A 136,370-nucleotide genomic window follows, 5' to 3' on the forward strand; every position below is an offset into this window, starting at 1 on the left:
TCAACAGGGTCGGGCGCTCGAGGCGAGAAATCGAAGTTGCGCGAGCGAGGATTCGAATCTCGACCCGGTGAGCCAACTGTCACGGTGCTGTCGTCAGACTGGGCCTCAAACATTCTGGGACGACACCGAGAATACAGCGATGGCTTGGCACCATCGAGGACCGTGACAGGCGACATCGACTCAATCGGCATCCTTCTGATGAGACATCGCAGCCCCGTTTTCCGTGCGATGACCGTATGATCAGCACAGCGGCTCATAAGTCTACGATCCACTGCCATCTGTTTGATTGGTGGGCTCCTGAAGGGGCATGCGCGCCATCTATTTGCCGACTGTCCCCGCTGATTGCAACGCTCAGTATTCCCGAAACGATATTCACCTTCTCTAGCCATTGATGTATATACTCTGATACGCCGCCTTTCTCCCATCGATGCTGAAAGCGCCCGGTACAGAGCTCTTGATTTTCAGATCAAAGTCGTAATCAGACCGGCGGAGAATGCGGAAAGGCTCTGGTCTCCCCAGGTACCTTTCGCAATCGTGATTTGATCTCCTGAACCGCTTCTGGCTCCCCGCTAAGCCGTCCTGGCCGGGAATCATGGAAATGTAGCGGCATCGTCCGACACGGCTTGACAGATTATGGGCAAGGTCCTCGACGTCCATTAGTGAGGTTCTCGAATGGGGGTTGGTGACAATTGATTCAGATCGATCGAGTCAGTCGTGGTCATCTCGCTTCGAGCTTTCCATGGGGCGATTCAATCGCAATGCCGACCACGAAATCCGATTCTAATCCAATCTGAATTCTTCTGATCTGACTGGTAGCGGGAAATCGGAAACTCCCAGTGAGCGTCGAAAAATCGGTTGGAATCTTTCCAACATTCAATATTGGGGAGTTCCACCTGTGTCTACGAGAGCCGAAGCGCTGTATATGCAGCTTACCATTCCGAGAACAGATGCAACGGGACGGCAACAACCGGTTACCGGTGGGTCCTGGACGAGTGAAGGCCGCTGTGGGTCCCTTCATTTTGGACCGGAACGCTGTGAGGGACACAAACTCCGAGTGGTGAGGGCAGCGCCGTGCAGTCTGCACTCACCCGAATCTCTCGGCCCCTCAGACGTAGAGATACCCGTTCGACCAGAAATGCCACTGGGTCTAACGAGAGCTGATGACGATCGAATGACGCGAGACTCAGCCCAACCGTCGGCGTCGCAAGCACGGTCGGGGATCTCCCCGTTTCTCCGACCACCCCGTATGGCAGATTCGATTGTATAAATCTGAAGTTCACGAAAGCTCCCAGGGCCCGCACCTCTTTGGCAGGCACGGCGGTGATATGCTCGAAGGAAACCCCAGCACGAGAACCTCCATGAGAAACTCGAAATCCGGGAGCCGAGTCACCTGATGTGAGACATCATTAGAGCGGATCGAACAAAGCCTTGATCGGAAAACGAGAGTATTACTTAAATAATGGGTTCTTGATTCTCGCCTACAAGCTGTCTTCGACGGGGAGCAGCGAGGGGCACAATTTTCCGAGAGACGACAGCTGCCTTCAAGACCACAGGAGATCTAGTCCAGAATCCGCAAGGAGTGCGTTTATCGAAACCCTCCGATGATTGAGCAGTGAGAGAGGCACCCTCCCACCGAACAAATCGGCTGCGACGAAGCATATTAAATACACTCTTGTCTCTTGTCCTCATATACAGAAGATATTCCAATTTCGGGGTGGGGCTAATCTCCGGGTGAGGTCTTATATTTTAACCAGGAGCATTGTCCCGCGACAACCGCGATTTCCATTCGCCGAGGAAATGAGGTGAGTTGATACAGTTCGGCCATTACTCACTCTTCATGAGCGCTCCTCGATGATCTTTCCGAGATCGGAGATCTCTGGCACACCGGCTCGAATCTCCGGAATCCGTCTGCTGGAGTGTGGATCCGATCCTATTTCAAATCGAATCTATCCCGTCTGCGTCGAGCAGGGCCTATCACGTCAGCGAAGTCTGAAGATGACCGAATGGAAGTCTGCTGACATGTTATAATAAGCACGGAGTAGTCTGATAAGGAACACCGTTCAACTGTGGCAATACATGACGCGTGAAACATCTCTTGGCAAGTGAAAAATCTCCGAACCTCGGGAAAAAGCTTGTCTGAGCTCAACGCGGATCCGTTCGCGATTCGAGCAACGATTTAGTATCGCGATATTTCGCGATTCTGGTCCATTTTCGCCGCGACAAATCTCCGTCCTCACTCACCCCTCTACACTACCAGATCGTTCGACATCGAGGATGCTCTCTGTTTCCTCACTCTCTGACTTGCGCTACAACTCGACATTCGAGCCCTCAATACATATGTATATCAGCATTCGTATTGTTTGTTAGAGACGAAGTCCGTCACAGCGTAAATGTCCTGCCTCGAAGGCAGAGAGAAACGGAGCCATTTTGGAGATTAGCAAACGTCTCTGTCGGCGACGCGCAGCGGGGGAGCCTCCTCCAAGGATGAAGGGCATAGGAGCCATTCGCGGCTTTCGAGTCCCTCGACCAGCTTGCTTGGAGACGAAGCCCTGCTTGACGTTTCCTTGCATCGGCGGGATCGTTGCTGCAGTTATTTTTCAAGAACATCTTTGTCATTTGTAATCCCCCGGACAGTCTTTCATTAGGGATTTTGAGTCTGAGTATGTTCTCTGAAGGGAGCCCTTTGTTTCTGCCAAGAGCCTGATTGATTATCTGACTTGTATACGAGTCTTTCTGCCTCCCGCCTTTGACAGTGCCGCCAGTCGAGGGAACTTCCGGGATTGACTCTTTCCGGAGGAAGGGTCTCAATTCCGTCCCAAAATGTGGGCTGCGTCGAGAAACTCACCGAATAGGCCGTGGACTCCGCCGATGAGTTCCTGCAACAGAAGGTGAAGCATTCAATCCGGAGAGGAGCTGACGCAATCAGGTTTCGGGCACGCCCCTGAGGTTTGACAGCGGATCCTGTTCACTCTAGGTGCTCACCCCAGCAATGCTCTGTCCTGAGCAGGGGCATCAGGTACCCATCGGAGTTTCCGAGATGATCAGCTCCGAGGAGCCCTCAGTCTCAGGCCAGTGATGTTATGACGAGTGGGAGAGCATACTCCCGGCACTCTCTACCCAAGACCAACAAAAGGAATAGCTACTTATGAGGGAGCCAGTCGAAACGTCGTCTGGAGCTACGCCCTACTTCTCGGCTATGTCTCGGCCAGTCCGCTGTGGAGCTCGTCGGTGGGCATCGGATATTTGAAACGCGACCGCATCAGTAGCGACGGACTGCATTGAGAGATTTGACCGTTGAATGTACCTAGCCTGCCCACTGTACCCGAGTCAACTAGACCACAGATTTTCAAGAAACTCGAAAGAGACTCATTATATTTATTTGCTCTCAGCTCAACAATACATAGGCTAAGATAATATCTCCAACGTCGCTCTGTGGTAGCCAAACACGTCCTGGTTCCGGAAAGCGAAAGTCCCCCGCTTGTCGGGATTGGTCATCACTTTGAGCAAACCCTGCAACGAAACATATCCCAAAGCCGTGGCTTTCTTCCCGGTCAAGTTCCTATCGCCGGACGTGACGAACCCGATGATTGGGAACTGATTTCCCCCCATGGCGTCCATATTCCTATTCCATTCATCGTAACATTCTCTTTCGCACCGACTTTCGATAACAGGAGGGGAATGCTTCAGCTCGTCGACCAAAACTTCATATTCGACCAAGGAATCCGGCACGACGTAGATTCGCGAAAATCTCTGTGGAACTCCTTTGCTCACAGAGACTAACTTCACCGGTACCAAGACGGCGTCCACATTCTCGCCTGCGATACATTTTTCGAAGGCAGCCACATCGAATCTGTTAGCTTTAGTGACTTTCGACAGCGCCGACAGTTTGTTTCGATCTCGGAGAACATAGAATTTGCCTGTGGGCGTTGCTCCGTATTCCCAAATCGACTCATAACAAAAAACGAGATGACCGAAAGGCATTTCGTACGGTTTGAAAACGCCCAACCTCATGAACGGAGGTCGTTTGTTCGGCGGATAGGTGAAATGTTTGTCGCGGAGCGCTTCCGTCTCATTTGCCAAATAAGCTTTAGCGATGACACTATCGGGTGCATCGTCGGGGAATACGAATCGATTGCAGTATCTGGTCACCGCATTCATATCGCGGAGTCCAGCGGCCCTAGCCCCTCGGTAGTTGAACGCGATGAAAAATTGCCGACCCCAACCAGGCGGGATTATGACGTCGCAGCCCCGACCATAGCCCAGATTTTCACGGGATCCAGAACGGAAAATCACAATTATCGGAATGCGACTCTCTTTCTCCTTGAGGTCCAATGGTGTGCCTGGGGACAATGCGGTAGGTTAGAGCAGGATCTGGTCCGCACGACTTCATCCCAATGAATCGAGCTAGCTGTGTCTGTGCATGCCTCGGAAAGGCTCCTGGTGAGCCCGGGACACCATCCGAGCGACTTACCCGGCACGAGATTCTCCTGGCGGAACTTGTTAATTTCATCCTGGGTCAGCATCTGCTCTTTGACCCGAAGTCGCGTCTCGCCTTCCCAAATCTCACTTTCTACTGGGATAGATTCTTTCTGCGAAATTCCTTGATCTTCGGAAGCTCCAACGACGGTGGGAACGAGACGCTTCGTGGGCATGTGCAACCGCGGGTCCAAGACGAGGTTGCCGACGATTTGACCGTCCTGGAATGAGGTCGAGTGTCGCAGATCCTTTGCCTTACATCCCCTTAAGGCGGAGTTTTGATTCAGCTCATATGAATGGTTTATGCAGGGCGTGATTTGGTTACTCACTCGTACAAGAGAGGATGCAGATAAAGAGTTTTTTTTGAGCAGGTCCCAGAATTTGTTAAAGTACGTTGCGTTCAGCTTCAGGCCTACGTCCAGCCCCGTCTCGTCCTGAGTCAATGACTCACAGAGTGTTCTCACAGCCAGGGGCCCGGTGAGTCGAAAGCGATTCAACTCCCCTCTAAGATCTTCTACGACGACCGTGGATGCTGGAACAGCAAACCCCGATTCGATGAGCATGGAGCAAACCACGAGCGAGCAGAAAGATTCGTCGGGTCCTCCTCCGCCAACGCTGGGTGGTGTTTCGAGTTTCACTCTACTCACACAGCGACTCCGAGGTCGGGTTCCCAGAGTCATCACAGCCCTCCAGAGCTTTTTCAAAAGATGCGAGTATGGCTTCTCGCATCGTGGGATGACACCAAAGCCAAAGCGTTCGCTCAGTAGAAGCACTGGATTTCGGCCTCCACATGAAGCTTATTTCACCGATGGCACCATAGGGATATGAACCTAAGCTCGTTCGGGGAGGAAGCGTTAGTTATGGATCGACGGCTATATATATACTCCGTCTTCCGTACTTCAGTCTTGGTCGCAATATATCAATATATATGCATATATATTGCGGAAGCCACGACGGAACCGAGACGGAGATTCCCAAAGGGTTCTGGAATTCTTCCGATTACCTGCTTCGTAGAACCAGATATTCCCCTCATATTCGCCCTCAATGTACTTTCTCGAGCCAACTCGTAGCCCCACGTCCTTCGGGGTGTGGATGTCCAGGAGGGAGCAAATATTTTCTTCGCGTCCACGCAACTGAATGCAACATTCGTAGGAGACGTCGTTCAGGAGACAATATTTGGCAGAGCCCCTGAAAGGAGCCCGGAATCAGTGAAGCAGTCTGCAGAAATTCAATTCATTTCCAATGCCCTCTCGCAGCGAATCTACTCCGAAGCATGATAAGAGAAAGATTCACCTGTAGCAAGCCCGCAAACTCTTATCGAAACTGCTCTCTGGGATCCGGAAACCGAATTTGTTCACCATGCGAAATCTTTTCGCATGCCAGATGTGCGTTTCCAACCAGCGGTTCTCTCTTGATCTTCTCGCATAGTCTTCCTGAAGATTCCTCGGCCGCCGACGATGTGACCTCGATGGTCGCTTCGTTTCTTTAGCGCCTCCGGCGTTGAAGCGAGGCTGGAGAACAGATTATCGTCAATCCCGAGGCAAGGAGCCTCAGCCGGAGACTACTCGTTCGGCACATACTCGAGGTACCTATCAGGGAGGAATGCCACTTTTTCCAAACTCACCTGTAAACGTTTGGGCAATCGTTTTCTGTTGTGACTAACTGTCCTCCTGCGTAAGTGACGGGGCAGTTGTTGACTGACTAGTTTCCGCATCTTAACTTTGACCACATTGGCGAGATTCGCCAACTCGTCCTGGAATCAAGATCGATCTAGTCGTGAGGAGAGCCATTCGGAATTCATGCTCCGCGCCGGACCATTCGATCATTTATCAACAGGCTCACTCATATCCTCTCTTAGGATTCAAGTTGTAAAAACCTTTCGCGATGAAACAAATGTTTCGAGATCGATCGACACCGGCAAACTGATCCTCTCCATTTCGTTTTCGATGCTCCTACTTTGCTTCGTTGAGCGATCTGAGTCCTCGACACTGTCACTGGATGAACCCCAAGGTCGCTTCGTGCCACTCATTGCGGGATCGGACTGATCTTCTCCGGGTGTCTTGACCTAGAAGTTAAGCTCTACACAAATCCCGAATAAGGGAGGAGATGTCTCTCAGGGGTAGATTTTGAGGATGCGGAACGCCTTTCTGACCAACAGAGAACTCTCCACCAATTGGATGCAAGTAAAGCGCGTGCTTCTGAGCACTTATCACTTTTCCATTAATCATCAATCATTGATCAATATCTCTTCTTCAATCTCTTGTTCAATCCTTCTCACTTTTTTCCCAACGAGAAAACGGATTGAGAAAGAAGGAAAGAGAATATTAACCAACGATTGATAATCACTGGAAAAAATTGAAAATGCTCGCAATCACCGGCTCTAGATATGACTGAACTCACTTTCAATGGAGAGCTTCCCCAGTTGAATCATGCATTGGGCAATTATCCGATGCTCTCCACTATACACGTGCTTAGTGGGAGAGAAAAATCGTCGACCCGTGGATCGTGGATAACAAATACAGAGAACCGGCCGCGCTATCCTCACTTGACTGTTATTATTTACATGCGAACCTCCTCTCCACTTTGCATGGGCCACCTCCTCCCGAGGAGGTAGTCCAATGATGCCGGTTCGAAGAAAGGCAATCACGGAATTCGCTTTATGCGGCTCACTTTTGAGCGCTTATGGGAATGCTCAAGATAGCGTACAATTTTTTTATGCCGAGTCCATCGGGGAGGTGTACCTGAGCACGCAGGGTGAAATTCCACAAAGATGGGATCATTCGATGGGAGAGTGTGGATAATGATGCTAGTGATCATTTACGGAAATTTGTCATCAACTCGAAGCGATTCTCGGACCTATGAGCCTCCCGATCCCGACTCCCTGAGTTAATCGAGGCACTCCTCGGAATTGTGCCCTTGGATATCAGAGAAAACTGATTCCCATGGAGAATTCGTCATCTTTGGTGCCGAATCATCTATAATTTTTCGAGTTTTTTCTGACTGAATCTCTTGCAATGTGCACTATTCTACATAGATGGGGAAATGGCACAACTCACGTCTTCCGCTCGGAAGCATTTCGTTCTCCGAAGCGAAGCACTCCGCACGATGCTTCTTGTTCCGAGGGGTGCGATTGACTTCGGAAGTCTGGCTAGGGCCTTAAGGTTCGAGAACCGACCGACAAACTCCCGGCAATGATAACTAGCATCCTTGTCGAATGATTCCATCTTTGAGGAATTTCACGCTGCGTACTTCTTGTACCCCATAGACTTAGCATACGCACAACAAAACGCTATCTTGAGTCTTGAGCATACGGCCGCGCTCTCTTTTGACTGTCATAGTCCTCATGCGAACCCCCTCTCCACTATTCATTGGCTACCCGCAGACGGACGGTGAGCGGGCGCTCATCGCTCATTGTTCGTTTTTCCCTGATCCTGAGGAATAGCTCTTAGGTCGAGTCGGAAACCGATGGTCGCTACCTGTAGGGATATTGACAAGCAGATGACAGATATGGCACCTTATTACACTTGGAGACTCAGGTATCTCCAATCTCTACACGGGGCTCCGTGTTTACCATCTGCGTTGGGAAAGGGCGACAGTGTCTTCTTCTCGATTCTCGACGACACTTCGGTATTGTCGCCTGTATTTGTACACAAAGAAGGAAGGACCAAAAGCCGCTATAGTGGTCTGATCACGCTCGGTTTCCTCTCAGTTACGGAATGTTAAGTGAATTCCCCTATGAGATATATGGAACTACAGTTCCCGATCCTCGACACCTGCCGCAAAGAGAAATATTGAAATACTTCGTGAGTTCTCTTCTTCACACACCAAGAACGAGGGAGCTGGAATCATCGGTTGTATGAGCTGTGATTTCACACCGAAATATTATCCAGAGGCCAGCTAGCGACTATATTCTCTTTCTCAGGACCGTCCGCATGATTCTGGTCGTCTCAACGCATCGAAGGTGGGCTCCAGTATTTGTCTCTCGATCAGTCATGAACAAGTTTATAGCACGGATGGAGTCTGAGAAGAGCCGTACTGAGCTTTGAACACAACTGTTTCATCTCCCAACGAATATTGATGAGGCTCAAAACTGAGCAGGGCCAGAAATTCTCGACAAATTACTGTCGAGGGGCGCAGTCATCGGCCAGCCCATTTCCGATTCCATTCATGGCAGCATCGCATCACCTTGGGAGCGATGTTCCATTCTTAGACATGAAGCTCGTTTCTTGGTGCAGCCACCTAAATATGGTCTCTCATGAACACTGCACATCGTTTCCAGCTGTCGAGACCCATCGTCCTCCGGAGCCAGGTGAACGCCTTCGATCCGACCAAGTATCGTTCTGAAACAGTACAGCGCCCAGCCGTCGGACCCGACGGAGTCGACTCGAGAGCAAGAACTCTTACCTCGAGCAGGAGAGCTGTCCCAGACGCGGAGCATGTAGGGCGGCAACCGCAGGTCACGGAACGGAGAGCTGGTGTACCTCAGACCACGCACCCAGATGCGGAGCATGTTGGGTGGCGGCCGCAGGAGTCGGAACGGAGAGCTTCTGTTCCTCATACGGCGCCGGCTCCAACGTCCCGACCGAAGGCAACCGTGATGAATGTTCATAACATACACAAAAACGACCCGGGCATGAGTGACTGTGATGACTAATCTATCAATCCCAGCCATGAGTTCATACGAAAATGTTTCTGACTTACTTCGCTCAAGTTTTTTGATGGCCCAGTGTATTTGCAAGGAAGTATTGCACAGAGTTCCCTGAGGCGACTGGAATTTCGTTGACCGGTGTAGCCATAAATATGCATCTGGATTTTTTAACTTCACCCTTATTTATTCAGCCTGTTTTCAAGGCTCGAGTTATCTCAACGCCGTATTAATATCTTCGTCCGGTTCTGCCCCACTTAAACAGTCCCAGATATCGGATACCCTCAAAAAACTAGCCTAGGTCCCTAGCTCCCGCGTAAATATCACATTCATAAACATAGGCTGTAGCCGCTGGACTAACAAGGGAAAACTTAATGACACAAAGCTCCTCATTAGATCTGCAAAGATATGGAATCGACGTCAGAGTAAGGAGCGGCCCTTTGCTCAAGGTTTCGACTCAGCTTCCGTGAAAGGGGTCCCCCGCCAACACTATGGCGGCCAATAGTGGATAAGTGGGCCGGGTGCGTCGTATTGGAAAATGACTCAAAACATGGAGGCGTGCTTGCGATGAGGTATAAAGTAAGAGCAGCCAGGTTCTCCCGGCAGCACTCTTTGATATAGACTCGCGAGGTACGCGCTCCTTTTCCCTGCGTCTGCCGATGTCCCTGAGTCTCAAGCTTCAAGATTCAATCGAAATAGGAATTGGTCGATGAGGAAAAGTTTTTCGTTGGCATCCTCGATTTCCGCAAATGTCTGCACGTTAGCGCTGATATGATATCGAATATCGTCAATTATTGCGATCGAATCCGTCTCTTGGCGCTCCTTGACCTGTTTCGCGTCCTCGATCACTAGCTCATGGAACTCGACGTCATCGACGAAGTGTTCGAGACGGTTAGAAATGAAGGCGACGCATTGATCTTCCAGACGGGCTAGTTCGAACATGCGCGCATTCTTCAGCAGTGAGACCGCGTTATCGGTGTCTATTCTCTCGCCGACATAATTGCCGCAATAACGTTTCAGTCCATTCAGGAGAAACATATCGGCAGCGAAGAGCACATCAAATACGTTAGTTGCCGTCAAGTTTTCGGTATAGTCCTTGTAGATGAACTCGTGGATACACGAGAAAACGTCAGCCGTAATATCGCTCAAGCTGATCAGGGGGATATCGCCGTTGACAGTGGCAGCTTCTCTAAAGTGATCTCGGAGATGCGCCGAGAAGTATTCCGATCGTTGGCAGTAGAAAAGCCGATGCGCGAAGAAGCGTGTGCCCTCGACTTGAAAGCATACGTCGGCGTACATGATCGAGCGTGCCTTCGTGGACCCGAAGGGCAGTTCTATGAGATCCTTGCGGAGATATTCATCTGCCAACTTCCCGAACGATTCACTTAGTTCGGCGCTGTCTAATTCCGGCTCGATGATGATATGGTGCACTTGCTTAATGTAACGAGATCTTTCACATTCGTATTTATCCAGTTCATCGAGGAGCTTGTCGATGAAACTCGTCAAGAGGAACTGTTCCGCCATTTTCTGGACCTCTAACACTTTGTCTTCCTCGAGTAACATCCTCATCGTTCCCGTATACATGTATTCTTTGAGGCTTTCGAACAACTCCGAAGATTGGAAATCTAACCTTACCTCTCGCAAATTCGGATCTTGGGAGAATACCTTTCTGAAATACTCCGATCGCGCTGCCAAGATACATTTGTGGCAACGGCGAGATTTACCATCTCGGGTAGTAACAAGCACATCCGTGAATTCAACCGTCTCGTACATTTTACGGAGGAATTCGTCGTAGGTGTGCCTCCTCATGATCCGAGAGGTGACCACTTTGAAACTGCGTAGCAGGTTGCGTATCTCGTCGGTCAGAGCTCCGTATATGCAGCGTTCGCCATCGAATGTGTTGGCTTCACATTTCGCGCCGTTGGCTAAAAGATATTGCACAATTTCCTTATGACCGCAGTAACACGCGTAGTATAACGGTGTGGAGTCCCATTTATCTCGGATGCACAGGGGAACTTCTTTCTTCTCAACAAGATAACGAACTTTCTCAAGATCACCCCGGCGACAGGCCAACAGGAGTTCGTTGATGTCCATGGCGGCACTGCCCGACACTGGAAAAACAGGGAATATTAAGCTTTTCAGAGAAGTCGAATGCCCGTCCAGGATAATCGTTCATCGGATGAATAGCGTGCGAATTCCAGAAACTCAGCGAATACTCCCAACTGTGAGCGTCTGAATCTGAAGGATCGAGACATGTCCGATTATTCGAAGCTCTCCACCAAGAGCTTAGCGACTGCGAGCGCCACCGAGGAGCGAGAGCTCATATCGGACCAGCACGCAGTTCGCGCGCTTCGGGATTTGAACGAGTAATTTCACCACCTAAGTGTTCGATACGTCAAAAACCTACTCACAGAAACGGAGCACCATGACGCGTAGTGCGGAGGAAACCGAGCTGAGGTCAGGACGTTCTGTCACAACAGAATGAGCGAGGCGTCTACCGCCGAATAAGCAGAGAGTGAGAGCGATCATGGGCTTTCCCCATCGTCCGGGTGCTTCCGAACAGACTCTTGCTCGCCACTCGTTACAGCGCGACTCTAAGGCGGATGAGGAGCTCTGAGATCGTCGTGAGCATGTGTGTGAGACGATCCTGAACCGCGGAGTGACACTTTTCGAGATTCCCTAATTCTTCTTGGAGATCCAGAATTTACGTGGGTCCTAGAGTCCTAATTTTCCTCCGGCGCTGAAACTGGCCTTGCTCTTAGTGAAGCTGATCCACACCCGCATATCCTCCCTTGAACAAATAGATCTCATGCAGTCGAATTTGTCGTGCGATCCTGACGGGCGCGAAAAAGACAGGGGGACGAAAACTTCCAGAGCCGCGATGACCTGCGCGGATCTCACGATCAGAAAATCACAAATATCCGCAAGCTTTGCCTCCCGCTCATTATTCGGAAGACTTGATTCCGGATGGACTCGATTATATCGCGAAGAATAGTTGTGGTGCCCGAAAAACATTGCGAACTTGCGAATCATCCACGTCATTCTACGTTGCCACGAAGCGGGCTACCCCCGCACCCCCGATTGAATATTAAAAGATCGGGACACATGCTCCTCTCCTAGCCTATACACTGAAGCGACAGGCTCCGACTTTGCCAAGCCGAACTCACATTTTCCAAATCGTAATCTTTGAGGGAAAAATGTCGTGAATCAGCTGCGGCTCGGGGAAAGCTGGAGAGGGTACCGACATAGCGACACTGGACGCTCCGTGTTTTATCGGGTCTCGGGCATCGAGCAGTGTCCCAGACCCTCCTCAATCCTACGCCGTACTCTTCATACTTCCTCCGAAAATTAAACACAAAAATCCCCTCCCCGTGAGGGAGTCAGGAGAGGTGGATTCCCGCGAGCCCCCGATTCGGAACGCCTGCAGTTCCGGCGGATTCCGCACTCTCCACTAAAAGTCGGAATGAAGTTTAGGTCCAACGTCACATGCTGTTGATGTGTCTTCGTCAGCCTATGTAGGGCCAGGTTCCGAACCCTTTGATCAGCGCGATTGTAGCTCGTTTCGGTAAGTTTTGAGGAATTCCATCAATGGCGGGAAGCCTCCTCAGTTCGTATGTATGCAAAAGCCTCCTCTCGTGACGATGCTATTTCTTTCGTGGTAGATTCGGAATTCGGCAGCTGGTGCTCCGGGCTCGGGAGAGAAGGGATGACATCGCTCTAAATTCGCTCAAGTGATTCAGACAAGGCCCTAAGGTGAGGGATCGATTATAATACTATTATAATGGCACGAGATACATCCCGTGTGGAGCTCTTCATTTGTGTCTGCGTCCAAGATAGTTTTAAAATCGATTGAGTTCGGTTTGAGTGAGACGTCTGAGAGTCACAAAATTCAAGATACGAGCAACCCCTAAATTAAGGAGACAGTTTCTATGTCTACAGATGGCTCTGAACATCCGGGAGAGGCAGATCGCTGCCTTGAAACACATGCTGAATTTGAACGCGGCCGTCAAGAGCAGAGCCAACGAGCCTGTCTGGAAAGTCAGTATATGTGTATTTCTTCATTCGGAATAAGGTCATTCCAAATTCATTATGAACGATCCACCCGCATCGACGAGCTACCGGGGATCCTGTCCTGTCTCCTGTAGGCTCTGGGAATATGTCACACAAGTATAATCCTCCATCCTGGTTGAAGGTGCTGATTTACGACAGAGCCGGTCAGGACATCATATCGCCTCTGCTTTCTGTTCGCGAACTCCGAGATCTCGGCGTGACGCTCCATCTCATGATTCACTCAGACCGGGACCCCATACCTGAGGTTTGTGGGAAATCCTCCTTGTGGGAAAATCTCACGGAAAGCTGGATGACGGAAACTCTTCGACCGACGTGAGATGGTACCGCGTGTAAGTCAAGCTGTCGTTCCAGGTTCCTGCGGTGTATTTCGTTTCGCCCACCCAAGAAAACATCAGTCGCATAGCACAAGACCTCCGCAACGAGTGCTACGACGAAATTTACCTGAACTTCATCTCCCCTCTATCCAGACAGTATCTCGAAGATTTGGCATCCGCGGCGATAAACGCAAATTGCGTCACGAGCATCCGCAAGGTGTTCGATCAGCACCTCAACTTCATCACAGTGGACAACGACATGTTCCTATTGAAGCAGCACGGCAGAGAAGCAGTCAGTTACTACGCCATGAACCGAGGATCTGTGACCGAAGCTGAGATGGATTCCATCATAAACTCGATCGTTGACTGTTTGTTCTCTGTTTTCGCGACTTTGGGAACGGTTCCAATAATCAGAGCACCGACGGGTAACGCAGCTTCGATGGTCGCCGAGAAACTCGATAAAAAGCTCAAGGATAATTTGCGCGATACTCGGAACTCGCTGTTTCTGGACGTGCCTCCGGGACAGTTTTCGTTCCAACGACCGCTGCTGGTCATCCTTGACCGAAACATGGATCTCGCGACACCGCTCCATCACACGTGGACGTATCAGGCGTTGACTCATGATGTACTTGACTACAAACTCAATCGGGTCACTTTGGAGGAAGCGATCGGAGCGCCGGACTTGCTAACCGGGAGCAAGCGCCCCACCAAGAGCAGAACTTACGACTTGAACGTGAACGATAAGTTTTGGCAACAGCACAAGGGCAGTCCCTTCCCCATGGTGGCGGAGGCCGTACAGGAGGAGTTGGAAAAATACCGCGCATCGGAAGAGGACGTAAAGCGCCTGAAGTCGCAAATGGGAATCAGCGGAGACAACGCAGACGAAGCTGTCGGCCTGCTCAGCGACAATACGGCCAAGCTCACGAACGCGGTGAGCTCTCTGCCTGAACTTCTGGAGAAGAAGCGTCTCATAGATCAGCATACGACGATAGCTACATCGATCCTCGACGAGATCAAAGCTCGCAAGTTGGACACTTATTTCGAGCTCGAGGAGAAAATTCTCGGGAGACAGACCCTTGAGAAAAGTATTCAGGAAACGCTCGTCGATCCTGAAGCCGGGACCGAAACCGACAAACTGCGCTTGTTCCTCATAAACTACATTTGTAATCATCTCACTCCCGAGGAACTGAAAGAGTATGAGATCTTGCTCGAGAAAAACGGTTGCGATCTAAAAGCTGTCAAGTATCTAAAGCGGTGGAAAGACTTCAGCCAAATGCAAGTGCAAGCTCAGCAAGCCTATGCGGGATCGGGGACGAGGACGGTAGGGATGTTCTCGAAGTTGATGTCGCAAGGCAGTCAGTTTGTCATGGAGGGAGTGAAGAACCTCGTCGTCAAAAAACACAAGCTTCCTGCAACCAGGGTGAGTATCGGGCTCGATCAGAGCGAGGGGATTTCCCTCCTCGAGGGGTGCCAAGTTCCCGAACGCGCAGAGTCTGCGCGAGAGAAAGCTAGAAGTTATCGCTGATGAACTCCTTCTGACTACGAATAGATCGTCGAGTCGCTGATGGATTTGAAATCTGGGCCCGAAACTGACGACTTCCGCTACTTCGATCCGAAACTCCTCCGTGGTACATCACCGGAATTCGGCCCGAGTCGGACGCAAACTCCGTTCAATGACGCGATTGTGTTCGTGGTCGGAGGAGGTGAGATAAATCGTTTGTGCGAATCTCGTGAATTTCTATTAATCGTCGATGGAGAAACAAGAGTCGATCTTCTTCCCGCAGGCAACTACATCGAATACCAAAATCTGGTGGAGTGTATGCGGACCAAGTCCATTCCAAGGAACGTCATATACGGCTGCACGGAGTTGACGAACGCTAAGCAGTTTCTACAGCAACTCGCTTTGTTGGGCGACGAGATCAACTAAGGTTTTTTGAGGGAGAATTAAAGAAGAGGACAGAATTCTTTGTTTTGCAGCCTGAGCCCTTTTCATTCCTCGTCTCATTGTCAGTCATTGTAGTGTAGTCTGAACGCATGCTATGTACATTTGAATTTACATCATGGCACAGGAACGAAGAGCCTCTGGATTGTACACCTAACACAATCAAACAGGTTTCGATTTTTTCGAAGGCGGTTCCTCTTCTGCTTCGACAGCTTGGAAAATAGGCTTTGGCTGGTTTTTCTTATACGCCGGACTAACCCAGTACGGGTCTTCTTCGGCCGCTTTAGCGTATTTCAGCAAAGCTTCACGAGGATCTTCATTGTCATCTGTTTTCTCTCTCATTCCGAGCTGCCGAACGATAAATGAGGTGTGAGTGTTACCTCCAGAAGCTATCTTGCCTCCGGCACCGGGACCCGTGACCGGCATATCGGGTTTCCGAGACTTTATCGGATCTTTGCGGTCGATTTCTTGTTGCTTCCGCATGAGACGGGTCTTGTCGGGACGATACATTGGAAGCACATGTGGCGTTATGATCTGTGTGGATGTCACTGTTTCCATGTGCTTCTTCTTGATCTGTGAATGGAAAATGAAATTTCATTCGCTGATCGAACCGGGAAAACCCAGCTCGGGATTTGATTTTCACCGCAATCCTACAGGGATCGTCAAAGTCAACGGACCTTTGTTTTGCCCACGCATAGGAGGGCACCGTTACGCGACGTCTCGTCGTAGAAAACCTTCGTAGCCCCGTCACTCCGCGTGAGAAGGACTTGATTTATTTTGGTATGCCATGCTAAACGAATCACCGAAGCATTCTCGACGTGCGATTCCGTCTCTTTGAAAGTCTCGGCATTGAAAACTTTAATTTCCGCCTCGGTGTCTCCTGTCATGAAAAAAAACAGGTTAGAGATATTTCCGGGTATCCTCGATGAAATCTCCGACAAGTTCTCTTCTCTCTCTCTCTACCTTTCCGTAGGGATGTCCCTGTCAGAATCAACTTGTCGTTCGGACTGAAAATGGCATCGGTCATCGAGTACATATTCGTGAGATCTGAGAACACCTTCAACGGTTTTTTGATGTTCCTGGCATCGTAGAGTATCATTCGGTCATCAAGGCCTCGACTGAGGATCTGATGACCACGATACGAAAATTTCAAGCTCGAGATGTCCGAGCTTTTGGCATGACCGTCTCTCGTCACTTGCGCGGTGTTGACGAAATTCCGCCGATGGTCCCATATTTGGATCGATCCATCGTTACATCCGACCGCGCACTGCAGAGAAGAGAGACAAGGGATTTCACGACTGAATGGAAACTGCAATTCAGCCTATTCCACTCGGGTTCTGAGAAGCTCAATTCACAGATCTCCCGTCTTTTCCGCTCAGTCCCTCCCGGCTTACCCAGTTCCCGTCTTGGCTGTAGCAGCAAGCTGTCGGTATCGCTCGCAGGCCTCCTTGCTGCTTGGGCTTCATGATGGCTTTGTGCTTTGTCCCAGCGCTCGAGTCCCATAATCGCACGGAACCGTCATTGGAACACGTCATGAATTCCGTTCTTTCGCGAGGGTGCCAGCAGCCGGCGTTCAACATTGCAATGTGACCCTTCGTCTTCGCCGTATCCGTTATGTACATATCACCTGAGCGATCAGATCGGAAATAAGTTTCTGAGTCGGAACGGCACCGACTATTGAGAGTTCGAGAAGCTATCCGGCAAGCATGGCTCACCTTTAGGGCACTCGAGAACTAGGAGCCCGTCTCGATCCAGGACCTTGGCTTGCGCGTTCCCTGAGACGACCAGAATATGTTCCCCGGTCGCGTTGAAGGCGAGGTCTCTTATTTGATGGCTCTCACACGGACGCATAGTGCGGAATGGCTACGTGGAAGAGACGGTCGGTTACTCGCAATCGATTCGATCAGAAATTCGATTCGAAAAATCCCGACACCATGAAACTCACCCTGAACGATGAGTCCATGCCCGCGAAGTCCCAAAAGGCTACTTCGTAGTCATATCCTCCGGTCACAACTCGCGCCCCGTTGGCGTCGATCGCGAGAGCCGAGATTGGCTTGACTCCATTGTTCATTTGAATGGACATACTCGAGGGCATGCTCGAGTCCTCCTTGTCGGAGTCGCTATCTGATTTGTCTTCGGTCGCTCGAGACGGGGGTAGGGGGCCGATAACGTCGTCTTCGCCGCCGTCCACAGCACCAATCTTCGAAGGTCCAGCTGCGACGACATCCCCTGGGTCCGGCGGATCTGTAAGACGATTTCCTCTTGTCAGCAACTTGAACATAGGAATTGCCTCACTCGTCGGAAGCACTTTATTCTCGATCGACGGTATCAGAGTCGAGAACCCACTCCAAGATTGTGAGCGCGTGATTCGGATTTAGAAACCTTGTGCAGCCACAGCTTCCCACAAGGACATTCCGGGAGTTCCATCGAAAATGATGAAGTTTTGTCACAATGACAATCTTTCGGGACTGACCCCGTGAGGCTCGTACCAAAGGCATGAATTCGCGATATCGGCTCCACATCATGACCGAGTCTGAATGGAAGCGAGTGAGGAATTATTCTCCTACCTTCCTCTGGGTCTTTCTCCGGTTGACGGCAGACTTCACGGGCGGTTTGTTTCGCTTGCTCGAAAATTGCGGTTAGGTCAAACGTTCGAGCCTTCTTTTCGGCGTTCTTCCGAGCACTGGCGGTTCCAGAACCGGGGTTCATGCTGGCGGCTGGCGCGGAATCAGGGCCACAGAGTAGAATTCGAAATGACGGCCGGAATTCTGGCCGCGCCACTCCAAACAGACTGAACGCATTGTTTGCCGACCGAGGCGCTCTCACAGAAGGTGTCCCATGGATTGCGGCTCAGGGTTGCTAAGTTTCGTAATGGCGATAAGGTCCGCAGCGAAGTCGTGATGGACTGGGAGGGCTCCTTTCCGGCCGTCATCTATCGTACTGCCTATTTTGCCGTGATTTCTCGCGATAAGGCTTTGAATCATTCGAAAATGTCGTCTGAGTCGTTTTGGGGAATCGAGTTCCTCTCCGGAGTGTATTTCGGGTTATAACCAGGAACCCGTTACGGGTTCCTGCCTGAAACATCGGCCCCTCCACAGAATTTTGATTCCGCAATAGAAATCATACCGCTCTCAGTTGACGGGACAAGCTTAGCGTGTCGATAGTCTATAGTACATAAATGAGTCGCCAAGCAGCCGATATGGATCTGAGGAGGAATTCTACAGATTTCCTCAGTCCGAGAGGCCGGATGCCGATGACGACTGCGGAAGAATTTCAAACGACGTCTATGGAGGAATTCTCAACGCAGGATCATCCAACCACGACTGAGGGGGATTTCTGGGATATGATCACTTGAGAATATCCAACGTCCAGTCATTGGGCTAGTTCCCTATTGAACTCGCCCGCATGAAGCCTCTGGAGAGATCCACCGAATTCTTCCGAGTTGTGCGATACATATCTCGCTTCGACGGGGAGGTTTTCGAGAATTTCTGAGCACTTCCTCGAAACTACATTTTCGAACTGAATTCGAATTCTTCTTAGTGGGGCGTGGGGCGAAGCAACAATGACCTGTAATTATTCCTACTATCTTCCTAATGATTTAGAGAATGGAAGTGCTGTGACTCAGGGGTCCCTGCTCTCGCCGCGCATCAAGTTTCTGACCTCTGGAGGAGACCTGGGAGCAAAGCCCGCTTCGAGCCCAAGGAAACAGAAGCGGCGGGATATCGGATGAGACCAGATGCCAGACATCCATAAGAAACTTTTTCCTGATGGAGAATCAGGACTTTATGATGATTGATTTCAATTAATGTCGATTATTGATGCTCATGTATTTGAATCGAATCAAAATTAATAATCAATGCAATTGAATGATCACCGATGGTCACTAATAATCACTTAGTGTAAGATTCCGGGAGGTACCGGGGAGAAAGCCGGATCGCTTTCAGCGCCACAGCTTCAAGTAGGAATGAATTCTGAATTCCCATGTTTACCTTTCCCCAGCTGGGATCATCGCCATCATCATCATGTATTGTTTAGAGGGTAGACGACGTCGTCGTCGAGTCCGTCTACGATTCAAGTTTACTCTACTCTTGCATCTCTACATGATTATTTGTCGTTTCTCGTCGTCCGTTCCTTCCTGACCTCGGGAACGTATGTCGATGATACCCTTCCTGTCGTATCGCTAGCACGGCCGGGCCTCAAAACCTCCGTACCAAAAAATTGCATGCCTGTTCGAGTGTGTCATCCCCAGCTGAGCACTGCTCTTGGACGTCGCTCGGATTTGTTGGAATTTTCCGGTGATGGCAAGTCCTTCCTCAACGGGGCCTCCATTCGACCCCAATCATCCGATATTTTCCGGGCACACTCTCGACAAAGCAACGAAAGCTAAAGTTCATCTGGAGAATTACTATTCGAATTTAGTGAGTCAACATATCGAGCGCAGGACCAGACATGAAAGACTCGAAGAGTCCATGGCTGAGGAAGGTCTCACGGAGGACCAGAAACGCGAGATCCGTGCTCAACACTCTGTGAAAGAAACCGAATTCCTACGACTAAAGCGATCTCGTCTGGGTGTCGATGACTTCGATCCGCTCAAAGTTATTGGCAAGGGCGCCTTCGGAGAAGTGCGTTTGGTGCAGAAGAAAGACACAGGTCATGTGTACGCTATGAAAATTCTGCGGAAGGCTGATATGCTGGAGAAGGAGCAGATTGCGCACGTTCGTGCAGAGCGCGACATCTTGGTCGAGGCAGACCATCAATGGGTTGTGAAGATGTACTACAGCTTCCAGGATGCTATAAACCTCTATCTGATCATGGAGTTCCTTCCGGGCGGTGACATGATGACTCTTCTCATGAAGAAAGACACCCTATCTGAGGAAGCGACACAGTTCTACATGGCCGAGACCGCGCTAGCTATTCACAGTATTCACCGACTTGGCTTCATACATCGTGATATAAAACCCGACAACCTTCTGCTCGACGCGCGAGGTCATATCAAGCTTTCGGACTTCGGCTTGTGCACCGGCTTGAAAAAATCCCATCGCACGGACTTCTATAGAGATCTATCTCAGGCTAAGCCCTCTGACTTCATGGACTCGAAAAGGAGAGCAGAGAGTTGGAAGAAGAATCGACGCCAATTAGCGTATTCGACCGTGGGCACCCCGGACTATATCGCGCCGGAGGTCTTCATGCAAACGGGTTACACCGCCGCTTGCGATTGGTGGAGCTTAGGTGTGATCATGTACGAAATGCTCATCGGATATCCTCCCTTCTGTTCCGAAACCCCACAAGAGACCTACCGGAAGGTAACACTGGGAGTTCTTCCACTCCTTCGAAACGATCATACTCGATAGGAATTCCGAGAAATACATAATATCGGGGGCTGCGGAAAGAAGGATTATAGAGCTCGATCCATTGTTCCAGGTGATGAATTGGAGGGAAACCCTGGTTTTCCCCGCAGAAGTCCCGATCTCAGAAGACGCTCACGGAATCATCACGGCATTGTGTAATGACGCGGCTGTCCGATTAGGGACGTTTGCCGACATCAAGGAGCAAGGATTTTTCCGAGGCGTTGACTGGGAGCACATCCGGGACCGACCGGCGGCGATTCCGATCCAGGTATAATTTTCCGGTCGATTCACTCATCGGGATGGATAAATTCAAGAGCAAACGGAGAGCGAGCTCTGCTGAGAGGCCGCTTAGTTGGGATCAGTACGATGACTGGTTGTGTTGGAACTCACGAGGAGATTATCCGCAGGTGAAGAGCATCGATGACACCTCAAATTTCGACGAGTTTCCTGACGTGGATTTGAAAATACCCTGTGCTCCTAAAGACGAGAGCTCCGCCGCAGCGGCGGCATCGGCGGCGGCTCCAGGAGGTCAGAACTACAAAGACTGGGTTTTCATCAACTATACTTTCAAAAGATTCGAGGGCCTGACGCAGCGGGGAAACAAGAAACTGCTGACAGCCTTCAACGCACCGGGGTCGCCTTCGAGTTGAATCGGGGGGATATCTAGTCATGAATATCTTATGCTAGGGCCGTTCGAAGTAAAAACAAAGTAGAGGGATTTTATTGTTGTAGCAAGACTGTCGATCCGAGAGAGCCGGTGAGCAGTCGATTTTGTAATCGCCTTCATCATCATTCGTTCTTGATCCTCGTTGAGCGGGTAATGATGATAGGAGACGATGATCCACGCCGTTGGCTTTTCATCCATAGATAGATTCGGACCGCGTCGGAGCATCGAATCACCGCAGTCCTGGGATTCAATTCAAGAAGAGGTGGACGAGAGTGGCGCAGCGATCTCAGCGAAAATTGAGAGATCGGCTCTTCCTCGTCTCCGGAAACGAGCCTGATCATCGGAAACAACGTCCAGGAAACGATTAGTCGATCGACTCTGTTGCCGGCGGAGGATGGCAATCGAATCATAAAGTCCTAGCTCCGGATGCTCGCACAACGCAGCTCCTATTCCCGGATCATCATCATTTTACGGATGAGAACCTGTGACGAACATGGCGAACCGGTGGTTTCTGGAAGTATCGATGGAATACAATCGGTCACATGTCGTCAGAAATTGTCTTTCCAGGACGGTCAGTATTAATGTGATTTTGTTTTGAATTATTTATTGACGAGGAAACGATCCATCATCCAGCGCTTACTCACAAGGACAGCTCATTCATATGCCTAGGTAGCTCGCGTGGACACATCAAGTACCGCGTTGGAGTGACAGAAAATATTCCCAGCACAGGGAACGATTTCGGAATCATCGCGTTATTGAATTTATGGATAATTTGGAATAAATTCATACGTAACCCAGATGCTATAGGATTGCGTTTTCTTTGATAGGATAGCAGAAGCCCTCCGATCGGTAGATCTGCTGCGATGAGTCATGACGACGACGTCTCTTCCTTTCGAGGAAGGAACTGTCTCCCCGAACGGTCGGGTTGTCGTGCACAGGCGCGTGACCATCGTCTTCGTCTGGGAATGGAAGCCTGAACCCTGGTTCTGCTGAGGCGAGGGTCTGGAATGTTGGCGCGCCTCCTCAGAGCCTTGTATACTCTTTGCGAAACAGAGTTTTGCCCCTCCCTCATACGCGAATAAAGTATGCGTTCAAAACATCCGGACTGGTGCTTCCTCGAAGGTACTGGCTACTGGCTCGAGGAGCGACGCCGAAGATCGCCTTGCAGCCGAGCTCTATCAGCGAAGCCGGGACGGTAGCTCGGAAGCTGTCAAACCCATTCTCGGGGAAATAACCGGAAGCCGAGGTCTTACTCTCAGTTCAAGCTCGAAACCATGTCGAGTCGAATTCGTTTGGAGCACAAAGCCAATTCGCTTGCCGATAACGGCCATGGAGCTTCCGCGTGCGGGAAACGCTCCACACCAGGAGAGCTCGATTCCTTGGACTGAAACCTCTTGCTCGTCGCCTAGAGCATCCGGAATCCTGAGTCGGAGCGAGACGCGCGCTTGCAGACGCTTCAAATTTCGCAAAGATGGCTTCCGTCGTACTGTTGTTCGGCGGTGTAGCGGGAAGTCCCCCTGTGAGCCACATGAGAGCGGGAACCTCATAGCCCCTTGGAGTGGACAAGTCCCTGCTGCGGAAAAAAGTGGAATCCACTCACTTTCCCGGACAGAATGCAGAACCCTATCTCAAGATACCAGGGGCCTCTAACGGGTGGAAATGCCGAGATGCTCCCCGTGACTTCCTTGTCGGATTTCAACGTAGCTTCAGCGAACCGAACAAAGTGCGCGATCAATCGATCGTGGCTCCTCGACGAGGAGACGATTCGATTTTTCCGGAAGTGATTGATTCTTAAATCAGCAATCGGCCTTCAGTGAACGACTATAACAGGGTAATCATGATTTTTCAGCAACTTGCTCGTTGTTCACTTCTTCAGTTTACCCGGGTCGCCGGAATGCGCTCAGATGGATGATGTTATCAGGGAAATTATCAGAGATCACCCGAGAGTCAGGTTCTTCAAGGTAATTGTATTCGACCGAGGAACATGAGAATTGTCCCGATTCGACTCTCCGGCTTCAGTGATGGATTGGGTTCATCGTCTACAGATCGATGTCTCGAGCGAGGAAACGAGGCGCATCGCAGCAATCTGGAGCATTCAGAAAGTGCCAGCCTTCATACTCACTTGGGGGGCTCACTTCGTACAGACAATCACGGGAGCTGACCCAAGAACATTGCTGAATAAGATCTACAAACTTGAGCAGAGAATGGAGGCCATTCGCCTGGGAGAGAGGCCACACGCGGTGAGTTGCGACCGTATCGAGCCCTGATAGGCCCTATCATCGGAGACCCGTCTACAAAGATTCGGACTTTGTGAGCTTCGTATTGCAGGTCCCGATCGATTCCTCAGAATCTGAGGACTCGCTCGAAGCTCGTCTGAAGAAACTCGTAGAATCATCGAGAGTGATGGTTTTCCTCAAGGGGACCCCAGATTACCCAAAATGTGGTGGAAGTCGGCAAATGGTGGAGATATTACAGAGGGCCGATATCAAATACAAATATTTTGACGTAACCACCGACGAGAAGATTTTAAATGGTATCAAGAGATTTCTGCCGTCTACATCGATGCCTCAGCTCTACCTCTACGGTGAGATGACTGCTCGCGCGGAGTGTCTCGTCTCATTAACTTGTATGCAGACCAGTCGGAAGAATTCGTGCAGAAGCGGTGGAGTACAAGTGATTCTTAATTGCAGGTGATTACTTGGGCAATGTGAAAACCATTCAGGGACTGATCAAGGCAGGCGAGTTCCACAAAGTATATGAGATTACTACATCAATCTATTTCATGCTACCGAAATGGAACAAAGACGACATGGTTTAGGGCGGAAGCGTGAAGAGGAGCTCTGAATTTGTGTCATCAATTGAGTTCCTTACCCTTCGAAGACAAATCATCCGCTTCCTAAAAATCGACTACATGCATATAAGAGACGCCGCATAATGTGGCTCGAGCTAAGCGAAATTGAAGCATTTGCGCTGAAATAATGAATGTATCCAAAGTATCAATCTGGTTCACCGAAGTCCAAGAGATTCCGACAAATTATTTAAATTGTGATTTGTGATCTAGCTGCGGAATCTCCCAATAGAATTAAAATCATTTCATGCCGGAAAATGTGTGTTTATTCCATCGTCACGGAGTTGGCAGCTCGGGACGGTCACCAGTACAGAAGACGCTTCGCGCCGGGCGGGAGCACTCAGAAGTATTTCATCAGAGGTTCCCCGAGCAGTTGTTCCATTTCTTGAACGATCTCCTGAGTGAGTTTCTCGACCTCGGCGCATTCGTCCTCCATCAGCTCGGCCAGGAATGGAACGCTTTCGGGCAGCAGCCGCATGTAGTCGTCGCCGAGGCGGCGTACAATCGCGGCGAAGCTCTGCAGAGCCGCCAGTCGAATTTTCGAAGAGGAATTCCTTGTTTTGAATAGAACTTTGTTGTGCAAATCTTTACACTCCGTCTCGGGACATGCGAGGGCGAGGTTTGCTACTGCTGGGCAGATCCTCGTCAACACCCGACGTTCGTAGCCGCCGTCCGAATTTTCGGCGACATTCTCGATCTCACCCACGAGAGGCTCGACCAGTGTCGTGTACACTTCACGAGTGGCGAACGACTTGCCACCGAATTGGAAACAATTTGAAAGAGCAGCTAGTATCCATCCCGTGCATTCCAGATGAATATTCTTCAGCTCGACGGCTCTCCTGTTCTTCAGCAAAGTGTCCGACGCGTGCTGTACGAATTGCCCAGCGAACTGAATGAATAGTCCTTGCAGCGTTTCGGACAGCTTGTAGAAAAGATGGTAGAACGTCGCAGTTCTGTGAGAACGACCGTCAAGGGCGTCTTCAGACATCGTAGCCCAGACGTGTAACTTCGACAGGAAGGGACGGAACGTGGTGGCCGACAACTTGAGGGACAGTGCCGTCACGCAATCCACGATGTAGACTTCGGCTGCGGTCAGCTCCTCGGCGTCCGTGCCGGCCGTGAATGCTTCTTCACGGTACTGCAGGAGTTTCAGGACCAGACTGTTGACGGTATCGCGTTGCTGCTCGAAAGCTTTTTGGTCACTGCTCTCGATGGCGGCTCGGAATATTCGCAGGATGTTGCTGAGGTAAAGAGAATGTTCGGCCACCACTGGATATTTCGCCAAGCAATCATCGATCGCGGGCAGCAGAACCCGCAAAGGAATTTGCTCGCCGAGATGCGCGCAGATAGTGCGGAGCTGCTCGCTCAAAGACGATCCGAATGAGAGTTTGCCGTTCTGCTCTGCGCAGAGTCGACAGATGTGACATATGAGTTTGGGCAGGTACGGGGACAGGAAGCCTGTGAGGCTCTCCACGAGTCGGTTGTAGGAGACGACGAGACCCAGAACGATGGCTTCGGATTTCTCGCACTTCGCCGAAATCGTCAAGAAACTTTTCATGAGCTTCGCGAAATGATTGAGCGTCCTCGTCGAGTAGGAATGACACAGCTCGGCGAACAGCAGCAAGGTCCCTCCGAGAATGACGTCGGACAATGTCTCGTATTTCTTGAAACCCTTCTCTACAATGGTGAATAGCTTGTTGATGTCATCGTCGGAGCTGCTGGCCTTTCGACAAATTAGTTTGAGCGAGACAAGAGCGGTTTGTTGATTGAGCTCTTCTTGATTGTTTTCTTCCAGTAGGACCTGATCGCAAAGGGGCGAAACGAGTCGATTGATCTGATCGCAATCGTTGAAGAAAGTTTCGGAGATAAGTTTGTTGTTCAGCATATCCATCGCGTTCCGTCGGATCGAGGGGAGTTCCTCGTCGAGGAGCCGTTCCACAACCGCCACCAAAGCGTTCGGTTTGAGGACCCCGTTGATCCGATCGACGCAGTCGTGCAGCAAATTCAGGTTCGTATTCCAGTGATCGAGGAGGTCGTCGGCCTCCCGCTGTTGGATCGCGGCGTTCAGTTTGTGGATGGACTCGAGACTGGTCGACAGGAGAGCTTCGTAGACTTGCTCGACCTGTTCGGAATCGTTTTCCTCGACTTCCGCGGCCAGAGTGAGGAAATTCGTTCCCGACAACAGGTGCTCGACGAACACGGCGCACTGAATTTTGAATTCGGCGAGACGTTTGTCGTCGCATTTCGTCGGGTTTACGATCTCCTTGTCTACGTTGGATTGGTTGGCGTCTCTCTTCCGGTTGGGTACCCGCGACGCGAAATGTAGCAGATGCTGACAGCTGCTCAATATCGTGTGGATCGTGAAGTCCCCGAGGAGTCCCATCATGAAATCCATGAACTCGGATTCTTCCAGATCTTCGTCTTTCTCCAGCAACTGATCCACGGACTGAGCTACCAGCAGCCAAGCATAGTCTGCGGGTCCGAGGGTCTCCACGAGCTTCCTGTGGCAGATAGCAATGCAATGAATATGAGTGAGAGTTCGATCCACGGACAAGCAGCCGACTGAATGGAAACTGGAATGATCGAGAAGAACGGTCAAGAAGCTCAGTCAGACAGACCGAGGTGGGTACGTACTTGAAGATCGGGTATCTCCTGTGCTCTGGTATGTCGGCCCACGAGTCGATAAAAACCCTCGTGACCTTCGATACGACATTCTTATTGGACTTGTTGTTCGCGGCTTCTAGAAGAATCGGTATCACGGAATTGATTGTCTGGAGAACGACCTGGAAGGAATATTCGTCTTCCTGGCGCAGCAGCGAGGTCCCCATGAAGGTGAAGACGCTGGTCATATTCTGCAGGACCTGAGAACGAAACCATGAGTGAGTTCTGAACTGTCGACCCGGAGCTCAATCGCCGATGCGTAATTTCGGAATTTCGCAAGGGTACCAACCTCTTCTGGGAAAAGCCGCGCCATGTGATTGAGCATGTTGAGGATAGCATGTTGCGTCTGTGAGCTCTGGCTCAAGCGGAGCGCCTTCACCAACAAACTTATCTGATGTTGGTGGAGCCGGAGCATCGCGTCCGAGGTCCCGTGGACCTGGAGACACGACATGACGCACTGCTTGACGTACTCCACGCTGACACTGTCTGTGATTTCGAGGGCGCGACGGAGCACCTCGTACAGGATTTTCACGATGTCTGTTGCGTCCGAGGGCAGCTCGACCCCGTGCAGGGTCTCGAGAATGATCACAACACGCTTCCACGTAACGCTTTGCAGAGGATCGGTATTGGTTGGAGCCTTCTCCTTCGTGCTGAGTCGCATTCTTTTCACCTCGCGGACGGACTCGATGCTGTCGGTAGCCTCCGTGGTAGCTTTCGATAACTCGGATTCGAGCAAGTTCGCCTTCTGGCGGATCAGAGCCATCAGGGCGTTTTCTGCAGCTCTGCGCTGGATGTCAGTCTGTGCGTCGAGAATCGAAACGAGCAAATGATTCAAAACCTCTTTGAGGTCCTCGTCGCTCATTTTCGCCAGCAGTTTGGCTTCATCGAGGGCTTCGAGTCCGAGTAGCGAGAGCGTATCGTTTTCGCTCTTCAGAACGCCGAAGAGAACGTCACGCAGCTTGGCGTTGAGCTTCTTCGCCGAGGACATGTGAATTTTCTCCAGACTAAGTCTTATGATCTCTTTATTATTCGGATCGATCGTGACGGCCGGCGAAGCGACGTACTGTGCCAAAACCCGTCCAGCGGCCTCGACAGTAGCGTTCGAAGTTGCCTTTCGTACGAGCTGGAGGATTCCGAGCTTTACAACGGATGAGAGATCCTCATCGTCCAGAGCTCGATTGAGGAAAGCGTTCTCGTGCTTAGCGTGAAATGTCGCGACACTCGCGAGAATGCCGTCGACGTCGGACAAATTGTTCACGTGGCTCACAAGGTAGGTCGCAAATGAGTCGGAATTGGCTTTTTCCAAGACGTTCAATCCGAGTCTCCGGATGCGTCTCACGGGCGAGAGGAGAACAGCGACGACGGATAGAGCGATCGAATCCGAGGCCGATTTGTCTACCGCACCAATGAACACCGACATCAAGCAGAGCGCGTGAGCTTGCAAGTGCAGATCCTCCTCGGATTGCGACTCGGTCAAGTGGGTCAGCAGCATCCCTGACAGGAAATTGCAGCAGGATTGGGGGTCGGGAGACATTTTTGGAACATACAGCTCAGACAGACTTTGAAGCTCTGCTCGACTTTGAATCTGCGAACAGCGATCGAGAACACTCGCTGGAGAAAGGCGACCTCGCTGCTTCGAGCGTCGATTTTCCTGTGCCATGCGGGGACTTTTTCGAGCTCCTTGACAGGAGTGAAATTTTGTAACAAGGCGCAAACGACTTCCGTCACGCTGCTTATGGGCAGAAGTCCATTAGCGACGGCATCGATACCGTCCTCGTGTTCCTCCAGTCCGAGGTCGAGTAATCCTTGCAGAGCGTCGAGGCTCGTGTTCAGAGCCCCCACAGACAGCGGCTTCGACTGCTGTACGAGATTTGCAATGAACTTCAGAGAGCCGAAACGAGTTCTGGCGCTGGAAGCGTCAGGTAGATTGCTGAAGAGAACTTGGAAGTGCTCCTCCACGTTCGTCCCTTTGAAGCCTCTTGCCAACGCGTTGAACACCGAATCGCTCAGCTCGGTCGTATCCATTTGCTCGTCGACTTTGCACTTGAGTAAATGCTTGAACTGCGTGCGACTCCTGGCGAGATTGCATTTGAGCAACGCTTCCAGAATCTTGACGTCAGAGCTCTTGAACATCACGGCCAGCGTGACAACGAACTTCAATAAATTCGCCAGCGACGCGTCATTGTGCAAGCCGTCGCAAACGATTCGTACGATTTGTAAGTTGCTTTCGAGCCATTTCTTCTTCCGGAAAACGCAGATTCGATCGAGCGAAAGATCGACCGCTTCGTCGGCCGTCATGAACTTGACAATGTTCTCTGCTGTCAAGGATTTCATCAAGCTCTCGAGTACGGTGAAATCCGATTCTGTCGCCAGAACGCTACGAACTGATTTCTTGATGAATTCATCCGGTGCCGCGGTCGAGGAGTGCTTCATGACTTCGTTGATCGCGGCCGAACGGAGGTGTGCCTGTTTGCTCATGAGCGCCAGGAAGATGGTCTCACCTTCGTTCCCGATAGTGAGGTGTCGTACACCGAGACTGCACGTGTTCAGGAGATCACTGACGAACTCCTTGTCGGGTCCTTGGAGTCCCCGTTCGATTTCCCGATCAAGTTCATCTCCGAGACGTTGCTGTAATATTCTGAGGATCTTCTTCGCGGTTTCTGCGCACTCTAGGCCTTTGGAGCGCAGGGAAATGTATGCTGACATGAAGTTTTCGGTGAATATCGCGCGCAATTCAGCCTTTTCGCCATGCAGAGAGTGGTAGGGTAAGAGGAGCCCGACGACCTTCTCGGGGCTCACCTCAGTGAGAATGTGGACGTACAGACCGCGCACGAAGAGCGGAATGAATCTGTTTTCGCATTCCCCGTGCTTGACCCAGGCCAACAGTTGATTCGGGAGGTCTTCGAAGACCACAAGAGCCTTGACGACTTTTTGCGGCAGAGAGTCCAACGAAACCTGATACCGATAGGTCACCAGGAGGGCGAGGATGCCCGCTCTCAGGGTTTCAGCCGTCAGAACCTTAGCCATTGTGATCAGTAACAGTTGGAGTATGTCGGTTTTGAGTGCGGATTCCTTGCGCACCAGCTGACCGATCACCATCAGATTGGCGCTGATCCATTCCGAGTTCGCGTCCTGTTTTGCCAGGACCAGGCTGTCGGCCAAGTGAGCGACAATTGCCGATACCAATTTGTTGTCGATTCGGCTAGTATGCAGCTCGAGAAGCCCGGTGACGACTCCTGTCGTCAAATTGATCGCTGTTCTCAGTGAACTGCCGTGATTGACTTTCCGCATCGATGGCAGGATATCGCACACGAACCGGAACAGACCAGGGTTCTTCACACACTGTGCAATCAGAGCCTTTTTCGTGAGAACAGTCCCGTGCCGCTTCGTTTCGCTCAAGAAGTGCCAGCAAGTCGTCTCGTCGTTGAAATCCACCAGTTGGATCAGCCGAGCGAATATATTGGACTCGTGGAATGGCAGAGCCATCTGCATGAAAGCCGCTGTGTTGTATTCATGAACTCGGAAGCGATAGATGAGCCATTCGAGAGTTTTGTGCGCTGGACGGAGCAGCAGGTAAGGGGAAACTCTGTGGAGGAACTCGTTCAGAGTGGTGTCCAGCTGCTCGTTTTGCTCCTTCGTTTGGACCTGCCGGAGAGAATGGTGACAATTTAGTGCCGAGATCCAATTTTGCATCTAAGAATCTCAAACAGCTATTCCCCGCCGACTTTGTCAGCATGGAATTTTGCAGAAGCGTATGTATGCATAAAAGCGTGTTGACATCAAAACTCGCGGTCTTGTGACATCCACTTACCGCTCTCTGGAGATCTTTCGAAGTCTCATGGAAGAGGGACTTCGCGAATTTCGAGAAAGTCGTGTTGACCTTCGACAGCTCCTCGAGACCGGAACATCCGATGGCGAAAATAGTGTCCCTGTCCAAAGTCGCCGCATCTTTCGCTTCGAAAAGTAGCGAGCCTCTCTCAACTCCTTGCTGAAGGATCTGGGTCTGGGGAGTCTGTAGTTTCCGGAGCTGACCAGCCAAGCTCGTCAGCGCCATGGCCGCTCAGAGACAATCGCTAGAACGAATATAAGAACGTTGAGTTTTGTTCGTTGCGATTTCACATCAGTTCTCGATCACACGAACTTAATGAGAGGGAGGCATAGTGGTATCACACGTGAGGTGGTATTTTATTGTTTTGCTGAAATTTCGCGTCCCAGTCAAATTGGGACTCTGAGCTCTCCCGAATCAGAAAACGGGGAATAGAGAGTTTGGCTCAGGGTTCGACAGGGTTCAGTCAATGTTCGAGGGGAACGGAATTCATAGCAAGTCATCGAGCATGTCGAGCGCATTTTTCTTCGGTGGTCCCCTCCCAGACGGCCGTCGCGAAGTGCCCGTGGTGCTGGGGGAATCGGCTTCGGAAACTTCGCTGTCAGGTGGGGACAGCTCCTCTTCTTCGACTCTTCTGATCTTCTCTCTTTCAGCCTCGGGGAATCTTCCTGCTCTCTGGATTTCCTCTCCTCTGATCTCGGTGTCCTCTTTCTTCTTTTCCTCCCGCTCGATTTCCACCTCTACCTCTCTCTCTGATGTCAGCGGATGAGGGGAGTCGTCTTCGTCGATCTCTTCAGCTCCGCTCTGAGCTCTCTCACTGTGGGCATCGTCACTAAACATGTCCTCGTCGTCCACCTCTTCGTCTATGGCCTCCCGAATCCCGGATCGGCTCGTGGAAGGTGCTTCCAGAGCGAGGAGCTCTTCGGACACCCTGGCCTTCTTTGCCTGTGAAGGATCACCATCGGAAACTCCGACGCCTATGTCGTCCTCTATATCTTCTGGGTCATCATCTCTGAGACCGAGTTTCTTCTGGAGCTCGCGTATTTTTCTCTTCTTCTCATTCAGTAATAAAATGAACTTGGTGAATTCTTCTTGACGTCGATCATCGATTTTCTTAAGACACTCCACGACTTCGGCCTCGACGTCCTTTTCGTTACGACGTTTACGAACGGTTTCGGCATGCGTCACACTTAACTCGCAGAAAGCATCCGCGATCTGCGTCAAGAACTTGAACGCATCCTCCACAGGTTCCGCGCTCTTATTCTTGATAAGGTCCTCGCCACCGCACAGCAACGTCAGTTTCCTCTTCTGGATGATGACTTCGAGATCACCGCAGGGCTCCAGCAGCTGTTTCGCTTTCGGAAGCTGGTCGAGATCGACTTCCATTGAAAGTATCGGGCTGACAGCGGATGCCGAGCCTTTTTTCAATATGAACGTCAACAGGAGGTAACTATCTTCAGCTTTGACGTAAAGCGAGCCCGGTGGTTTAGTCAGCCGATGACAGAAAGTCTTCATTATTCCGCGACTTTTGCAGAACACTTCCTTCAGGGAGGCTCTCTGAAGAATAGAATCCCGACCACTTAGGTCTCCGAATGCGTCAAATTTTGCGTCCTGCTACACGTTCATTTCCCTAGAAATGATACTCAGAGACAACACATGTGTTCGCTGCCGCTGCGCGCTATGGAACGTTCCGTCGAAGTCCGCTTCCGCGAGCGCTTGATCGATTTGGGAAGAGGGAGGGCTGGGCGGAAAGGGGGACCTTTCGTAAGCGAAGGTGCGAACATCGTTCAAAGTTCCTTACCTCAGCAATGAGATTGACGAGAACACCCCACTGAGTAACGAGTAAATATCTCTATATGAATTCCGCCGGATGGGCTGCGGGAGAAGGTGCACGTGCGGCTTGTTTACATAAACAGCTCTGCAATCTTCTGCCGCTCAAGGCGCCAAATTTGAAATTCGTCATGGAACCCCTGCGCCCGCGCGAACTCATATGACGACAGAAAGGAATATTATGGAGCGCGCCTGCTGATCTTCGAGGAGAGATTGCCGCAGGCGCGACGATTTTCGGGAGATCAACGAGGTAGCTCAATCAGGTGATCATGGCCGAGACTTCTCGTGCTAGCTGATCGCCCGAGCCTGACCGAGTAATAGTAAGTCGAGTCCTGGCCGATGTGAATGATAGAGAACATTCCATTCGCGAAAACGTGGAGCTCAATTTTATTAAGATAATGAGTGAAACTCTATCCACGATCGTCCTGTTTGAAAAACTTTCTCTTCGCATCTTCCACCGCCTCGTGATTTACAAGAACTTCTACATCGTCTAAATCCACTTTGTCAAGATCTTCGGTCACGCGAGATGCTGTATCTCCTGCCGGTCCGACGAAGGCCAAATTCTTCCATGAGACCGGCTCCGCTTTTTTCAATTTGATCTCGACCTTAGCACCCAAATGCTCAACCGAGGAAGCCGCGACGTCGATAATCTGCGAAAAGTCCCCGTCAGCCAATCGCAACCTGGATTCTTCTGACACGAATATCTCCCAGCATCACGACTCGATATGTCACGGATCCGGCATGGAATTCTTCCGGGAAAACTCACCCCTCCGAGGACGATCTCTGTGTCGAAAATCGATTGGTTCTCCCCGAAAACTATGTGAATTTTGCATTTGACTGGATTCGCATGAACGAACGATTTGTCCGGTAGGGAAGCTTTGGCGAACACAGAAATGATAACCTGACTCCCCGTCTGGTGCCAGTCGTAACGACAAGCCACCGCGCTGTCTTTGGTTTCCTGAGGATGATCAAACGAAGGTAGATGAGAGCGATTTAGTCATGGCTCTCGACGAGCAAGAGCGCTCCTCTTGGCTCCGAGGCTCGAGGAAAATCCTCACCTTCTTAACCCAGCAGTGACTCCCGCTGGCGCATCCTTCCTGCTCCAGGAAGGAGTTGAAATCCGAAGTTTTCCTCTGGCAGCAACTCCAATACTTCATCCCCTCGTGGAAGACTGGGAAGCCTTCATGGTAGTTACACGTCTCCTCGTTCGTCTGTTCGCCACAGTATGTCGCTTTGCAAGCCGAGTTCTTACAGGGGGTTCCTACGCAAGCAGAAAACTTCGATGAATATATGTTGATAGAAGATGGAGAACGGGATGCCTGATCCGAACCGGCACTCTCGATCCTGAAAACGCACGTCAACTCGCGTACCGTATGGGACTCCATTCGTCTTCTCCTGGTCGTCTTTCTTGATGTCTGCGACGTCTCTCAGCTTCTCGAGCAAGGGCGTCAGAGACGCTCCAACGGTTTGAGGCAAACGGACCATTTTCTGCGTGACCGGAGGTCTGGTCAAACTCGTCTTCGGCTTAGACGCTGCCGGCTCCTGGAACGCATTAATGTGGGTTCGCAGCCAAGTCGACGACTCATTTTATTCCTATCATTTTCGCTTCATCGAACAACATCAGGGAGTCCCAGGAAGACGATGGAGAAACGATACGGTGAAGAAAAAGTACTCCATCGATAGGACCCCGAATAGAGTCACTCACAGGCAACGGAAGATCTGAATCATCAACTTTGGGCTTGGGGGGCTCAACAGGCTTGATTGGATTATGTCGACCCTTCGTGCAACCCTGTGAGAAGAGATTCAATCGATGATTATTATTCCCAGAGGAAATATCTCTTCAGAGCTTATATCGCGATGCGCATCCCCTGTATACGACCTCAGTTTCTCACCTTGATATTGAGAAATTCTGTGAAATCTGTGGTTTTTTTGTTACAGCACGACCATCCCTTGTACGCGTCATGGAAAACTGGCGCTCCGGGATGATGTTGGCAGGCCCCTGACGAGAACTCCAGGTTACATATTCGTTCCCATCTCGAATCCGTCGCTATGCTTCGCTCAAAAGGTTCGGTAATATTTCCACCCCCGGGCGCGGTGGGGAATTTCTGCGAGATCAGCTGCAGAAATAAGCGGGAGGCTCTGCTGAAGCTCAGCAAACCTTAGCTCAACTATTTCCGATCAATCAAAATCTACGAAGGCAGAGCTTCCGACGACGAGAGTGCGCTAGAATATTCCCGAAGCCGCCCCGGTTCCATATACGGGCTACGAGCCCGAGATCAGTCTCTAGTCAGGGCCAATATTTCGAAAGCAAGGACGGGATGCCCGTCGATCATGGGAAGAGCTCCTCGCCACCAAGCGCCGGAAAAGTCACCAATGAGGGGTTGTTGTGACAGTTTTGAAATGTCGAAGAAAGCACTGAGCTCACCTTCCGAATCATCTTGCTCGTTGAATTTAAGGCCGCAGCCCTTATTATAACAGAGTTTCTCACTCATCCCTGCAGCACGAATCGGTGTTCCCGGAGAGCTAACTGTCTTGAGATAGCGCGGAGGAACTTCTCGAGAACTTTCGATTGCGGCGTCGTGGATCGTAGTCTTCACGCGTATTTCACAAACAGTGTCTTGTGGATCTCTCCCTCTATGTGTGTGTGTGTGCGCGTGGGGATGCACACCGCTGCTGCCCGTCTACGGCAGTCATGCGATTTTATCTACAGAGCTCTTAGCGATCGGCAGGTACGCTATGTTCAACATACGTTCCTGAGGAACGAGAGGAACGCCCGACGGATAACGACGACTAATAATCACCGGTTCAGACTCGAGCAGAATCATGATGATGACGATGATTTTTGCTGATGAGAGGGAAAACATGCGAGTCTTTGGGCCTTTCGCATTTTTTCCCAAAGTACCGCTGCGCCGCAGAGAGCGAGGATGGATGGTCCCTAGTAGTGATCTCAATCGAAGGACTTTCCGACCCACCTCTCATTTTATTTATCGATAGAATCCGAGAAAACCCTATGGATCGTGAACCCCCACCGATCCCGGAGTGCTCGTTGCCGTCGTTTTCGGATGGAGAATGGCGAATATCTCTCTTTCGACGGATATTACCCGAATCGCACAACACATCGAAGGATATAATCCCGCCGTTCTCAAACTTCTGCGCACCGTCGACTTCAATTTATGGGCACTCATCATTGGGTCTGAGGACCCCGTGAACCCCCGTCATTCGGTCCTGTGGTGGCTTGTGTTAGATTATGATCGTGGAAGACAAGTCGACCCAGTGATCTATTCAGACTAACTAATTAGAGTTAAGTCCGGCTTGCTAGCTCTCTGCCATAGATGGCTCGACACCGAAGACCGTGCGCATGTTGTCATCTCATATATCATATGCCTAGTGTCCCGGCATTGCTTCAACTTCTTTGCGGCTAATCTTTTCGTTACAACGTCGGCTATCATCTCGGCCGTAGGAACATACTGAATCTTGACAAGACCGTCCGTCCTTGACGGACGCCCAATACGCGGTTGATGTTCATCGCTGTGGTTAATGAGGATCCTCCATTATCCCCCTACTCGATCCTTCACTTGGGTGCTGATTCTCCTTCAGTGCTTTCGGATCTTTCCAGTATCGTCATCAGCGATGGTGGTGCTTCGATAGAAGAGAAGGTCCTACCATCCGAATCCAAATTATTGGAGATCCCTATCGCTACTCGTGAGCATGCATATCCTAATCGCCCTCTGCGCCGCGCCGCAGCGTCGGTTTGGAAATAATACGAAAGAACCGAAGATACGAATGTTTTGCCTCTTTGTAGTAGAGATTCTCAAAAAGACCCTCATGAGTCCGTCTGCGATCTGGCTTTTTCTCGGCTCGAAAGTTGAGTGATAATTTGTCGTTTTCCGTCGCTCCTCTCCTCCGTTCCAAAGAAACGTGAAAAGCGCGACCCAGGACCTCAAGCCTCGGCTCTGTGCCGGAGCCCGCGGAACTTTTTTCAATGAGCCAACTCCCCATCCCAGTCTGAGTGGAGAGCGAATGACGTATCCTGTCGAATTTGATCGAACACGGACTCTTCGCAAGACACATGAACTCTCTGTTCGAACTTCCCGAACCCTGTTCGAACCCTGTATCGCTTGCGATTAGGCGGTTCGCTCCCGGAGCAGTAGTCATCGTTGCGTACCGTGACAAACGCTCTACTTTCGCGCTGGATTGTGAGTGTTGAACTCTCAGTCGAAAGTGAATTTCCGATTCTCAGGCGCGATTCACGCGAACCACGCCGTCTTGAATGTCGACATGGGTATCGCAGCTGTAGCAGCTCGCTCCCTTCAATCTCCCCAACGGCGGGTTCACAGATACTGCTTCCTGACCACGAGAAGAATCCACGCAGAAGAACTACGTTAAAAGCTTAGTTTTCGGCCAGCAGCTCATCTAGGCCTATGGAAACTGGCTTCAAGCACTTCGCCATAGAGGGGATTCGGGAGGCTCAGTCATTAAGATGCGAATTTTCGCTCTCCGTTCCAACGAAGCCGTGGGTTATTCGAATAAGGAATTCGAACGGGTCACCGCCTTCCGAGGCGGGACGATTATCACCTTTGAAGTCAGGTGGATCTCGTCATTGCTGCGAAGAGGGAGGATTCCTGTTCCGGAGGAAATCAACTCGGGGGGATAATCGTGTAGATTAGCGTTGGTCTCGTTGGAAATTTATCGAGCGCTCATGCGACTTCTGATCATGCGCATTCGAATGGTATCTTGATTCCCCCCGATCGGTTGTATTTCTTGTCCCGATTGTATGCACGAAGATTGCCAACGAATGAAAGGCCTAGGGCTCGTCGAGTTGATGCAGGCGCTTGAGGCTAATTCCCCGATCAGGTCCGAGATCAGTAGCGTACCCAGAAGCGGGGGGGAGGGGGCTACGGCCCCTCCAAAACTTCTCGTTCGTTATGTTGAAGCGTAAGGGAGCGACGCGATTGTGGACCCATGTTCCCAAACTCCCAAAACAGGTCTGGTATCGGGCCTTCCGAAAAAATTCTCGGTAAGCCATTCTCCGAGATGTCAGATGTCCGATCGAACTCGACGCAGAATCAAGGAAAACGGAAGGGTCCATTTCAACAACAGGACGAGGCGTACCAGCAGCCCTCTTGGGACTGTCCCTCCTCACTATCGATCAAGAATACAGAGCATGGGGTCCGGATATTCGCTTCCCCTGAATAACGATGAGCCAAGCGCCTGATGACTCACAGCACTATTCAGCAAAATCCTGCCAGGAGATAATCGATGATCTGACGAAGACAATCGACTCGGCACTTTCGACGCATGGAGAGTCCACTTACGAGCTTAGTCTCAGCCAGGCTGGAGACCGATTCCAGAAGAGATACGTTGCCGACTCGTGTCCGAGGGCGGCTCTGAGTGATTTTGAATATGGCTCGACCCTGGGTGCGGGATCCTTCGGAGCAGTCTATCTAGCTCGATACAAGGACGGAACAATATGTGCTCTCAAGCACCAAAAATTGAAATGGGCTGTGAAGGAAAGGAAGATCACATACGCCCTGAAGTCGCCTTTCATCGTGGAAGCGCTTTACGCTTTCCAGAAGGATGACATATACTACATCGCTTATGAACTCGCGTCGTGGGGGGATCTATCACAGCATAGGAAGGTGATACGCGCCTCGGGGTCCGAAGAGCTCTTGAAGCTCATATCCGCGCAGCTCGTCCTGGCGTTGGAGTATATGCAGCACTGTCAAGTCGCGCACCAAGATCTGAAATCTAATAACGTCGGTCTGTTCGCCGACGGTTACGTGAAAATATTGGATTTCGGTCTTGGTGAAGCACTCGCGGCACCGAAACCGGTCTTCAGAATGCAAGGCAAGAAGAAAAGGTTTGCGCCGGAAAAAGTTAAAGCGTTATTGGTTTCGGCTCATTTCACGGACTGGTGGAATCTGGGATCGCTGATCAACGACCTGTTGCCTTCGCCTGAACACATTGTGCGAATAGAGTTCGGCAAATCTGCTCACGAAGCTGATCTATCCCATCTCCGGTACCCGAAGCCTGCTGGTGAGCATTTGACCGACCTCTTGGTTGGATTGCAGAAAGTGAAAGTGACTGAGAGACTCGGCGCGATGAAAGATGGAGCTAAAGATGTAAAGAACCACCCCTGGTTCAGTGACGTGAATTTCATCCATCTTTACTACAAGACGATTCCGATGCTCGAGAAATACCCGGAAGATATGGAATGGGTCGACGTTGCTTCCGGAGCGGTATTCACCAAAGACTTGCCGAAGCTGATGTTTACATCTCGCGGGACATGCGAAACGCATCCCGCACCGGAGACATGATCAAAATTATGGCTGAGGGGGATGTGTCGCGGATATCTACCGTGGGGGAGGAAAATCAGTGGGGACTCGGCTCCCGACGGATCTATTAGCCAGAAGGAGCTTACTGTGACAGGTGAAAGGCGCCTGTGGGCGGATTCGGATAAACGGGCGCAAGGAAAAAATTATTCCGACCTCTTCCACTGCTCTCTCCTTTGCTCGCAGCACTTCCTTTGAGCTATGTCGTGCCGGTCGGTACTTCGGAAATCGGGGCATTCCGAGCTTCAATATCACGAAATGTTCGATCGACGATGCTCGACCACAAAGTATCTGGCCGCTCTTGAGCGGTCGCTCCTTCGAGACGACGTTCATCAAGTCGCTTCCAAACGTCCACCACGGACTTTCCCGAATATCGTTTTTGTTATCGAGGCTATCAGTTCCCGAAATCCGAGCACACGAGCCCCGTACCTATATCGAAATATTTTCTCGGAAAGGAGCATTGCACCAGAGCGAGCTCACTCAAGCCTGGAAAGGTGTGGGGTCCCCGCCTCAGAGGAGCGGTGTCGGATCCGGAGTGTGGAATTGACAAGATTGAAATTGGCTTGACAAGATGCCAAGTCTCGTCGAGCACCATGTTGAAACCCTCCGCAGGTTTCTGCTGCTATTCCGCGAGTTTTTCACGGCAGGTGAAGAGGAGCTCAATTCTCTGTCCTCGATCGAGCGAGTCATCCGGACTTGGCGGACCGCTGAGTTCTCTGGGAGAAGGGCCAGTTATGGGAATTTCCACAGCCCCTGATGTGACCCAGCGAGCCTGAGCTCGAAAAAGGCTCCATCCCCTACCATTGATGGCTCAAATAATGAGCTGCGGGCGTGATACTCCTCGCCAAGATGGCAGCATGTCCCTCGAGGATGTTTACCACAGCTTCAAAGACGTTCACTGATCCAGTGCAACCGTCCTCGTAGGCTAGATTGTGTCGCACGTGCTTCTCATTCCGTATCCTCCGAGTCACGCGAAGAATGAATCCCAGTGCGGAGCGGCCCTTCGATGCTCAGATTTTATTGATTCGTGAGCGATATATTGTTTTGATTTCGACCTGTTCTTCCACGGAGAAGAGTCGGAACACACAAATACGCGGCATCTAGCCGAAGAAGATACGTCGGAGGAATATTTTGCAGGAGCGGTGGGGACGCGCTCGAAAGGATGAAAAGCTGGTTCAAAGCGAGACAAAAGTTTTCGCTAGGAATTGACTGTACGAGTCCGACATGATATATGAAAGGCCCAGGAGCGAATCGACGAAATCGAAATTTCTGGGGTGTGCCTCTGGATTTCGGTCAATCGTAGTCATGCCTCTTACGACGTCTTTTGATAGGCTTTTCCCCGTGTCTCTTCCTGATCCGTCGCCGAGCCGGTGAAGTCACATTAAGCCAGCTTCGGATCTGGAAAACATGAAGCGGAGGCTTAGAGCAGTGGCTCCCAATCTTTTTTTTTCAATGACCCCCCCCCCCTGTCCCCACTCCCCATTTAAGCCGTGGAACCCGGAACGTATGATGGAGCCCCGGGGTTCCACAGGCGTGGAACCCCGCGAAATCGTCGATGGAGCTCAAGGGCTCCATGGAACCCCGGTGGGGAACCACTCGCTTAGGAAGTCGCAATCCGTGACAAGCTGATATGTCCTTCAGGCCCACATTCCACTCACTCTCAGCGCAGCTGACTCCACGGTCCCTCCACGTCGATAGCCTGGCTCGGGGTCCCGGTTGATCGCCGGCGATGTCCCATCGTCGCTGCTATCCTCAATGGCTCGCGCTTCGAGCTGTCGTCGACGGACCTTCATTTTCGTCGCTCGATCCGTTTCCCAGAAAGTCTCCGCTGTCTGTCCTGTTGCGGTCAGAAGGCTTTCGGTCACCATGTCTGCCATGGCACAGTTGCCCGGGCGCAAACTGTACGTCGTCACGTTCGATACGCTGGTCAGAATCGAGAGCTGTACCATCCGCAGAAAAACACCGAGGCACCAATCTGGTTGGGTATCGAGCGCGAAGCACATGCCTATCGACATTTTAAATGACTCCGTGATCGGGCAATCCACTTTCCGGTGGAGAGCAAAGTGTTTTCCCGCGAGTATTTTCACCGCGTCCCCGGGGCTTTTGCCCATATAAGGCTTACTGCTCGGCGAGAAATTCCGGTTGGGCTTATAGTGCGGGCAAAGAAAGCAGGATGGGGCGTAACGACCGCCGGAGTCTATCGAGGCCACGACTGCGGACGGAGCTTTTATGACGATATTGCGATTGGGCGAGCTCTCCGACCGCGAGCTCAACCACGAGAGTTGACGAGCGAAATTGCTCCCGACTTTGGGGATGCTCGGAAGGGTTCTCTGGCGCAAGGACCGCTGTCCCGTGGGAGCTTGATCGTTCAGAATTTCTAGGGGGGCATCACTACGACACAGGACGAATACAATAGCGGACGCGAGTCGTATGCATTCCGACACGTTGGGTGACTTTTCAGAGACCGCTCTTATCGCGTACATCTTCCTGTCCTGCGTCACGGTCGGAGCTGGAATTTCCACGATCCAATCGGGGTCGAACAACGCCCCGAGTTTCAGCCACGCTCGAGTGAACGAGGGATGGAACTGATGGAGCTGCGCGGAGCTATCGCTGCGGAGCAACAGGTGACGCAAGGAGAAGGGAAGGGGTCCGAGAACTGCAAGGGCTATACTTGTTAGAATGTTCATGATTCCAGAAGATGCGATGCAGGAGTCAGTCAGACAATCTGTGAGATGTCACTCCAGACCGCTGCCGATCAGGAGAAATCGGACAGCTGGAAAACTGTCTCTTGAAAATTATTTGACCGGAGCGCCCGAAAGAAGTCCGTATCGTCAAGGGAAAGTTAAGACGACGCATATCACATTTTTTATTGGTTCAACACGAGGAAATCAAGAATGATGATGAAGGCCCGAATCCTCCTCTCTGGAACGGAAGACGATACGTTAGTTAGATCCGATGGATCCCGCCTGGACTATGCCATATATCCATAGGGTCGCGCAGGGGAAGGTGGAGGGATCCTGTTATCGGGGCGCTAGCTGAGAATGTATTATAGAAGCGTTCCTCGACTGAATCTGCTTATCTGTGAACATTCTTCAGAGACCTCGGAACGTTTATCACGCTTTTACGCGAGCGGCTCATTCCCCAGTCGAATCGGGATGATTCACGACGTCTCCCTGAGCAGGAATCTGCACATCATCCCGTCACATACTCCTGATTTCAAGCACAGCGAGGACTCGTCTAGTAAACGCGTCAAGCCCTGCCGACTTACTGATAGAAGACTGCTCGGCGACCCTCGGTACCTCTTGATACGCTCCATGGCGACAGACGAGTGTAAGGGGAAGAGAGATCCAACGAGGAGCGTCGAAGAGGGACCATCTGAGATGAGATAATAGAGATCGGGGAGCATACCTCTTTCGAAGACGCAAGTCCATAACTTCGAGATGACAGATGACGGCGCAAATATCAATCGATAGTCTGATCTCTCCCGTGTAGTCCACATCTATTCCTCATATGGGCTCCTGAATGCTGACATCGATGCTTTGAGAGTACGAGCAAGGTTGAAACATACGTCTACAACCAGTGGCGATCCAATTCCCGTGTAGGTCTGGTGTAAGACAAGATCATTTACGTCTTGCACAAAATAATTGATGATGGTATGACTCAGGGCTCATTTATGATCCTGGAAACGACACCTGATCGTTCAGAATCACTCCAGAAAGCAGATCTCCGATTGGAACGAATCTCAACTAACGTGGGGAACCCTCACTCTCATCACCTTCATGCTACACGAGGCGGAGATGGAACGGAAGAGACCGAACAAACTCAAAAGTTGTTCGGACACCGCTTAAGTTCGGGGAAACTGATCGAATCGGAAAGGCCAAGGGTGTCGATTCGTCCCCTCCGACACGTGACCAGCAAGGGTTTTCCTCAGTCATCTAGCCCCCCCCCTCCCCAACGAAAATCCTGAACACGCGCCTGGTCCCGTGACCGCGAAAGATCGTACCAGTGGAGCGATTATATGATAGGTAGGAATTAGGGAAACTTTGCTCGGTTCCGAATGCCCTTCAATAATGCTTCCTCGGAGAGAGCCAATCGCCGAACATAGTGGAAGCGCTCAGATAGATGCACCCTGTTTACGTCGGATTCTATTTCGGTTCTGAACGAAGCGTTCGCGCCAAGCTCATCCTCCCAAGTCACCAAGGTAACTCTGGAGAAGTTCTCCCCCGAATACTCAGTATATTCAGCTGTCGCTAGGGAAGAGAAGCGGTCGAGAGAAAGCTGATGGCTCGAAAGCTGCGGAATTCGGTGAGAGTTCCGTCAGAGCAATCGAAGTCGGACGAAGTACGCTTTTCCTTAAGGAAGAGATCGAGAGCTCAGAGACGAGAAGCCTCGCCTGGGGGACTGCGGCAAGCATAGTGGTTCCGGCGACGGTCAATCGATCGCGCAGAGGAGAACCTCATCGCAGACGCCTGGAATATCACAAGCTGGTCGCAGGGTGGCTGATCAGAACTTGCCTTCCGATGCTTCCCAAAGATGCCTCGGGATAGCCTTGGACGCGCGAACTTTACTGCCATTGATCTCGCTCACGGACTCGATTCTACATATACGACGACCACAGACACTGAATGATTTGGCGAGAGCCGGAAGCTCGACCATCCAACTTGGCTTCGAGTCGCGCTCCGTCGCGCGCCGCCGTTCAGGGTCGCGAAGAAACCGTTGGCGACCGCAATCGCGACACGTGTGATTACTGCGCCGCAGCGGCATCCTCAGAGGCGCCAAAGGAGAGCAAGGGGCGAGGGAGGGAGTCGAATCGGACGTTTATTGGAGAAGTCTAGTTGTAGAAGAGGATTCGTGAGAATTGGCCCAGACCGGGACTAAGCGGGAGGACCATGCGGTTCTTAAATGGGATGGTCCCGCTTCGGCACATCTCCATGCGCTGGCCCTTGGCCATCATGCGCAGAGCTCGGGATGACATGTTCCCGCGGACATTTTCCTCGATCCCCGAAAACAAGTCGCTTTCACTCAGAACTGTCCGCGTGTTGGCGGGATCCCGGTCGTTATGTTCCGAACGCCAGTTCGGCTGATCCTTCTGATTTGAAGCGCTATCGGGAGATAATGCAGTCAATGGTGTTGATCAGGGCTCAACTTTAGTCGCGGTCTGTGACCGTCACCGCGACCTTCCGTTGCTTCGCGGGGTGTTTCCCCACAGGAAGTCCACGGGAGCCTGAGGATGCCGCGAATTGCCGGCTAAAAAAGCATGTTTATCAATGGCATTCATCGCGTAGCAAGACGAATATGTCGATCCAACAATTCTGACTTTTGACGGAGGGGACTCGAGTGGTAACGATGACCGGATGCTCCCCCTGTTGGGGGAGGGAAATTTGATTCGCTGAAGTCGACCTGAATTGCGTTCCGGGCCTGTGGGGGTTCCCTCCTGTTTACTGCACGAAAGGAGAACTCGCCAGCAGCGGCCGATAACTTTTTGCGAGTCACTCCGCTTGACCGGAACTCTTGGTCGTTCTCCAGAGCGTTTCAGGACAACCATTCTCTGGACACCTTCATTCAGGTATTCTTGCTCGCTTCAAGTTTCACTCTATGCCATCAGCCATCACGAGCGCCACACGTGCCGGTCTACAGTGAGCGGTGAGCAGCTACGGTCTATTTCCGTCTCAGAGTCTGATGTCGCTGTGCGCAATCAAAATAGAACTGTCATCGTCTACCAAGCGTAGCGACCGCGAGAGCAGTTACCTCATATAAAAGGCGAGAGTGTACCACGGAGGTTCAGATGAGCATCCGATGACCTGGGAAACGAATATTCCCCTCTACCTGGAGCCTAAATGAGACGAAAGCCGATTGTCGAAGTCAACGCTTCCGTTTAATTCTATCCCTATCGTACACAGCTTCAAAACATATAAACAAAACACGCATTTCTCCAGACACGCATACAATTATCGAATATTCCTTATTTACAATGTACACGGGCTTATTGTTCTACCGAAACCGGGTTTGTCTTCGGTCCTTCACGAGGAGCTGAGGCTGTTTTCTGGCAGCTCACCTCCAACGAGCGCCAGAAGCAGGCACCGTCGAAGGCTATCGGTATCGTTTTCGGACGTAGCAACAGTCATGTTCAATAATTATCGCGATCAGTCTCCATTGGGTAATTATGCATAATTGTGTTCTAATTGAACGGGACTCGGGTGCTTGACTGCGTTTTCTTTCATCCTGAGAGACTGAGTCGCACACGAGGCTTTGACGCCTTCGTGAAAGCGACGAGTGGCCTCATGAAGTTTCTCGATGTAATCATGCACGCCGGAGGCTGCCATCTTCGCGTAAACGAACGATGGGAACGATGATTGTGGATCGTCGTAATACGTCAAGAGATAGTCGAAGCCGTTCTCATCGAAGGATTTGTGCGGGGAGATCACCATGTCGGACATGTAGTGGTCGACGCGGACCACGCCTTTTCTCGCGGGACAGTCCGGATGTTTGACGGCGTGAGAGACCACCACCATGCAGCCGCTTTCATCGTCCACCAAATTTCGGCGAACGAAGACGTAATCCCGGGAGCTCATGGGGAACTGAAAGAGAAATACGAAGATTATACTCCGTCTCGGCGGAGTCGCCTTTCGCTTCGGGTCATATTAGTTGCTGCCCGCATACATAGATCGTACGACCTCCCTATTCTTACAATTAGTCCTTTCACTGAGGACCCGGTGCCTGGGTAGGAGATCGAGTCCAACAAGTGGCCGCGACGACCGCCCGACCGATTGTTGGCGATAGAGAAAGCCCTATGACTACGTCATACAACTCACCGGGTAGTGCATATGCCAGTAGATCACGTCGCTTTCGCTCTCTTGTTGAACGACATCCACTTCCACGACGAGTTTATCCCATTTTTTGCGGTACTCCGTATCACACTGCACGGCGAAGAATGCACGAGCAGGGACATCGTCGAACGTCCCGATAACTGCAATCCAGACAGAAAACATAGAGTATAACTCTTAGAAATTTCAAAGAAAAGCTGGGAGACTTTCCATCCACGCTCCGTAGACAGACCTTTGTATTTATAGTTGGCCAGACCTTCCTCGCTTTTTCGCCAGATGTGTAAGCTTTCTTTCTCCACAACTGGTTCATAACCTTCGTCCGAGAGATACTTCTTGAAGTCTTCTATGTTCAATCTCTTCGAAGCAGAGCTGCGCGACGGCGACGCTGGAGTCGGCGGTTTCAATATCTCGAACTCCTCAATACACCTGTGCATGCGCCTAGTGTAAATCAGCTGTCCCGGGAGCCTTCTGAGCACGAGCCCGTGAAAAAAGAGTAGAGAGAAGGGGGAGAACTCCGAATGGTTACCTGAGTACTTCATCATCTGAAATTCCTTCTTCTCGAAAACTGAATCCAGTGGTTCCTAGCAATAGCATCGGCGTTCTCTTCCTCATGCTATATCGGAACATATGATTGAATATGGTTTTCGAAAACAGCTGATTCAAGGCAGTGCGCTGATACTTCGTGTACAGTTGGTTGACCCTCCGGAGCTTGCTATTCACATAAGAATTGGCCTGGCTCGAGAAGAATCGTCCCAGACAACGCAATCGGGTCGCCATCCTAAAACTAGAAATAAAAGAAGATGTCAAATTATCGGATCGGAGCCGATAGAGAATCTGTTCGACAGCATGAGTCTCAGAGCCGGGGAGCGGATGAATGCTGACAGATCCACACGGGGAAGTATTCCGTGCACCGTCAGTGTTTCGTTCCCCGGCGTCTGGAGGGAGCCTGCTCCTGGCCGGGAAATCATCTCCCCGCAGAAAACAGAGCTCGCGACCGAGTTCGGTATACCGTCGTGCCGCATAGGAGTCCAAACGGATAAGGAGCAGAATAGAATAGGAATCACTTCCGCGGAATTCTCGCAGCGTCCGGAGATCTAGGAGCGAGATTCGGAAGTACCTAAATCGAGTCGACGAATCCAGGGATTAGGCATCTTTCACTTTGACCTTTGCCAAGCAAGTTGTCAGTTCTCTGCAGCCGTGATTCTGCAGCCGCAGCGGCATCACGCTCGAGATCCTTGTACTCCGTAAGGGAGAGGTAACCCCCACATTGCCGGCAGGACGGAGAGCATGATTTATTATAGCGAACCGGCTTATTACGGAAATAATGCACTACGATCTCTAGTTAACCTTGCGTGGGCGCAACTCCACGCGATGCGAGCCATGCCTCGTTTACCGCTCATCAATTGTTGACAATTGAATGGAAGCTGACCAACCTTATGGAATCTTTCGCAGGAGTCACGGTTGAGCAGCTCCATAGGGTCTTGAATTTTATGAAGTCGCGCGCCGTGCTCAAGGAGCGGAGCTCTTTGAGAACGCTGTTTAGAAGCATGGATGGCATCCTGCGCGAATCGTGCGTAGAGATCAAGACGAACAGTGCAACCACATGGGAACATAAATTCTCACGCCGGAAGTTCGGAGCCCGCTTCGAATACGTCTACGGCGATTGCCTGGAAACTTATTTCCGCGACAGCAAACTCCGAAAAAGCGGAGTGCTGCTTGCGATAATGATGTTTAGAGCCATACAATTCAACACACTGCAGACGAGAGGGACAGAGATTCGAAACTACTGAGCCGGCGGTATCCAGAGACGGCGCCGTGGCTACTTGGCGGTCCCGTTAATCTCCACGAAATTTTTCTCAGAGGGAGGAATTGCCGCGCTCGGACTACACCGAGCCCCTGTGGCGCTATCTCGAAGATCTGCCCGATACTAGTTCAGCGGGCAATTTTTAGTTCATTCGAGTCGGTTGACGCCCTGGAAAATATTCTGAGGGCATTTTCGACGGATCAGCCGAGTCGATTGTTCTCGTGAGGAAAACCTCCGACAAACTCAGACTAGGGATTGGAATCCCGGTGGGGATTTCGGAGACGGATGGGGACAGCCTGGAATCTCCAATAGGGCCGGATCATCGGTAGAGGCGCCACGGACGTTTTCGTTCCAAGCGAGCGAGCGAACCCATCCGCCCTGCCAAGTCGCCACGTACTCGACGATCGCGCTCACAGCCCGTCACTTTGGCGGAGCAGTGGACAAAACAGCTGGAGAGTCTACGGCCGGAGATGATGGCTGGCACGGTTGAATCGGTCGGTAAGTGATTCCGATTTCCGACCTTGCACGAACGGCAGGCCGAGCTGGTGTCAGTAGCTGTTCTTGGCTCAGCTCTGTAGCTGGGGTTAGCGCGATTCATCGATTGCACACTTGGACGGCGAATCCGACTGGAAGCCGGGTTTCAAGGTCCCGAAGGTCCTTCCCAGCGAAAACCACTCGCAGAATACTTGCAGTGAGGCTTGCATTCTGTTGCGAGACAGTCAGCATTATCGGAGGCACAGTCTCAGTTCCAATGGTTTCGGTGTTCTATCGATTGTAGTTCCCCGCTGTATCATTGATGCGTGATCATCCATGGCTGTCATTACGATTCTTGGATCGGTCAGTCCGTCGCTCTCTTTCTCCCGAGCTCGCTGCCGTCCCTCTCTTTACCGACGACGATGATATTTCAAGGGTGCGTGTACTTCAACAGCGGAACTATTCTCAGCCTAGTGTTCCATCCTATTCGATCTGCCTCCATCGAAACCCCATGATGGTTTCACTCAGGGTTCCTTTTCCATGGACCAGATGTGTATGTATTGATATGAGCGACCCCGAGAAGAGGGAATCGGAACGAAGGCGCTTTCACCGTCTCTGGTGGTTTCCAATCTCAATCGATTTTCGTCTCTGTGTTGACGTTCTCTGCCAAGGTGAAATTGTGAACTCGACTGTTCTGATGAGATCGGATTCGTAATTACTGTGGCGACGCTCCCGACGGATTGCGAGCCGAACAGAAAATTTACTGAAATCCCTGAAATAGCTCGAAGGCTCAGATGGCCTGGCGTTCGATATTGTCCTCTTCCAGATGCGAGTTTGGTCTCTTATCCCATAAGATGTCGGTTGCCGGTTCCGCTAATTCCGCAGGGACAACTCTCCTCCTTCGGGGTCAGTTCCCGTAGCCAGCTCCATCGCGCTCGATGATCATTATTATCGGATTCGATTGTCGTTGATTTGCGCGATTTTCCGATGAATGCGCTTAGAATCGCGTCGAGCGAAGGAAATCGCAAAGGCGAAACATCTGTATCAGAGCGAGCGCGGAATATCCCCACGACCTGCGAGGCGTCGATGAGGGCAGGATTCCGGCGTCGTAGTCCAAAACAGTCTTGATAATTCACGATGATGTGCGATCTCGATCGAGGCTGGCGATTCGAGAAGAGTAATCACCACAATCGCCTTAGGCTCCAGGTCTTATTGTCGAGGGCCCTGTTCGGTCGGCGAGCTGGTTCTCAGGCGATAAAGGCGACGACGATCCTGAGCGGAGCTGGAACTACCATGCATCTGTCGAACGTCGAACTCTCTTATGGGGAGCCGCTGATTTCTCTCAGTCAGAGAAGGGCAATAGTCGGCCGATCAACCGCCTCCGAAGATTCTAAACCCCCCAAAGGCAAAAGGCGTTGACGGATAGACGGGGAGATGTCTCTTTTCGAAAGTTCGGACTCGTTCCTCGTAAGGACTATACGGACTTCGATCCCAGCCCCGGGGGTCGTGTTGGGGAATAGCAGCCTCGGTCGTGTCCGAAGACGTTATTTCCTCGTACCGCAAGAGTGCGCTGTAGACAATCGATACATCCGAAGCTCCCCGCGCCCGGTCTCCGTGGTGGTCTAGATAGTTGTGCGGTCACCGTTACGGTCGGAAACGATCGGATATGCGCTAAATGGAGAGCTCAAACGCTGGATCCCAGTATTATTATTGAAAGCTCTCCGCGGATGCGTGAGTTCACTCTGCTGATCCCTCGAGCCGGCTCCCTGTCTCACTAGTTCGACCGTCTCTGTCCTGGGCGTCGTGAATCGGCATACAGAGTCTCTCGAGGGACCAGCCATCCTGTAAGAACAAGGATCGACGAAGACGCGATCGACGATCGGAGCTTCTGGTGCCCGCGTCCTTAGTGGCGTTGTCGCCCTTCGTTCGCAAGTCTTGTGTCAACCGAGGAAGCATGTAGACTGACACTCTTGAGGCTGAGATCCTAATCGATTTTTCTGTGCGTCCCCCACGATTGCCTGAAGAATCATTCTCCCAGAATAATGTATTTTACGAAAGTTGTCATCGAGACTGGTCGCTCGCTAACACCGAATGATCTCGCATTCATTCATCATTGAAGCTCCACGGTCGATCACAGGCGATCTTCTTCTTCCAGGCCGGAACTTAGAAGCATAGGGATCGAGCTCTCATATTCCGTGATGTGAAGACGCATGTGCGGCGTTTCTCGGAGGATTTCGGAGAAATTTGGGAGGAAATTGGGGGCATCGGGCTCATTGGAACGTAATCGGTATCGGTCGGAGCACTGTCGAGGCACTACGATGGCGAATCATAATTGATTGTTCACCCTCGTGACCGCGGTCTGCGAAAATGGTGAGCCGAAGGCGTCAACCACAATTCTTCCGTCATATGATATGTACTCTTTTCCATTCATTTTGCGGAAAGTTTCGCTTCCATGCAGGTGAAAACTTCAAGCGAAGCGCTCGTTGGGTTGAAGCAGCAGCACTCGAAGCTCCTAGCGCGTTTTTCCTATTACCGTTGTTGTTTTTGAGGAGTCCGGCTACCTAATGGCTTCTTCGGCTATGACCGCCCATATTTGTCCGGAAGTCTACAATCTGCAGGGACTCAATGGCGTTCAGAGCACTAACGGAGTTTTCAATGGAGCTAACGACAAAGCTGCTATCACAACTTTCCTGAAGGTGAGTCCGTCCCGGTCGGGAGCTCTGTCGACGCCCTTAGTTGCCAGCGTGGTCTGGGATAATTTCTCGACCTTGATGTTTCGATTTCCGTGCAGCGAAGAGTTATTCTTTAGACGTCTTGTCTGGTCGCTTGCAGCCGGTCACCGTCCTGACGAACCTCCAGAGAGGCAACGTTCCTACTCAGACACCGATGAATTTGATTCGTGAGTTTCATCTTACTGTCGAGGGTAGAGCCATGATTCTTCTGAACCCTCGAATTGACATGCTCAAGATCGCCGGTTCAAAATTTTCAGTGAGATGTATCCATCAACTAGTAGCTCAAGGAGATATTCCGAAAGAGCCCTTCGGTGAGTTCGCCTAGGTGCTTCCTCCCAAAAGGCATAGTGTGGCAGAGAACAAGCAAATCTCCTGACCGCTCTGCCTTTTCAGCGGAGTCGCGCATCGAGCTCTGCGATAGCGAAGGTCTGACACCTCTGATGTGGGCTGCGTTCCATGGTCAGCTGCTTTCCGTCCGAAAACTTCTGCTTCAGAGGGTCAATGTCAACGCTCAGGGTTTCCAGGGCCAAAGTGCTCTCCTGTTTGCCGCATGCCGAGGTCATACGTGCGTTGTGAAGGAACTTGTCGCCCACGGTGCGGATATAAATCACGCCGATTGCGTAAGTAGCTCGTGATTTCGACGGATAACAAGTGAGTGAGACGACGAAATTGAGGATTTCTCTCCATCCCTCTTCTCCTCAACTCTATCCTCTTCGCAGGACGGATGTACCGCGTTAATGTACGCAGCGTCTGGGGACCATGCTGAGACATGCAAAGAACTCTTGCTCGCGGGAGCGTCGGTTTTCGATCTGAACGAGTTCATGGATACAGCGTACGATCTCGCCGCTGCCGGACCCAGCGAACACGGTGGGCAAGCCTGCTTTATTCGCATTGGATTCGTGTGTCCTTGTTAAGAGAATCATTTTTCCCATCGCAGGAACGACTTTGCACATTTCTGATGCAACTTCCCTGTTTCTCATTGTAGTTCTCGAAGTTTTTGAGAATCATCTCTTCAACCTATTCGACTGAGGGAAGCCCCTCGGATCGTGTCCTGGCCTGGTCAATCGGTGAACGACTTTATCGCCTATGGGAAAACGAGCTGATCGCGGAAAAAGTGCAGATGAAGAAAATGCCCAAATTCTAGTCGAGAGGAGCGCTTCCGTCGGACGCCGGGATCTCTGTGGAAGCGACGTGAATTTACAGCTCTAGAGTCGGACCACTGCGCGAGTTACGTGCAGTTGTTGGCGGTATATTCTCGGAAACACTTGTTGCGTCAAAATCTGTAGCTCGGTCGACGGGCTCCGTTGGAACTCGGTCGCGGTTGGAGCAATCGGCTGGCGCGGAGTCTTCCTCGCTCTGAGTCGCAGGAAGTTCCGATGACTTGCTATGGTTTTTTTACCTCTCGTTGACTCCGGAGAGATTGCAGCACTACGATAGCAGGGTTCCGTCAGGTTCGATGCCCGTCAAACGGGGACTTGTTGCTTATGAATGTCTTGTAGGATATGTATATGAATTGGTGTACACAATGGCGAAACTACAGAGAGCCGTGATATGAGGTTATTTTTCTTATAAGGAACGATTTCTCCGTGTATCCGATTGGATCAGGAGCGAATGATCCCGCTCTGCGGAGGAAAAAGAACGCCCTTGTAAACAATTGCGCGAGTCTGGGAAGAGCTACAGAACGTTACCAATATACAACTTGTTCATATATCTCTTCATATTTACACATTGGAGACGATATTCGGTAATCAGAATCGCCCTCTCACGACTCTTTGCGATCGTATGAATTATCTGCTGTTGAATAACAACTTTCGCGATGACGGGAGAATTTCGAGGGGTAACATTCCCCTGAGGAGAGCGTACCACACCGAAGTAGTCGGGAGTGGGATGGGTCACTGATAGTCCGTAGAATCGAATGAACCCGGGGATGTCATCATCTTCCCGTTGTGAAAATATTCTTCGTCACTGAGAGAGGATGATTCGACCCGTCAACGCCGAAAGGTTGAATAGGTCAATAATCTGGGAACCGATGGGGACTAGACAAATGAAGGTGGACCGATCACAAGCCTGAATGAAACGGGACCCAATTGAATCGCCTGAGACAGAATGAATTTTGAAGAAAGCAAATCCGAGCACCATCTCCGCCCGTCGCCACATCCGTCGTATCTCATGCGAGAACCCAGCGAGGAATTCGGATTCGGAATATGGAAGACTGTGGTCTCAATTCGGCGGGAAAAGATCACGCGTCTCACGGACGTTCTTCTGCATCGAAGCGTCATCGGTCAAGTTTTCCGAATGCGTCGACTTCGACGCCAATGATCGGAATCGGGTACGCATAGAGCAACTGGCGTCTCAAATCATCCGAAGGAGTTATCGTGGCGCTTATGAACAATCTAGGGAATGAAAAACCTCCTTGTGGAGGATCTCCCCGGCGGATAAAGAGCTCGGTACTCAAGCGAGCGAGACTGGAGAAGATTCCTCTGTGATTTCTATGTGATGCTTAGTATGCGGTGGCGGATGGATGTGAAGTTTTCTGACCAAGAACACCCGGTTCTCTTTCGTGATTCGATGAAGGGAGCGAGAGCCTCGTCTCCACATCGCCTAAAGCATCCTTACTGTACTTGTATTCGGTGGCATCATCGGCTTTTGTTGGTTATTGCTTAGATAGCGTTGTCGACGACATTGACCGTGATTCGGAGTCTATCACAAGGAGAGGCATTATTATCCATCTCATTTTGTGTATCTGTCTATGATGTGACAGTCCCATCTCCGATCGGCGTACGGCGGAGCATTGAAACATACTTGTTGTGTAAGTCTGAGTTCCTGGGCTCTGAGAAATCAGAGTTTCCAGGATTGGTCCTCAATCGGGATTCAAGTCAGTTCGTCGACCAGCGGGAGCCTGATTTCAATACATACGGTCCCCCGCCTCCCCCACTCAGCTGGTTCTCATCCGCATCATTGACTACTGTGATCTTTGGAATTTAGTGGCTTTCAGAAGTTTCAAACGTTTTCTTTAGGTAGACTAGGAATTTTGCAATTATCCCTCTCGCGCGGATGAAAGACTGCGAATCCAACAGTTGGGAGTGGTGTTAATCGACATCGCAAATCGCAGCCGCGCAGCCTCGTCCCCGGAAGGAGCTCTGTCAGAGGGAGTTGTCATTGTTGAGAGTGTGTGTAGTCTCAGGTAACAGAAAGAGAGACTGATCGAACTCAGGCATGGGATGAAACAAAAGTAAAACATACATATACATATATCTGAATTCGAATCAGCATTGTGCTAGCAACGAACCTTGGGCGTCATTCGGAGGGAGACATCTTTGGGATGGATACACTTGAACAACCTCGAGTTTACTGATTTGCGTTTCGGTATGAAATATAGGATGATGATGTTCAATTGCAAACATAGCATATGAATAAATTGGGAAAAAACTGTTCGAGCGGCTTTGTCTTCTATTGCGACCTGTAGACTCCTTTCATTCCGGGTGATCGCCGCGTCCTCGCATCGGGAACACGGGGTCTCGGCAGTATTTTGTCCCGAAGTAGCCCATCGCTTATTTCTCCCGCGAGGCTCCCTCACAGCTCGGATGAGTTTCCGGCCTCGAGTGATCAACTTCTAATAACTGTGACTTCCCGGAATCCGAGGGGATCAGTCGAGCAGAGCAGTGGAGTCGGGGCGAGATTTCCGGAAAGCCGCAGTTGCTCCCCGAAGCTCCTACCGATCGAATGCTCAAAGCTCGAGCGAATCACAGCTGCTCATGGGTCCAGCTCATAACCGTTCGTCGATGCCACGTACCGCGATTTCGTCCTTAGGTGTAGAGTGAAGTCGGTTTTTCTTATCAAGAAAGAAAGACACTCTTCCTCATATATCTCCAGGGAGATCCAAAAACAGTACCATAGAAAGGGGAGCCTCAGGGAGCCTCGACTTGCTCCTATCCTCTCGACGCAATGCCTTCCCCGAGATCTCGCCTACATAGAAAAAGGAGCATCACTTTTATGTTCCCGTATTTGCAATGAATGTTGCTTATCTTTTTCGTTTATTCAATTGGTCAGCGCGAATTTCCGGTCATAAATTCGTTCCAGAAGATGACATCTTTGAAGATTTTTCATAAAAGCGACCAAGAGAAAAAAGTTGAACAATCTTGTTCGCTCAAGTCTTGAAGGAAAGGATTAAAGGATAGAAAAACCACGGAGAGTTGTGCTCTCTCTTACATCACATTCTAGCTGAACTCGTCAGTGTCTGCAATGCTTGAAAGTACCTTGATGCTCATTGGAATAGAAATGAAAAATTACTAGAAGTTAGTTTCGTGTTTTATCATCATCATAGTTGGGTATATGATCATAATAATGATTGAGGTGGGAAGGCCGAATTGTGCTTCAACAGTTGATGTAGATGCTGTGGCTGTTTCTTTTTTTTCAGATTGATGGTGTTGATCGAATCTCATTTGTAACTTGCAAACCGAGGAATCGTCGGGAGATTCCTCGGCTGATTTTCTGCTTTCGTTCCGTCTGCACTCCGACGGCGTTTCAAGTTGCGACGGGGCCGGAGCAGAACACTCGCTTGTTGAATTGTTGATGTTGTCGTTCTTCATTTTACAGGTTGCTTGAAATAAAGGTTGCGTCTTCCTTGAAGGTTTTTTTTGGCTCCGCGTTTCGACCACTGTTGACGCGGAGTTTTTCTTGGGGTTTTGCGATTTTTTTGGTGTTTTTTTTTCCGAGAATGCTTCAGGTTTTCACCTTGTTTTATGCTTATGTCTCAAAGTTCAGAACAAACAGGATGACACCTTGTTTGAACTGATTTTCTGCGATTTACCACGCTTTCCCTCTCGGCTGCTTGAGATGCTCAACTTGCTTTCAACCTTTCGTTGGACCCGGTGTTCGGGGGTCGGAAGAAGAGACTTCAGCACGACGAGGATCGCTTCAGCGCGAAATAGATGTAAGATGTCTTCGTTACTTCATAGAGTGATGTTTCAACTCAAATTCAAAGGTATCGAGAAGGATGTTTCGCCCCTCCAAATGCTGTTGCTGTTCATTTTAAGGCTGTTGTACTTGTCGGATGGGTCTTGTCTGGAGGGGCTTGGCGGGTCGGGCGTCGTCTTAGTCTTTCTTGCCGGCAGCGACGACTTCGGCCATCGTCTTGGGCGCATCAGGCGGGTTCTGGGTTCGTGAGATTTCCTCCTTGGCTTGATGGGCCTGGAGTACGGCCACGGCTTCCTCGACTTTGGCTCGGAGACTTTCGCTGTGCTCGAGCATGTGCAGAAGTTCAGAGTTGTCGATTTCGAGCAACATTCCTGTTCGGGAGAAAAGAGCGAGTGAGTGTTGAGTTCAGTGGAAAGATTCGAACGAGGGGCACAGTAGCATAGAGAATTAGTTTCATTCGAATGGGCGACGAGGGTGTTCGGGGAACTTACCTGTGATCTTTCCTGCGAGATCTGCATGCATGGCGTAGATCAATGGGAATAGTCGTTCTCCCAGCATCTGCTTTTGATCCCTTGGGCAGGCTTCGGCCAACATCTGAGTGGTCAAGGGTTCTTGGCCTTGGACGAGCACGGCGTTGCTGGCGTTCATCGGCGCAGCACCAGCTGGCGTAGACGGTTGAGCATTGCGAACGCTGTTAGTGAATTTGAATGTGGGGCGGCTGTTTGGCGCTTGTTGGGGTGCGACTCCCACGCGGTTCCTGCTCTGAGTCCCAGAGCCGGCGGCGCCGTGGATCGTGCTAGTTATGGGGCGCGTTGAACTCATTGTCGCGTTGCGAGCGGCCGCAACCCCGGCGTTCTGACCCTGCATGGTGGGACGCGGTGCTCTCTGGAAGTTGGCGGCGGCTGCCGTGGCCATCGGAGCTCCTCCGGCCATGGCGTATTGGCCTGAGACGCGGATCTGCTGTCCTCCCGCCCATCTCTGGGGGCGAACGTTGTTGGCAACGTTTCCGCTGGCGAAGAAGGCCCGCGGGTGCATTGAGGCCGGCACAATGAAGCTCGTCGGAGTGGAATGATTGAAGGGCATTTGGCCGAATGGTACGCGCACTCCCGTGAATCTTTGGACGAACTGAGAGCTCAGATGAGCGCGACGGTCCTCCTTCCTCTGAGCCAGGGCAACGTACAGGGGTTTCTGTACTATGATGCGACCGTTCATCTCCGTGACAGCCTTGGTGGCCTCTTCGGGAGATGAGAAGCACACGAATCCGAATCCTTTCGAACGGGCTCCTGTTGAGTCCATCATTACCTTGGCAGAGGTGATCGTACCGTATGGCGCGAATTCACGTCGTAGTCTTTCATCGTCGATGACGTCGTCGAGGTTCTTAACGTAGAGATTCACCCCTTGGTACCGAGTCATACGTTCCATTTTAAGTTGTTCGAATTTCCTCTTGAGGTCCGAGAGGCGCTCGGCTTTCTTCTGAGCTCTACCGACATATATTTTCTTGCCGTTTCCGAGCTCTTTGTCGTTAAGTTCCTTGACAGCCTGTTCAGCGTTGTCAGGATTCTCGAATGAAACAAAGCCGAAGCCTCTCGATTTTCCGGTCTGGTCGGTCATGACTCGAGCTGAGGTGATCTTTCCGTAAACCTCGAACATCTCTTTGAGCTTCCCGTCATCGAGCTCTTCACCGAAGTTCTTCACGTACACGTTGGTGAAGAGGCGGGCCTTGTCGCCCATCATGCGCTCTCGTTCGGATCGGGGCACGAACTTGCCGACGAAGACTTTCTTCTCGTTCAGCAACATACCGTTGACTTTGTTGATAGCTTCATTAGCTGCTTCTTCGGTCTCGAAATGCACAAATCCGTAGCCGCGTGAGTTGCCCTGCTCGTCGGTCGCCACTCGGCACGATAGAATGTTGCCGAACGCCGAGAACGTATCGAAGATCGCCTTGTTGTCGATATCTTTGTGCAGGTTCTTGATGAAGACATTGCCGACGCCGGACTTACGGAGTGAAGGGTCTCGCTGGCTCCACATGATACGCATGGGACGGTTCTTGAGCGGCTCGAAATTCATCGTATCCAACGCACGCTCGGCATCGCCCGGTTGATGGAAGTTCACGTAGGCATAGCCGAGCGAGCGACGACTGATCATGTCCCTACATACCCTGATGGAGAGCACGGGCCCAGCTTGGCAGAACTTCTCGAACAGCATCGACTCCGTAACATCTGGATCCAGGTCTCCGACGTACAGAGACGCCATGGTGTAGTTACCTCCGCCGGAATTCATCCTCACAATACCTTTTTTTGGTCCTTACTCACAAAGAGTCAGGGTTTTGCAATTTTTTTCAATTTTTTTGGTTTTTTTTCAAAATTTTAGAGGGTAGCGTGGCGATTGCAAGGCCTGAGCAACGAAGAATGAATGATCAAGGACCGACGAGCACCATCAGAGACCACTCCGCTGCCGACTGCTGTCACACAAGTCGCCAGTTGCTACCACACACGTGTTGATAACTCGGCGTCACGAAATCGCGATCGACTCGAACAAGCACAACACCCGAATTTCTCAGTCACTGTTCTCGCGGCAGTCAGACCTCAGCCTCCACAACCTCGAGGACGACTGAGCGATCGAGCTCTCGAGGGGCGAGCTTTTAAACAGCTCGATTCGAATCCAGCGCCTCCTCGAACCGGGGTGGCGCAAAGGCGAGCGGACCCCAACTCGCCGACCCCGCCGACTCGCCGCTATCATCCGCTGACATCACTCGCGCACGCGCATCGCCGCCACAGCGACGGCGGCGACTGCTGTTGCTGCTGCTGCTGCTGCGGCCGATTTCTAGGCCAGAACGGAACAAGAAGAAGCGCCATCCAGTCAGTCAGTCGAGCGGCCGGCCGCCGGCACCACCGTAGCCGCCCGTCAGCTAACCAGGGAGCTCGGTGGTAGTAGAAGCGACGACGGCTACCGCCATCAGCCGGCCGCAGTATTAACGGCAGACCGACAGCGTAAATTCTTCGACTTCCGATCTTCTAGCTTGGGCAACAAGAACGACGGCGACGTCCGCCTTGACAGCGGCTACATTCCGCCGATTGCCTCCTGACTGAGCGGGGCGACGTCGTCCCGGGCGAGCGTCCTGCACCGATGCTTGACCATCATACAGAATCGCATGAGCATGAGTAATAGCGACCGAATTCCCCGTCACCCCCACGGTCTGGAATTTATCGGAGCTCGGCTAAAACAGGATCAATTCTCGAGTCCCCCTACATTCGAGCATTTATTAGTACTGATGATCGAGTAGTAATCAGCATTTGGATGTAGGCATCGGATCGGGGACGAAACGCGAGCGAAGTTATCGAAAGAATTATTTTTAGCTTCATTGTTATCCCAATTTAGCGACAGCACGGCTCGCTGATATTCTTTACAAAGAAGAAAAGAAATGAGTCATCCGGAAACGGAGCGATAGCGGAGCAGCTTGAGTCTTGGCGGAGTTCCCGTCCGCTTGCCCTGGCAAGGGAAACGGCGGTTCCGTCTCGGAATCTTGAGGGATGCTCTCGGGAAACAGCTCTCCGATGAGTCATAGATACGTCCGACATATTGCCCCCGAGACAGCATTGATGATCGAGGCTACCGATCGAGCTCGGCGGGGCCCGCAGGCGACTCGTGGAGCGGAACCACGTGCTCGACACTCACCGCGCTCCGATCGGATAGAAGCTTCGATTGTGGAGTGCTCAACGTCTTTTTCGGCCATTGCCGGTGGGTTTTCCCGCGGAAATCCAAATCGCGGTTGATATGCTCAGTCATTCCATTTCCTGCAGAATAAGCTGCCGACTCTTCTACATTCTGACGGCCGATAATGAACAACTTCCGAAGGGAGGAAAAGCCGTGCTTAATGAGCCCTACGCCGATTGTCGTCTGATTCGAAGGGATGCCATCGAAAACGAAGGTCTTTCGGTCGGTCCCGCTCTCGAGATGTGCCATCTCGGAGGAGCATACAGGTCGGTCTTCACATCGGGGGACTCCAAGCATTTTCTTCATTAGATATCTCTGATTGCTCATTGAATCACATCGCATGCTTGCACCTAATGTTTCGGATTGACAGCGAACATCCTAGCATCGAATTGAGCTTCCGAAGCGAGAATAGATGTCTTCGATTCTGAGAACGAGAGGAACCCCGAGAGTTATCACGATCGAAGACCGCGTGGTTTCTGGCGGCTCGTCTACTCCGAAGGAATGCGTATCTCATGCGGATCTGCTACGGAGACTTTCCTTACTCTCGGTAGCAGCGCGCCGATCGCTGGTCCGTCAAACTTTCCGCGAGAGAGAAAGCGAGCCAAACTGCCGACCGAGTGAGCAGGCGGTCGAGCGGGAGAGCGGCTCCGACTCGTCTGATGAGCATGCATGCAGCGTGCGAGCAATGTTGAACCTGTAGCTTCTAGTAATCCACAGTATGATAAATGAAGCCCCGACCTCAACCGCGTCTAAACGCTCGAAAACAATCCCATAGCCACCCCGCATTACTCGGGGTATTGTAGCCAAACGACGGGGTGACCAAGAGACGAGGGTTTCGGTCTTCGCTTCGACGGATCATATTTTTGGGCCGCAACCCGATTATTGGGCTGGATCTCCGTGAGGTGAGCTCCGCTGTATTACACCGAATCGCTCTATGACAGCGGTTCCAGATTTCTTTTCAGCGGGAGACCCCCTCCGAAGTCCTCGACCGTGCTCGGAACCCATTTGGATGTCATCCAAAGGGAACCAGTCGGTGGTTTTGCCTGACGAAGAATATTTTTCTACTCGGCCAATGAGCAAGCACTCTCGTTATAGGGAGGGATTTTGACGCTCTATGGCTGGTCGATATTCTTGCGAGCTATGTCGGATATGTTTTTCCGGAGGGTCCTATCATGAATAATTTCCTCCGACCTTCGGTACCTACGGCAGCCGGGACCCCGTCAGGGTCCCAGGATCCCTTTTCGGGATCCCAGCTCTATGATCCAATTCACGGTGCGAGCTCTGATATCGATTGCGGGAGGCTCCATAGACGAATCGAATAAAACTCTGAGAGCGAATAAGAATGAGGCCGCATCAAATGTCGTCCACGTGCGTCTGTACTCCGCGTACTGCGTGTCAGGGCTCTTTTCGGCCTCCTGACGAATCGCGGTGTGCTCAAAGATGGAAGCTTACGATCACTTCCAAGACCAAAAGATTAGCCCGTCGAGATGCGGTCATCTCAGAGCATGTCGTTGTACTTCTCGTACTCTGGAAATAAGATCGTCCTCGAAACTCGTAAACGGTGGACCCTATAGCTCTCCAATCGCCAGATCCTGCGGACTCGAATGCCGGCGGGTCCGACTCATGTCATGAACTTGATCACCTCCCTTGCTCCGTGTCGAGAAATGATGATTTCACCAGGAGTATAATACAACCGAGTTCCCTCGGATAAACATGGCAGTTCCCGAGTCGATTAGATCAGCACGGATGAGTGTGATATGATGGAGTTGGGCAGAATCGACTCCATGTTATGCGGATCATTCGAAGCTGTCGCGGCTCTAGATATCGGCTTATCGCTTGGAAGACTCAAGATTCAAGATCAGGGGATCGGAGAATCGATACTGCTCTGCCATGGTGATAACTGAAATTGGGAGGAGGAGGAGCATGGATACCATAATCGCATCGAAGCACGAAAGTTGGCTCTAGGAACGAAGATCGCGGTCCCCCGGGGCCGAAGAACTGCTGAGAGGAATCAGCCTGAGGGCAGAAGCATTGGTTGCGGCTTCCCAGTGATATCCTCGGAAATTCTCCCCCAAGAGGACCTCTAGGAAATATACATCCGAGTCCTGCTTTCCCAGGTATCAACCGAGTCGCCGAGGATTGAGGAGGACGATCGTTGTTCATGATCTGACTCGTTGACCGTCCCTGAGCTCTCAAGGAAGAATCCTCTTCCATAGATGCAGCGTGAGATTCTTCTTGTTGCCGTGCGATGAAGGACTGGGAGCTGAAATCCGCGAATATCCCAGCGCTCTCCAGGAGGAGATCGAAAGGGAAGCAAGAGATCAGCGTTCTTCTGGAAGAGCGATGCCGACTTCCCGGTAAAGATTTGTCTCAGGACTATTGCCAACGATGGTTGCCCCTCGGAGAGGACCGCAAGCCAGCCGTTGGCGAACTGCGAGAGTGGCGGATATTCTCACAGAGAGTGATAGGGATGTTCCATGATTGTGCTCGCTTCTCTTCCCGGAGCCTTCAGCTTTCCATTCTGGGGAGATCACTTCTCTGCCTGGATGCTGGAAGGGGGGAAATGGGGGAGAAAGATTCTTCCATCTTCGCGGTACTGCTAGCCCGGATCACAGAATACCTGAGTGTTCCACATGGGTGGACTGCCCCGATTATTTTTCTTGCTTTCATTCGAGTCACCCCTCTGGCTCTTCTGACGGGCATAGAACCCCCAAGACCTGCGGACCCCTCTAACTTCATAATGAACCCCGAAGCATCTCATTGAAAAAGAGATCGAGTCGGAATCATCCCGTGAAACCAAGTTTTCTGTTTCTGCTCACGGCTCAATCCACTCGCGAACCGAGCTGCACGGCGATCTCGTCCGCGGGTAACCTCCGATCAAGTGAGAGAAGCCCCAAAATCACCCGAATTGCATCAAGCATTCGGAGCTCTTCAAGAAAATAATTACCCAATACTTGTTATCCCAGTGCATCGGGATGTTTTTCGATAAATAATATGGGCTCTACGTCAGCTCATGATCGGCAGCATTTGTGCGAGCTCAAATATTTTCCCGGAAGTCATTCGCTCCAATTCTCTGCGGAAGCTTCCACAGTGTCGATCGTCAGAGAGTCTCCGTCGATGGCTTGCGGAACGATCGAGTTTGGTCCTTATAGGAGAGGATATGCTGTCGATGCAGATCAAGTGTTGGAACTCTGAATACAGAGCTTCCCTTGAGTGATCGGAGCTCAGAGTTGGGATTCACCGTAGCTATCTCCGCGGTGTCGATATGATTTTTCAGGTCGAGAGCGGTGCACTCGTTCTGTGTGGTACTCCCGGGTCCTCCAAGCCAGCGAAGTCCACCTCGGCCAGAAGTGCAGGAGGACGCTAGAGTTGATCCGGGGCGCGTCCCGTCGCCGCGAATCGAGTTCCGACCATAGAGCAGGCGACACCGTGCAGTCTCGCACTTCACGAGAGACTCCGATTGAGCATCAGCCAGAGTCAACGAAGATAGAAACGGGATCCCCGATTCATCGTGCAGGTCTGGCTAGCCCAGGAGCATAAGACGCTGGCTAACAGAACACAGCTCTCGCTCGACCCACGTGCGAGGGATCGAGAGAGACCGAGGCTCTTCGTATCGATTTTGGCCGCCGCGCCGGACCGTAGAGAATCGGAATCCTGAGTTCACGGTTCTATGTATACTCCCCGCCGATTCTGAGAGCAACCGACTCGACTTTATACCAATATGAAATGACGTCCCAGCGCACCGATCACGAATCGGTCATTCAATGAGAATCTCAGGTCGATCCGCTTGCCAGCTTCTAGAAATCCTTCGCGGAAAAAACAAATCGCTCGGGAAAAGGAGCTGGACTCAGATACCTAATGTCGGTACCACTAGTGCAGGTGTCTCCAAGGACACGAATGAGCTCGCTCCGCTTAGTATCGTTGCGACGTGATGCACTAGAAGTTTGAGGTTCGACGGAATCACAGCCTCCCTCGACCGACCGATAAAGGGTCTAAACAGAGCGAACATCTCGGGATCTCTGATTAAAACGGGAGAATGCTCGGGAAACATCACAATGAGATCCTCTCACGCATAAACTCCGCCCGTCACCAAGTTTGTTTCCAAACGAGCTCTGTCTCATTCCGTTGAAGTCATGAGGATCGTTCCTTCCCGCTCAATCTATTCTTGGCTCGAGGATAGAGTCCGCACGAGCAAAAAGGGAAGACGACCTCAGTAAGAGGAACGGCGCTGCCTTCATGAAACGAACTTCCTTCCGTATCGGGATGCGGATGATCCCTCCCCAAACGTCTCTGCCCAAATTGAACTTTGAGATCGATTTTGGTGAGAAGCGGATCGGAAACGAGGGAATATGAAGTTTCCGCGAATCGAACGCATACGCGAAGAGACAAGTTGCCGTGTTTCTTTTTCCGGAACAGGCAGAATCCCTCGCTCCTTTGCTTACAAACACGATCACATATGCGAATCGAGCGACGTCGACGTCTTGTGGATGACATCCATGTTCCGAACGCGCGAACCGCGTCTGTGGGCGGCCATTCCGAGGATCTTCATTCTGCGCGCAAATTCCTACTGTGTGGATACATTCGTTCAACGATGAGTGATATCGTTCGCGTTCCTAAGCCCTACGACGATGACCATTGGGACGAGCGTGAGTTCCGCTGCCGAGAAACCAAACCAATTTCAGTTCGTAGACTTTCGCTCATCCGAGAGCCCTACGAAGAGTTCAGCGCTTGATTTCGCCCGATCATTTCCACCCTCCTTTTCCTCATACAGGTCCGCGATGCATTCAGCAGTGTGGTACACCGGAAGAGTCCGAGATCGAGCCCTCCCATGTGTTGAGCTTCGGAGCTTCATCTTTTACAGAGGAGAGCGACTCGGAAACATTCGAATCTTCGGAGGTCTCTTTCAGCTCCAGAGACTATAGGTCCAGCTCTGGCGGAGAGGACTGTCAAAGCAACTTATCCGGTCGTTTCGTGGACTCTATGTCCGTCATCGAAGTCCTACTTTCGAATGTGGATGTCTCCGGATTCCCGCACTACTCGAACCCGGACTTGGCTCAGCGTTTGGTTTCGCAGTCCGTTGTATTGGCACCAGGCAGCAGATTCTTCCGACATGGTCGATACGCGCTCTTGGATGAAGAAGCGTTGACTGCGAGCTTCGCGACCGCGGTCTGTTTGAAACTCAACAAGCTGCTCCCGAGGGAAGACCCCGTGGCGGAGCTCAATCTCTCGAAGATGTCCAACGAAGCTTTAGGCTCGCTGCTCCAATGTCTCCGGCGTTTCGTCTCGAGAGAAGACTTTGAACATTCTCGAAGTTTGGAATGGGTCGAGCAAAATGACGAGAGTAAAGAAGACGGCTCCAGGTCTCCGAAGCGCTTGTGGAAGTCCTCGGATAAGGGTGCGAGATACGACCTGGCCCTATCAGACGGATGATACGTACTTTAGGGCTTCCTGTTAGTGAATTTCCATGTGTGATGCATGACGCCCTAATGCTGGCCCCCGAGTATTTTACCGATTGTTGTCGAAGTTGATGATTGACTAGGAGGGCCATTGTACGCGCAATGTGTGAGAATTGATAAGCCCTATAATTTAAGATAATTATTTTGAGTCTCTTAGTTTTTGAGCATTTTCCAGCTCCCCCCCCCCAGTCATATTTTACCCGGTACGAATGAGAACTAAAATAAAAGCTATGCCGAGGGAAAGACTTATTTATTGAGCTGGGATGTTTTCCTTCTCGGAGTCGCAGAATACACCTTAAATACACAGTTGGAAATTCAGGTTCAGACGGGACTGCAGCTAGCAGTATTCATAGATCAGCGGCGTCCTGCGTCGCACAGTGGTCCAGAGTGGCCAAAAAATAATAAATCACAAATAATAATAATCAATGTTTTGAACCCCCCAGTACCCGCTTGAACGGTAATGTATTTCATTTCACGTCAAAAATGGGGGAAGGACCCAGCAACCGCGTTTCGGGGGCCGTAACCCACATGGGGTGCACGAGATCCTTCTAACCCCGAGCCTCTGCACGAATCCTTCCCTCAAATCCTCAGTGTATCGTGGAAGGAGGCATTTCGAGCTTGAGCATATTTTTCCCTGACATTTATATTTCCTTTCCGCGCCTTTGTTGATCTGATCGCTGGGAAGGAATAGAATATACCTCTGTTGAGAGACGGAACATAGAGTGAACTCATTGTACATTGTTCGATTCATACACTCATTCATTCACCCCTTTGGCGGCAAGTGCACGTCGGTGAGCCTGCGACGTCCTACTCTCTCTCGAATCGAAAACACTCACCCTAAATAGTCGTAGGACCCGTGGACCGATCTGCTGAAGCGGCTCGGCTTCGTTTCTCGGCCCCCAAATCAAAAATGGAATCGAATCTGAGTAAGTTTGCGGAATCTCGAAGAAATCGGGTAGGGTTTCGATCGTTTGTTGAATCTATCTCCATGTCGAGTAAATTCGTTCCTGCCCAGGTGTGCCCGAGAGACGTATCGCGGGCCTGAGAGCGGCATGTGGCGCCCCGACCGCAACGCACGTTCGGGTAAATGAAGGAGCTCCGGTAACGCCTTCGTTATCAGAAATCGCGGCGCGAGGTCAAGGCTCGAGTTTCGAAGGACGCATCACCTCAAGACGACAGGACGGAACGACGCTTGTGCTCCTCGACCATGACCCTCTGCCGAAGGAACGAGCCCAGCGCTTTTATTCTCCGTTTCCCACGATGTGGGAGAACTAGGGCCTATATTCATCGGATTTTACACGTTCTGATTCTCTCCCCAAGCAAGACGTCGGCGTCGTTGATAGCTCGAATTATTGGTCACTCCGTCACTCCGTGGAGGATGTTTTCTTCAACTTCAGATTTCGCCTTCGGGAATCTTGGCTCGCGATCGAATTCACAGATATCCTCCTATGCATCGCGGCCTGAGATACACTCCCGATCTTATACCTTACTGAATAAATATGCATGATATCTGAATCATCGCGGATTTCTCCATGGAGTAGTACTCAGCTCAAAACATCTCAAGCGAAACTTCTGCTTCGGGACTCGGGGAAGGCTCGACGTCACCGGTATCGCCCGTGAAGTATCGCTCCAAAGGAACGATTCAGGAAGCCATCTGCGTCGGCTGAAATCGAAACTTGTATTGCTGGGAGCTCCATAACGGATGCCGTTCCGTACGACCTCTCGGAAGCTCTCCCGCAGGAGCATAAGGGGAAACCGACAGGTAGGCGCACGGGATGTTCGAACGGAAACCGGAAACAACCCCCATCTGTTCGACCTCGCCGTTACGCATTCGGGGAAGGGGGGACCGGTAAAGCTGACTTCGTCTCCCACGTCAACAATCCCGTTCATGAGACGTAGACACCGTCGAGGGATAGTTGAAACACCCGAGGACCGCGCTTCGAGCATTGAACATCTACATGAAGCCAAATTATCGCTCGAAGGCGACGTTCCGGAGACGCTCACGAAGCAGGGTTTTCGGTCTTCGCCTTCTGGAACATTCTGCTCCCCTGAGAATGATCGAGAGGTCGCCTATGGTCAACAATTTATTTTCGGAGACATCGCACTCAAGGGCGCCCGGGAAGGCGATCAGCAGATGACTAATGAGGGCGACCCAATCGAAGAGTGCTCCGAACGTGCGATGGCAGTCGGAAGCTTGACTGAGCTTTGGCTACCCTTCATCTGTGGTTGCCTGACTCATTTCCGTGAAGGCCCGTCAAAACGAATTTCGCGAGAGGATACAGGATCCGAGCTTTATGGTTTTCTCTTGAGGAAGTCCGGCGGTACTCCCATTCGCGCGCTTGATGTTTTGTGGCGTCGCGTCGTCTGCTGAGCTGGTAAATAACTCTGAGCCGGTCCCATTCTCGCCTAAGGTTTTCAATCGCGAGCAGTGGAAAAAGACCGAAACGATTCCGTGAGTTGAACCTTAGCGCTCTTTCCTGGGACGGAAGTACCCCTATCCGTTGCCGTCTTTTTCGAGACAGTAGGATGCGACTTACTTTTCATCGAAAACTCATTGCAAGTCTCGACGGCTCCCAAGAAACGCCGTCACTCTACGACGAGGTTCGGCTCGGAGCCCATCGAATGTGTCAGAGTTTGCTCTTTTGAATCTCGATCCACAGTGAGCATTATTAGGATACGAGTTCGGCTCCTGCTCGCGCGAGCATTGCCTAGAGCTCGGAGATGCGACTGAAGACTCCAGTCGGATGAACGGGTCGTGGAAGGTGGAAAGTTTCCCCTTTTCCTCCCTCCCTCCTATCCGAATAATCACATTTCGATGCATCCTCCTTGGCGGCGTCGAACAACCCAATAAGATCTCATTCTGGTAGTTCATTTTTCCTTTCTTTCAGCCGGTCTCGAGATGACTCGGAAGACGTCAACGTCGGACTTTTTGAAACAACTCGTTGGCAGACCGGTTGTGGTCAAGTTGAACAGCGGGCTGGATTACCGAGGAGTTCTGTCGTGCTTAGACGGATACATGAACATTGCTTTGGAACAAACCGAGGAGTACGTGAACGGCCAATTGAAGAACAAATATGGAGATGCTTTCATCCGAGGGAACAACGGTAAATCGAGCCTCAGATAAGATTCGATTACTCATGGGTCAACTATCCTGATATAGTCCGTTGATGCAGCGGCACGATGGCGCGTCGCGAGTCAATCCAGGTATATCACGCTAAAATGCCTCATTTGCAGTTCTCTACATCAGCACTGTGAAACGCCGCGTCTGAAGCGCTATTCGGAACTCTGTACAGAAAATAAACCCTGATACCGTATGAATTGTTCCCGCACAGTAAACGTTTGACTACCTGTTTTCATCAAAGGTGCCATCATTTTCCTTTTTGCGTTGTGATCCGACGAGGATCCCACGGAAACTACGCGCACTTGGCGTCGCTCTAGAGGCTCAGACTTTCCTAAGCGAAAGAAAAAAGTCCACGTCCGATCCCTCATTTATTCAGTCCTCCAACTCGCGGCTTGAACGGACGCCCAAAACAGAATTTCCCTTGCAATACTCCGCACGAAAAAATGTATGTACAATCATTCGTTGGTTGGAGATCTCCTCCCACTGAAAATTAGGCTACCGAGCTCCTATTATTATCGTCATCTTGTCGGCTGTATGCGATTGAGGTTTCCACCCGAGACGGACTGCTCGAGTCTGATCTCCCCATAAGAGCCAGGATCCTGTCACGCTGGAGGTAGCCTGTTGCTCCCAGAACGGCACCGATGACCAACATCGCAATGAGAAGGACAGCGAATGCTCCTGCAAGTCGGGATCCGGCACTTAGCTTTAGGCTTCTAGGGATCGACTGAGCTGAACTCCCAAATTATTCTCTACCTTCCATTCTTTCTCAGTTCTTTCTTTACTTTAGATGTCTTTACCATTTCCCATGCCGAGCATGTAGAACCCTTTTTCCGCGTCGAACTGACGATTCGGGTTGATGATTTCGTTCACGAGAGATTCGTCCTCTGCAAATCAAAGTTTGTGACATATGTCATAGCCGCGGTTCCTGGAATCGCCAGAGGAGAACAAAATTATTCTTCAATCCGGTATCAATTGGTAGCCTAAACTCACTCGTGTAAACCGTGCAGCTGTGCTCCCGATCGCTGGCACCGAGGTTCCCAATCGTTTCAGCGTACATGTAGCAGGCTTGTTTTTGCTTGTTCGGCAAGTCAGAGTCACAATAAGAGATTGTTTGGCATTCGTTGTTAGAATGCTCGCTACATCGTTTTGCGCATTCCTCGAAGTCGACTCCCTCGACTTTCCGTGAGGGCTTCCCGGGAAAACTTCCCTTGCTCGATGCTGTGTAGCTAGCGGAATAACGCAGAGCGTAGTGGTCGCAACCAGTGTCGTCCTTCAGGGCCTCGTCCTCCCCAACCCATTTGAAATGAGTGGGATAGTAGTAACACTTTCCGTTCTTCGAGCAGAAATCGAAGCTCCGGCATTCCTTGAGTCCATCCAATCGGTCCTGACGGCAGGTTTTGGCGCACTCGCCAGCGGTACTAGCCTTCGATTCGACAGAGTTGCCCTTCTTGCGGACCTTGCCGTCAAGCCGATCGAACTCGCTCAAGTAATTCACAGAATAGACGGTACAGTCAGCGGAACCTCCTTTGATAGCGGTTTTCTGATCGGGATGGTTGTTGGTTCCGGCGTTGATGTTCAGACTGCTGAGGACACACTTCTTGGAAGCAGTGCAGATGGAGAACGACGAGCAGGCGAGGTCCTTGTTTGCCCTGCACTCCCTGTAGCATTCTCCGGAGGTGACAACTTCGTTTCCGATTGCCAAGGACGACTGGTGTGTCTCATCTATCGATGTACTTTCAAATTGGCGCATGTACGGTCCGAGGGTTCCTTGCTCTGTGAACAATTGAAGCTTTCAGCGCAAAGCCGGTCTACTTCACAGGCTCGGCCTGCCGGACGTGCGGATCGCGACGAAGAACACTGATGCTAGGGAGAGACTTACTGTTGAATTGCGTAAGATGGCCGTAGAACTTGTTCGCTTGTAGGACCACAGATACGCCTTGGCCCACTGAGATTTTTGGTTTGAATTCTGGCTCAGTCAACATGATGAGCCGCTCCAAGAAGTACGAAATCTGATCCAACGATTTGCGAACCCTGTCCTCGTCAACGGCGACATCTGAAGATAAGTGCTCCTATGTCCGTATGTACATCAGTTCCTGCTGGCTACCGGGAGGAATTTCAGGCATAGATAGACGACGACGAGAGCGGCGAAGAACGACAAGATCTTACGGTCGTAGACATAGCAATCCTTCTCGGAAAGTGTCTCCTCGTCTCCCCAACCGGAAGGTAAGGTGCTGTTCATCAGCTGACACGTATTCTCTCCGCACAACAGGAAAGTCGGGCACTTCTTTCCAATACACTCTCGAGCGCAATCTTCAGCGTTCGAAGAGCTCCTCGAAGGACCCTTGTAATGCTTTACGGGCTCCTCGCGGATCGTGAATGATTTATGGTAGGGCGGCGGAGCGAGAACTTTCGCGTAGACCTTAACCGTGCGCTCGTCGACGACTTCAGCCTGTGAAAAATGATTGAGAATCATGGGTGGTTCCGGGGAAGCGTTCCGCGTTTCGACTCCACTGCCTCGCAATATCTGGGCACCTTGAATGAGGGTAGTTGGAGAGGGGATATCGCGACGGACTCTCGGATAGCCTCCTCGGCCGATTCGATCAACTCGTTCGGAGCGTTGGAATACTTGAACTCCTCGATATTGAACGTCTTATTGTCTGGGACTGAAAGCGGAAACGAGATCTTCTGAGCCACTCGAGGGATGGGTCTGGCATAAGGACCTGCTCGCCAGGATCACAATCGGTGTCTCACCTTGGTAAACGATCTCAATGAACATCGAGGCTTCGACGCAGTCCTCGATGTTGAAATTCTTCCGGAAGTCTAAGTCGCCTGTACTCGAGACGAAATCATAGATGTCTACATCGAGTACGTCGTCGTGATCGAGAGAGTCGAGAATCATCGCTTTCAGCAGAGGCTGACTCATTGTGTTGCCGTTCGCGGAGATCACGAGAAAGGATTTGGCGAAGAAGAAGCGAGCCCTCTTGAAATTGCCATCCGCGGCCTCGGCATCCCAGATATCGACCGGTATGCCACGAACGAAGCCTTCACCTGTTGAAATCGGCGACAAATCAAAAATAAGACCTTGAAATCATTGCTAATTCCAGAGCCCGAGCAAAGTGTAATCTAATGATGCGATCGTCGTCCTCACATTATCAACGATTACGCACCGATATAGACTTTCTTGGAGAAGCTCTGATAAGCTTGGATGACTCGCGCTCCGGGGTTAGTTGAACCACTTGACAGTGCGATTTTGTTGAAGTCCTCATTCGGTCTGGCCTCACAGCCGTTTCCGATAGAGTAAATCAATCCGTGGGTATCGTCGTGAATGACGGTACGGCCATCAGCTCCGTCGGCTCGGTACAGGCGATCCTCCAGACTGAAGTACTCCTGTTGAAGTACAGAAAATCACAGAATCAGTCGCATGGGCTCTACCTCCATCAGAGGAGAGATCGCTATCGATCCCGATAGGGGAGCTTCATAATTTATCGAGATGGGTACCTTCGTCGACTGTCCGCCGAGATCTCCGTTGACTGCGGAAGTGAAAGAGAAAGCTGTTCCGAGAACCGCGGGTTTGAGCTGTGATTCGGGGAGCTTGCATCCAGTTGTTCCGAAGGGTAGCTGCGGATTTTGTGTTCTTATTATTCTGTGGTCAAAACCGAGGAATCTTCCAGTATAGTTCATTCCCGATTTGAGGTCCCGGTGTCCTACCTGCAGATTGTTTCCTAGACGGAAAGCTTCTTCAGGCAAAAGATCTTCCACTTGGTAGAAGTCGAATAGATACGTCACATTATCCTTATGTTCGATCGTCACCCGCACCGGGAAGGGCACATCGCTCCGCGACAATTTATTCAACTCCCAGTTGACTGAATATGGGGAAAAAGGGGTGCCCTCTCGTTAGAAAACCATCTGCATCATCATGGGGATGTTTGCTTCCCCCTTCCTCTGAGGGCCTTTAGAACTGACCGGCGAACGAGACGTAGATAGTTCGTTCCTCCGCACCAATGCTGTCCAAGTTGGAGTAGACGTAGGTCCGGATTCCGCGAACGTTGTCGCCTGGAGTTGCTTCCCACTGAGGTTTTCGATCAGAAGTCAGACAAAATCGTAGATCGATACTCCAGCCGACGTTCATAGGCGGCCTTTTTGTCAATCTTAAACAATTCTCACGGATTGAATGTCGATGTACGGCTACATATACCTCACCTTGCCGTCCATTGGCATCTCAACAATTATCGCTGAGGGGCCGAGGAAATACTCGGGTTCCAAGGCGTCCCTTGATTTGAAGACAAACGGATCTCTCGCTGCTGCGGCATCTGAGACATTCTGGACTTGGCACTCGACTGCAAAAATATGTTTTCGTCCGTAATTAATCTCGTTCGTCAGATTTTCTGTCGCGCAGAGAGCGGAGCGGAGACCGCGCGAGCTTTGCATCGGGAATCGAACGCACAATCATCGTCTGGCAGACCAGAGCTCGTCTCACTTACGCTCAGCGTTCACGCTCACTACTTGTCCGGTCTTCAGGTTTTGATTGTAGAATTTCCTGACGCTGGAAATCTCCTTCGAGCATTTCGGGCATCTAACTTCAAGCGAATGCATTCCGGAGGAGCCATCGTGATATTCAGCGATTGAGTAGGTGGCTTTCGCTACTCCTCGTTCGGCGTAAGTGGCTTCAGCTCGTGCCGTGAAGGTACCCCCGAGAAGCTCGAGCTTGATTCTGCCGAGGATCGCTTTTATATCTGCAAGGCGAGTGAGGGGGGTCGACGCAAATCTCTCTTGCAATCCGTATTTATTTCCACGCAAGGACGCAAGCGAGATCTTCTCGCGCCGTACTGGGTCGGATCTCGGTCTGAATGACGATGACGCAGATTCACCAATGGACTCTATCGCTGTTCGGGATTGATCGTGAACTCTTTGGGGGGAAGGGCATGCTTGTTTGGACCTCCCGCCTCTCCTCAGCTTGTCACACAAATCGTTCCCGGGGATGATCAGGAAAACTCACCAAGATCTTTCTGGGCTGTTGCGGGGACCAACAAGCACAAGAGTGCTGTGCAGGGCACCAGCAGCTTCATCTTGGCCGAATTCGAGCCACAATGACTGACTGGAGTCTCATAGATAGACGTTCCGTCCCTGGGGGGCGTCCATAAGCTCGAGGGCTCAAGAATATCAAGAGGGCGTGTCGGATTAGACGGACGGCTTGCCGGATTTCTCCCGAAGGATAGAGTCTACTCGAGTCATTTTCGAAGCCACACCAAACTGCCCAACTGGCTCGATGGATTTCCTTGAATTCCTCCTCATTTCTCTGTTAGGGATCGTCGACTCTGGAGTCCACGGTGCTCCAATGGTTAGAGGCTGAAATTTCGGGCTCCCCCGCTCCTTGGTGGAGCTATGCTATAATCCCTTCCGTCTTGATGATCCAAGAGAGCGTTGCATCTCACCCGACCGATGCCCGAGTCTATGAGCCGCCGCTATCTAAAGACGGACCGTCCCGGAACAATCACACCGCCCCACATGCGGGGATTGACTTAGATTCAAAGTGTCGGCCTCAATCGCAACCCGTTTTTAGTCATGGGAGAGGAACCGGAACACGATAATAATCTTGTCTGGACGGTTGAGATGTCCATGAACGACTCGGAATGCTATACGGCGATGTTTGCCCGCATTTGAAACCTTTCGAGACTACACGTACTATTCTTCCGGCCCAGGCATCATTCCATCATCTTCAGAATACAGTGTGCGCTCGATATAATGTTGTAAAATGAGTTCGGTATCGCGAGCGATTTTCTGAATCGGAAGGGTTCAACATGGCGCTACCGATGCCGACGATCGGAAGCGGGACAATGGCTGTTGAATCAAAGAATTTCATATTGCATTCTGAATCGAACGCTGACTGCATCATCATTCTTATTATTATTCACGATACAACAAATCCTTGCGTATCCTGTAGGAGGAAGTCTCTAGCGGGTATCTCTTCGAATGAGTGTCTGAGAGACTCTCCGAGCTCGGACAATAGATGATGCTCGGGGAAGACCCCCAAGAACATTCTAATCATCGGGCAGTCTCCGATGAGCGGCCAGATCCCTGAGGATCGAGGAAATAGACGGCTGTTTTCGATAAGCGGGCACTTTCGAGGGTCGGAATTCTAATGACTGAGTCGCAGAGAGTAGACACTTCTCAATCGGCTCCTCCGTGCGAGTGTTGACTATGTTCAGAATACTTTTTTTTCTGCTTAATGTAGCATAACGGTATGAATAACCGGATTCAATCACCTCGTTGGTGGACCGAAGAAAGGGACGGACAGCCTCTGATAGAGGGACAGGTTTGTGATGGTCGGAGAATAGACGGGTATGGAACTGAGAACTGGAGTAACTAAGGGTGCTATGAGCATACTCCGGTTACCTTGCTCTCCCGGAGTTTGAGGAGGTCCAATCCCACCCCGCCAACTTGACTTATATCGAGCAGGGGGATGATATACTATCCGAATCACCGGGAAGCTCCCAGGATGCCCTTGAAGAGCAAGGCTCCGAGCCCAGATAGAGCTTCACGGAGCTTCGTGTTCACTTACATACAGTAGCGTAGTAAGGCGGGGGCGGGGGGGCGTACCGCCTCGGGCGGCACTTCCTACGGAGCTTTTAGGGGCGGCATTTCGGGGTTCTGCATCCAAAAAAAACGGAGTGTTTTCGAGGAAAAAATATCTGGCGGGGGGCGGCATTTTCGTCGAGCACGTTGAAAAAACGGAAAACTTCAAATCACCGCCCCGGGCGGCACTCCGGCTCGCTACGCCACTGGTTACATGTGAGATTTCCGCTCTTGATCCATGGCCTAGTCGGGACGAAATTATCCAGGGTGACTCAAAGTAAGAGACACCGCTGCAGTACGTGTGTAATCGTATCCTGGTGACGGAGAGGGTCAATCGAGAATCGACGCTCGTGTCGCGCGAAAGAATCGGCGATAATCTCTAGAAGGAGTTCACATTGACAAGGTGTTCCCCGCCCACAAGGAGGGGAAGCTCCCGGGAGCCGTGTAAAGAATTCGAGTATCTAATTGGAAAATTGTGTTTTTCAATCAGAGAGGAATGTGTCGCTGCTTCTCACTGGCTGGAAAAAAATCCTCCCAGATCGGGGAGACCCTAATGTGAGGATGGGCTGAGGAGTGTCCGCTCATCGAAGACTGCGCTGCAAAAAAGAGAAGGATTTCCGGAGAGAAATCCTCGCAAAGTTTTGGGCAACCATGGGTCATTCATAGCGTTTGCTGTCCGATGCTAATACAACGGCGTTTAGCATCTGTTCTCCGCCAGACGACTCCTGCTTTGATATCATTTTCAAGCTGAGATTCGGCATCTATTTGTCCCGAGTTCTCCTCGGGTTTTTCAAGTCCGTAACTTGCTCGCGCTGGGTGAACTGTCGTCGCAGTTCATGATGAAATCCATTTCCTCAGTGAATATCCCTCACGATTCTGCGGGGTGAGTATTTTCATCTTTTTTTTGACGGAAGCCCGTCAATCATCCAAATATTATTTTAGAATCATATCATGCAGAATATTCTGCGATCTTGCATACCGGTTCCCCCTACACTCCGAATCTCTCCTTCAGCAAGTGTAGAGAGACTGACTTCACACCGGGCAGATATTGAGTAGGGATTCTTGGCGTCATCCCTGAAAGGGCGAGATTCTTGACATTGCCATATCATAACACAGCCCTTATCAGGAGGTTCAGGCGATAATACAACAGTGGGGAAGAGGGAGCACTTTGGCTTCCTCCATCTCGATGGCAGGTTCTTCTCCAAGCCTCGATATAGCCTGAGGATGACATGTAGTGCATAAACTTACGCAGTGGAAAGTGCTCAGGGGAAAGTTAGTTGGGGTTGAGTCGCCGACACCCGAGAATCCTTCCCCGGGACTTGACCGGCACACTCCACAAGTAAGGATCTCAGGGAGGGGGAGAGCCCATAATTAGTTGTGCTCTTATGTAATTTGCATTCGCTTGCTGTATTGGGTGAGAAACAGTTCTGGTGGTTTGGTGATTCCCAAATACGAGCATCGTAGTCATCGACGGGGAGGAAAACCCGCGAAGCAGACATTTCAAGCGGACGTTTGAGTTTTCTTATTTGGAACAACTGAGAATTAGCGCCATAGGGGGAATAATAATAGACGTACTCACGCGAGCCCTGCGAGCTCCTGGTCAGGAGGGTTGGCCAGCGAAAGCTAGTTGGTTGTATAGCTGAAAATCTGACGCACCAACTATACAACCTACTACCTCGGCTCAACCAACTCGTTTATTGCGAAACATACGGGAATCGCAGTTCGCATGACACGGCTCGAGATGCAGGGAGGCTCGAGTCGCTTGCTTAACCGTTTCTTCCTTTCGCCGATGAGAAAGATATGGAGAAGTATACACAAACTCAGGGGTAGAATATCTTGAGGGGTTTCGGATGAACCCGATCCGAACAACTCTACGAGTGTAAGGAGGAGCGATATCGATGTTGTCTTCGAGTTCTTCGAAAAAGACAGGTTTCTGAATGTCCTATGAAAAATGAACGCTTTGTATCGAACGAGGCGGAGCCGAGATGGGGTACATATCGAGAAAGGGGAACATGGGAGTTATGGCGGGTCATACTCTCACCTCCGATCATGGAAACAGCCACTTCTTGAGTACTTTATTTTCATCAAAAACGATGCTCGGTTATTGAGCTATGTAGATTGCTTCTTGACCGGAGGCGCCGTGCTCCATAGGTTGCTCCTAGGTGAGTCTCACGCAGCGATAATCGAACCATGAAATGCCTCGTTGTCAACGCCATCAAGAAGTTCCGGGGCAGCACTCAGCGAAGTCGATGACTCCGGATCCCGCAGATCCAAACTTGCGCTTTTCTAGAATATTTTACACAAGTTCGGAGGTACGGGTAGCCGGGGTGACCGTGGAGCGCTTGAATTCCCCGATATAGTGAGCCCTTGTGGGATCCACCTGTAAACCCATTCCACTCAAATTCGACACGAGAGCTTCTTCGCTTCGCTTCAGTAATGTAGGAGCCAGACTCATCATACGAGATGAATTCGTACTCGAGCTGGTATGGTCCAGATCATATTGGGTCAGGAGTCAGGATTCATTCAAGTTACCGCTAGATCAACGACGAATTTAGAATATCCCGTCATCAGCCAGTTCATGAGAAACACTGTTTCACGCTCTCCTCGGAATCACCATTGCGGGTGAGCTCCATTTTCCCTCACTCAGAACGATGATCAAAAGCTCAGAACGACGACACCGGCGCGGGCACAGAACGAATCGAGACATCGATCGGAAGCTGGGCAGTCGGCTATTGAAAATATCGTGATTTCTGCTCATCTCGGGCTGAGGTGTCGATACCGCAATTACTCGGCACTCAGCTCAGTCACGACCTCGCGCAGTCCACATTGTCCAGATCCGCGCGCTTCCAATCGTGGAAAAGAAAAATCAACTTCCGAGTCGGGAGGCCGGGAGAGTATAACCCTTCCGCTGCCGACCGCAGATCATGTGATATGAACTTGCATGGAATATTCGAACCGGAGGCGTCGCTCCATCGCCATACGGCCATCTTCGCGAACCGCGAGGTCAAGACCGTCGAGATAAGCCAACCCCGCCGATGTTCTGGCAAGTGCCTAACTCGTTCATTTTCCACCCATCATGTAATCACCGGAGCTCAGGAGTTCAGGCACTAAAAGAGCAGCAGAAGGCGGAATCTAGTAATCGACACCGGTCTGATGGACGAAATCGAAAAAGTCTGCGTCTAGGTGGACCATCGTATTTCACCACACGCGAGATTTGTCCCACGAGCATGGCTTCACCGACCCAATTCCATCGCCGATTCCATTCGTAGAGCCGAACTTTCCCCGAAATCCCCCTAATTCAGCGTCTCGCTAGTCCATAGAAGGTCACTTCTGGCACGAAAAGAACAATATAGGCACATCCGATGGGAAAACTTCGGAGGAGGCAGTCATGAGCGTTTAAGGCGAAATTCCTGCACTTCTGAGCTGTGGTCATCACACCATAACAGAGTACTCCGAAAAAGTTCTTCAGCGAGAAGACAAACACCACGATCGATGAGATGACGCGATGGAAACTCTCAGCGATGGTTTTCTCTCCTGACCGGCGAGCGATTGAATCCGCTCTCGATCCCTGTTAGATTTGCTCGGTTGCTTGTGAATAAACGAAATAGGAGAAAATAGACGGTATTATCGGAGCAAGTGAGACTGAAAGCAGGGCTGGCGCCAACGGTCAAGAGCGAACAGCTCGTTTTGACTCCACTTCTTTCGCGTTCAAGCGATTGGTACATGCGCGACGCTCCTGTCATTCGATTCCCCGGATCGAGGGTGTGCTTTCCAGTCGGCAATGGCTGGCTGAGCGAGCCCGGTTGAAGTCTCTCTGTGTCAAATATCAGAGTCTTCCGCCTGTTGGACGCCTTTCAAACGGTATCTCGGACGACTGTCCTTGAACGCTTCGAGAGTCTCCTTCTGCATTAGAGCGATTCAAAATTTCGACATCAACCCTTCAGAGCCGCTCGCGCTCGACTCGTGTGCTCATCGGCACTGATCGCAATTTGCATGCTGTTTCAAGGTCGCGCGGGACACACCCTACTCCGAAGAACGGGTCATGGGGCCGGCCAAGGATCTATCTCACGAAGCTGGCGGGCTAGCTTGCTCGTCGCTCCACTGATCCGCCTGTCAGCCGCTTCTGGCTTCAATTACACGCGCGGTGGCAGCGGCGTTCGCGAAGCCTGCCGACTCGAGGAACACTTTCGGGTTGCGTGGTCTCTAATTGACTGGCACGCTCGGAACCCCCGGAGCCTTCCTCGGATGCTTAGACTCCGACAGTAGAAAAGAATGCCGTTAATCGGAGAAGGAAGCCGTCGATCGACGTCGACGCCGAAAACCAAGGCTCGTAGATTGTTGCGGGCTCCAGATCCCGCGGCCTTCTCCAGTTATCGAGAGTCTCGAGTCGGTCGCTCCCGGGAGAGTCTTAAGCGCGCCGCTGACCAAGAATCTGCAGAGGTTGCCGCGGAGTAGCCTTTGGACCTCACCGATTTTACGGTCGAACGTCCCGGCTCCGCACTCGGAAAATCCACTGCCGGCCGTGACAACGGAGCCGTCAGCTGCACCCTGCCGCTTTTCCTCCTGGTATTTCGAGAAGTTCGGAGTTTTACCTAGCGACTCTTAAGATCGGCGACCTCGATACCCAGAAGAAACCATCAAAGTCTCCACCCTCCGAAACGAATCTCGTCCTCCCGAATTATGAATTTCCATGACCGCTTCAAGTGTTCTTGATTTGTCATCGTCATAGGTATTCTATTCCTTCGAGGATCGGCTCAAGAACTGCTCGCTAGGGTTCCGATATACCGGGCTTTTGTGAGCGATCGATTTCAGACACGAGATCTTTGTGTCGCCTTTCCCGGACGACCCAGCCAATCTTTTTGAGAGAATGGTCCATCAGTCTTCTACTCATGTTATTTTCACCCGGGTATCTCCCGGATCGAGACTCGACTCCGCGCAAGGGCTCCCGCGGACCCGGAACGAACAGGATCGATCTTCAGAGGCTAACCTCCTCCGGGAATCGAGGGAATCAAGCTTTGAGCAGGCGCGGAGAGGAAGACCCATCAAACATCGGGGCAGAATATACCTACTGGCGTCCGAAAGAGTGAGAATATCGCCGACTTTGGTGAAACGGAGGCGGAGGTGAAAAAAACGATTCGAGATGCTCCCGCTTTCAGCTCCTGCTCTGGAGAACTCACGCCATGGAACCCGACTACGACAGTAGGCTCCTCAGGAATACCGCAAGGGTGGCGGATTCAAACGGCGGCGAGAAATAGCAGGAACGCTGAACGTTCGCCTCGACAGCCGTTCTTGTCTTTCTCACCAACGATGGTTGCGGTGTAAACAAGCAACCACGACTACGGCGCGGGGGATATGTGCGGAGCGTAGACCGTTTGAAAATTAACTCAAGAGTCCACAAAGGCGTCAGATTCCCCTTCGCGACGGCTATGAAGATCTTGATGAATTTGGGGAAGACTTTCCCCGGGGTCGCAGTTCTAAGCGAGGATGATGAGCTTCGGTGGAGCATATCCAGAGGGAGAGAATTTATCTGATCAAAGCACCAACCTGTTTCCCTCGATTCGAAATCTGTCCCTCTGAAGTCGAAGCTGAACCATACGCGATTCGGAATGGAGCGAGCACATCTGAGAGAGGAAGAGACAGAACTTTCCCGAAACAAAAGCACCGCACACAGACCCGATAATTTCGAGCACGGGAGCTTACTTTGTTCGCGAACTTCTGGAGTCAGCCCGGCAGGCTCGGATCGAGCGGACCTCTATGTATAATGCTCCGGCTCCAAGGCCGCTCCCTCCAGTGGCGAGAGAGCTTCTCTCCACCAGGAGCCAGGCACCAATGATATTCGGATCACAGTGGCCCATGGGCTGACTGCACGTGCTGTCATATGTTTTCCGCTCCGGGCCGCTCGACAGGCACAAACATTTGTCCTCCGAAACCAATCCGGGATTTATTTCAACTATTGTTTGGAACTGACTCCGATCCGACGAGGCACGGCTGCGTGTGAAAACGGCGCTGAGTTAGTATAAACAAAAAAAATCCGAGATGTCTCAATGGGGCGAGCAACAACGACCGCGACAAAGTGCTCATTAAACGTGCCGAGACAGATCTTTAGTGCTGCGTCTGAGAACTCCAGTGTCACCATCATTCGATTGTTTAAGTGTGTGCGTTTCGTCCCAGAACTAGGTACTCACTCTCACGATCCTTCTCTCGGACTGATTCATGGACAGAGGAGGAACTACACCGACCGGAAAACAGCAACGAATCCCGGAGGGAACCCTGCCGATTTTTAATCAGGATTCGTCTTTCAGTGCTCGCTAGAGGTTTCGCTTTTATCAGCGGTCTGGCAAGATTCGACCTCCTGCGGGTTATCGACTGATGGGGGCCGAGCTCCGGGTCTCTGTCGTGTCTTGAATTAAAATTCAGAGGTAGCAGCAGAGCCACTACCGTGTAGAGGACGTGAAACTTCTTCGGAATGGCCATTCGTAATTCGTAAGACTCGAGCATCGTTATTATTTCTTTAAACTCAGCTCCAACCCGAGCGCAATGGAAATCTACGATCGCATAGGTAAGCAAGGGTGGGTCGCTGACATCGGGAGTCACCTCCATCGGATTGACTAGCATTGCTCCATCGCATCGCTGTGGGACTGGCTCACCGTATTCAGTCGACGCGCCCGCCATTGCGCTGTCCTTTCAGCACCCGTACGAGGCCGTTTACAATCACTCGGAGTTTTAGTCCGTGAACGAGACTTCCGACGCCTGGAACTGGCTCTTTTAGGTCTCATTCTCACTGGTGAAATCGAACTCTCCACCGAAGTTGGGAAAATATCTTCTTCCGAGTGAAAAATATCTTCTTCTGAGTTTTCTTACGCGCGCTCTGGAAATTTGAAATCGCCCTCTCCCAAGAGCAGCCATGTTCACGGGAGAATAGGGCGTATAGGGTGTCATTCTTGCCTCCAGGAATCGATCTGTGTGTGTGGGAATTCCGTAGGAAGTTTATGAAATTGATTTGCCGTAAATTTGCTATCTAAAGACACCAACCGGGTGTCGATCGGTGTAGAAAGCACGGAGCTGCAAGGCGTCGAAAATGGACAAGTTTCGTCACATTTTTGGTGAAACACTAGGCCAACCTTTTTAAAGACGTTTCACGTCAAAATCCTCTGTCATGCGGGAATTGCTACGCGATCGAGCCGTCGCGGGAATTCGAATCCTTTGTTCGCTAGCGGAAGAAATAGATTCTGATCACACCACTCGAGGTGTTGATTGAAACCATCCATCTTTGCTATAAATAGAATGAGGCTCAAAATGCTCTGGACGTTCGCGCCGCGAGCTCACATGCTTGCATATCGCCCACTATTCGCAGACGTACTTCAAGGGACATGGACGTTAGGCTTTTCTTAAATGACGAGACTTATTCTGTCGTGTCTTCGCTCGAGCCGGACGGAGGGAGACCGCAGCTGCGTCATCCAAGGAGAGATAGTCCTTCCGTTGTAGATGCCTCGGTGCAATAATTCCAGGCGCCGGTCAGGATCAGGAACCCGGGCGGAACTCTTCTCACGGATGGGTCACACCCCCGTGATCCCTTGCGAGTTTGCAGGTGCTTCAACGTCGCAGCAAGAGAAAAAGAGGGCGGAGTCTGATGGGCGGAGCGGGCGGGGCCAGAGATCGCAATCACAATCGTTGAGCTTCATGATTGCCGGGGCTCGCCGTGGAGCTTTGCGGCTCCACAAGCAGAGGTTTCTCGCATCATAATGTGTATGAGGTTCTTCATAGGTCTTCATTTCACAAAATGGTGAAATGGCCTCGGGATCGCTTGCCATTCATTTCTGTTCGATCAGGGAGCGGATTTCGCACGTCTCCGTAGAATATCATGCACGGCGGTCTGTGAGCTCCTGTCGTCTCGGATGAGGTCCCGGCACGCAGCGAAATGTTTTTGCAAATCGTTTGACGAGTCTCGCGATCAATATGGCTGGTTGGCCTTCGGGAGCGTGGACAATTTTGAGGAAAGCGACGCTCGGGGACTTTTTGGACGTGCCCATATCATGTGGGCGAATGACAAGGCTCTCCATGTTCCCGGGGGAGAATATGTGATTATTGAATCTATCGACGGTCTAGAGAATCCGAGGGGCCTCTGAAGAATGGTCTCGATCGAAGCGACCGATTCTCCAAATCGTATCGAAGACTCGATACTGGATGCCCCGCAGTTTTCGATCTAATCAAGCAGCGAAGATCCTTAGCGTTCCCGAATAAGGGTGCTTCACTCACAGGTTCGATCGAACTCTTCCCTACCGATCGGTTCCTTTCCGTAGAGCGGGAATGTCAGGAGTGTCACAATCATAAATCCTCCAGAATCATCATCTCGACGAGTACGACGTGCTCGTCTGTGAGAAACAACCGAAAAGCTCGACTCTATAGTGATGATGGCCATCATTCTTACTGGCACACAAGCCATTTGGGTTTGCTCCGGTCCCGTCGGAGCTTGAGTCATGAGCTCGCATGGTTTTGGTAAGTCATTCCGATTGAGCTTACTCAGCTTACCAGCAGCTTTGAAGCACAAAAAGCACATTGCTCACGACTCTCTCGACCCCATTGGTCAGAATCACGCGGGACTTTTGGAAGTTATCACTCCTCGCGCACTACGTCGGGAGAGGGCGAACGGACGAAAGAAGCGTCGATGAAAGAGAAGTTGGATCACTCTGGGAGGGCGAGGATGAACTCTTGATGGCATGGCTCGTCATGCGAGACCAGTAAGAATTCTTCCGACCCGTCAGACGAGGGCAGGTACGGGATAATGCACTCGCAGATTGAATGTTGTCTCCGTTTGTTTTGGTCAGATGTTCTCAGCACGACAAGCTCCACCTAGGCGCCCCCTCCATTCCAGGTCTACGCCGGCGTCGGAATCGGAACTCTGAACGGACCGATATGAGCCCTCGACGCGCTCTAGAGCTGAACCGTTCTTGCATCAACTATCTTCAGGGTTTTGTTCCACTGCCAGCATTTTTCCCGAGGCACGAGCTAACAGCGAGATCTCACAGGGATCCGAACAGTGATGCGAACTTCAGATTAGAGCTCACCTGAGGTCGATGCGAATGACTTCTGAAACAGCCGACCCCAAGCGACCGAATGCAGAAACAGAGACTCTCGACCAAGAAGAGCTGCTTCCATCAAGGCGGAGCCTGAGTACGAGCTCACAGATGAAGTCCAAATCACGCAATATGAGCACGATTCTTCTGACCAAGTGACCGGCGGACCCCAAGTCCAGTCGCCAAGGTGCTTAAGTCGAGGAGCACCTCTCCAACGGAGACAAGCTCGAGAAAGGTAATCGCTTTGATATTCAAGCCCTCCTAATTCTTGGACAGGGATGAAGAGCTGCTCGCGAAATCGTGCGTGTCGATTCGAATCGCAATCGTATGAAAGTCTCCGTGGACGAAGTGAAGGATTCCAAACGAGCCTGCTCCGAGAACTGTGTCGATCGATGTCCTCTGGAGCCTAATAATGGGGATGAACATATTCACAGTACTACGTAGAGCGGCAAGCGGGCGGGCGGACTCTCGATGGTGGTCACGATCATTGACGTATTATGCCCGCGGCCTGCTCGAGCGGCTTTTCAATGCTTGACCACCGGATCGGCGGCTCATTAGAGTCAGACTGGCATGGCAATAGTCAGCCAAAGCGCCGTGCAATAACATGGAGGTAGCTGGTCCATGCGATATCTATTCCAGGCTCCGCCGAGGAGTCTGAGCGTTCTCTGTGGGTTGCGGAGGAAGCCGGCGGAGTGGGGAGTCAGGCTGCTTCCCTCACTCACATAGTGGGCCACATCCCCTTTATTCGCGACTCTTCCTAATTTTAGACTCAGAGTTTCGCCGCTGACGGAGGAAGGCCCGGGACTCTGCTCCGGTTTTATTGAAATGGATGCATTCTAATTGCGAGATCTTCAACGACGGAGAGGTATCGCCTAATAATGTCGTCTCGGAGGATCAAGGTAGGCCTGCGGCCGACCGGCACCAGCAAGCCGCCTGGCTTCATCCTCCTGACATTCGCAAGGATTGGGATATACCGTAAAATACCCAATAAAAGCCCACTACCTATAAGTAGCCCCTCTCCATTACAAGCCCCACCTCTCCGACGGTTCAAAAATATAGGAGCCCCCTTCAAATACAAGCCCCCGAAATCAGAGTATGCGAAATGCAGACGACACGGAGAGCGATTTGCCGATCGCATCGAACGATGAAACCATTGCATTCTGAATGAAGGGGATGCGTTTCAGGCTCATCTCACGGAAGACACCCGATGAGCTAGGAAATCTGCGTCGATTCCGTTGTTGTGCTCGGAGGTTGCACTAAATTCGTTCAAGCCTCGGACGTCAAATGGAACAAACCTTTCAAACAGAGAATCGAAGAACAGTACGAAGACTGGTTGCTCCATGGAGAAAAATCGTACACTCCCGAAGGTAATATGCGAGCTCCGCCGATGGACGTGTAGCTAAAATGTATCGTCGACTCCTGGTCGCGACTGACTCCAGAGATAATCGCGAAATCCTTCATGGCTTGCGGGATATCGAACGCTATCGACGGTATCGAGGACCACCTCATACACGTATTCAAGCCTGATGCAGCTTGTCCAAATGGTCTGGCCGAGCTAATTGAATGCACGAGGAATTTGAAAGTCCGCGAGTCCGATTCCAGTCTCGAAAGAGAAGAGAGAGAAGAGCCTATTCTTCTGACAGACGACTCACTTCTCCAACAAACACACGAGAGCGACAGCGATATATCGATTTGTGAGATATGACGTACCTTTGTGGTATTGTGAATGCCTAAGAGTTTGCAGATATAATTTCTAGGATGAAATAGATGTCGTCATACAGGAAAATGCAGTCAAGCAGTGCTCCCACCTTTTGTTTTATCATCGGCGTTCCTCAGTCCAAAATTAGGGTATTAGAAGCCCCTCTCCAATATAAGCCCTCCCCAAGAGGCTCTCGAGGAAAATAGACGCCCGGGCTTGTATTGGGTATTTAACGGTAGTAGGGGATGAACAGATACATTAGTGTGGTGATCTCGACCTCGAAGGGTCTTCAATCAGCGATTGCCATTGGGTGTGTCGTTGTCTGTTGACCGGAATTCGAGCTGAAAATACCGGAACGACTTGCTCATTCCAGATGACGAACTCTCACGCATCAAGAGGAAGGCTCATGAGAGTCTCGGAATGAAGTCTCTTCATGAAACCGATCCCGGACCCAAATTCTTCCAGGAGATTCTTGGTCGAACTGAGGGAGGATCCCCGGAGTCGGCACACACAGAGAAAGACGGTGGGCCAGACAGATCGGATATGCGGCTAGGCTCAAAGCTGAAGCCGTGCAATGCAAGCGCAGATGCGGATACAATTGGATGCTGATCAATGAACTTAGCTCGTTGAGACAATGGAATTTTGTCAGCCGAATCGATGAGAATGAGAACTATTTTGTAGCCTCATCTCCTTCCGTGGGCATGTGGCGTCGGTGATCAACTTCATCAGCAATCCACTCCTTGCCAACCACGGTAGTTTCTTTCCGGGCGGAGCTCGTGAACAACGAGGAGCTGGGAGGAAGTGCTAACTGTGTACACAGTCCGGCGAGCTAGCCTGTTTTTCGCTACAGAGCCTCAGATTATGCCTCCCTATGATGCGATCTCAGCATTCAACAGATACAGCCACGGATGCTCGAGATATATTTTCCCCCGACACTGTGCTCTCTAGACAACAAGCCACGGTGTTCCGGGGTGTACACCGCTGAGCATCGAAACAAATCATCGGCTCCCTAGCCTCAATGCTCGGTGCTCTCTCTGCAGAAAGGTGAGATTGTCGGATTGGGTGGGAGCTCTTTCCAGGCCGACCTCGCGACGCGGAGTGGGCTCACAGACCGCAACTATCCATTCGAACGATCAGCTGAACGATGTCTTGCTGATTTCTCCGCATCATCGAATCTCTCGCTCGAACGACCCACAGAAGCATGCTTGTGAGTGACCTGGGTCGGATCGACCTGATTCGCTCAGCGTCGCACACGGAATTCTCACTCGGTGTCAACACCCTATACTGGCGTGGTCGCCTCAAGTCAGCCTCGCATCGTCTCAAAGACCGTTGATTCATAGGAGGAAATCGTGATTTTCATGGAATTTTCTCCCTGTTTCAGTCTTGACCCTCCTTCCCTTTCGATTCGACTCGTACTTCGGAGGAATCCTCCGGTTTTCTGTATACGTACCGTATTCTTTCTAATTCAAGGGCTTCTTACATTTTTTCCAACCCTGCCGGGAGTGCCATTCGATGAGAGTATTCCCTCTAAATCTTTCAATCAGATTGGGGAGGACCGCATTTTACTCGCGGAGAGCTCCTGCTGCGCCCTTCTGGGGCTCAGCCGAGCACTCGCGAGGGAAAGAAACAGAGTCGTCGGGCGATGAAGTATGAAATCATGGTAAGCTCCATCGATCACAATCTAATCGTGCGTGAGCCACGGGATTGTGGAACGTCTCTCGATCGGAGCTTCGCCTTTCATTACTAGATGCCGCCGGGAGGTGACCTTCGATTTGAGCGCGCCCCCCTGCAGGATCACGCCCGTTCATTAAAGGAAACACGGTGGACAATCTCAATTCTCTGGAAGCACCATCCTGGCTTTGGACTCTGGAGACTTCTACTGAGAGCCTCCATCGGCTGTCCGCTCCACCTCATCGGATCTGCTGTCATATAAAACGGTCCCGGCATTGATCAACGCCCAGAGCGAGACTACCGAGAAGCGGGCTTGGATCCTCGGGATCAGTCGCCGAGCCGGTCAGCCTCAGAGCTGGAGATCGTGACCTCCGTAGCGTTGCGTAACTGCGGCTCCACCGAGGAATCTGCTCAGGAGTGCTCGGGAACCACTGCTCAATGCGGGAGATTAAGGAACATGGAATAAGCAAGATAAACACGACCTCGAGGAGCCAGGTTCCGACGCTCTCATTCTTTCTATCCAGTTCACTCGAATGCATGAAGATTGATCTCCGTCCCGCCAGGGTACTCGACTCATAAACATGTTGTACATATACGGAGTCGAGTAGATCATTCCTTCCGGGACCTCAAAGCGCGAGAAATGCGCTTGTGGGGCTTCTTCGCGAAATTCGAACCATCGCATCGGAGCGGCTGATCAGGCGGAAACCTCGAGAACTTCAGCTGTGACTCGGGAGCGAGCTCCTCGTACGAGCGGAGAAATCGGCCGAAAACGGCGTAGATCGCACCGTGGCGAGAGATGCTCGTAGCAAGAGAAGCACGAACTCAACGCTAGAGTCGGAGGTCCGGAGCTCATCGATGCCGTCGTATCCGTCTTGACGACACCCATTTCCGCCATTCCAAGCGCTTGAGCCATGATCGGTGGCGGCCGACAGCGATTATCTCGTTCCACCCCCTGAGCATGGAGAATTCCTAGAATAACTCACGTCGTCGATTCTGCTAGGAATTGAAGACTATTCCGTTCGAAATACCGAGCCCAAGGAATGACAGAGTTCTTGCCATCGTTTCGCGAGCTCGCCTTGGGAAATGGAGCAGTCAGATGAAACTGCGAGTGGCTGCCGATTCGGTGCCCCCTATCCTCGCTCGACGACCTGAGGAAGAGGAACGCTCTACGGTACTGGTCGATTCGTCCCGAACAGGAGTCAATCTCAAGGATATCGAGTCATGCGAACTCTGCGGAGAGCGATCGTGGATTCATTCGAGACAGCGAGGAGTCAATTCTTCTCAGGACAGGGCTGCCCTCGAACTTATAGGCCGAAGGATTATTTGTGTTCTGTTCCCTTGTACGGAGGTCCTTACCGACGAAAAGCCGAGGTAGGTCTCTTGATCCACAGCAGGAGGACACCTGCCCCAGATGCGGAACATTTGAAGAGACCGTGAAACATGTGATCTTCGAATGCAGCGACGCATACTTTTTTTTGTGTAGCAGCTCGCAAAGGGGTGACCCTATAATTCCCAAAAGGAACTGCGAGTGTAGAAAGGGGGAGGGGGATTGAGGGGAAGGTGGGAGGAAAACGTGAAAGAGCGATAAGAAAAAACGCATTGACGCACTACCCAGAATAGTGGAGAATTCAACTGGAGTGTGGGGCTCATGTACATACTACCCACTAAAAACCTATGGCTCCTCACCTGAAGGGAGAGAGCGGATAGTGTTGAATTTGAAGAGTTTCGGATCATACGTTGGAGGGAAGACATGAGGAGGAAGGGCATTCCATAGACGGGATGTGCGGGGGAAAAAAGTGGAGGCGAATCGAGCAGTACGATTTGAGGAAAGTTGGACGGAGTAGGGATGCTGCTTGGTACTCTTTCTGGTTGAACTGGCGGGGACCGAAATAGGGGGAACGAGGGAAGAGATTTCATCTGGGCATTCTCCATGGAAGTATCGATAATATAGGCAGAGGTTGGTAACGTTACGACGTGAGGACAGAGATTAAAGAGAAAAGGATATGTACTACCCGGACGAAGATTTCCCCTCAAGAATAAGCCTCCACGAGGAAATACAGGACCCTTCGATCGTGACGAAGGGTCCTGTACGAATCTTAGAAAAATGGGAGAAGGAGACGAAGGATCTGCTTGATAGCGCCTGACATGAAAGGCTGATGTGTCACCTTGTAACATACACAGAATACCCTTCTGGATCAATAAAGTACCATAGCGATTGTCCCTGACGGCCCGCGACCAGCTGATGTGATCCTGTCCATGAGAGACGCGGAGTCCTCAATACGTTTTACGGCTGGCTTGCTCACTGTCAGTGCCTTCTTCAAGCGGACACCGTGCCCAAGTCCCGCGGATCGATGGCCCTCCTGGGACTCTATCCGGTATCCGGTGTCTCCTACTGAATGATGAACAAGCTCCACTAACTAAAGCAATTTCTGTAATGACCTCCAGAATCGAGGTAGTAACGACAGTCAACGACAGTGGCGAATCCAGAGAGAGAGGCAAGGGGCTCCGGCATTCCCAAGGAAGGACAAGGGGCCATGGCCCCCCCAGGATCTCTTTCCGGCCCGTAGGACTCCATTTTGAGGCTCATGATCGGTGGTGGGCCCTTTGGCGCAGGGCAAGGAGCCATGGCCCCCTCCAAGATATATCCGTCATTCTACTCAAGTATAGGCCTCTAGGGAGTTCGTCATCATCCAGATTCCAAATCACCATCCGTTGCCCCTCCTCACCGAGAGAAAATCCTGTATCAGCCCTTGGTCTAGGATGCTCATCAATGACTTCAGGATGAGTCACTATCGTATACGACGCAAATTCCGCTCGCTGACTGATCGTATGATCGGCATGAAACGGTGAATTCCGGACAGAGGCACATTCCATCCGCTGACTTCTCGGAGTCCGCCTGATATCGGCTCTAATATTGATGGGGTAAGACGTGGATGTCGGCGGGTGCTGCCGTCGTCAGGGCGAGCTAAAAAGAGTTTTTGGATCCTACAGACCTGTTATCAAACAAACATCGAGCGGGATGGATGCTTGTGGTGCTGCGCGCTTCATTGTCAGCCACGAATGCCTCTGCGTCCTTGAATGGGCTAGCGAGTTTTCGAGCTGGAGCGATCCTGCTCAGGACTCAGGACTACTGGCGAATTCCCGTCGCACATCGAGGATCATATCGGGAAGGAATTGGAAAACTTGTGATATAGAATCAATCAGCCATAATTCCGGGCGCTGAATCCCGACAGATCATCTTCCGACCCACTATTTCCGGATCCTTGCTGTCCCTCATCCATCGGCGGCATCATTCGAATGTTTCTCGAGCCTTGAATGGCTCAGCGGTCGTTCCTCCCTTGAAGCTCGAGGTGAATCATTGTCCTAATGGTTTTCGAGTCTCTTCATTAGGTTGGCGTTTTTCTCCACCAATGACCCTTTGAGGACAGATGCGAGTTCTCACGGAGACTCAACCACAAAGCCCGGACGCAGTTCCGCGCTCGATGGACTCCATCGTCCGGATTGTCGAACCGATGTCTCACTTGCACATGCGAGTACAGAGGTCGGTTGTGCGAAACGAACTTTCGGTTACAGCCCCGGCCAGAGAGGCTCGACAAATGACGAGGAATCACCGTCCCTGTATTTCCCCCGTCAGTGACCAGCTTCTGCCAACCGAGGTCTGAGCCCCGATGAATTCCAAAAAGAGACTCTGCGCTATGAGTAGTCTGAGGAGTGTCTTCGAGAGGAACCGGGGACCACTCTCTCCCCTGTATCTGAGTTGAAGCCTCTGTCTGCCATCAGAACGGCCCCTGCCGAATAATCGGGCGATGTAATTATATCGGGCGGAATTAATTTGATCGCTGGAACAATCCCTCGAGTTATTTAGTTCATTCGAGACTCCCTAGGCTCTCTGCCCCGCAATCATCTCCATGATTCTGGCTGGTCCGAAATAGCCGTCCGTGTTAGAAATGCGCAGCGATTGTTCACAGGAGACGACCGCAATAGAACATAGATATCCCCGCCGTCGTATGCCGAAAACACCGTGGGAATCTCCGATCTGGTGGAAGACTCGCAGGTCAGCTCCCAGAGGCACTTTGTGAGTCGATCTCTGCAAGGGATGCAGGAAGCTCACAACGTGTTCTCTTTGGCTGGCCAGAAGGTGAGGTTCTTCCGCGAATCCGTCCATAAGAAATCGGCCTTTAGACCGCGACCCTAGATCAATGGACCTGGAGCTTTCGTGTCACATCTCCGAAGTGAGGAAAATTCGAGAAAGGGGGGAGAGACACTCGGTTGCGTTTCGTCCCAATTCGTATACGGAGTATCTGAGCTCTATGCTTTCGGGCTCTGAGAGGATGTTGATCGAACCAGCCCCGGCGACATCTGGCATGAATCAAAATTCAGCGCGATTCATATCAGTCTGAGGCCGATTGACACAACCTGCCTCCCTCACAAAAGTTCATTGCCAATAGAGGCGGGTTGTTCGAGGGAGCGGAGAATAAAATGTTTGACAATAAACCCTTGCGGCTCTTACCGACTCAGGAAAAAACCGACTACTGGAACTCGGCTTCAACAATGGGAAGGACAAGACACTCTTGGCCAGACTCCAAGCGGCTCGACTGCACGCCGGCGGCTGCCACATCACAGGTGCTCCCCGTGGTGCGGTTAACGGGGCCCGGGCTAAAATCGCAGATCTCGTTCATTACAGAGATGCTGTGAAGTCCATCTTCCTCAGACCGTTGACTCGTGTCGGAGGAAGAGGACACGAGTCAACGGTCTGAGGAAGATGCAGCTCCGAAGCCTCCCGCGCGCCGATATTCAGGTCCAGGCGAGAAATAAGTAGGGTCCAAGAAAAGTGTTCTGAGGATAGTCTCTGGAATCATTCTCGAACAGCTCGGAACCTATCATCAAACGGACCTTCCCTGTCGGTCCTTGTCCTACCCCTGGACCACAGTTCATAATCGATTCGAGAAAAAAAAGTCCACCTCCGGTCGGTGGATTCCGTGTCCATCCAAGGCTCATTTCACGCTTCGTTTGCGCGTGCTGGAACTGCCTGCGAGCTCCGAAATCCCTCGATGCGCTTCTCTTCAACCACAAGCTCCTTCCGGCTGAAACGAGCGGCTGAAACGAGGATCCCGACGTATTAAGACTTCATGCGGAGCCTCAAATGATCTCTGGCCTCAGAGGGCTCGGGCAGAATGTCTGAGGTTTCGTCGATTCGGACTTTTCAAGTCAAGTTCCGCTGCTCCGCACCTTCTTCCCCCGCGATGGCGCCGCAAGGGGCCTTCGGGTTACAGTGTATATCGTTGAGACCCCCTTGTATCACATTGTCTCCGCATCGGTCGCTCGACCTTTGGAAGTCTGCGGGGGCTATGAAGCCATCATTCGTCGCAACATGTCGATTTTGGGAGAGTCCGGGGCAAAGGCTGCTCGGCACCGTCTGGCGTGTCTTCCTAGTCGACCGCGCTTGTTCCACGCTCTACTCGACGTGCGTGTCTGTGGAATAAAAGTATGTATTCCTCGTTTTTGCGTGGTTTCTCTCAAAGCACTCGAGCTAGGCAGATCTGCTGCGCGGAGCTCCGCAATTACTTCTCGGGGGATCATGAAACTTTTAATGAATGAATGAACGAACGGCTGCCGTAAATGTTTGTACCGACACCGAAATAGATCCGTAGGGTATCAATGTCGTCAGAGATATGCCAATCTTCTGTTCCTACAGCTCGAATGACAATGCGGCGAAGCTTCTTGCGATGATAGAACATCAAACGCATTTCCATGGCGAGGAGAGCCCTCGGTGTGGGGGCGATAACACCTGTCGGCCTCAGAAAGAAGCCTCTCGTCTTCCCTTTCCGGAAACAGAATGTCATTGCCGATGTCAACTGTGGGGGCCCCACGCGTGGCAGGAATTGGCGTGTGTCTGAGGTCGAGTTCGCCGAACGCTTGCCGACGTTTTCGGATTCTTTGTAAGAGTTCTCCTTTTTGACGAAAACACTTACTCAGTCCTTCTCTAAGCTCAAATCCATTCTCCTCTCGGGCTGTTTCGGGACTATCCCGAAGAGAACGCCTCATACTGCTCGTGATCGAGCGGGAATTCCTTTCCGAAGTCAGCCACGCGAGCCGGAAGAGAAACTTCGCTATGGACATCTTGCAGCTCCAGGAGCGAATGGGAAACATCGAGAGCACAGTCCGTGTTCCACAAAGTCCGGTGGTAGCCATGAACTGCCGTTGCGGGATCACGGCCGGGCGATTCAGCGAGGTTTCAAAGAGGAGTTCCTCGACTCAGTGTCCTCAGGGGACCGGTAGATTCACCTGCGAACCTTTCTGAACTGAGTCTTTACAGGGGTTCGTGTTCCTCGGTCGATCCAAATCGATTCGACGCCGAAAAGTTCCCGATACCGAGATTCGAAGGAGGTTCCGAAGTTCTCCATCCGTCAACGATAGCGTGGCTCTGATGGAGTATGGGATGCTGTTGAGGCAATCATCCCGATTTGATTCGGGGAAAGCCTTCTGATTATTTATAAATCACATTGAGAGGAGCGGAAGGAAAGGGAAAGTCCGCTCCGGACGCTCCCTAGACATTTTTTTCAAGAATCTCAACGTCGATCAGCTTATCCCGACTTGAGAAGGTACACCGAGTTCAGGGTATCCTAACGCATCGACCGCTGGGTTTCGAACGATGATTTCATCAACTCCAGGAATTCAGGTCTCACTGCCGGATTGGAGCTGATGCCTCAGGGGATTTTCAGTCCCGCGTCGGATCTGACAGTAGGTCCTAATAAGAATCGTCCTCCGTCCGAGATCAACAGAAGATATCTGAGCTTGAAGGGCCCCAAGCCTATACATAATACAACAGAGGTTATCAGCACGATTGATCATTGGACGAATTGGTGCAAGCTTGGTAGTCTAATGCTTCGCGGTTGTAACACATGTACTTGTTAGCTTTCGTGAGGCGGAGGCCACTCTCGGTCGGGGTCTCGATGGGGGGATTCTGATCTTGGCCGCGGGCGAAAATACCCGAGCGCAGAGCTCCTGCCCTACCGGGTGCATCGGGTCTCTCAGATTCGTGTTTGGGCGCAAAGCCTCTTCGGAGACACGCGAGCCGCTTCATTAGGCCCCGAAAAATATTATAATACTACCGATGAATTTGAAGTAGAGGGGAGGCAAAATCAAATTATTCCTGCTCTCGCTAGAGGTGTGGAACGCTCTTGAAGCATCGCTAGAGCGAGTCCGCCAAAAGGAAAGGCGCGGAAGAGAGAGATGGAGGATCTCGGGATAGAACGATTTGATCGTTCCTCCGTCGATATCCACCGCGCCAAAAGCTCGCTTCCCGTGGAGCTGAATTCCGAGCTGGGATGATTCCACGATTTCCTCAATTATAAGTGGAATCACCAGATTCGGAGCGATGGCGAAATCCAAATACATCAGAATTATGGCACCATTCAAGACAGGGGAAAGCGGTGGCCTGGCTCGCTCATGGGTAGCTCATTCCCGGGCAAGACTCAGAACAGCGTTCCGATGAGAAGTAGACTGGTTTCCCCAATCCTGGGAAGATGGAACCCGTTTGAACGAGGGGCGAGGCGCTGAGGAAGGGATTCAGGCGTCCTTTATAGACTTTTATCCCCTGCATGTCGAGGCTCTCTCATAGGAGCCAACGATCTTCAACGACAGCTCAGCGTCCGGATCCGAGGGTATTCCATAAAATTTGCCATTAAGGCAACGTGGCCTTTTTATTGGGGACGCGCGCCTCTGCGCTTGCAACGTCTTCTGGAGTGAGACGTCAACAGAGTGAAGTCGGGGAGGAAAGACTACCTACCTGTATTAGGCGAGAGATGAACCGATGACAGCTCGAACTGATCTACGAAATAAGTGAATCACCCGCCACGAGAGTGCCAGAAACAACCGACGATCTTCTCAGCCGCCAGAGATGACACTCTTTGTGGATTGTCAGCTTCCTTCATCGGAACACGTGACAACGTCATTTGGAGGGTCAACCGCGTGGTATCGCGGTCTGAAAGGAAAACGGACGAATGCTAGGCAAAACCGCTCATCAATCCGGAAGGAATTTCCCGACGGAGAGTTGGAGTCGAGAGGTGCTCGCATTGAGTCGGGTCTCGATGTTAAGACCCCTGCAAACTGCGGTTATATCTAGCGATTGATTAAGACCTCGAATGTTTGCCGTGGAGAGAGCTCCGTGAGTAGGAAGAACGGGCGAGGACCCGCGTCCCTCAGTCGGGTGGGTTCCTAATGTGGACCCAAGCCGTTTTCCTGCGGTTCGACGTATTCTTCGAGAACTCGCAGCCCCAGCTCCTCTCCTTCTCTCCTGGGAGTGTCAAGAACGAATCTCCCTATCGCGCACGTCTCCCGAAGCTTGCTTAAGCGGATTTAAACGCTTTAGCGACAATCAAGCACAACCGGTCCTAATCAGACGTCGCAGCATGTGATGGTGCTGCGCGAGAGGGCACCATGCTGAGTGAGTGAGATCCGATAGCTTGCCTGTCATACAGCCGATTGACTGAATGGTCCCGTTGAACCACACATTGTACGCCGCTCACGATCCGATATAGTTCATTTCAGAGCAGACGGACCCGGAGCGTGCAGTCATCAGGTCGCGTTCCATTCTAGATATTGCGGGTCGATTATATGGCGCCCGACATAGCCGATACCCGGTCGACATTCGTGCAATCGACAAGTAGGTGGTGATGTTTCAGCTTCGAACAGGGATAACGCCGGTCGTTCAGGAACTTCTCGATTGCTCCATTAGCCCCTGGCTGAGTCCAAAACGAGAATCCCATTTATCGAGTCGAGAGACAACACGACGGACCTGACTCGTTCCGAAACTTGATTCCTGTATTGACTCCAGCGACGAGGAATAGCTTTATGTAGGTATGTTCGGAGCTCGACCATACGCCGTCGGCGTTCGAAACTTCACAGTGATGTGATTGAGACGAGAAGTTGACTGACGTTAGTTCGGTTCATTTTTGAGGCGAACGAGCCAGCGATCATCGATTCACGATGGTCCATTGCGAATTATTGGCGGAAATATTCGACAAGTCTTCGCGTCAAGAATAGATTCGGCTCGGAATCGATCCGTCCACCCGAAGACTCCACCGACTGGGATTCGCTCGCCTCTCGAAACTGGCAATCATCCAGTTTCGTCCTCGGCGACCATAATAATTCAGAATCTAGCACCGCGAGCTTTATACGATCTAATATCTGCGATGACGCGCTCCGGATGGACGCCGTGGGCATCGTTGATGTTTGAATCTCTCTTCCAAATTCTGTATTCCCGTTCCCTCTAGTTGCAAGAGTTCCCTGTTTCCAGAGTTCCCTCCCCAAGGTTATTCCCTCACCCGTCTCTTTCCACGTCGGGCTGCCCCCAGCGCACTGAGCCGCACACTCGAGCCGCGGTTCGTCGTGCGAGGACGTCGTGCCACTCTAGAACTCGGATTACGAGTCGAGCGAGACTATTTTCATCCGGACAGTAAACAGACAGAGTAGTTTTATCGCATTGGTGTCAGTCAGTGTTAGTGCCAGGATCTACCGAGTTGACCACCGAGTGCGTTCACCATTGATTGTGGCAATTGTGTGCTCCTTAAAGTGATTGTTGCTGCTGCTACTCCGCGTGTTGGAATCGCCGACACGTTCATCATCGCTTCCTTGATCTATCGGGAGCCGGTTCCCGGACGTTTTGGAGTTGTCGCCGCGAACATTGACGACGACGGCCGCTCTGCGGGAAAAATGAGTCGCGACTCGGAACCGGGAGAAGAGCTTCTTTCGGCGTAATCTTGGAGACCAGTCTGGCGGACGCTTCCGAGGCGCCAACGGACGGCCCGGCCACCCCCCTGCGGTGGTTCGGAGCCGCCGTTGGCGCCTGTATACTGATCACGACGCTGGTCGGTAACATCTTAGTGTTGGTTGTCGTCTCGAAATTCCGACGACTTCGCTCGGCGACGAATATTCTGCTGGCATCGCTGGCGACCGCTGATATTACGGTGGCGCTACTCGTTATGCCTTTCACAATCATCGTTGACGTTGTCCGCGAATGGCGTTTTGGACGCGTGGCATGCTATATGTGGATCTCGTGCGACGTCATGTGTTGCACAGCGTCGATTCTTCACCTGTGCTTCGTGTCGTTGGACCGATTCCTGGCCGTAACGCGACCCCTGCGTTATCGAGCATGCGTCTCTAAAAAGCGCCTATCCGTGGTGGTAGCCTTCATATGGACGATGTCCGCCTCGATATCTTTCATACCGATTTTCTGTGGTTGGTTCGGACCCGAAGGTCAATGGGATGATACCACGTGCGAACTGGCTGTGAATCCTACATACGCTCTCATATCGTCACTCATCTCGTTTTATTTGCCTCTGCCCGTCATGTTTTACGTTTACGCCCGAATCCTAGGCGTAGCCGAACGACAAGCTCGCGAAATCCGAGTCTTGGAGCGCTCCCTCATCCAGAGTGGTCAAGGAATCGACACCAATCGTCGAAGGAGCCTCCGACGGAGATCTAAACAGCTGCTTGTCGACACGAAAGCGATCCGCACCCTGGGAATCGTGATGGGCGTGTTCAGCGCGTGCTGGCTCCCCTTCTTCATCATGTACCTCGTATCGGCGTTCTGCGAAACCTGTCAACCTCCCTACGAAGTCCGGACCAGCATCACTTGGTTGGGCTATGTCAACTCCGCCTTCAATCCCTGCATTTACGCCTTTCTAAACACGGAATTCCGTGACGCGTTCACAAGAGTGCTCGGCTGCTCGGCACGGGACTCGACCGCTACGGCAGCTTCGGTCGCCGGAATGGAGATCGAACATCGCTCTAGCAGTTGTAGCTGTCCGCCGCAAATACAGAAGATCCCCCGAGCTTCTCCAGCCCGCACGCCCGACGGAGCCAGCTGGCCGAACATCATCGGTCAGCTCGATAAAGGAAAACACGACCTCATCTGATGGCTGCCGGAGAACTAGAACCTCCCGAGAACGGCGACGACGACCGCAATTGAGATCACGGTGGCAGCAACAACTGAGACAAGCTCAGAGCGCCGTCTCCTCATTCGGATTTAGGATCGTGATCCCGTCTCGGGGAGGCGGCGCTAGCCTCGGCAACCTGTTGTTCGTTCCGTGGGATTTAACCTTGGCTCCGGTCTCGCTTTTCGGCTCCGATCCGTGCGACTTGTCCCTCACAGGAGTTCCCCTTGTGCCAATCCAAGTACTTGAGTACGATGTATATACGGTTACATATTTTCATAAAGAAAAAAAAGCATTCACTCAACCCCCGAAATGTTGAAGTAATTCGTTGCCGGAAGGATTCCGTCAACGACCGCTGATGATCCTTCGCGAGCCCCGTTGTTGGAACCCGATGCATATTGAGCCGTTTTCTCGATGAACCCATACCGCTCAAAAGCACCGCGACTTCTGGCGGAACTCACCAAGATGTCACGCGACAAACTCAACGAGCTCGGAGACGTTTCCACGTCGAGAATCGCTCAGCTCAATCGAACGCAGCACCGAGGACAAGTGACGAGCAGCGCGTGATCTGACGGCGCTCCTGTGCGGTGACTACATTGAAGCTCTGGGAGTTCGGCTCAATTAGTGGTCGTACCGTTCGCGTCGTTTGTCGCGCTCGGTGGCCTGATAAGTGGACCCGCTGGTTTCTCGCCCGGAGTTGAAATTCGCCGACGTGCCTACTGGAAAACTTTTCCTCCATCGAGGCGGAACCTTAAAGCCTTCCCGAGCCTATTCACATCGAAATTCGAGAAGGTGTCGCAATGGTATATCTCCTTGCGACACTTTCGCTTCCAGTCGCGCTCATGTCTCGAAAACCCAAGTCCGCGATGTCTTGGCGAGCCCTCCCGGCAGGGCTGTTCCTCTTATCCAGCCAACTCGAGATGGGTGTCGTTTGTCCACTCAGCCAAGCCAGATGGCCGAGCGCGGTGTCTCAATAAGTCAATGACGGAGGAGATGAGTGAATTTGTGTACATTGAGTGCTCGGAGAGAAAACGGTTCATCCACTCACTTGTCATTACGTGTAAACATCCGATTCATGGTCCTGAATGTAGTCAGACTACGGCTGTTTTGTGTAAGCGTTTGTATAATCAGTTAAGGAGGATCCGTACGATGGGCGAGAACCTAGCAACCAGCTGCGCAGGTCTCGATCTGGCAAGACCTGGATCTCAATGTGGTATCGACAGAAATAGATGCATACACACTTTGATCGTTAGCTTTTCCATGTAAACTAGCTCACACTTCCTTAGCTAGTGACACGGCGATGTCAAAAAAAGAGCTTGATGTCAGTACAATCTGAACGATCCCCGCAGGAAACGCCGGGCTTTGGCCGTTCAGAGAGAAGAAAAGAAGAAGTCCCGGTCAATCGAGCCATACTCGAGAACGATTTCAGAAAACTTGTACAGCAATAATGTCTCACGAGCTGAATCACCCCGTAACAGCTCCCGACTTCCGTCAGGCGGACGTTCCGTATGACCCGCATGGGAGCAAACGTGATTTTTGACCGTAGGGTGAATGTGTGCTCGTGCCTGGACGTGAATGTGCGTGTGTCTGCAAGCACCTCACGAGAGTGCACTTGACCTGGAGCAGAGCGAATGGAGAGGGGTAGAAATATCTTCTGAGCTCTGCCGGATCGTCTGGCTTTTCCACCATCGCGGCTCAGCTGATCGGAGGAGGATTGAACATATTGAGGAAGAGAATCGATGAGGGAAACAAACATTCACAAAAACGTTACAATATATAAGGGAATGAAACCGCAATGGATTTCGCTCCACGTCCGAGGCGTGGAGCCCATAAAGCTTCACAAGAGAGCATCAGGACTGAGGGAATCACTCCGACTGTATGACAGAAAGATGGCAAATGTTCAATGGAGGCTTCCTCTGAGAGTTTTTTGGAAGTTTGTCCGCGAAAATTATATCATATGAATCCGAGAGAGACCGAAGGATGGGAGGCCCGGAGAAGTTGATGAATAAACTAATTTCCTGTTTGTTTTGACAGCTACTCTGTTCTTGTTTCTGTCCCGACCGTCTGACTTCGACGATCCTGTGTATGTCTGCGAATGGCAGACTGCGAATGACCCCATCGATGTTTCCGGGAACTTCCCTTTCACGGTGAACTTCACGCCAACACGCTCAGAGACATGGCCGAACAATTATTATTCTTTGTCCTGATCTAATAATGAAGCAAATTGGACTTTAATTCTCAAGCCCAAGGGTTCCTGTCCGTGTGTCGTGATTGCAGTCTTCCCCGACTATTCCCTCGCCGGTTGAGCGAGTTTGCCGACCGGCGAAGCCCCGATCCGGTGAAGTTATTCCTTGTTTTTTCTTCTATCTTGCGGGAGTGCATCCCTGGGGGCCCTTTGTCTCGAGTCTCGGATGAAACCAATTGATGGGCCCGCCTAATTGGCTGTTGCCCGGACCGATTCGAATTGCAGCCGAGTTGTAGTCGAAAAGGAGAGTAATCCAATCTGACTCTAATCGTCTAACGAGAGAATTTTCATTTGACGATGACAGGACAACTCGAATTCCCACCGTTACCGAAGCTCTTCTCGAGGCTCGATGTCGGGCGCGAGAAGAATGCACATACATAGGTAAACTCTAAATCTAGAGCCGCACTCAATCACGGAGCGGCTCAATTTCATCATTGATTTGATATAGGAGAGAATAAATCATTACCACACAAATCACAAAGCAGTAGAGCCAGAAATCGCAAACCCCTATGGTCGCACGCGATTTTCCGTTCGAGAGTCTCGAATTTGCCAGCGGTGTCCGGGCGAGTAGGTCCACGGCTTTCAGGATCCTCGTGAGAGTTTGAAAATCGATCGACGTGACACGTAATCCGAAATGCTGCGCCACACCCTCCGACGTTCATCTGTCTTGAAGTTATCGACGTATGACATCCGTTCCGCGTCCTGTCACGACATGGCGCGAACTTGTTCACCAATGTGTTATTTGGAGTTCGATAGTATTCATTCTGGGGAGATGCACTCGATTCCTGCAGTCGCCGCTGCGCCCTGATTGCAGCTCCACATACAAGCCGTTCTCCGAGTTTGCGATGAGGCGGGACAGTCGACGTCTTATTGAGGACTCAGAGACTTTCGGAGATCGGCGCTTATCGGGCTTCTAGAATTCCCGAGCGGAGCGTGTTGGGTATCCGAGCCGAACAATCTCTGGATACCGGAGAGGAAGGAACGGCAGAATCAAAAAAGCAAGTAGTCCCAGCTTCCCACTGAAAGCTCTGATGGCGCTTCACAGATCATTTACTCTGCTGGAACACCTCCACTGAAGGGTGGCTCAATGAGTTTGTTGTTGTGCGATACGTGATTCAGGTCCCAAGTATTGTAGAAGCAAAAGCTCTTCCTGCCACATAGCTCTCGTTCAGCTGACTGCTTTGCGCTGCTGGACCAGCTCGACGAGGGAAGGTTGTGCTGAAGCAGATGACAAGGCATCTCTTCAGCGGCAGACACTTCTGCAACAGAAGCGGTGACGTTACCGACTGCTTCAGCGAGACCTGAGCTGTCGCTGAGCAAGCAGGAAGCCTACTCCTGACCCTATGGTCTTGCTCTAGCTACTCTTGATTTTTAGTGGATCCTGCCCGTTTCGGAACCGCTGGTCATACACTCAGCGGAGGTAGGATGCGGAGGGCCGAGCGAGTGTGGTGCGGTTTTCTATTTCGATGCGAACAAATGAGGCTCTCTTTTTGCGCGACAGCCCAACGCTGATCGAGCGGAGGAGTTGGACGGAGTACATACGTACTTACGTCGACCGCAACATGGGCGTACCCGAAGCGAACGTGAATGGCCTGCGATGATTGATCACTTCCGATAGAATCGAGGAGAGTCTTATTATATTTGCGTCAGAATCTGACTCGATGCCACTATTCGTAAAAATCTCGCTCATACTCATTATTCGAAGCGGATTCCCCTCGCCACCGCTTTAGGCTGACCGAGGAATGCTGAAGGACGTCGGAGGAAATATTCGAAGTTTTTATCCAAGCGCTTCATTATGAATCAAGGAGTCCTCCATCGGTTCTGTTCCGAGAATTCAGATTTCTGTTTCGAATGGTCTGCATTTCTCCTCTCAAGAACAAGCCCCGAGGATAACGCGCATCAATATATTCTTTCTTGTTGCAGAGTTCGAGTTCTGAGAAGACGGAAATGCACCTCCATAGCGTACTCCCTACGCGCCGTCTGGCTTGGGTGGCAGGAGCCTATTATGAGTCCCGCGACGGATAGAAATAGAATGGAACAAGGGCATAACCCTCGGCGAAGTCCCTCGGCGTAGCGTTTCAGCAGCGGTCGCCGCGGATCTACATCATCTCTATCATGGAGTTAGTTAGCAGCCGGCCGTTGGCTTGTATCATGCGAGCCTTGCGTGCTTGCTTCAGTTGCTCGCGGTGGAGAATTTCCAGAAATATCCTTTGAGACCCCAGAGAGTCGTTGAGAGTCCGAGTGAATAAGCTGGCCGGCCGGTCGGCCCGCCAGGCAGCCGGCGAGCGACGGGTCAACCACCACAGAAGCGTTCGACCCACCGACCGCACCGGAAATACCCCGGCACAAAAATAAAAATCCGAGCATCTAACAACGGCCAAATTATCACACTCGCGGGAGACGTCGGTCCGCATCATTGAAGCGAAAGTTCGCCGCTCGCCCCCTAGCGTCTCGACCTCGAGCGGGTCCCGACGCGCGGACTTCAAACTCGTTCTGCTTGACAAGCTCGGCGGGTTTCGTCATCGACGGAGTTTCGTATTCATTCGCGGTCTCGACAATCCTGTCTCGAACGAAGATCGATCGGTCGGACGGACGCTCTCTACCGGAATATCCAACATACGGGCATGTTGTGATGGGGCGCTCTCAACACGTGTTGGCGTCGCGGAATTCCGAATCCGTTGGCCAGCTATTTTTGGCGCCATTTGATCGCTTTGTTTTTGTGAGTTGCTCGAGCGCTTGCTTCCCGAGGCTGCGCAATACGGATGGGTGTTGGTGCGATGTGAGATTGATTCGCGCGCCATCCAATTACCACTCTCTCGTGGATAAGTCCTCTAGCAAGGAGATAACGCGAGATTCCGTGAGCCTCCAAGCGGATCGGAGGCCATAACTGAAGGAGGCCGGAGCTTCGATCCTTCTTGTGTGTTGCCGTTCCGAGGCAGCGAGTTCCGTCCGATGAACTCAGCGGCATCTGCAGCTAATGTTGGCGGAGCGTTATTCAATCAACGAGTGAAAGATTCCGCCTCCCATGAAACGCCGGCGAACGCGTGAAGAAAAACTGTTCTCCCCGAAGGTCCCGACGCACATCCAGTGGAGAAAAAGGTCGAGTCTTCGTGCGGAGAAAAAGACGTCTGCAAGCACTTTGTGCAAGGCGCCGGCCGAAAACAAAGATTTCCTCTATGAAAAACTCCGCAATTCCGAACTGGGAGCAAGTCAGATGATATGAATAAAATTCTCTCCATCGTTCGAGGCAGTAAAGAATGAGTGAGAGGACCCCCGAGCTTGAAAGCGTCCCTGGAAAAGACGCCGTTCATCATCTGCAGCGATTTGGACTCGGATGGGATTTGTTGAACTTCTGCTTCGCATTAGTCCGGGAATTCCACTAAACGCCCCTCCAGAGTAGGTCTCGCCTCTGGAGCTGTCGTAGATATCGAATGTCGAGTTCGGTGCTCTGTCGGACGAATATGCTGAGCTTACAAGTCGCTTAGGAGTGCTTGGAGCAAGTTTCCTCAGAAGAGTGATTCGACTAGGGTCCCGCTTATGCTCCGCTCTCGAAATCGGTAAGCTCCCCGGCGGAGTTCAGTCTAGTGATTCATCGCGTAAAATCCGCAACTTCACTCTGCCCTCGGACGGGCCGTTAGTTTTGAGCGATTGTTCTCAACGATTCGATACGATGTCAACGATGAATTGCGATATCCAGTTCTGGGATCGATCCGTGGAGCTATTTCGCTTATTCGTCGCGAAGGATTCCGAAATCGAGAGCACAGAAAAACATCTGCACCCAGAGAGAGAGAGAGAGAGGAATAGATTGTCCGTTTCCTGCCAGAGGATTCCAGCATCGACGATTCATCAACAGGACGCAGTGTCAGCCTAACGTGCTTCGTGATGCCATCAGCGCTCCGCGTGGCGGCAATCCATGAGAAGAACAATAAATCTTGGGAACTCTGCGGGAGAAAACGGTTACGTGTTGCAGCGTCCCCGAGCAAGCGTAAGGTACGTGAGCATAGGCGAGCCCCCAGCTTCGAAGTGTTTCATCGGAACGAGGGGGGAGGGGAGCCCGCGCCGCGGAACAGGGAAGCAAACGACGAACAAAGAATAGAACAAATAATCTTTCTTTCGGTCGTTGCCTCGCCGTTACCGAGCGAGGTATCGCGGCTGCACTCTACCGAACGTCCCGACTGCTTGCGGGTGGAATTTCCAAAAGGAAACGGAAAATCTCTCTGGTGTCTAGACTCGGACGATCCTTTGAGGCAGCGTCTCTCCGCTCGAACGAGTGGAACTGGACGAGTGGCTAAACTATGTGTGGTGAGCTTTGTGCGATACAAAGAAGCAAAGTGCAAGCCAAGCATCCCAGCTAACGCAAACAGTTAAGGGTCGTTCGTTCTCCGAACACCCTACAAAGCGGTCTCACCGGATCCGGTTATTCGGACCGATATTTCCGATGGTGATGCTTCGATAGCGGCAACAATCGAGGCAAACCTGAACCATCGGCGAGCAGCTGCTCGACAAATAAAGAAACTCCGGAGTTTTCCTCCAAGTCTCCATCGCACCAGTTCTCCATCAGACCTCCGTCGATAATAATCCACATTCTGATCGTCGTCGGAGATGATCACCGATAAGCAGAATCATCGAATATGATCGAAGAGACGAGTACATCCGCTAGGTCCACAGCGGACGTCTCACCGGATTATGTCGGCCGTGTACATACATTCGATGCTCCGGAAAACTAAGGCAAGGTCATCAATCAATCAAACCCATCGAAGCATCTCATGGGATCGGACCTCACGGCCATCGAACTTGAGACTAATTCGCCGGACCTGTACGTGGCATTGGCGATACATATTCGGATCTGCCATCGGAGCAATCGTTCTCATTGCTACTGCCAGCCGCAGACGAGCGTCCAGTCGAACGACTGGGTCAGAATAGAACCAGCCTAGACTAGAGACGTCTCCGCACATAGGAGAAATATTTCCCGCTCGGAGATAAGGCACGTCCGATCGAAGGAATCCAAGTCGCTCACAAAAGTGAACGAGAGTGTTCGGCTCGGTGGATTCTAGCATTGGTTCTCTCGAGGAAGCGATCGACGAGGAAATCCAAAAGTTTCAAAGTGATCGAGAGATGCTCGAGATTCGTCCACTCGATCGAGTGGTCGGGCGAATGTCCCGGAATATTCGGTGCTCAAGGTATCTCGTCGACTTCATTATCCGGATACGGTTCCGTGATATGAATAAGAAACTCCGCGCAACATAACGAAGCCGTACGGAGCTGAAGCGAAAGCAGAAAGACAAATGGGCTCGCCTCGGTTTCCCGGACATCCTGCCGGTCGTCGCATACATACAATGTGGGCATCTCCGCAGACCGCCGCCCCGCGGGTCCGTATCGGGGCATCGGTCTCTGCCCCCTTGCTCGATTCCGAAGGAGTATGATAATTCTATTTGCTTTCATCATGGTGCTCCTTCTCTTTTCATTGCAGCCCCTCTCGGCGATGTCAACGGTTCTCCGGATGTCTTATTCGTTCGTTCGTCCGTTCGTTCGTTCGACGAGTAGACATCCCAGCGAACGAACAGCCGGCAAATGTCTGTTAAGGGAAAGGGTCGAGGGAACAATCGCTCCGTATCCGGCGACGCGGAAGCGCTACTGTCATTTGTGGCTTCTTGCGCGTCCGACTAGGCGCACGTCAGCGGAGCAAGCCGAGAGGCTGAGCTCCGAATCGAGCAATGGTCTCTGACGAAGTCCCGCGCCTCCCGAACGAACAGCGTCGAATTTTCTGCGCTTTCCATCATCCCTGATGGACCGTCCCGGTCATGACTCGATTCAAGCCGTCGTTTCGTGAGGGATTTTTCGAATGCGAATCGATTAGACAGGATCTCTGAGCGGAGCTTATGCAACGGCGGCGCTTTCCTTCTCCACGTGCGGAGGGCCACGCCCGAGAGGCCAGACAAAAACGCTCCGCTCCGTTTTTCCGTCGATCTCATTCATCATGGCTCTCAATTAGCGGAGGCAAACACGTGCGCGATATCGTGGGAAACGAGTCGTTCCATTTCTCCAACGAAGTCCTCCAAGTACTGACATGATTTAAACATTCATTCTCATCGAGGCTCATTCGAGGTGGCCGTTGCTCCGTCGAGGGCTCCCATCGAAAGACAGCGGAGGCGGAGGACGGGTGGTACAATAATTAATTCTATGCCTAATACGGAACTGGGAGCAGGCGACGGACGTACTGAACGCTGACCTCTGGCCCCGTAAGGCGACCTAAATTTCAGTGGACTTTTAGAAAGTTCCGAAAGATCGGAATGATATTATGATTCATTCACAGGGAAAATAGAACGTGCAACAGCAGGAACGGAAATCTTGCTCGGGACGAGTTTTACTTGGTCGTGAATATTCCGGTCGCTGACTTGTTTGAGGTCGACTCCGCGAATTTTTCATCATGTGCAGCCGGGAGAGAGGGTCACATCGCGTGACATCCTGAAAGGTTGGAATGGCGTATGTCCACAATATAATCAAACGGGGGGTATACATATATGTGCTCTCGAACGAGACTGGCGGATGTTTCCGAGATTAGTTCACGTCGATAGTGAGAGAGTCGTGTGAAGTTGTGGCCGACGACTCGTCGGCGACGCCGACGTCGGTCGCCCTGGGGCTCACATTGTTCGAAGGCAAGGGCTTCGGAGTTCAAGTATCACGGATAGCTTATCAGTATCGGACTTTGAGAAAATCGCATCGTTCACGGTGAACGGGGCAGCTGCAGCAGCATAGGCCCATAATGATGATAATAGCTGTTCAGACCGACTGGATGGCCAGTGAGGGGAGCGAGCGAGTCTGCGGTGTCATCACACGAGCACTCGGAAAACGAGGAGGTGCAATATTATCTCTTAATAACTTGCTAAGGTGCCAATTACGGCTCCTCCGCAGCGAGCGCACGGCAGGGTGACGAGACCGGACCTACAGGCAGGGTAGCCCTCCCGTCCTCCCGTGCAATGAGTCGTTCAGTGAAATTGAGGCATGCGGTGGGCGGAAAATTCCGAAAACTTCTCCTGAGACAAACATCCCGCAACACGTGGTGGAGGAGACCTACAAGTCATGATCGCCTTCGCTGATCGTTTTCCTGACGCAGCTTATCTGACGTAACTTCTTCTTTTACTCTTCCCAAGCCGAGACTTGCCATTCTCCGCTCCCCTCCTTGTTCATCCCTCGCCCCGCTTAACGGACCTATCCTTTAAATGCGGACAGCACAACCAAGCTCGCCAAGATCACCACCGGGAGAATTTTTTAAGGTGGGAGACAGGAAGGAACAGAGGGCTATCATCAATCTCCGAGGAGCGAACGACGACGACGAAGAACGTTTTGTCTCATGCGCGGACCGGCTGACAGCATTCACGGAAGGCCTACTAGGTAACAGCAAATGACCCGACTAGTCTGTCAACACGACCTCGAAACGTTTTTACGGTTACCTTCCGTAGGAGACGCGAAATTAAGTTCTCCCGAGAACTCTCGACGATAGCTTCGTCCCTCGGAGTTTTTCCGTCGATCTGGGGATTCATTTCCGTCGAATGGCCGCCCGGAATGTCCTCTTCAAGTAGAAATATGGACCCGTATGATTTACGACCTGTGCGGAATGCGGTCAGATGTCCACTTGAGCAAAACGTGAATGCCAGAGCTCGCGCCGGCTAGTCCCTCCAATTATGAGCTTCAAACAGGACCCATCCCCGTTGGTCTCGGGCGTTCTTTCCGAGGGGAGTGAGAATTCGAACGTGAATTCCCTACCGGCGACGACTGATTGCCCAGTCGTGAATGCTGCTTCTGAAAATGGCTTCCCGCATCACCGACGCTGCGCTCTGAAGGATATGTCGTTGCTCCTCTCCGCTGGAACACTTTCGGGGAATTCGTCGCCAGCGGGGGATTCCTGACCAGCGGTTCATTCATATTCATGAAACGTCGAGCAACGATTAGAAACGAGCGTGACTTTCACAATTCTCTTCTTCCATGCTTCGGAATTACGTCCTCTGGCTGCGATTGAGTGGACGAAGTGTCCCGTGCTTCTGCTGACAATACACAGTTTTGAAGTCTGGAGAGCTATGAATTCCGATTGATCGCTTATCGACTCTTCCTTCCACCATCGATATCTCAGTCCTGCTCAGAGACTCGAGACCCGATTTCCGCTCCTATGCGAGCGCCTGATTTCCCGCGCCCGAGGTCCCCACCTTTCGCTATCGCAAATACGCGGCAATCGTTGAGGAAAGCTCGACGTGCACGACTAGCGAAGAATTGTTCGATCATTTCCGATTGGCGAAAGTTCCTCTGAATCAAACGGTCCGGTTTCACAATCACTGACGAGAGCGGAAGGGGAGGTAGTTACGTGCCGTACGATGAGAGATCCGGCCCCTCGCTGTGAAGTCGTCTTCAACAGCTCTGCGGGAGACCGCTGGTTCCCCCGTAGCAAAATGGGGAGTCTTTCGGAGAGCGGTCACCAACATTTTTGGGTGATCCGATTTCGGCTCTGTCCCACAGGAACCTCCATCGATGGGTCCGCTTCCCACCGTGAGGACTTTGAGTTGACCGATCGCTTCCGCGCAGAGCCAATTCCTCAAGCACGGCGGGATCGCCCGTTCAAGATGAACAAATACGTGGTTGCATAAATTGCGCGGATCGAGCTTGAATCGCGGAATTCTCAGGGAGCGGAAGCTCTCGCCGAAGAGTTGAAGGTTCTCAGTGCCCATGCACGTCGATGAGGAGCTGGAGGGAGAATCCTCGCAATATCTTCCTCAGTCGCTCGTCATAAGTCTCTGTCGCAATCCTCGAAGAGCATCGGAATAAATTCCGGGAATAACTCTCGGCTCAAATCATCGCGATCCGTCCCACTCAGGACTTAAACGCTCCGCAGCGTCGCCAACGTCATAAGAGCTGGCGTTGTACGTTCCGCGACTCATCCGATGCATTCTTCGCCGTACCTCTCGCCAGCTATGGCCAGCCGCTATGGGACCTCAACGAGAGGTCGTCAAAAGAGATCCGCCCGGAATTCCCCACAGGACAGCCGAAATAGAGCCATTCGAGGTGATACATTCAATCCGAACACCAAAGAAAATGCGAGTGGCGATCGGTCGAAACCGCAGGGGCGGCAACCCGAGCTAATTTCGTATCAGAATCCGGCTTTGAGGGAGGAAAGTTCCTCAACATACGCATATGTGTCGGGTATCAACGAATGACTGACCTGGAAGCGGCTCAGCGGGTCCCCGGGCCCGCCGGTCCCGACCTGGAGGTCCCCTCTGGGCAACTTCCTGTTGCAGGCCACGCCATTTCAGAGCTTCGCTTCCTGAGAATAAATGATTATTCGACCTTGAGAAGCAATCACGACGCCCATCGATATTTTGCCCTGCAGAGCTAGTTATGTAGAGCATAAACTCGAGTCGAGCAATGCGGTTTCGGTCTACGAATCGAACCCGATGATGTCAGTCAGCCGGGGAGTGGAATTTGAAGAAACTCCGTTTGTTAGAATGTTTCTCCGATTCCACGCCTGTGAAAATATGAAACGTTCAGGACGGGGCGAGGAACTCCTGAAATCATTCGCGGCAGGAAACCTATCGAAGAGATGCATGATGGAGCGTAATCACATCACGGAGAGAGAAGGAGCGCTGCTCTCTAAGACGGCCGATCCCGCGCAGCATCGATCATTCAGTCATGGATCGTGAGTGATCTGCCACACGGACGAGTGAACAATGCTCGGCTACCTCCTAAGGAGATGTCGCTATGCTTACTGGCCAATATTGCGGCATCGGATGCAATACCGCGATTTTCATCAAGCGATAGTACCCAGATCTAATGCGGTAGAGGTCCGTGTCCTAGGGATTTAATGAGAATCGAAAAAAATGCTTGTCGCAGGACGACAAGCATGAATCGCCTGGCTCGGGTATGCTTGTGAATAACGAACAGCGGATTATGCAATTCCATCTCGCCATCAGATAACTCGGCTAGTCCGCCATGCACATCACTACGCTGGAACGACTCTCGACACGGATAGAAATCACAGACTCACCCGACACGCGCCCAACGGCGGAGGGCCGTCGCCGGAGGTGCTAATGCGGAGCTCAGCAACAGTGTCAACGCGATCATCATTTCAGAGAGTCACCATGTCGAACAACATCGGCTCGACAGCTTGAGCCCAAGGTCACTGCGAACATCGACGGTCTCGACTGAGCTCGGGATCCTCGGTGGACAAGGGAACTCCGCCGCAGTGGAATTAACTGCTCTATCGTACACGCGTTTCCTCTCAATTTGGCTGCTGGTTGAAAGGGTCCCTTGTTCCAGACTGCTCTCAAATCAGAGCGGAGCTCGAGCTGTAAAGGCGGACGCAAAACACTCACGCCACCTCGAATCCGGCATCGATTAAGCTTCGAATGCGATGCTTCCGAGTATTCAACGCTGACGTGACATCGGAAACTCACTCAGTGATCGACCGAAGCAGTTCTCCAAACTGTATTTCAGATCGCGATTGTCCGGGCTTCGATAACTTGGATGAGATCGCCGCGGGGGGGGGGGGGTTTCGTAGATTTTTCCGGGAATCTCCTGTGATCTCGACTCGGAAGACGATCGACAATCCTGGGTGGTAGCAATCGGACTTCTCTCGAAACGGCCTCAGGACATCTCCTGTCTCCGGCGATATTTTTGCTCCGTAACCGTCAACGGTCCTCCGCTCATTCTCGCCGAATCGGAATCGCTGAATTCGCTCGAAGTCTCAACCGCTCGACCCGCTAGAGGGATGTCGACGTCTCAGTCCGAAACCCCGTCTCAAGGGACATGGTACCCGTCCGAATCCTTGCGCAATCGGATCCGTGTGATCAACCAGCGGCCAATGGTCGATGCCACGGGGGGGAAATAATTTTTGCCAGATTTCCAGCTGTGGACCTTAACCCCGTGTCTTCGAAATCAGATTATTGCGAGACAAGCGAGACGCACCACGAAATCCTGCGCTGTCAGGAATTACATTTCCATTTACTCCAGAATCCTTGAGTCTTCAAGATGAATGGAGTTCGCCGGTCGCTGGGATTCCAAATGATGTTCCGCTCTAATACTAAAATATCACAGACCGAGGACCCTGGGAGGATGGCCTCCTTTGCTTGCCGCGTCGACGTGGCTGGCTCCATCGGATGCGACCCGCTCCTAGGAAACTCCCATTCGAATTGGAAGTTCCGGATACTTTGATAGATTTTCGGGGCACTCCAGCGAAAGGATCAGAGGTCCTGAATTCTGAGAGCACGATAAATCCGGGAAGCTCGATTGGAATCCGCATTTGGTTTTCTCGGAGCGAACTCACCTCAGGGCTCGGATCCTGTTCTTCCGAAAAGATATGGATCGCTCTCCTCGTCAAGGGTCCATGTTCAGTTGTCGCCTCGTGCCATTGTACTTATTCCACAAGATTCTCAACATGGGAGGCAAGGATATGCGGACTCGCCCTGGTTTTCCGCAGCTTGCTCCCCGCGGATCCAAAGTTGAATTCAAAGCGATGAATGCTCGTTTCGTCTTTTCAGAATGACTTCACGCTACCGATCCTACTTACGACTGAAATGAAGTTCTCTCGCCACTGTGGTGGTGACTACGTCTGAAGTCATGCACGTGCATGACTAGAGTCCAATCGAATCCTTCCTCGAGAAATCCGACCTGGATGAGCTGACTGACTGAGACATTCACCTCCACTCGCATATCGTCGCGGAGGACTATTCCCCTCTCTCCGGTAGTCTGCATCTAGACAGGGATCTTCATCGGCAGGCATCCGCTCTTTTTTCTTCGAAGGAGGCGCGAAGGGATTTGAGTCGCCGTGGGGGTCCACGGCTTCAAAAGATTTAGTAGCACCGTCATATACCCTGGAAGAGTGTGCCGGTTTCTCAAAAATACTGGCTTCCATTGCATATGATCCGCGAGCTCGAAATCTGCCGATGATGCATCGGACCTGGAGCAGAGAACACACATATTCTTCCAGAAGACAAAAGTTCCTTGAATCGGCATGATCCTCGGATTTTTGTTCCGAGGCTGGATTCGAGTGATGATGGGAACGGGCCGAGTACGTATCGATCTGTAGGAATCCTCATGAGAGACTTCCTTTGGTAGAGCGACTTCTCTCCTCCGCGAGCTCTTGGCGAACAGCGGTGTTTTTATCACGCGCACACAGCTGAGGCGGGTCAGAGAAGCCCGACCCCTCGCTCCCTTGATTGATTTGCAATTCGACTCATCTTTCTGAGACCGGAACGGCGCAGAATTTCCCTGCCATGAGCAAAGCGATACATCGAATCGAAGGAGGACCTTCCCGGATTGAATGCTGTCATCCCATACGATGCCAAGGAAAGTTTCCATGACGCCTTCCCGAGCATCCAATAAACTTGAAAATCTGGCACGTGGACTTCAAGAGCATCTGTTTGAGTAGGATTCTGCGCTTAGACTGTCCTCTATAACAGCAAAGATCCGGCGCGCTCTGGTCCGTGGAGCAGGAGGTTTTGAGCAGAATTTTCGGATCGGGTCCGGCCCGATTCCGAGATACGGTGTCGACACGGGGCCCATTGAAGGTTTATGGTCCTTCTCCACGGCACCGGTGTTGCCGGAGGAATCCCGGGCCCTCGGATGTAGACAGAATCGTTGGGAAATGCAAGATTTTATTTCGATAAAAAATTATCACAACCATGAACTATGGGGATATGAACGAGAAGAAGGTATCGCAAAGAAGATTGGTCGATGAAATTATCGTCCTATCATCAGTAATCCTAAACCGCAGAGAGGGCTGGCTTTCCCTACTCAAAACGAGTTTCGTGGAAGGACGAAGACCCTCATCGATCGGGACGGATGACGTCGTCCCAGCCAAGAGGAATGTTGACGAATGTTTACCGCGAAGTCCGATCGGGCTGCTCAAGGGTATTTTCGTTCCCGATCGATCCGCCAGGGAAGCAGCAGAATGCGTGAATGCCCCCTTGGCTTCCATAGAAACCATTTTGGGATTCGCTTGGCGACTCCTCTCTCTGAGGATCTCACATCCGGCAGTCGACCACTTGTTCATTGAGCTCATAAAGTCACTTCTGCGTGTCACGCGATCGATCCTGTGAGGCGTATCTCACAGTGACATCTTTGCCGCGACAAATGATCAGAAATCTTGACTTCGATGGCGAAGACTCTGCATGTCATTTTGATGACAGAGGAAAATATGCTTTAGACACAGTAAAGATCGCGGTCGGAGGGGCGATAAGAGGGTAGGGGAAACGGTGGATGCGTGACGATTTCCCCGGCGAATTCCCCAGAGTCCCCAGCCCACATGAGAGACTAGTTGGGAATCGAATATTCATTGCTCGGCTACGAACATGTTGGAATGTGGTACAATATCGGTTATTGCACCACAGAGCGTTCAGCACGTTTTGGCAAGGCAGCAATCGGCTGCGATTCCCCAACGAGGAGCAACATGTGGGAGACGGGGAAGAGGTGCTCTACGTTCGCCGCTCGGCTATAGAACGTCTCAAGTGGACGAGGGCTCGCTCGCCAAGGGCTCCGCAATCGGAATGGAGCGAGGGAAGGTGAGGAAGAACGGCGGTGACGTTGAGGAAAAAGTCAAAAGGCTACCAGCGGAGTATGGGAGGACTGGCCTTATTTGCCCTGGAGAGTTCCCGAAGAACGAACAGTTAGATATACGGTCCCCTCCCCGAATCCATTCACTTGTCCGCCTTATCGCTTCGTCTAACTGCTGACGCCGATGCAGCTGCTGATCTGCAGCTCCGCGGAGCGCTATCCAACTGGGAACGTTCAATCTGGCTGCCTCACCGATGTGTCCGAGGGAATAATAACAGCCGGCTTGGGCCGGAGGTCTGCGGACGGAGGTTCAAGCGATGAGCGCGCAGCGTCGGGACAAAAAAAGTTGTAGACGTTGTCCGAGAAAAGGACGTGGGTACCCTTGATTGTAAGTTCCGTCCCAGCCCGAAGGTCAGACGTTATCTTGCACCCACTCGCTTCGACGGAGCCGGCTCGCCGCGGCGGAAAACCTGTGACGCTGGAAAGTTCTGATCCAATGCACTGAAAAGACATCCAATCTGCCTATAGCGGCGCTAGATATTGTCCGGGATCGGTCTGACGATTGGGAACTCATTCATCCGAGAGTCGGATACCGTCCGCATGAGCCTAAAGCCCTTGCGCTGTCATGGACTCGGAGTGAGTGGACAGAGCCGGGCAGCCTTGTTTGTCATTCGGCGCAGCCCACGCCACGCCGCCCCGACGAAGCAAATTACGGTTTCCGTACGTCGGCCAGCTTTCATTTGAACTCGAGCCTTGTGCGGAAGATCCCTCTCGCGATGCGAGAAAATTTCTCGGAACGTTCGCGTGTCCCGTCTCTATTAAAAGCGATCCTCAGCCTGCAGTCGAGAGATTCTCCGCAGGTTGCTTCTCGTGGCCCTTCGTAGAAGCGGCATCTGACGGTCTATTCTCACGAACAATGGGACTACTGGATGCCGGAGCTCTCCGGGAGCTTGGTTCTGACAAGTTCGTGGAGCCCTCTCCTCCTGCTCGGAGCCCCCGGGCCTTCAATCTCGGTCGAATTGATTTTTCTGAAGTTCGAATCGTGCATCATCGGCCGGCGTTGAGCCGAATCCCCGCTATCGCGTCATGACACCTCGGAGACTTCTCAATATTCCCCGTCACAACACCGATATTCGTCGCGATCGAGTCGCGGAAATCATTTGTGAGATAAATCGCCCACTCATTCGCGCGGCGGGATGGGGGGACGTGGGGCGCCGTAGGGCGAAATCTGAAAATTCAGGCACATTTCCGAAGAGAGCTTTTACTTAAGATGTTCAGACTGACTGAGAGCGAAGCTGCGACGTAATCCAATTCTCAGGCGCTTCGGAGCGCACTTACGCTCGAGGAATATGCAAAACGTTCCGGACACTGCCCTCGGATCCGAAAATCAAGGAGTGCGCCGAAGACTCTGCTCTCGACCAGAGCTCCCGCTTCCACAAGGAGACCTCGCAAAACGCGTATTGAGATTTGGTGAAGACATTCCGCTGCTTCAAGGCTCGGCGAATTCACTCCACGAATGCCCCTATCCTCATCTCTATTTATGAACTCTGATCAAACCGAACGCCCGACGATGCTCGCCATCCACTCAGACACAATAACACCACGTCGTGTAAGCGACACTCTTCACGGTGTGTACCGTCGGATTAGAGTTCCTCTAGCCCGCCTAGTCGTACTTTGGCGTAGCGGTGGTCAGAATAGTCTGCGGGGACCTCAGACCAACAATCAGCGAGTGAAATGCTCGAGTGGGGAAGCGATTAATCTGCATGCAAATCCATCTTTCTGACCAATCCAGGAAACCGTATCCATCAGGAGAGGCTGAACCCCGTAGAGACGGAATCAACTTGCACGCACTCGGAAGCTTCATCCTATGGAAAACCTCCCTTCTGCTTTGATTTTATCGTTCGACCCGACGAGGAGTTCCAATACCCGAGCGAATCTCGATTCAATTTTCCATCTGGCACGCCAGTGTGGCCGAATCTGGGGAATGAAGTGTGTTAGTGATCCTCCTCATCCAAGTCTTCATATCCCGGACAGATGTCTCTTCTTCTGTCTCTAGACCTCATCGCTTCGAGACCTTCTCAAAAACCCCGAGACGGACCGTTCTGCATAAGGTTCCTCGACCCAGCCTGCGAGGCCGATCCTCCGAATGGCTTCCATCCGGTCCCCGTTCGCCGGCGTTCCTCTAGAGAGCTCGGGTGCGGAAGTGGATGTCATCGAAATAGTCGCCGGGCAATTCAGTCAAGGCTGTTTATCACGGAAGAGCGACTGAATTAGAGAAAAAGTGCATATCTGGCTGGGTTTCTCGCTCGCACTTTTACACAATGCATCAAAGCCGGTGTCATTCGTAGCTGACCGACCGGCTGACTGGTGGAGATGGCCGGCCGGCCATCTCTATCTCTCTCTCGCTCAGATCAGATCGCAGGCCGTAGCAATCAGGGGAGTGAGATCTTGTGCTGTAAGCTTTCGCACTACTCTTTCCTCTGGCAACAGACGAGAAGGCGCTCTAAACCCGACTTGAACCTGTTCCTGCTATTTTGAGGGACCGTCATTCTACATACGAGCTGTAGTTCATCGTGTGCGCGGATAAATCAAAACTTCTTTTATTGAAAATGTAGTGCTCAAGTCGCTCGGTTTTTTCTCGCAACGTCTCATACGTCATCAAGGCAAGTGCACGGAAAGATCGATGAACGTCGGAGATTCCAGGTGAGCGATCGTAGCGAGAGAAGCGGCGCGAACGCGCTCTTGGCAAAGGCGCGCGTAGTTGGCTTTCGCGCCGGCACCGCTGCACCGCCGGTACAAACCACGCCGAAAGCGATTCCCGCGCCGAAGCTCTTTGTGTATGCTTCCAAATGGCATTCGTCGTTCCTGCAGCGCAAGCTGAAGAACGAGACATCGATCAGCGCCTATAGCTGATCGTCAATAAAAGCCTGCGTACAATGCCAAGACGACGAGGGACGGTGAAAAACGGATCGGACCTCGCTGGCTCCATGCTTGTCTTCACAGAACACGATTTTCTCGCGCAACGTCCGCACCACTATTTCGGAGCGCATCAACAAGATGGTGATCATGGGCCTCGCAGGCGGGAACACTTTCGGCATCTTTCCCAGCATGTATGTGTACAGATTTCCTCCCGGCTTCCGGAAAAGACAGGGAATAAATTTGTTTACACCGAAGCAGAACCTCCACGCTCTCTGACCCCTGGCGGATCGAAAGTGCACCTACAGAAGAGCCGGAGGCCATCCGAGAAACCTCCCCGTCAGCCCATGCCTAATGACTGTAATTCGTAGTTGATTGCCTTCCATTATCAGGGGACACCGGGACATTGTCGACCCGCGGTGGTTGCAGGGACCGGAATCGAGAACTCTCAATGGCTTGAGTTATTTCTGTTCATAGATTCCACTGGAGGCATGTCTTTCCCGCAATTCGATTACTTCTGACTGCGTGGGCTTGACGTCACGTCTACGAGACCACGGGTACGGCAAACTCGCGGCGTAAGCGCTGGGAACATGTTCTTCCTCCGTTTAGAGTAAACGTCGGTGGGGTGACAGAAGTCTGTGCTGATTGCACAGTTTGTCACACTGTTGCTACGGGACGGATCAAGTGCTTCGAGAGGCTCAGAGCGAAATACGATTAGGCGTAGCGGCACAAATTGAATTTTACCAACTCCCACGGTCTCAATCAGGTTTCCAGCTGCGCTCGTCCCCGGCGCTCGTGTCGACGGGATGGTGTACCTATTCGGCGGGGATTGATTGGAGGGCGATAGGTCTCCCCGTGGGAAACAGGTCTCACCGTACAACGTTCATAGGGGCTCGCTTGACCAAGAAGCTCAGATGTATTGCCAATTATTTCATTTCTTCCATGCTATTTGGTCCGGGCTAAACGAATGTAAATGGCTTGTGAGTTAAACAAGTATATCCTGCATAATTTTCCCCGCCCAGTTCTCGAGGGAGCCCTCAGGAATAAGGTCGTATGAAGGCATTCCGCGAATAGACCGCGGCTGGCCTAATACCAACAAATGAGTGCTCATTTGAGATTGACCATGTTACGAAGTTGCACAGACGGGAGAGGTGGCAATCCGTCCCCGGGCCGGGAGATTCCCTTGTTCCCTGCGGAGACCCTTCCGGAAAAAGCGATCTCAACTTCGAGATTGGCCTTTTCAGAACGCGTTTTAGAGCCCATCGCTTGTTTGTGACGTTCCTACTTCACGCTCGAGATTGGTAGTGAACAGCTCACAGAGAGGAACAATATAGCGGCCTAAACGAAGAAAGACTAGAAATTTCCTCGAAAATCGCTTCGCGCTCTCTCGCGAACGCTCAAGCGTCTGTATGTGACCATCCGTCTTCGAGACGAATGCCCGCTGTTTCCAGATGAGGGGGATCATTTGTTGCGCTATTTTCCCACCATTTCGGAGATATACAGCCAGAGCTCCGGGACATTAGGAAACGAGATTTCTCCTGTTGAGCGTGTGTACCAGCTTTAAAAAGTCAAGGTTTACCGTTAGAGCTCACAACCTCCATTTGAATCTGCCGACACCGCTTAGAATATATTTACAATGAAACTAAACCGGGAGGTTTAGAACTTCGAGGCGGCAAGACTTGATGCTCGCCCTAAGGAGCAATCGAGCGCTTGGGAAAGCAGAGCGGAGAAAGAATCTCAGTCAGATTCAAAAGAGTCGGACGGGAGCTTCGAGAAGCGTACGGATTCGCGTACTTCTTTCATGGACAGCAAACGCTCGGGGGCTCCCTTTCATTCGGCTTCGTTCCCTAATGACGATTTCCCGACCAGTCTCGCCGCTTTTACAGTCTTTCGGTGAGCGGCCTCAATGAGCACATGAGGCTCTGTGCACCCATCCGCAACGGTATGTGAATACAGGAGCGCACTGGAGAATAACAGTGCACAAAGCACTCCGAGAGATGACAGAGCTCCTTCCCTCGGCCTTCGCTTTTCAGTCATCGTACGGCGCGCCAGGTTGGCCGGATCAGAGCTCGAACAATAGCCGAAGTCTCGCCGTCTGGAGAGAGGGTGAAATGGTTCGAGAGGGACAGGCGACAACGTTTACCACCGGAAAATCTCCATTTGAACCTCATTTCCTATCTGGACTTTTTCTGCCTCTTCGGCACTTGCGGCTCACTTCTCACTCGCTGACTTTCTCCAGTCGCTCGATTATATCTCTTTTTTTTCACGTGAGAAAGTCTGTACCCGAGCTCATCTGACCTGTTGTTTCGTCTTCCGTCTAGTAGCAAGTCGAGTCTCTTCTGTCGCAGTGGTTATCCAGATCCACGGACGCGAATTATCCTCGATAATGATCCGAAATGCTCTCGAATTCTGAAGTCTCATCGAATTTGCAGACTGGGTGATACCAGCGACATGAGCTTTAGCTACGTGGAAAGTTTCTATGATTTCTATCGATCGGAAGCGCGACCCGGAGCTTTTCGACAGAATATGTTCATGAATTTCCAAATCGGGCGACGCCAACTCGTTATGAGCGGGTCCCTGACGCGTCATCCTCCTCCGGTGGACGCCGACGGTCGGATCGTTCGGTACCGCACGGGTGCTTCCGAACTGTTCGCCATTGCCGCCATCGGTCCCCCATTCTTTCAGTTTCTCGTTCGACTCCGTTCGCAAGTCCAAGTATGGCCTTTACTTACTGCTCGATGACAGAGCTTCCTCTCTCCGTTTGAAACCTTAATCAGGACGTTCCGCAGGGAACCCACTGACCTTCCGTACCATAAAGAATGTTGGCATGCTCACAGTAGGGATCATTCCCCTCCCGAGGAGGATGTCGTGAGGGTCCCTACTTGCCCCGCCAATTACAGTTGGCAGCGTTGCTTGTCACCGCATATGGAGGAGCACGCTTCAGAACGCTCACACGGCACGTGTACTGCGTGGACTATTGTGGCACGCCGCCCGAGCGAAGGACGAAGCAGTCAAAAGTCCGAAGTCGCACAAAACTTCGAAACTTCGTTGGTGTCGGATCGTATAACTCCGTGGTCAGGTTCGGGTGGTATAGTAAGCTCGAAAACTTGCGAGCGCTGCGCCTCGAAGTCGCATTTTTCAGCCTTTTGTCTAGTGGACGTCCACCGCTGAGACTCCGAGTCAGAAATGTCAAAGTGCGTTACACGACCACGAAAAAGTCTCCCGCGCCGTCGGACACTGGAAGGGGACATTAGTTCGGCCGTCAACCACCTCTAAAAGTCGTCCGTCGGGCCCCAGAGTCCCTCTCATTCCGAGCTTTGTTAATTTTTAGTCCGAACCACCACTAGATCTAAAATGAATTGTACCCACAGGACCGACGATTGGATCGTCGCCCAGTCGTCCTGAAGGAGAGCGCTCAGATGAAAATGTGGGGCTACGTTGCTTTCTTTGTGATCGTTGCCTTCACCGTATTGATCATCGTCATTCGGGTTGTAATTAGAACCACGGTCTATTACGACCACATCCCGGATCTGCGTGGCAAGACCATCGTCATCACAGGTTAGTGTTGCAGGCAAGAGCCGCTATTGAAGCTTTCGGATACAGCAGAGCTTTTGATTCGTGCAGCGGCTTCTCTTCCTTCCTCTTCCATATCTGTTCTCCGAGGCTCAGTCAGATTTGTGGATCGGAATCCAGATCAGAAACCTTACGCGACTTGCCTCAGTATCCAAATAGCTCCAGGAAATCCTTCAATACCCCGGCTTAGGGTGACTGACAAAATAATCCGGCATTTCCTGCCTTGCTGCTCGTGGGATTTCGGAAACAAGGATGAAGGAATCATGGATTCCACTCGTTGCCTTTCGAATGGGGGATTCTCAGCCCGGCAGTCCCCTGCAATCAGATAGATTGTTACACCTCAATCCGAGCCACATGAATGTTTCTGCTTGTTTGTTGCCCGTCCGGGCGCAGTCAATCGCGTGGGCCGGGTCCTCGATTGATTGATCGGTCGGTCGGTCGGAGTCTGCTCGCTCGACTGTCTTTTGACAACTCTGCTGAGCATGTGGGCAGTTGCTGTTGCATGTAGTACCTACAAGCTTCGTGACAGTCAGTTGTCTTGCCACCTGTCAGACCTTCAGGGTGGGAGGTTAGCGAACAGGCGGCCGGGCGGGTGGTCGAAGAGACGGGCAGGCAGGCAGGCTGGCGACACGGTTCGCGGACGACGACCGCGCACAGTAAATGCTCGGATGAGGAGGAGCGTAGCGGCGACAGAAGGGGAATTTTAAGTCCATGTCATAACCAGACGTCAATTTCAGGAGCATCAAGCGGGCTCGGCCTCCAACTGAGTGAGGTTCTCGCAAAAAATGGAGCGCGCGTCATCTCTATTCATAGGTAATCGCAAGCGTCGGAGCCTCCTCCGCTGAAGAATGAAACACTGTGATACGTGTTGGGCGTCGACGTCGAACAGGCTGCTCGTCGATCCGAGGCGAGCTGTCTATTCGATACAGGTATATATATCGAGGGCCCTAAGATCCGATTTCGATTCATCAAAGGTATCTGGACGATATCAACTTCGTTCAACAGTTCGCCAGCGAGCTAGCCCGGACCGAGGATCGCATCGACTGCCTTGTAAATAATGCCGGTGAGTGACTTCCTCCAAAACTCAGGACGGTGTCGATGGGGCGGGGGCGAATTCTAGGAGTTCAAGGCGACGCCGCACGTCAAAGTCAGCCGGCGACTCCCAAAGTGAGAAGCATTGGCGAGTCCCATGTTCTGCCGGCCGAAAATTCCCTTTAGCTGCTGCATCGATCGCGGCCGATCGGCACGGCCAACAACAACGGAAATGCCCGGGGACTAATTCGTTGCGGAGCAACTCGATTGCGGGGGGAACGAACTTACAAATCCGTGTCCGCAGCGTCTATCTGCACGAAAAACAAAACTAATCCGATTGAGCATACGCGGCGCTTCCTGGCCGAGTTGCCCGAATTGGGACGGCAGGACGCATGGATCTGTGTCCGTCAGGGGCGCACGCATGGACCTCGCGAGCGGCGTGAGGTCGCAACAAAATACATATCCGGTGCCTCAGAGCAGACGTATCGTACTTGGGAAACTCGGCGGGAAGGGTTCTGGCCGTCGAATGGTCGCGCGCGAAACGTATCGCTGCATTCTAGCGAAACACAAACGACAAACCTTGTTCGTGTGAGTGTCTACGGTCCAGACGGTCTCCGAGCCCGCTAAGCTGTGAAAACAAGCTTGCCGCACTCTTCTCATCAACAGACGCGTGTTCATAAAGCGTTGACCAACGAAAACACTCTGTCAGTCGCGAGTTTTGACAGAATGGCCAGTCTGTCAGCTCGTTTCGCTTTACAAGCCGATTACATTTATGAAGCGATCTCGCGAAAAGAGTGACCGAGCCGCTTCCTCCCCGGTCCGTGGTGAATACGGATTTCCGCTTCGGGGCGACGAGTTCCCAGTCTGCCTGTTGGAACCTCCGCGTATGCCAAGGGACGTCCGAATGAGCGCCGCGCCGTCGTCGGAATAAGCTAACTGTGGGAAGACAAATCAAAGAGAAGAGCCCTCTCAGTCGAGGAAATTCGGTCGTGCGAGAGACAAAAGCTAGTCGTGTTTGTTTCTTTTTTGTAGAAGCGGCTTGATTGAAACGTTTTTGACACCAGAAGCAACAAGCACACTAGCTGCAGGCCTGACTGCCGCTGATTGTTTGTAGTTGCTGCCCATATAAGTGTTCCAGCGTCAGCAGTTGGATAGACATCTCCGTCGAGGTTTTCTCTCCTCCGCAGTGAATGGAGGAAACCGCTTGAAGCTTTGAACAAAGGCTGGTGTTCATTCTCGCCGGAAGTTTTATATCTTATGAAACATCTCGCTCCGGGATTCAAGCCTCAAGCTAATGACATCAATCTCCTCGAGCTGTCACCGAATCAAGACGCACATTCAGAGCTCTACCTCCGGGAGTATGAGTGAACGAGAATGGATTAAGACGAGAATTCCCCCAAATTTTTCGTCGGCAAAGAAAAATAGACGCTCACGAAAAAAATTGTGGTCGCATTCCTTTCTGGACGATCCTCCGGCTTCAAGTGTCTCTGGGACGTTTTCCAGAAGCGACGACCGTTCCAGTTTCACGGAATCCTTGTGATCTCAGCGACAGAGGAAATAAGAGGGGACCGGCTGTCTGTTTGTTCAAAGAGCTCTCGAATGAGAAGTTCCAATATCGGGATTCGATTCAAGATGACGATATCAAGTTTAGGTCACGTGAGAACCGCTATAGGATAGTATCGGGACCCTATCTTCACATTGAAGTGCCTACGATACGCGAATCGAAGACAAAAGACTGCTTGAGCTCGCTGGAAGAGAACTTTCTGCCGAAGCGAGAGCGTGCGTCCTGGATCCGAGGCAATGATTCCACCATCCTCGTCGAGTGTATCTTATCGAGAATTTCGGATGGAGATGAGTCTCGTCGGGGTAGAAAAGCGCGGCGACTGCGTGTGGAATGCCCTCGACCACGCCTTCTGCGTTGATGATTCACCCCGCGCCGGAAGAATGAGTCCCGGAGCGTCGACTCGGCCATTGAGATCTCGGGGCAAAACACAGAGCTTGTTTGCTCGGAATTCATTCAGAGCGCAGCCAAGACCCCGAGCGGCTCATTTGAATGTCAACGGCGGCGAAATCCTATTTATCTTGTCCGCCTTTCATGCTCATCACTTATCATCCACATTGCTCCAACGGATACCTGTACCCGGAATCCCCTCAACAAAACCCCAAAAATCATCAACGACCCTTCTTTCCGGCTTATGCTGTCTGGTGTGAGGGGACGGCGAGAGACTTTCCAAGAACGTGATTATTAGTTGACCGACCGGATACTATGTACCTAATTCGGCGCAAAACGATTCTCTAGAAAGAAAACGTGCCCATCCTGATTCGAGATTTGCCTGGGGCCGAGCACAAATGTCTCCCATTCACTCTCCCGACCTTGGACAGGCTTCGGGGAGAAGATGAGCGCAGCAGAAATAGAATAGAAGGGAATGGGGGACGGAGGCCGGTCGGGCTTTCTAGTCCGATGTCTGCTTTGCATACCTCTGAATTAAATTGCCACCATCGCCCGTCGTACTACATGCGCCGCTTGAATCCTTTGTTGAAATTGTTTGCCCCGAGTGGAGTCGAGCGTACCGGCGAGCTGTCTTCGGAACAAACGCGCAGACTTCCACGAACACCGCAGCCCCAATCAACAATGCCCGGAACCGGAATAGTCCCAGAATCGTGTTTCAAGCCCACGACGAATCTACTGGAACAGGAAGGCGATTGAATGCGCTGTTGAGGAGCTGATTCGGCGGTCAAAGCAGAATGAAACCGGCCGGAGATTCTCCACCGACGCTTTCGGACAGACATGCTCCTCCGGATGACCTGACGTTTACCGAGACGCTCGTCTGAGGTCTGAGGCGTCGGCATCTAGAAATCATTAGGTATATATTTATTTTGCAAAATCCGCGGCATGTAGATGGGGATAGGTGCATCTATGGCTGCAATCAGCTTGAGATCATAGGCTTGAGCGGGTCCACTGAAAAAGCTGTTCGGATTCCTCTCGGGAGTTCTCGCACCCGTGCGTGCGAGCTTGACGTATGCCCGCGTGAGGCTCGCTGGCGGTCGTGCTCGAAGGATCTTGCAGGTAATCAATCATTCGCAGGCTGAGAAAAAACAGGATAGATTCGTATTCCCAGGGAAATCAGTGTTCTGTCAGGGCTCCATCTTCGATTCGTTCCAAACGTGTCCAGAACTCGGTTCCGGGCGGCTTCCCAAGGGACACGAGCACACCAGCATGAACGATGTATCGACTGACTGAAGTACCCGGAATGATGGCGATTGAATCAAATCAAGATCCAGCAGGAGTTTGTCTGACGAGCCTGGGAAACGTGTGTTCTCGTCGCAGACTCATGGCGCTTCAAGCCCACGACAAAGACACATGATTTGCGGAGTATCCTCTCATCGGGATTCACTTGGCGTAAGCAACGACGAAGAGACAGATGCATTGGGAGCCACAAGCGGGATTTGTTCCTCGTCAGCCTAAGAAAGGTTGTCTCATCCGATAACAGCAGCTAGACAGGCGAACCACATGAGATTGCAACCCTTCTTGACATAGGATATTTCCTCCCCTGACCGCGAATCGTCGTTTCTGAGAATGCCACGCGCAAAAGTCACTTCAAGTCGCGACTGAGCCAAGATTCAAATCTGATCAATCCATCTCAACCAAGAGCTTGCCGCGGAGACATTTGTGCTCGTCTCGCTCTCGGCACGTATCATGCCAAGATGATTTCCTTCCTCCAAGACCGATTCTGGGAATCAGGATCGAGTCCAAACTATCGAAGTGCAGTCTCACGATTTTCGGAGAGTTCGACTTTCTCGTATGATAACAGAGGGTACTTCGTATACAGACGTGGAGTGCATCTCGGAATGCTGTTCTGAGCTCCTCTGTGATTTGCGTTGAGCATGTCGTAAGTTTTTTACTCTGCTTCGCATCTTCACAGGGGCTTCAAACAAAGAGGTGGGGGGAGCTCTCGTTCAGGCTCATCTGAACTGGCAATCCCCTAGCCGAGAACTGTAGGAGCGAGAAGCTCCTGTCGAAGACGGTATACACAGAACACGTCCAACTGAGCAGCTGTTCCTCTCAAGACGTGAGAAAGGGGGCCGCCTGCGCAAATAGCCGGCGACCGTAACGATGCTGCGGGTCCTCTTTCGAGAGTCTCTTTGTTGTTGCCTTCATCGAATGCTCAATTTATTGTTATCACGCAAGCGCTAGATGCGAGGGGATATTCATGCATCGGGACGCTCGATCTTCTGTGCCAAATTTCTTGTCTGAGTGCCGGGAGATAAAGGACATTAGAGACGTACGCCCAACGTCTCGGAAACGAATATTCAAGAGCGGGGGCGAACATTCATTCTCAACGACGATACGTGATGCGGGCCGAGAGATGAGGATTCAAACTCTCTGTCCGTCGCTTACTCTCAGACCTGCGTAATCTTTTCCAGGTATTCTCTGCGGAGATGATCTCAGCCCAGACGGCCTGGATAAAATGATGGCCGTGAACTACGTCGGACATTTCCTTTTGTCGAAGATTCTGATTCCCAAAATGACAGCAACGCCCAACGGACTACGGAGAATTGTGAACATTACTTGTGGTGGCTTCACCACCGGCAATTTGCACCTCCTCTTCGATATGCAACGTAAAGAGCTCGGCGAAGGTGAGTTCTTCACCATTGGGTTCTCGAACTTCCGACTTAATTTCAGCGGAGTTCTGACCTTGCTGAATTAATCAATCACTAGCCCGCATTCGCTCCGGTCCTCCGAGATATCCGGAGGGCACGACCTGTCGCAGCGTCCTCACTCGCCGATATCACTGATTCCCTCAATGGTGCCGGAGCCTCCAGCGGCAGACGGTCCTGGCGGTGTCGAGCCTTCGAACAATTTCTCAAGACTCCGCAGCTGCGAGACGTCGCCTCCGAAAAATAAGACTCGGATATCGCATAGCGAAGGATGCCTGAAAAGTGGCCTCCATCGGAATGATTGGGAATGCTACTACCACTTGATATGCTCACCGTCTGCAGATATTTTCAGATTCGGTCGCCCAACGACCGAGAGCGCGGTTTCCTCAGCGAATTCCCAAATGGCTTTAAGAAGCGTCCTATAGCAGAGTCGCTCCGCTGGCGACGGCTCGGAAAGTTCCGAGAAAAAAACCTCGGATAAAATCCCGACCTGACACATGTGTTACCATGGTGCCGGATTCCCCTCGAACGAATACCTGGAAGAAGTATTGCTTTCCCGTCGTACTGCTTTCGTTACGAGTTTGCTCCTGGATCCGACTCTTGATCGTTAGAATATGAGGGACTTTCCCATGGCTGACAGATTTCCAGTTTCCCCGATTCCAGTTCGAGGATCGCCGGCTATGGAAGTCTCGCATTCTGGGTGATGAGAGCAGAGCATATGGTCTGAAGTCTGAGGAGAGATTGGAACCAGAGTCCTATTCAGGCTGGAGAGCGTGCGGGAGCCGACCGCGTGCTTTCGTCAGGACTCACCGACTCTCAGACCCCCATAGAGGAGCATTCCCGAGGCATTAGCGAGATCTCGCCATATTCCCCGCGAACTCGTCCTGATCGATAAATTAGGTATCGAGCGAGCACCGTGAAGTCGGTTCTCCTACAAATTCTCGATGAGCGACGGCTCCTCCGTGTAAAAGTGCGAAGGGAACGATGACGGCAGAGAGATCAGAGACACTCCCCTCAATCGGCGTAGAATTCTAGCTCATTAGTTCTCGAGTCAGACTGATTTTCTGCAGGAAAAAAAAACCGCTTCCCCGAAGTGGCTCTCTCTTGACGATTGAATTTGGAGTCACCAAAAAGTCTCCGATTCGCCGACGGAGGGCCGCCTCTCTCGCATGCATTGAAATCGAGAAGTGATTGCCCTCAGCGAGCAGGAATTCCTCTTGATCGCCTCAGGAAAACGAAATATGTTTCAATCAAGGAGAAGAAGAATCAATAAACAGGAAGGAGTGGGAGGATGCGCTCGAGCGTTTCTGATAGGAAGCCTTACCGTCTACTATTTCCGAGTTTCCAGGTTCATACAGTATACGGGAATGGTATCGTTCCTCTAAGCTGGGCCTGTATCTCATGGCACGCGAGATGAGCAGGAGATTCAAGACGAACGAGCTCTGCTGCGTTTGCGTGGATCCCGGTTCGTAGGATTTCGCAATTACACCTCTCTCTCGGTACCTGATGATTAAATTGGCTGTCGGATATCCACCCAAGCTACGGCCAAGTCGTTCCATCTTCACTCTATCCGCCCATTCACTTTCCCGACAAGCGAGCGAACAACCCATCACAACGTTACGCGGATCGGTCGGCTTGCGAACCCATGACCTCTATGCAGTCGAAGAACCCTGTTTTATCCATATCGTGTACTTCAACAGCAGCAGCATCGCGCTGGATTTAGCGGCCAGCTGCGTGAACGACGTTCTGCTCACGCCGACACGAGCACGCTGGAGATTGGCCGCGAAGGCTCGCGAACTGGACCCACGTCGACAATGAACTTTTTGTAATGGGGCTCGTTTGATGGATTGCCCACCTTTATTCTCTCACCGGTGGGCTTTAATCATTATCCTCCGGCGATATGCGATCGTGGGAGCGTCGAGTGGAATGAAGGTCGGACCCGAGAAATCTCCGCCCGATTCCTGCGGCTCTATCTATTACTCGAGCGCCGGTGGGTCCGATCTTGATCGCTTTCTCGCCGGCTCAGTTTTCCATAAGCTCTTCTACCTCCGCTCGGACTAAATTCATGACTGGGTTCTGTCGCTTTGAAGCAAGACCGGGGATTTCCGCCAGAGGATGTTCACTTCAAATGATTGCCCCTTCTCGAGGAGAACCGCCTCCCGAGTTCCCTTTTCCACGAGCAGGCTTCCACATGTTCTCTGATGACTCTCCCGAGAGCAGCTTTCCTTTCCCGCTGCCACTTCGCATCCGAGCCCGTAAACACCTATCAGCAGTGGCGGCGTCGGGGTAAAAGAGCGCAGAACAGCAAATACTCACAAGGGTCTGAGCGAGGATCTAAGAAACAGCTGATGGAAACGGGAAAATACGACGACACGAACGTAAAGTGCCGCAGCTCAATCGAGAGACACGTGCGGAGCAATTAATTGTTGTGATGCGTCAGGCAATGCGACGGAAACGTCCGCGCTGAGCCTATTTCCGCCCGAACGGAAACAGGATAGAAGTGCGGACGCTGGTTGCCGGTGGACATCATCGCGAGCGACAACACACTCACGCTCTCACACTAACTGGCTCACACAGGCACAAATAACAAGCGCCTTAACGTATACGGTTCCCGTTGGATAGCCACGTTCCGAGTGGGACAGCAGGAAACAGAGCGATCGGCTCTACGAGAGGATTGTGCCCCGGCACATGGAATTCTTAACCTCACTTATCTCGCTGCCGATGCCATCACAATTTCCTCGATGTCCACGGCGTGGACCTATTTCTGCAAGCCGTGTATCTGGGTATCGATTCGTTCCGTGTGGTATACGTGGCACTAATAACTGGCTGCGTTTCCTTTCCATCAAACCTGCTTCGCCCGTCTGCGCAACGAACAACTCCGCGACGTCATGCACAGGACTGCTATCGACAACGTTCTACAGTCATCTACCCCAACCGCAGAAATCTCTGTTGTGTTTGCTGGCCATGCTGATGTTCCGGTCTCCAGAAGAGGGCATCCAGAGCGTTCTATTCGCTTTGCTAGATGAGAAAATACGCACTTGCTCAGGGACGGTTCGTATGCTCTTTCTACTTTCTCAATATGAAAAATTAGGCTCGGGGGCGGATGCTGCCGTACGTTCGAAAGGGAACTCGGTGCCTTGCACAACAGAAGAGGAATGGGGGAAAAGCCGCAAAACATAGTGCAGATATCTCCCTCGCGTGGATTTCTCAGACAAAACACGAATCAGCCGGCAGATGATGGTCGAGAGGAGGAGGAATATCCGGAAAAGAGGAGAGGCTCAACCAAACTTGAAAACTCCAGATTCTTGAAACCTCTTCGAGCTCGTGATAATTTCGCAATGCTCTGTGGTTTTCGTACTCTTCCGGAGTCGGAACCACCAACGGAGGCTCGGTGATCTCAATTCACCTTTCCCATGACCCGACGCATGTTCAGATGCATTCGGCCTCGGAAGTCTCTGCTCGGTAGTAAGAAGAAAATTCCCCCTCTCGATAGACTCCTGTACGGCGCAACGTCGCTGTCGACGTTATCGGCGACAGGGCGCAGGCCACCTCCTTCGGCTGGAAATAGCTCTCAGAGAAACATTTTCGTGCTTGGAAGCGATTCAAACTTTTCCTCCGGAGCAGAGAACGTGAACGATTTTTCTGGAGGAGTCATTCCGGAACGAGGAAAGTGTGGTTGTGGTTCGACATGGGAAATGTTGCTGCAACCATCGGCACCACGATGGTTCACGTTCAAAAAACGATGAACTAATAAGCATGATGATGTAATCATGATCATTATTCCATCTACATTTGTACTACAGCATCATTTTTTTTCGATACGTACCATCAGGTGATAAAAGACTGCAAAGTTTACGATCCTCAAGACGCCGATTTTTTGCGGAGGACAAGGTCAGTCAACATGTCCGAAAGAGTATGGGATGTCACCGAGCAACTGATAGATGATAAGCTAGATAAGGTGAGTGAACACGAGAGAGAGAGAGGATATTAACGAGGGGTCTGAGCCACGTCCGTCGGTCATCAATTCTTGGGGCAAATTATCTCCTGTTACCAACACGATGTCTCCGCAAAGCCCCCGCAAGTCTCGTCGTTTCCCTCACACACAAGTATACGGGTACGTGCGAGGCGGACGAAACACTTGCTGAAGGTCAGACAACGTCTTTTCCAAGGTCACGGTCGAAGCATGACCGCAGCGACCGGCTGTGTCGGAGATTCATCTCATTAGAGCGCATACCAGAGGGGAGACATACGTGTAAATGGGGACTCATTCCTCCATGAATTGCCGCATGCGAACGGTTCGGTTGAAGTCCCTTCATTGATATCTTCGGCTTCGAGAGCCATTCAACGGCCAAGGGTCGGTACCCGAAAATGAGCGCGCGATAGAGTGAGGGAGAGAGAGCGCGAGAATGAGGGGGGAGAGTGTGAGGATAAGAAAGAGGGAGTCAGAAGGAGCTCGAGCTCCGTCGAAGCAGCGACGAGAGGAAGGGGAATAAGTGGAGCGTTGCCTTTGGATGCGACTCGAGTAGCCGGAACTCGTAATTATGTCCTCGTAGGAATCGCTCGATGGACTCGATCGTGTTGAGGAAAATGGATGTCGGACCGTGAAGGACGCTCAAGACTGATGGCAGGTATCGATGACGCGAACGTTCCGGAGATGGATGGGCTTTGCTTATCATCTCTGCAGGACAGCAACGAGGAAGTGATGAGTCCTTTGCCATCCGCGACAGCCTCGCAACGATAGATATCAAACGCGATGTTGACCTCGCGGCTGTGCTGTCGCCATTTTTTCCCAAACGCAGAATCAGTGGTAATCGAGTGTGATGCGACAGATAGGGCGATGAGATGGGGTTTGGGGAGGGCGACTGCTGCCATAGAGGGGTCACTGGGAGAGAAATAATTGTCGTAGATGTACTGCACGGAAGGCTGGATTCGAGAAAAAACGATGATCGCGCTGTCACTATGACGCTCTCCCGCGGCCGTTATTTTCTGTCTCTGCGTACAACATACAAGCCCATCGGCCGCCTCATAGTCGCGGCCGTCGAACTGGTGCTGGTAGACGCGGCCACGCACGGACAGGCCGCTCGCTAAATTGGCACCCTCATGATCCAGGCTCCGGCATCGATCCTCCTCTAATAGCAGATCCAATTTCAGTCAGAAGCGGGAACCAGCAAGCGAAGTTCTATCGTCTAAGACAGCTCCTGCCGAATGGTCCGCTCGTCTACATCGTTTTCTACTCCGTCTCGTCTACCCTGCTCGGGAGCCCCCGCCCATTCCGAATTTCCTAACGGTCTTTTTGTATTGTCGCTGCTCGACCAGCGAGAGAATCAATAAAAAGTTTCCAAAAAAATCGTCCGTGACGGACGTTACCTTTGTCCAAATCCTTTCATTTATTCGACTCTTCCTCCTTGTCCGTCGCGCGTACACCGCGGCGAACACTGTGGGGCAAAGGCTCCAAAACTGGGTCCCCGGTAACCAACGAACGCCCATTTCGAGGAGTTCATCGCCAGACGTTCGGCGGATTCTCAGGTCCGTCTAAGCCTACTTTTTGCGCAACTCCGGGGATCCCCACCATCTGTTTCCACGGCTCCACGCACGAGCGACCCCGGGATCTCGCCGACTGATTTAAGCTTCGATCTGCTATCTCAAGGTCTCCATAAATGCTTCTCCTGGATGCATTCAGAACTTCGATTCACGTGATTGGTCGACAATCGAAGACTCCATCCCTTTCTGCAGCCGAGCAGAGAATCTGTTGGGTTCTACGGAACTCCAGGGGTCCCGCGAAAGGTTTCGCGAAAAAAATTCCCGGTGCACGGCTCCTGGATGCATAATTGGACATTATAGTTCGAAAGGGCGTTGCCCTCGTTCAGGAGTTCATCGGCATGGTCATGCGATCTGGTTAGCGGTCAAAGTAACAGAAGATTGAACCAAAGCGGATTGGAAGAATTTCCATCGATAGGGTGACGGGGCAGAACAATCGAGCCTCGCCGTACCATTGCAAGCCCCAGCTCAGCCTCATTCCGCTCGTGATGTTCATCATCGGCCATCCATTCGCTCCTCTTTTTGCCGGTGTTTCCGATACTATGGGTCTCCGTTCCTTATTATGATATGCATACAATCTAATTCTTAGCTCGAGACAATATCATCATCAGCCACAGCATCGCAGCCGGACCTCTCTTGTTTTAGCGGCATATTCACGCTTACTCATTAGCCATGGCAGTGGCGTGACTTGTCGTCCGGTGACGAATAGCTCGACCGTGAAAAAGCATCGTGAGCCGAAAAACGTGACTCGGCCGCTAAGTGCAAAATTGGGTCCGACATCACATCATCACGGCCCTCCGCCTGGGTTTCAAGGAGGAGGACGTTGATTTTGGAAAGAATTTCTTTTTAGAGTCGATTCTCGAATAAATCGTAGGCAGATCGCTTGTCCCTCCCACCCAATCGATTCGAGGGGCCTTTCAAGGGGACTCTTGAGCACGAAGGTATTCCATATTCTAGTCTCTAAATTCATACGATCCCACAGGGGCTGCTCAATGGAATTTGGTCGGGACTCGACCACGCTACGCGAGGCGTCCCGGAGCACCTAAAGGGAGGCTCATGATCGATCGCGTTCATGCCCCTGTTTTCTCTCGAATGACTCGTCTGGGTCAATCGCTCCAAAATGCCGCCCAGTCCAGTCGTGGACTGGAAACTTGATTACTTACCTATAGAAGAGTTGCACGGCGTGGTCGCCATGGATTCTGAGGGAGAAATCAGCTCAGCGCTCTCTGGTTTCCATGGACAAGGGAATGCTCTAATACTAATTTCCTCTGATGAGACTGAAATCGGGGCTGTGGGACGGAAGCATATGGACGGTATCAGAAAGAATGATTTTCGTGAAACTCCGATCAATCTCGAGTGAAGGCTAAATATGTATGTGCATAGCCATGATGATTCCGGTGACGTCGGCATACACGTGCGAGCATTGACAGCACTCTTGTGGATGACTTCTCGCTTGTCCACGGTTCGTTTGGCTTACTACGAGCCGGCGCGACCAGCGACGTTCTCTTCAGCACCTTATATTTGCTCCTCACAACTCGAATACGTATCAATAGGGAACCTAGACGAGTCACTATCCTCTGGTTGTTGAACATGCTGAGATGGTGCGTGGGGTTCTCGGCTTTCCCCGATTCTTGAAGATTTGCGTGCTCCCTGCGAGAAAGATGGACGATCCTATCAAGCCTCACCGGGTCTCAGTCTCTCGCTCAGATTTCCCCTCCTGCCTTGATCGTCATATCCCGGAGCGGAGACTTTTCTATTTGTATAGCGGGCCTCTGAGGTCCTGTACCATCCTCTGACATTTCCACGGGAGTGAACTCGACCAAAAACTCGGCAAAGGACGCATGATGTCGTTGAAAGCAACGAAAGCACAAGGAAGGAGTCAGAGAGTGTTTTAGCTGACCGCTGGGGAAAAACACAGGACGTGTGCGTCCTGGAAGGGAGAGTGCCTTTTTTGTGATTCTCTCGCAAACAGCCTCGACTATCTCGGTTTATCGTCAGCAAACAGGAGATCCAGTTTTTTTTTGCTGTTCGGAAAGGAGAGACAAACCCTTACCTGTGCCGTGGAGTGAGAGCTCGCGCATGAGGTTCCCAGTTAGTGCTGCTCCGGCAAGTCGAACACGGCGCTCTGACTCCCCGCTTGGGACCCGCGTCGTTAAGTCTCGGTATTCACAGCCGAATAAATATAGGGAAATGCCACGCCGTCTATCTCACAATCAGCGAGATAAGATTGATACTATCGGGTTTGCAGCAGAGGGACCCCATTCGGGATGCGATGCAAATTTATTCTGAAGAAATTCAGGGAAAAACAATCTCAAGCTACCTCCGGCTTAGAAGCGTAAGCCTTCCTCCTCTGTCCTACAAGCGCTCTCGGCGGAAAGCTCGACCGAAGTGTTCTCTGCAGCCGAGTGAAGGATGGTGCATAGTCTCAGGAGCGCCCTGCCTTCCGAGCCTTCTGCTTAATGACGCGAGTAAAAGAATCAATATAAAGAGCCTCGATCCTGTCCGCCGTGATTTCCACCGAAATTCCATTGAGATGATAGCGCTCACATCGGATCATAGCTCTCCGTCGTCCGACTCAATTATCGTGCAGAACTTCATTGTCGAGTCCGTTAATCACGCGGAGGACGGACGGCTAGTCCCTGGCGACAAGCCCGCCCCCGTTCCCCCGAAATACAAAATCTCGTTAGAACGAGTTGCAAAGCGAGAGGGTTGGCTTCCCGGAAGCATTGATGCGGAATGTTCCGACTTCTGATTGGCTTATAGTTGAGCCCGTGGTGTCGAAGTTCCGAGAGAGACACTCTTGGGAAGCCGACTCCTAGATTACAGCAGTCAACTCACGGAACAACCTCAGATCGAGAAGCCGCTCGCTCGCTCACCCGCCGAAAGACCTTTCGCTCTGACCCCTGGAAACGTCGGAACTTCCAGCGAAGCGGCAGCAAATCAGCCGAGGAATCGAGAATCTACCTAATCATCGATGTCTGATGGGGTCGGCCGAGCGGAGTATCTTCCGAGGAGTGCGGCCACCACAGACCGTCGTGATTAAGCTGTGCAAAACCGCAACGTTTCCGTGGTTCAGACTCCTGTTCAATGAACCACGCACAGTAATGAAGTCAATAGGTATGGATCCGATGATGAGACCGTCTCCGGTCGAGTAGGCTCGCTGAATGAAAGCTTGTGAGATGGATCGGAGGCTAGGTGAGTCCAAAGCGATCAAGCACGCCTTCTGTTCTTTTTGATCGCCGGCGGTGATCTCCACATGATGACGGCCCGTATGAAAGGGCTCACATCTCGGCTTTTGAATACGAATCCGGTAGATCCAGATGAACGAGTCCCGATCAGCCCTCTTTCTTCGCATGACCGATCGATTCTGTTCTCTCTCCTGCTCTCCCATCCGAAGCCTCAAGGGACTCATGAAGAATCCTCGACGGTTCCAAGGAGTGTATCCCCGACCGTGTTGAGCGGTCCCGGACAAACTTGAACCCGAGTCGTCTCTCTGAACTGTAATCCAGCCAGAGCCATCGAGCCTGTGAACTCACCTTCCCGAGCGGCCGTCGAGTTTCTTCTGAGGACTCAATACTCGGAGAGGAGAGCTCCGGCCTGGTGAAATCATGGCTTGTTGCTTCCCTTATCATCGCCGTCTTTCCACGAACGGATTCCCAGAGTGATACGTTCCTTTCCGTCGAGGAGTTCGCCTCGCCTGTGAGTTTTTCCTGAGACGGTTGTAGCTTTCGTTTCCTAATCGATGACCGATGATCTTCTCAAAACAGGGAGAGGACATATCCGAGATCGCCTTCTTTTATTGAGGAGGAATTCGATGGATGATGTATTCTGACTAGAAGATGGGCGAGAGCCAAAGATCTCGGAAATGATGGACTGGGCCCAGACGCCGAGACGGGACCGAAATTCTGTTCGCAGGTTCTCCTGTAACCGGACTTGCAGGAGTTAGTTTGAAATTCGGGATTCGGTCATTCGGAATGGAGTTCTCCTGGTATCGAACGAAGACGGAGGGGCTCAGACATAAGGCAAGAAAGGGGAAGTGTTGCAAACTGAGAAGACCAAGATACAATACGAGCTCTCCCATCGGAGAGTTCCATGTACTGTCAGCCTTATCTTCCCTCCTGGGAACAAAGGGAAAACCGAGGGAGAACGTCACATTATCTGGGAACCTGCTTCGTATCGACTTGAATTCTTACGGGACAGAGTCTTGATTCACTCCAGTCTCGCGGTCTGAATACTATCGGCAAACAAGGGAAAGGGCATATCCTCCTGGAGGCGACGGGATATCTCGCAGATAAAGTTCCGAATCACAGGAAAGTCCGTCCACATCAAGAGTAAGAGTTCTTTTCTTCAGAAGTAGTGACCTTTGTCGCTCGCGGGCGGGCCTCAACTTCCGCCCTCTGCCACGATCCTGCGAATGAGTCTCGTCTCGAAAGTGCGGATGTTAGAAACTCGGCGCCACTCGACAACCTCGCGCTGTCGCACAGACGGAACTTCGAGGAATAAACAGAAGCTTCCGTCGACAACCGACCAGGCGGTCGTCGAGTGGTGTGCCCCTCCGGCACCCCAAGTGCGGACGGCCCTTTCACTTCATGAACTCCGCTTCTTGAGCAGAGGCCGCGCCGCTCGGTCGACAAGTGAGGAACTCGACCCTTCGACTGCTGAATTCTAGCATGAACTCTCCGCCGGGAATTTTCCGCGGAGTTCAGAGCTAAATGGGTTTCCAATGAATTTCTTCATGAATGATCCGAGGATCTCTGGAGCGCCCCATCCCGCTGCGGCCTTCTGGCCGCGATTGTCTGTTGCGCGGGACATGTCACGGGGAGTTCCAGGCTCCTCTGGAAGTGAGTCGCCCTGCTGGTCGTCATAGAGAATACGGATATGTTTTCAAGGATGTACGAGTGGGTAATTATTATAG

The 136,370-nt window shown here is 51.6% G+C and overlaps 18 protein-coding genes across 18 annotated transcripts; 10 read left to right on the forward strand and 8 right to left on the reverse strand.

The window, feature by feature from the left end:
- Positions 1–3,364: 3,364 nt before the first annotated feature.
- Pop1 (POP1 ribonuclease P/MRP subunit) lies at positions 3,365–8,905 on the reverse strand. Its single transcript, XM_029110745.1, is given in 9 exon segments — positions 3,365–4,340; positions 4,472–4,697; positions 4,806–5,008; positions 5,115–5,306; positions 5,480–5,664; positions 5,770–5,987; positions 6,101–6,229; positions 6,353–6,541; positions 8,881–8,905. Coding segments are annotated over 8 exon segments (2,241 nt in total). The 5' UTR covers positions 6,506–6,541; positions 8,881–8,905; the 3' UTR covers positions 3,365–3,405.
- Positions 8,109–9,293, forward strand: LOC108863863 (uncharacterized). Its single transcript, XM_018638523.1, has 3 exons — positions 8,109–8,279; positions 8,399–8,437; positions 8,756–9,293. The coding sequence occupies exons 1-3, from the start codon at positions 8,193–8,195 to the stop codon at positions 9,128–9,130; spliced, it is 501 nt and encodes a 166-aa protein (XP_018494039.1). The 5' UTR covers positions 8,109–8,192; the 3' UTR covers positions 9,131–9,293.
- Positions 9,294–9,311: 18 nt separating this feature from the next.
- LOC100903114 (ankyrin repeat and BTB/POZ domain-containing protein 1) lies at positions 9,312–12,563 on the reverse strand. Its single transcript, XM_003740720.2, has 3 exons — positions 12,289–12,563; positions 11,533–11,867; positions 9,312–11,232 (listed from the first exon to the last, which is right to left on the reverse strand). Exons 2-3 carry the CDS (start codon positions 11,648–11,650, stop codon positions 9,794–9,796), a joined length of 1,557 nt encoding a protein of 518 aa, XP_003740768.1. The 5' UTR covers positions 11,651–11,867; positions 12,289–12,563; the 3' UTR covers positions 9,312–9,793.
- Positions 12,564–12,600: 37 nt separating this feature from the next.
- Slh (sec1 family domain containing Slh) lies at positions 12,601–15,484 on the forward strand. The gene is made up of 7 exons (XM_003740721.1): positions 12,601–12,686; positions 12,784–12,874; positions 13,061–13,159; positions 13,314–13,436; positions 13,544–14,926; positions 15,056–15,209; positions 15,291–15,484. Exons 3-7 carry the CDS (start codon positions 13,061–13,063, stop codon positions 15,431–15,433), a joined length of 1,902 nt encoding a protein of 633 aa, XP_003740769.1. The 5' UTR covers positions 12,601–12,686; positions 12,784–12,874; the 3' UTR covers positions 15,434–15,484.
- Positions 15,477–18,213, reverse strand: LOC100903402 (WD repeat-containing protein 70). Its single transcript, XM_018638521.1, has 7 exons — positions 18,016–18,213; positions 17,394–17,692; positions 17,164–17,311; positions 16,843–17,075; positions 16,412–16,715; positions 16,126–16,328; positions 15,477–16,021 (listed from the first exon to the last, which is right to left on the reverse strand). The coding sequence occupies exons 1-7, from the start codon at positions 18,155–18,157 to the stop codon at positions 15,611–15,613; spliced, it is 1,740 nt and encodes a 579-aa protein (XP_018494037.1). The 5' UTR covers positions 18,158–18,213; the 3' UTR covers positions 15,477–15,610.
- Positions 18,214–19,490: 1,277 nt separating this feature from the next.
- trc (Serine/threonine-protein kinase tricornered) lies at positions 19,491–22,257 on the forward strand. Its single transcript, XM_003740723.2, has 3 exons — positions 19,491–20,751; positions 20,870–21,064; positions 21,204–22,257. Exons 1-3 carry the CDS (start codon positions 19,747–19,749, stop codon positions 21,444–21,446), a joined length of 1,443 nt encoding a protein of 480 aa, XP_003740771.1. The 5' UTR covers positions 19,491–19,746; the 3' UTR covers positions 21,447–22,257.
- A 725-nt stretch (positions 22,258–22,982) lies between these two features.
- On the forward strand, positions 22,983–24,563 carry LOC100903688 (glutaredoxin-3). Its single transcript, XM_003740724.2, has 5 exons — positions 22,983–23,186; positions 23,313–23,424; positions 23,509–23,703; positions 23,792–24,047; positions 24,154–24,563. Exons 1-5 carry the CDS (start codon positions 23,077–23,079, stop codon positions 24,279–24,281), a joined length of 801 nt encoding a protein of 266 aa, XP_003740772.1. The 5' UTR covers positions 22,983–23,076; the 3' UTR covers positions 24,282–24,563.
- An 88-nt stretch (positions 24,564–24,651) lies between these two features.
- l(2)k09022 (HEAT repeat containing 1 homolog l(2)k09022) lies at positions 24,652–31,026 on the reverse strand. Its single transcript, XM_029110708.1, is given in 5 exon segments — positions 24,652–26,812; positions 26,946–27,172; positions 27,262–28,493; positions 28,496–30,617; positions 30,784–31,026. Coding segments are annotated over 5 exon segments (5,985 nt in total).
- Positions 31,027–32,997: 1,971 nt separating this feature from the next.
- mora (cysteine and histidine rich domain containing protein) lies at positions 32,998–35,224 on the reverse strand. The gene is made up of 7 exons (XM_003740725.2): positions 35,054–35,224; positions 34,521–34,627; positions 34,334–34,417; positions 33,999–34,170; positions 33,687–33,889; positions 33,395–33,586; positions 32,998–33,278 (listed from the first exon to the last, which is right to left on the reverse strand). Exons 1-7 carry the CDS (start codon positions 35,118–35,120, stop codon positions 33,039–33,041), a joined length of 1,065 nt encoding a protein of 354 aa, XP_003740773.1. The 5' UTR covers positions 35,121–35,224; the 3' UTR covers positions 32,998–33,038.
- Positions 35,225–37,826: 2,602 nt separating this feature from the next.
- Positions 37,827–38,945, forward strand: LOC100902926 (cAMP-dependent protein kinase catalytic subunit 1-like). The gene has a single exon (XM_003740799.1). The coding sequence runs from the start codon at positions 37,827–37,829 to the stop codon at positions 38,943–38,945; it is 1,119 nt and encodes a 372-aa protein (XP_003740847.1).
- Positions 38,946–44,819: 5,874 nt separating this feature from the next.
- On the reverse strand, positions 44,820–47,555 carry LOC100904122 (stAR-related lipid transfer protein 7, mitochondrial). The gene is made up of 5 exons (XM_003740726.2): positions 47,218–47,555; positions 46,311–46,568; positions 46,017–46,210; positions 45,773–45,927; positions 44,820–45,538 (listed from the first exon to the last, which is right to left on the reverse strand). The coding sequence occupies exons 1-5, from the start codon at positions 47,340–47,342 to the stop codon at positions 45,122–45,124; spliced, it is 1,149 nt and encodes a 382-aa protein (XP_003740774.1). The 5' UTR covers positions 47,343–47,555; the 3' UTR covers positions 44,820–45,121.
- A 503-nt stretch (positions 47,556–48,058) lies between these two features.
- Positions 48,059–51,882, forward strand: LOC100903068 (ankyrin repeat family A protein 2). The gene is made up of 8 exons (XM_003740800.1): positions 48,059–48,086; positions 50,218–50,432; positions 50,521–50,758; positions 50,895–50,961; positions 51,052–51,105; positions 51,188–51,414; positions 51,514–51,661; positions 51,780–51,882. The coding sequence occupies exons 3-8, from the start codon at positions 50,627–50,629 to the stop codon at positions 51,821–51,823; spliced, it is 672 nt and encodes a 223-aa protein (XP_003740848.1). The 5' UTR covers positions 48,059–48,086; positions 50,218–50,432; positions 50,521–50,626; the 3' UTR covers positions 51,824–51,882.
- Positions 51,883–54,783: 2,901 nt separating this feature from the next.
- On the reverse strand, positions 54,784–57,991 carry pAbp (poly(A) binding protein). Its single transcript, XM_003740728.1, has 2 exons — positions 56,203–57,991; positions 54,784–56,082 (listed from the first exon to the last, which is right to left on the reverse strand). Exons 1-2 carry the CDS (start codon positions 57,989–57,991, stop codon positions 55,889–55,891), a joined length of 1,983 nt encoding a protein of 660 aa, XP_003740776.1. The 3' UTR covers positions 54,784–55,888.
- A 5,943-nt stretch (positions 57,992–63,934) lies between these two features.
- On the forward strand, positions 63,935–65,124 carry LOC100904698 (uncharacterized). Its single transcript, XM_003740730.2, has 2 exons — positions 63,935–64,071; positions 64,197–65,124. The coding sequence occupies exons 1-2, from the start codon at positions 64,017–64,019 to the stop codon at positions 64,853–64,855; spliced, it is 714 nt and encodes a 237-aa protein (XP_003740778.1). The 5' UTR covers positions 63,935–64,016; the 3' UTR covers positions 64,856–65,124.
- A 2,137-nt stretch (positions 65,125–67,261) lies between these two features.
- LOC100904549 (U6 snRNA-associated Sm-like protein LSm6) lies at positions 67,262–68,235 on the forward strand. The gene is made up of 3 exons (XM_003740729.2): positions 67,262–67,333; positions 67,770–67,985; positions 68,116–68,235. The coding sequence occupies exons 2-3, from the start codon at positions 67,781–67,783 to the stop codon at positions 68,148–68,150; spliced, it is 240 nt and encodes a 79-aa protein (XP_003740777.1). The 5' UTR covers positions 67,262–67,333; positions 67,770–67,780; the 3' UTR covers positions 68,151–68,235.
- A 122-nt stretch (positions 68,236–68,357) lies between these two features.
- On the reverse strand, positions 68,358–73,116 carry LOC100904263 (uncharacterized). Its single transcript, XM_003740727.2, has 14 exons — positions 72,999–73,116; positions 72,484–72,735; positions 72,203–72,339; positions 71,966–72,071; positions 71,711–71,865; positions 71,501–71,620; positions 71,170–71,389; positions 70,754–71,050; positions 70,535–70,665; positions 70,169–70,451; positions 69,882–70,055; positions 68,993–69,775; positions 68,800–68,886; positions 68,358–68,680 (listed from the first exon to the last, which is right to left on the reverse strand). The coding sequence occupies exons 1-14, from the start codon at positions 73,066–73,068 to the stop codon at positions 68,493–68,495; spliced, it is 3,003 nt and encodes a 1,000-aa protein (XP_003740775.1). The 5' UTR covers positions 73,069–73,116; the 3' UTR covers positions 68,358–68,492.
- Positions 73,117–91,115: 17,999 nt separating this feature from the next.
- On the forward strand, positions 91,116–97,938 carry LOC100903213 (beta-2 adrenergic receptor-like). The gene is made up of 2 exons (XM_003740801.1): positions 91,116–91,157; positions 96,787–97,938. Exons 1-2 carry the CDS (start codon positions 91,116–91,118, stop codon positions 97,936–97,938), a joined length of 1,194 nt encoding a protein of 397 aa, XP_003740849.1.
- Positions 97,939–116,289: 18,351 nt separating this feature from the next.
- LOC114828067 (retinol dehydrogenase 12) lies at positions 116,290–132,515 on the forward strand. The gene is made up of 9 exons (XM_029110731.1): positions 116,290–116,400; positions 120,025–120,211; positions 120,964–121,039; positions 121,201–121,289; positions 125,684–125,896; positions 127,266–127,382; positions 128,814–128,968; positions 129,750–129,875; positions 132,438–132,515. Exons 2-9 carry the CDS (start codon positions 120,073–120,075, stop codon positions 132,513–132,515), a joined length of 993 nt encoding a protein of 330 aa, XP_028966564.1. The 5' UTR covers positions 116,290–116,400; positions 120,025–120,072.
- The last annotated feature ends 3,855 nt before the right edge of the window (positions 132,516–136,370 follow it).

Source organism: Galendromus occidentalis, unplaced genomic scaffold, assembly GCF_000255335.2.
Source record: "Galendromus occidentalis unplaced genomic scaffold, Mocc_1.1 scf7180000077086, whole genome shotgun sequence".
In the NCBI taxonomy this organism is placed as follows: Eukaryota; Metazoa; Arthropoda; class Arachnida; order Mesostigmata; family Phytoseiidae; genus Galendromus; species Galendromus occidentalis.

Coding starts and splice junctions, on each gene's coding strand:
- LOC100902926 (XM_003740799.1), top strand. CDS start 37,827: ATGAGCCAAGCGCCTGATGACTCACAGCACTATTCAGCAAAATCCTGC.
- LOC108863863 (XM_018638523.1), top strand. CDS start 8,193: ATGTTAAGTGAATTCCCCTATGAGATATATGGAACTACAGTTCCCGAT. Junction 8,280..8,398: donor GAGAAATATTGAAATACTTC/GTGAGTTCTCTT, acceptor TCTCTTTCTCAG/GACCGTCCGCATGATTCTGG. Junction 8,438..8,755: donor GTCGTCTCAACGCATCGAAG/GTGGGCTCCAGT, acceptor CATCGTTTCCAG/CTGTCGAGACCCATCGTCCT.
- LOC100904698 (XM_003740730.2), top strand. CDS start 64,017: ATGAGTGATATCGTTCGCGTTCCTAAGCCCTACGACGATGACCATTGG. Junction 64,072..64,196: donor CGATGACCATTGGGACGAGC/GTGAGTTCCGCT, acceptor TTCCTCATACAG/GTCCGCGATGCATTCAGCAG.
- LOC114828067 (XM_029110731.1), top strand. CDS start 120,073: ATGAAAATGTGGGGCTACGTTGCTTTCTTTGTGATCGTTGCCTTCACC. Junction 127,383..128,813: donor CTGCGTTTGCGTGGATCCCG/GTTCGTAGGATT, acceptor CGTCATGCACAG/GACTGCTATCGACAACGTTC. Junction 129,876..132,437: donor TAGATGATAAGCTAGATAAG/GTGAGTGAACAC, acceptor ACGATCCCACAG/GGGCTGCTCAATGGAATTTG.
- LOC100903114 (XM_003740720.2), bottom strand. CDS start 11,650: ATGATCGCTCTCACTCTCTGCTTATTCGGCGGTAGACGCCTCGCTCAT. Junction 11,233..11,532: donor CGTCATGGTGCTCCGTTTCT/GTGAGTAGGTTT, acceptor CTGTTTTTCCAG/TGTCGGGCAGTGCCGCCATG.
- pAbp (XM_003740728.1), bottom strand. CDS start 57,991: ATGAATTCCGGCGGAGGTAACTACACCATGGCGTCTCTGTACGTCGGA. Junction 56,083..56,202: donor TCTCGCAGGAAAGATCACAG/GTAAGTTCCCCG, acceptor TCTCCCGAACAG/GAATGTTGCTCGAAATCGAC.
- trc (XM_003740723.2), top strand. CDS start 19,747: ATGGCAAGTCCTTCCTCAACGGGGCCTCCATTCGACCCCAATCATCCG. Junction 20,752..20,869: donor CACAAGAGACCTACCGGAAG/GTAACACTGGGA, acceptor CCATTGTTCCAG/GTGATGAATTGGAGGGAAAC. Junction 21,065..21,203: donor CGGCGGCGATTCCGATCCAG/GTATAATTTTCC, acceptor GATTATCCGCAG/GTGAAGAGCATCGATGACAC.
- LOC100903068 (XM_003740800.1), top strand. CDS start 50,627: ATGGCTTCTTCGGCTATGACCGCCCATATTTGTCCGGAAGTCTACAAT. Junction 50,759..50,894: donor CTATCACAACTTTCCTGAAG/GTGAGTCCGTCC, acceptor GGTCGCTTGCAG/CCGGTCACCGTCCTGACGAA. Junction 51,415..51,513: donor ATATAAATCACGCCGATTGC/GTAAGTAGCTCG, acceptor TCCTCTTCGCAG/GACGGATGTACCGCGTTAAT.
- mora (XM_003740725.2), bottom strand. CDS start 35,120: ATGAGTGAGAAACTCTGTTATAATAAGGGCTGCGGCCTTAAATTCAAC. Junction 34,171..34,333: donor ATTCAGATCTTCCGTTGCCT/GTGAGTGACTCT, acceptor AATGCGTTCCAG/GAGCCGGCAGCGTCTAAGCC. Junction 33,890..33,998: donor GACGAATGGAGTCCCATACG/GTACGCGAGTTG, acceptor CTGCTTGCGTAG/GAACCCCCTGTAAGAACTCG.
- LOC100904263 (XM_003740727.2), bottom strand. CDS start 73,068: ATGAAGCTGCTGGTGCCCTGCACAGCACTCTTGTGCTTGTTGGTCCCC. Junction 72,736..72,998: donor AACAGCCCAGAAAGATCTTG/GTGAGTTTTCCT, acceptor CTCGCCTTGCAG/ATATAAAAGCGATCCTCGGC. Junction 70,452..70,534: donor TCCAACTACCCTCATTCAAG/GTGCCCAGATAT, acceptor CATTTTTCACAG/GCTGAAGTCGTCGACGAGCG.
- Slh (XM_003740721.1), top strand. CDS start 13,061: ATGGCTCTGAACATCCGGGAGAGGCAGATCGCTGCCTTGAAACACATG. Junction 14,927..15,055: donor ACAAGCTTCCTGCAACCAGG/GTGAGTATCGGG, acceptor GACTACGAATAG/ATCGTCGAGTCGCTGATGGA. Junction 15,210..15,290: donor TGTGTTCGTGGTCGGAGGAG/GTGAGATAAATC, acceptor TTCTTCCCGCAG/GCAACTACATCGAATACCAA.
- LOC100903402 (XM_018638521.1), bottom strand. CDS start 18,157: ATGAACCCCGGTTCTGGAACCGCCAGTGCTCGGAAGAACGCCGAAAAG. Junction 16,716..16,842: donor ACAGCCAAGACGGGAACTGG/GTAAGCCGGGAG, acceptor TCTTCTCTGCAG/TGCGCGGTCGGATGTAACGA. Junction 16,022..16,125: donor TATGCGTGGGCAAAACAAAG/GTCCGTTGACTT, acceptor TTCCATTCACAG/ATCAAGAAGAAGCACATGGA.
- LOC100904122 (XM_003740726.2), bottom strand. CDS start 47,342: ATGCCATCCATGCTTCTAAACAGCGTTCTCAAAGAGCTCCGCTCCTTG. Junction 46,569..47,217: donor CCTGCGAAAGATTCCATAAG/GTTGGTCAGCTT, acceptor TTTTATTTCTAG/TTTTAGGATGGCGACCCGAT. Junction 46,211..46,310: donor TCAGATGATGAAGTACTCAG/GTAACCATTCGG, acceptor GCGCATGCACAG/GTGTATTGAGGAGTTCGAGA.
- LOC100904549 (XM_003740729.2), top strand. CDS start 67,781: ATGACTCGGAAGACGTCAACGTCGGACTTTTTGAAACAACTCGTTGGC. Junction 67,986..68,115: donor TTTCATCCGAGGGAACAACG/GTAAATCGAGCC, acceptor CCTCATTTGCAG/TTCTCTACATCAGCACTGTG.
- LOC100903688 (XM_003740724.2), top strand. CDS start 23,077: ATGCAGAACCCTATCTCAAGATACCAGGGGCCTCTAACGGGTGGAAAT. Junction 23,704..23,791: donor TGGGAGAGAGGCCACACGCG/GTGAGTTGCGAC, acceptor TTCGTATTGCAG/GTCCCGATCGATTCCTCAGA. Junction 24,048..24,153: donor GCCTCAGCTCTACCTCTACG/GTGAGATGACTG, acceptor TCTTAATTGCAG/GTGATTACTTGGGCAATGTG.
- LOC100903213 (XM_003740801.1), top strand. CDS start 91,116: ATGCAGGAAGCTCACAACGTGTTCTCTTTGGCTGGCCAGAAG. Junction 91,158..96,786: donor TCTCTTTGGCTGGCCAGAAG/GTGAGGTTCTTC, acceptor GTAATCTTGGAG/ACCAGTCTGGCGGACGCTTC.